Below are 140,747 nucleotides of genomic sequence, written 5' to 3' on the forward strand. Positions count from 1 at the left end.
TGGATGGTGAAACTAATGGGATTTCAATTTGAGATTCATTATAGGCCGAGATTGGAGAATAAGGCCGCTGATGGGTTATCACGCATCAACCATACAGCAGCCTTCATGGCTTTGACAGTACCAAAAGTAATCCAACTGGATCAATTCGCCCGTGAAGTAGGAACAGATGTCAGGGTGCAGCAAATTATCAAGGATCTACACACTGATCTTGCTTCCTAACCCAATTTTCAGTGGGTGGGCAGCCAACTGCTATACAAAGGGAGGTTGTACATACCGAAAGGGTCATCTCTCATTCCATTGATTCTACATGAGGGACATGATGGCAATCTTGGGGGTCATTCAGGTTTCTTGAAGACTTACAAGCGAGTGGCGGCTAGTGTTTATTGGCAAGGGATGAAGAAGGACATTCACGACTATGTGAGTAGTTGTGCTATTTGCCAACGGAACAAATATTCAGCTTTAACACCTGGAGGATTACTGTAGCCTCTTCCCATCCCTAATCAAGTTTGGGAAGATATTGCTATGGATTTTATTGAGGGGTTACCAAGATCGGGCAAAATGGATTCAATATTGCTTGTAGTAGACCGACTAAGTAAATATGGGCACTTTATCGGGCTGAAACATCCGTTTACTACAGGGGAAGTGGCTGGAAATTTTGTTAAGGAAATAGTAAGATTACATGGCCTCCCAAGGTCAAGGTCCATTGTATCGGATAGGGACAAAATTTTCATGAGCCAATTTTGGGAGGAATTGTTCCACCTCTAAGGTACTAAACTAAATCGAATCACTGCCTATCACCCACAAACTGATGGGCAAACAGAGGTACTGAGTCAGACCTTGGAAACATACTTGCGTTGTTTTGCTTCCTCTCAACCGAAATCATGGTCCAGTGGCTACCTTGGGCTGAACTATGGCACAACACATCCTACCATACAGCTGCAAGGAAGACCCCTTTCAGGTGGTGTATGGCAGAGAACCTCCAGCTTTGGTGAGGTTTGAAAGAGGTACCACACCAGTGTCAATGGTGGAACGACAACTAGTTGAACGGGATAAGATTTTGGATGACTTGAAGACTCAATTGCTGAGGGCTCAATCGGTAATGAAGAGAGGTGCTGACAGAAGAGAAGAGAGGTAAACTTCAAAGTAGGGGGACTTTGTTTATTTGAAATTGCGGCCATATCGTCGGAAATCGCTGGCTAGTCGCTCCAACGAGAAATTAGCTCCTAGATTTTATGGTCCTTTTGAAGTTGAAAAGGAGGTAGGACCGGTTGCTTACAAATTAACACTGCCCTCCCATTTCAACATTCACCCCGTCTTCCACGTGTCCCAATTACGCGAGGCAAGAGGGGCGTTAAGGGCTAGTGTGCAAGTTCCCAGCCAACTGAGTGCAGATTTGGAGCTATTGGTGGAGCCCGAGGCAGTTCTGGGGGTTCGATCGGGAACGGGAAGTAATCTACAAGGCAGGGAGGTTTTAATTCAATGGAAGGGGCTGCCCCCTTTAGAAGCAACATGGGAACTGGTTAACCTCCTTCAGCAGCAATTTCCAGATTTCCACTTTGAGGACAAGGTGAAAGTGAGAGGGGGGGATAATGATAGGCCCCCAGTCCATTGGACCTACCAAAGGCGGCCCAAGGGGCAGGGGCAAGGAGGCAAAGTGGGTGGAGGGTAGTAGGGGAAATAACTGGTTTGTCTGTAACAAACCAGCATGTGTTACCAGAGGCAGTTATGCTGAGTAGGATGGGGTATAAATAAGAGAGAGAGAGGGGTGGAATTTTGTAGAAGGTTGTTGGAGAGTTGGGGCCTCTCGAATGCCCTATTGTTCTTTCTTTTTTTTTTTTTTTTTTTTGTAGCAAGTTGTGTAAAAACTCCAATTGGAATTGAGGAATTGAATAGAAATTCAGAGCATTTGTTTGGAATCCCAACAGAATCGTGGATTTAACAGAGAGGCAGCTCAGAACAATTAGAATTCAAGAATTTAACAGTTCATCCAACCATTGTTTCAAATCAGCCGACGGGAGGAAAGTTTGGCAATGTGGAGTAATGTAGGCAAGCCGGTTTATGTTCTAAATGTGGAGGAAATACATGCCAGGACACCAGTGTAAGAGGCAGTTGTTACTGTTGGAAGGAGAGGAGGAAATAGACGAAGTAGAGGAAGTTCCAGTAGTCGAAACTGAAATTGAAGAAGTAGATAATGGAGAAATAGCATTGCATGCTCTAAGAGGCTTAGCCAAGAGCAATATTATTAAGGTGGAAGGAAAGGTACGCAACCATAAGTTAATGGTGTTGATTGACAGTGGAAGCACACAGAGTTTTTTGGATTAAAATATAACCAAGAAACTAGGTTGTAGGCTTACCAGTACTCAACCTCTATCAATGATAGTGGCCAATGGCAGTAAGGTGATCAGTAAATTCTCTTGTATTGACTTTCAGTGGGAAATGCAAGGGAAGAGATTTGCAACTAATTTGAGGTTATTGAAACTCAATGGATGTGATATAGTGTTAGGAGTGGATTGAATGAAAACAATCAGTCCAATCAACTTTAACTTAAATAAATTGGAAGTCACTTTTGAAAGAGTCGGAAGGAAGTTAACTCTTGCAAGTAGCCTAGATATGGGCTTATGCAAGATGATCATAGGGAAAAAGTTGCAGAAGATGTTGAAGAAAAAGTTGGCACAAGTGGCACTGCTATTCTCCATATAGGCCAATGAAGAAATGGAAGGATTACAAGTGATATCTAGTGAATTATTTGTGACTGTCAGCAACTCAATCGAAGTGGAAGGTACATGAACTTGACTCTTTACACATGCTTTTAGTTGAGTATGAGGACCACTTTGTAGAGCCTACATCCTTATCACCTAGAAGATTGTTTGACCATGCTATACCACTTAAACCTAATATCGAACCTATTGTGAATAGGGGGATTATATAAGTTGGTATGTTCGTGATATAGGGGGATTTATGTGTGCATGTGCATGACTATAGTATTAATATTGTTGGAAAGATCTCACAATTTATGAGATTGATTATCAATCCCAATTATCCCACAATTTATGGGATTGATTATAATCAACCTTAATTGTTGGGATTGATTTATTGATGCAATTAGGATTCCTTTCTTTTTTCCTTAGTTATAGGGATCTGATTGTTTTCTTTCTCCTATATATATTGTAATCAATCCTAGTGAAGATAATGAGAAAGAGATACCAAGTTTTTCAATCTTGTTCTACATTTTTCAGTTTAGTTCTACATGATATCAGAGCACTCGATCTCAGTCCGATACGCCTAAAAGCCTAGTGCCTTTATTGCACAACCCCTTCTTTGTGCTATCTAAAGCTCCTCTCCTTTCATCAAAGCCTTTATTGCTTCTTTCAACTTGTCCAGAGATCATGTCTAAAACCTTTGAAGTTGTTGCCCCTACCATAACATTTGGAGATGTAATTCGAGTTGATCAATCCAATGTAGCTGGTGAATTACCTAGTGTTCATCAGCCCTATCAGTTTGACGGTAGGAATTATCTTTAATGGGCTCAACTTATCAAGATGTTTCTCAAAGGTCGCAGGAAAGGCAACCACCTAACAAGACTTCCACCAAAGGAGGCAGATCCAACCTTTACAGCCTGGGATATGGAAGACTCTCACATCATGTATTGGCTGTGGAGTGCTATACAGTTAGAAATCAACAAGAATTTTATGTTCTCGAGCATGACAAGGGAGATATGGGAGATAGTTCAACAAACATACTCCAAGGTCAAAGATGCTTCGATGATTTTTGAGGTAACTAAGATAAGCTCTACTAAACAAGGTCAGCCAACAATCACTGAGTACTACAATAAGATAAAAGGGTTATGGTTGGAGCTTGATCACTATCAAGCTATAAAGATGGTGTGTAGTGAGGATGTTGCCACCCTCAATTAGATCTTCGAAAGAGATCGGATTATTGAGTTTCTAGCAGGTTTAAATCCCAAGTTTGATCAAGTTCGAATTCAAGTTCTCAATAGGGACAAACTTCCTAATTTAAATGAAGTTTATGCCATCATTAGGAGTGAGGAAAACCAAAGATGTGCCATGCTTACAGAGCATAGCTCTGAAGGTTAAGCATTGATGATTAGTAACAAAGAAGGAGGGGGAGTCAAATTTGGAAAACCAACAGTCCAAAACCATAGTTCTAATCGTGTGGGGCAATGGTGCACTTATTGCAAGAAGTCAAAGCATACTTAGGAAACATGCTTCAAATTGCATGATAAAGTAGTAGTCTTGAGCAAGATTGGAGGCTTTAAAAACATGAAGCATCAAAGCTATCTCTCCAATAAGGATCCAGAGGAAGTAGCGGATAAAGGAGACCCAACTGAGGCTGATCCTATTCAGTTAAATCCAGAGGAGCTAGGCAAGCTAAATACCTTCATTCGAACATTCCAAGATGGAGCACCTTGCTCATTGGTGCAGCAAGGTAAAACCCTAACCTATGAGACTTTTTCAGCTTTTAAATCTAATAGGAATCATCAAGGTAAAACCCTAACTTATGAGACTTTTTCAGCTTCTAAATCTGATAGGAATAACATGTGGATCCTTGATTTAAGAGCCACTAATCATATGACGCCTCATCTCCATGTTTTTGAAACCTATGAAACCCTTGAAACCACTAAACACATTACCATTGCAAACGGAGCCTCTGTTCCTATTTCTAGAAAAGGCAGCCTTCTCTTTAAGCCTTGGCTGCCACTTAATCAAGTCCTTCATGTTCCAAGTTTAACAAGAAGTCTAATTTCTATTCATAAATTGACTAAAGACTTGAATTGGTTTGCTATTTTCTCTCCTCACATGTGTAAGTTTTAGGCCACGAGGAGGATGATTTGTGTGGCTAAGGAACACAATGGGCTCTATATCTTGGAAGGAAAGAATAAATGTTCTAGAAAGAGACAGCATAGAATAGCTTATTCCTCCCAAGGAGCTTATAATCTCTCTACTATTTGGTTGCATCATTTTAGATTAGGTCATCCCCCATTTGTTTTGTTAAAACAAATGTTTCCTACTTTGTTCAATACTCTAGATCCTAGTAGCTTTTAACGTGATGAATGTATTATGGCTAAACATCATTGAGTCTCTTATCCAATCAGTAATAAATTTTCTTCAAGACCGTTTAATTCATTATAATATTTGGGGGTCATCTAAAATATCAAACTGTTTTGGTGTAAAATGGTTCATATTCTTTATTGATGATTGTACTCGTATGTGTTGGGTGTTTCTTCTAAAAGATAAGGCTGCCATTGGGTCTATTTTACCCTCTTTTTGCAAAATGATTTACACTCAATTTGGCACTCCTATGAGGAAGTTTAGGACTGATAATGCAAGTGATTATTTCAATAATCACTTGCATCATTACTTCCAACAAGAGTGCATTATTCATGAATCCTCTGTCAGATCTAGGGATCTGACTGGATGTTTTTCTAGAATTTTAGGGAAGGAAGTGGCGGGAAGAAGGAAATGAGAGCGAGAGGGAGAGAGAATGAGAGAGATCGAGAATTGAGATTGAATTGGAGGGAAAGGACTTGTGGAATAATCTTCACATATCCCCATCCTCACGAGCAGGTTCTTATTTATAGGAGTTGGTTACACTAGAGACTTCTTCTAACTAACTCTCTAGAATCTCCAAGTGGCCATGTGCTAAGTGAATTATTACAGTTATAACAGCCTTTAATACCTGGCTACACCCTTCTAATTACATACCAGCCCTTGGGCTGTGACATCCTCTTACATTGATACTCCACAACAGAATAGAGTAGCTGAAAGAAGATGAAACATCTTCTCAATGTCACCCAGACCCTACTCCATCATCACCATGTCCCAAAACATTTTTGAGATGAAGCTATTTTAACAGCTACCTATGTTATCAATAGGGTTCCCTCTAGGGTGCTTAATAATCAAAGCCCTTTCCAGCATTTAGCATCTTTTTTCCCTGATCTTAATCTTCATACTCCCTTACCTCTTAGAGTGTTTGGGTGTGTTTGTTTTGTCCACATACCCAAAGTAAATAGGGACAAATTAGATCTTAGGGCTCTTAGATGTGTTTTTCTTGGGTATCCTCCTACTCAAAAGGACTATAAATGTTATCACCCTACTATTCGCAAGTTCTACGTCTCAAAAGATGTGACCTTTATTGAATCTCAATCATTCTTTGGTCCTTCTCAATCTAGACGTTAGGAGGAATTTCTTAGACATGCTGATTTAGAACTCGAGCATCTAGTCCCTATCCTTGAAACAACACCATCGGGTCCTAGTCGATCTAATCAGCTTGCTGATTCTATTCTGTCTACTTTGCCCATGCATGCTTCTCCAATGCATTCTATTTTTCCCAACAAGGAACTAGTAGAAACTAGGTTGTTATCTCCTATTAGATACAAGGGTTCTCCCCATGTGTACAAGAGAAGACAGCCCATTTATGAGCCACAACCAACACCAGCATCAGCCCCTGATCCTAGTTTGGAAGTAGCACATCATGAGAATTCTCCCAGCACTTCTAACCCATCTCTTCCTTAGACCGAACCTACAAATTTAGACCTGCCCATTGCTATCTAGAAAGGGGTTAGAACTTGTAGAAAACACCCATTGGCCAATTATTTATCCTACCATCGCCTATCACCAAACCATAGGGGCTTCCTCACTTCATTGGATGCAATTGTTATTCCTAAATCGTGGAAGAGGCTTTGAAAGATCTCAAATGGAAGGAGATTATGTTAGAGGAGATGAGAGCTCTTAAAAAGAATCATACCTGGGAATTGGTATCTAGACCCAAGGGGATAAAACCAGTAGTCTGCAGGTGGATCTTTAATGTGAAATACCAAGTCGATGGTATACTTGACAGGTATAAGGCACGTCTTGTTGCCAAGGGCTATACACAATCTTATGGCATAGACTACCTTGAAACATTTGCTCCCGTAGCTAAAATGACTACTGTTCAGGTTCTCCTAGCATTGACAGCCAATTATGGGTGGAAGTTACAACTTGATATCAAAAATGCTTTTTTACATGGAGATTTAGCAGAATATGTTTTCATGGAAATACCACCAGGATTTCAGCATGAGGGAGCAGGGCATGAGCAAGTGTGTAAACTTAAAAAGGCCTTGTATAGGCTCAAGCAATCCCCACAGGCCTAGTTTGGTAGATTCTCGAAGGCTATGACATCTATGGGTTATCACCAAAGTAAAGGGGATCATACCCTCTTCTTCAAGCACATAGGAGAGAAGGTAATTGCCCTACCTGTCTATGTTGATGATATTGTAATAACTAGGAATGATTTAGATGAATAGGGTCTTCTAAAATAGAATTTGGCTTGGGAATTTGAAATAAAGAATCTTGGACCATTAAAATATTTCTTAGGCATTAAAGTAAGTAGCTTAATCACAGAAAGGGATTTTCTTGTCCCAACGAAAATATGTGCTAGACTTACTTGTTGAAATTGCTTTGCTAGAGGGAAAAGGAGCAAGGATACCTGTAGATCCTAACATAAAATTGTAGGGGAATTCTAGTGGAAAGGCAGTGGATAAATGGAGATTTCAGCGTTTAGTAGGAAGACTAATTTTTCTTTCTCATACTAGGCCTGACATAGCATTTGTTGTTAGTCTAGTGAGTCAATTTATGCATAACCCGATTGAAGATCATATGAATGCTGTGAGAAGGATCCTAAGCTATCTTAAAGCTACACCGGGTAAAGGAATTTTATTTACTCAAGGAGCTAGTTTGAAAATCCAAGGATATACAAATGCTGACTATGGTGGTTCCCTCGTGGATATGTGATCCACAACCGGGTATTGTGTCTTCCTAGGGGAGAATTTGGTGTCTTGGAGAAGTAAGAAGCAAGGGATGGTGGCTAGATCCAGTGCTAAGGTGTTATTTCGAGCCATGGCCCTCGGTGTGTCTGAGCTTTTGTGATTACAAATTATCCTAGAAGATTTAAAAGTTATGGTGCAAAGACCTATTGCACTTTTGGGGGACAATCAATCGGCTATTAGTATTGCTCATAATCTTGTGCAGCATGACATGACAAATCATATTGAAATTAACCGGCACTTTCTTAAGGAAAAATTGGATTCCGGTCTTCTCCAAATTTCTTATGTTCCCTCTAGTCATCAAATAGCAGATATTCTTACCAAAGGGCTGCCAAGTACTCAATTTGAAACTCTAGTAAGCAAGCTGGGTATGATTGGCATACACTTCCCCAGCTTGAGGGGGAGTGTTGTGAATAGTAGAATTATATGAGCTGGTATGTTCGTGATATATAGGGATTTATGTGTGCATGTGCATGACTATAGTATTAATATTGTTGGAAAGATCCCACAATTTATGGAATTGATTATCAATCCCAATTATCCCGCAATCTATGAGATTGATTATAATCAATCTTATCCCTCAATCTATGGGATTGATTATAATCAACTTTAATTGTTGAGATTGATTAATTGATGCAAATTAGTAATTGATGTAATAAAGATTCCTTCATTTTTTTCCTTAGTTATAGGGATTTAATTGTTTTCTTTCTCTTATATATATTGTAATCAATCCTAGTAAAAATAATGAGAAAGAGATACCATGTTTTTCAGTCTTGTTCTACATTTTTCAGTTTAGTTCTACAGAACTTGTCAATATTCGGTCATATCGCTATCCACCAATTGAAAAGACCAAAATTGAAAAATTAGTTAAAGACATGTTCCAGAAATCTATTATTCAACCCCGCCATAGTCCTTTTGCTTCACCAGTGTTACTGTCAAGAAAAAAAGATGGCTCTTGGCGATTTTGCATTGATTACCATCAATTAAACACCATAACAGTCAAAAACAAGTTTCCCATTCCTATTATTGAGGATCTTTTGGATGAACTCAAACATGCTACTGTTTTTGGCAGCACTCTAATGTTTGTATAAGGGTTTGTTGGTATTTTTGGCATGGTAGTTACAGCAGTTGGATTGTAACAAGCTATTCAAAGTTGTACTTTGTATTGGCAGCCTTATTGGTGCCAAACTAAACCACCTGGATTAGTATAAAAACCTAATCCAGCTGAATGGAAGATCATGAAAGCATTTTTCCAGAAATTCTCTGTTTCTCTCTCTCAATTTCTCTCTCTTGACTTTGCTTTCTCTCTCGCCTACTTCTGTTTTCCTCTCTTTCTCCAAATCTTCCTCCCATTTCTCCCTAAATTCTGCCCTAATTCTCTCAATTAGCGGAGAATTGACCTTGTTAGATAGGACCTAACAAATGCGTCCACGAGCTTCATCAAGGTCCTTATTAAGACCTTGAACAAAATCAAACACAGTCTTTCTCAAACATCCTGTTGTACTTCACGCCATCTTCTGTGCACTACCAACTTGTTTCATAGAATAAATTCATCTCTTGCCAAAGTTCAGACAGGATATTATAGTATTTAGTAACTGACATACTCATTGTCTTGTTGTGTGAATGGCTGAGCGAATTTCAAAACATTGGGCTGTGTTTTCAAGGTTGGAGTACATCTCCTGGACTGCCTCCCAGATCTCCTTTGTTGTTTTGTAAAACAAGGTAAGTTTGCCCGATGCTTGGCTCCATTGAGTTGATAAGCCAAGCCGTAACTATTGAGTTTTTGGCTTCCCAAGTGCTGTAGTTCCCAGCTGTGGTTTCTGGCATCGAAATAGTGCTAATAAGATATCCCATCTTGCCTCTGCCTTTGATAACTAGCAATATGGACTGGAAAGATTCATGGAAATTTGTTCCGTTCAATTTATGTTGGGTTATCTAAAGTGAATGGATGTCTAGAGAAAAAGTCATAGAGGGTCCAGGATTTGCTTGAAGGTTAGAGACAGTCGGAGCCACTGGGGACTCCACTGTGAATGAAGGAGCTGTATTAGCCATTGTTTGGTTCTATTCTGGCTGGGTAGGAAAAAAATGCCAGCAGGAACGCCACTCTGATACCATGAAACAAGAGGTTTTGAAAGTATTCACGCTTATCCCTTTCGTTTGGAAAAGGATTAAAATATATGGGCATATACATTCCTAAATTAAATACCATAATTCTAGGACCATAAAATCAATAAACTACCAAAAACAACAAATAGGAAAGTTGACCCTATTCTAATCCCCACTAACACCAGGATTTAATTCTAATTTTCCAACAGTAATTCTGAAATTAAATCACATAATGGTTGTGTCGTGTCATGCTATATAGAAAATTTGTATCATGCATTTCATCATATTCATACATGGCCATATAAAATTTGTGTACTAGCCTTGTTTGACAACCTTCCTAAATGGAATAAATGGCTTTCACAGTTTAATGTACCTGCCACTATGATCACAGAAACTCCAATTTTTGGTTTATGTAAATGTAGGTATTTATGGATGTGTATATGTGTGCCTATAACGATACTTCATATGCTAGCATATATTGAGATGCATACATATTTGTATATAAAATAATGGTGTACAAATTGAGGAAAAAATGACATGTTTCCAACAATATTAGTCACTTGTTTCAATCTCCCACCACTTGGGACTCTATTGATTCTCTATTTTAACAGAAATGTGGAATTGCTAGCTAAAAGGGTTAAGTCATTGTTTTTTGGCAGAAGATTTAACAGCTCTTAACTGTTTGAACAACAGAAAATGATGCAGACACTGATCAAGATCTGGCCCAAGGCCGACCTGACCACGCCAGAATAATATTTTAATACTTCTTAAGTCTTAGAAATCTACTTGATTTAGGATTCTACTTCATATTTCTACTTGATTTAGGATTCTACTTTATATTTGATTAGGGTTTATTTTTATTAGGATTCTAGTTGAATTTTACTTAGGATTTATTTTTATTAAGATTCTAGTTAGATTTTGTTTACAAATATTAGATGGATTTGGATTACCCAAACACTATAAATATGCCTAGGATCTAGAGTTTGTAATCAAGTTTTTCTTAATACAAATTTCAACAATCTATTTGGATTTTCTTAGTTAAATAGTCTTGTTTTTGCGTCTTCTTTAAAGCCAAACTTTGGCCATTGAAGTTTGTTCTTTCAAGGGTTTATTTTTGTGTGTTTTCTTCACACTCGCGCTACACACTGTGTCAGGTGGTATCAGAGTGGTTAATCAACCAATCAGATAGCTAATCTTGAAGGTAACGACAACAACCAGCCTTGTGACGGTGATCAGGGGTTGTATGCGGTTTGAAGAGCAATCGAAGAACAACGGAAAGTAACTCGTACTATCCAGCAACGATTGGAGCAAATTAGCAACCAATTGGGCACCTTACTACGAGTTGATGATGACAGTAACCTGAATAATGGGATGAATCAAGCCGTAGCGGGAAGACCACCCATTAATCATGTCCTTGTTAATCCTAAAAGGCCAGTGATTGAAGATAGCGATGAAGATGATGATTTTAGTCGAGCAATAGTTAACCTTGGTGGCAGAGGGGTTAGGAGGAATGCGCATCAGCACAACCATTGGGGCAATGATGAGTATAAACTAAAAGTTGATATTCTTACCTTTAGTGGAGATCTTGATATTAGGGGTTCCTAGATTGGATCGCTGAGGTTGACTGTTTTTTGGAATATATGAAGATCTCAGATAAAGGACAAGTCAAGTTAGTGACTTACAAATTGAAGGGTGGTGCATCTGTTTGGTGGGAGCGATTGAGGGAGACGAGATTGAAGGAAGGCCGACAGCCAGTTCAGACATGGAGACGAATAAAACAACTGTTAAGAGGTAGGTTTTTCTCCCTGACTATGAACAATACATGTTTGAAGCTTATCAAAGATGTGTACAAGGAATGAAGTGTGAATATACCTCTGAGTTTCTGCGATTGGCGGAGAAACCAATTGCCAGAAAGTGACAATCAACAAGCAGCTCGTTACTTGAATGGATTGAAACTTGCTATTCATGATAAAATTGGGGTTCAAATTGTTTTGAGTGTGCAAGAAGCAAGGAATTTAGCTTTAAAGGCTGAGTTAATGTTAAGTGAGAGAGCCCGTAATGACAACTATCGTCGGTATAGTGGGAATGAAAATAAACAAGCAACTTTTGATAAAGGTAAGTCGGTTCAGGGAGCGCAACCCTCTAATCCACCTCATATAGTCAACCCTAATAAGGCTACAACGGGGGGAAACATTCAAGGTACTACTTCTAATCTTCCAAAATTCCCTAATCCTTATGCAAAGCCTATTTCTTTAAAGTATTTCAAGTGCAATGAGGTTGGGCATTGATCTAGTGATTGCCCAAGGAGGAAAATAGTTAACATTGTAGAAAGGGAAGAGGAAGATGTTGCTGTAGAGGAAGTATATTACGGGCATGATGGGGAGGATGAAGAAGAAGATTATGGATATGTGGAGTATACCTGTGTAGTGAGGAAGATAATGTTATCTCAAAAGAATGAAGATATTGATAGAATTGAAATGCTATGACACACACTAAGAGGGGGGGGAATTGGTATAATAAAAATAATTCTTTTGAGAAACAAAGATGTCGTCTATTAAGACCACGGATTCGTTAAACCTCAAGACCTTAAAATGGCACGATGAGGTATCAACTGTGTAAAGACAATCTCGTTTTGTGAAAAATGAATATGAAATCTAATGGATGTAAGAACAAATTAAATCGGGATAAAAATGCTAACAAGAACAAACAAAACAGAAAGCACAGGAGATAATGATTTATAGTGGTTCGGCTTTCCAAGCCTAGTCCACTACCTTAGCTACCCACTAAGGATTTTGAAGTAAATCCACTATCAACCCCCTACTCAACCGGAGTAGGTCCTCTAGTCCGTGACCAGGAAAACCTACAAACCTCCCAATCTAATGGGTCCTTTAGCTTACGCTAGGTCAAATACAAGATAAATGAGAAGGAAAATCTAAGAGTACAACTCTTAGTTATAAGCTCTCTCTAACTGAAAAATCAAGGCTTACAATGAATGTAACGGTGTAGACACAAAGCCTCAAAAATATAAACAGAGGGAAAAGAATTTAACGCTCAATGTAAACTTGAATGCTCGGTAGTTGAAGATATTAAATGTTTTTCGATAGTTTTCAATTGATTCTCCCAACTCCTATTTATAGTTGATGGCGGATAAATACAAAAATCCGACCGTTGTGGTGGTTGAGCAAGCATTAAATGCGCCAAAAACTAGTCGTTACAAATTTCTGAGAAACAAACTGTTGACAGACAAAAGAGGTTAGTCGACTATATTTTCAAATGAAACTAAGGCATAGTCGACAGACAAATAAGCATAGTCGACATTTGTCCAACCAAATCTACTGATAGTCGACAAACACTTTCACATAGTCGACACATCCAAAATATGAAGAAAATTTATAACATCATACACATACATAGTCAACAGAAGAAATTTCATAGTCGATAGAACCTATACAATAGTCAACAGAACGAAATATAGTCGACAGAAGCTTAACACATAGTCGACTATTCACAGACATAGTTGACAAAGTATAGACACATAGTCGACTATTCACAGGCATAGTCAACAGAGCATAAACACATAGTCGACTATTCACTTAGAAAAATTGAACACTTAACATATCCTAACTTTATTTCTTTTGAAAGTAAGTTGAGATTATCAAAAAGATATTTTGAATTTAAACACTCAACCTTACTTCCTATAGAGATCAAGATTAATTTTCATAACTTTACTTCAAACTCATTCATATAGATTTAAAGATTGATTTTCATAACATTTAGTCATTATCAAAACTATTTTAATTTCCAAGAGTAAAATATCATATACTACTCAGCAGCATAAGCTTTTTCGCATGAGGTGTACGGTGAAAGGAAAAATCTTTGAGTTGATTATTGATAGTGGAAGTCAGGAGAACATCATAGGAAGAGACGTGGTGGCGAAAATGCAGTTAACTTCTGAGAAACATCAAAGCCCTTACATGATTGGATGGATCAAAGAAGTTGGTGGCATACATGTGGATGAACGTTGCATGGTGTCTTTCTCTATTGGTAAGTACTCTGACAAAGTCTATTGTGATATTGTTGATATGGATGCTTGCCATATTTTATTTGGGAGGCCTTGACAATTTGATGTGGATGCTATGCACTCGGGTAGGAAGAACACATATCAGCTTGAGAAAGAAGGTGTACGTTATATTTTGTTACCCATAGTGGAAAAAAATCAAACCAAAGCTTCTATAGTGGAGGGGGGAAGTTTTCTTACCATTACACATAAGCACACTGAGTTTGTGAGGGAGTGTAAGGATACTCAAGAGGTTCACTTATTGGTTGTCAAAGGAGAGAACGTAAGTGAGCCACTAAAGGTGAATCAAATTCCAGTGGAGATGCAAGGATTGTTGGAGAAATTTCACAATGTGGTTCCTGAGGAGTTGCCTAATGAGCTACCTCTTATGAGGAATATTCAACACCACATTGACTTGATTCCTGGTGCTAGCTTGCCTAACCTACCACACTACAGGATGAGTCATAGGGAGAATGAGATTTTGCGTGAGTAGGTAGAAGAATTGTTGAGAAAAGGACACATTCAGACTAACATGAGTCTATGTGCAGTGCTAGCATTATTGACACCAAAGAAAGATGGGAGTTGGAGGATGTGTGTTGATAGTAGAGCCATCAACAAGATTACTATTGGGTATGAGTTTCCAATTCCTAGGTTCGATGGCATGCTTGATCAACTTGATGGGGCTGTGATTTTTACCAAAATTGATCTCAGAAGTGGTTATCATCAAATCAGAATTCGACCTAGAGATGAGTGGAAGACAGTTTTCAAGACGAGAGATCGGTTGTTTGAATGGTTAGTCATTCCCTTTGGACTAACCAATGCACCAAGCACTTTCATGAGACTAATGAATCAAGTATTACACCCTTTCATTGGTAAATTCGTTATGGTGTATTTTGATGATATTTTGATATACAGTAAGTCTATTAATGAGCATGTGAGGCATATTCGGGATGTGTTGAGTGTGTTGAGGGAAAACAAACTTTATGCTAATTTGAAGAAGTGTACTTTTATGAGTGAGAGCTTGTTGTTCTTGGGCTTTGTTATAAGCAAAGAGGGCATAAAGATAGATGAGGAAAAAGTACGAGCTATTAGAGAGTGGCCAACCTCTAAAAATGTCAGTGATGTGCGGAGTTTCCATGGGTTAGTAACTTTCTATAGACGATTTATCAAACATTTTAGTAGTATTGTGGCTCCAATTACTGAATGTTTAAAGAAATGAAAGTTCCATTGGGATGAACAAGACCAAAGTTTCGTCTTGATAAAAGAGAAGTTATGTACCACTCTTGTCTTAGCTTTGCCAAGCTTTGACAAGTTGTTTGAAGTTGAGTGTGATGCGAGTGGAGTGGGTATAGGTGTTGTGTTGTCCCAAGAGAAGAGACCAATTGCATTTTTCAATGAGAAGTTGTGCGAAGCCAGAAGAAAGTGGTCTACTTATGATAAGGAGTTTTATGCAGTGGTGAGGGCTCTTAAAACATGGGAACATTACTTGATTGCCAAAGAATTTGTTCTTTACACGGATCACCAAGTTCTTATGTATTTGAGTAGCCAAAAGCAATTGAGGAGTGATATGCATGCTAGATGGTCTGCTTTTATTGATAAATTTCATATAAAATTGTGCATAAGTCGGGACAGCATAATCGAGTGGCGGACGCTTTGAGTAGGCGTGTGGATTTGATCAAGACCCTTAGTGTTGAGATTGTTGGGTTTGAGTGCTTGAAAGAATTATATGCTACAAATGAGGATTTCAAACACGTGTCGGAACAATGCATGTCTTAGCAATTGTTAGGAGATTTCTATATGCGTGATGGGTTTCTCATGAAGGGAAATCAGTTGTGCATCCCTTGCACATCATTTCGTGAGAAAATTATTCGGGATTTGCATGGTGGTGCCTTAGCAGGGCATCTTGTCAGAGACAAGACTATTGAAGTTGTTATGGAAAGGTATTATTGGTCAAGAGCAAGGAGAGATGTTTCTATTATTGTGGCGAGGTGTTATATATGTCAAACAGCTAAGGGGCAATCTTCTAACGCTGGTCTCTACATGCCATTACATGTTCCTAATGCTATTTGGGAATATTTGTCTATGGACATCGTGTTGGGTCTACCGCGAACCCAACGAGGTATGAATTCTGTTTTTGTAGTGGTTGATAGGTTTTTCAAGATGGCGCACTTTCTTCCATGCAAGAAGACAATAGATGCAGTAGCTACAGCCAAATTGTTTTTCAAGGAGATTGTTCGACTACATGGAGTCCCTAAAACTATTACTTCGGATCGTGATACAAGGTTCTTGAGTCACTTCTGGATTACTTTGTGGAGGATGTTCGATTCATTTTTGAATTTCAGCAGCACAACACATCCCCAGACTAATGGACAGACAGAGGTGGTGAATCGTACCTTGGGAAATCTAATTCACAGTGTTTGCAAAGAGAAGTCAAGAAAATGGGACCTAGTTATTGCTCAAGCGGAATTTGCCTACAACAACGCCGTGCATAGCTCAACAGGAAAATCACCATTTTCCATTGTATACATAAAAGTTCCTAATCATGCATTGGATTTGGTAAAATTACCAAAGGTACCAGGTTTCAGTGTTGCAGCTAGTGACTTAGCCGAGCACGTTCAAGCAATTCATAAAGATGTCAAGAAAAAGTTGCACAAGGCGAATAAGAAGTACAAGGCAGTAGTTGACAAGTATAGGAAGCACAAAGTATTTGAGGTTGGAGATGAAGTCATGATATTTTTAAAGAAGGAACGAATTCTAGCAAGACACCAGAACAAGCTCAAGTCAAAGAAGTATTGTCCTTACAAGATTACAAAGAAGATCAATGATAATGCTTATGTTGTGGATTTGCCTAATCATATGGGTATTTTCAAAACATTCAATGTTGTTGATCTTTTTTTGTATTTGCCAGATGTTGAGTTATCATATCCGGATCATAATTTAAGAACGAATTATTCTCAAGTGGAGGTGAATGATGCGGACACTGATCAAGACCTGGTCCAAGGCCGGCCTGACCATGTCGGAACAATGTTTTAAGACTTCTTAATTTTTAGAATTCTACTTGATTTAAGATTCTATTTCATGTTTCTACTTGATTTAGGTTTCTATTTTATATTTGATTAGGGTTTTATTTTTATTAGGATTTAGTTGAATTTTACTTAGGATTTACTTCTATTAGGATTCTAGTTGGATTTTGTTTACAAATATTAGATGGATTTGAATTACCCAAACACTATAAATATCTAGAATTTGTAATCAAGTTTTTCTCAATACAAATTTCAGCAACCTATTTGGATTTTCTTAGCAAAACAATCTTGTTTTTGCGTGTTCTTAAAAGTCAAGATTCGGCCATTGAAGTTTGTTCTTTCAAAAGTTTATTTTTGTGTGTTTTCTTCACACTTGCGCTACATGCTACGTCAAAAAAGGGCCTCAAAGTGCCCAACTATTCACAACTAGTATATTCTCATGTCAAGATCAAACTGTATAGCACCATAATTATTTTTTTACCTTTCTTATTAATTTTCTGTTATGATACTTACAGCATAAACTGAACAAATTTAGTTCATGCTCAAAAACTTCCCTATTGTAGATAGTTGTCAGGTTAAATGGGGCCACTTTTAACCTTGTCTTAGTAGGAAATATCATTATTTTTGTACATCATAGTAAATGGAAACAATTAAGTAGGTGGATTTCAAAACATACCCTTGAGAGATAATGAGTTATTTTCTTTTACTTTTATAGTAAGTACTTGTGAGGCCCTCAAGAAGAGTCTCTCTGAGTTACTGGTTATCTAGGTGCAAGCATGGTGTTGGATTTTCTGGGTGACCCATTAACTTGTCCCTGTTGGCACTTGAGCCTTTTTTTACTTCTTTTCAAATCTTTAGATAGAATTTATGAAATAATTTAAACAGGGCAAATATGTAAATTGAAATGCTGAGGGTATAATGGTTTTTGCAGCAACTTTATGGACTGGTGGGCTGATGTTATACATGTGTATATGTTAAGAATTACTTGACAACACACATCCAGGAAAAGTGCCTTTCTGTATGTTAGTTGTGGATGACATTTGTCTTGATAGATGAGACAAAAGAAGGAATGGATAATAAACTTAAATTATGAAGGAAAACCTTAGAATCCAAAGGTTATTCCAAGAAAAAAGGGGTCAATATTTCAGTATTTTGAATCAATTGTTCAAAATGAAAGCGAAGATTATGGAGGATGTTACTCATAGGATTAATGTAGGATGGTTAAGATGGATAAGTGCGGCCAACATTTTATGCTATTGTAAAATTCCTTTAAAGCTGAAAGGGGAGTTTTATTAGGCAACTACAAGACCATCTTTACTGTATGACTTAGAATGTTGGGTAGTTAAGCGCCAAAATATGCAATATATGGGTGTGGCTGAGATGAGGATTTTGTGTTAGATGTGTGGTCATGCAAGAAAAGACAAATGAAAAACGAGATTATATGTAATAAGGTTAGAGTGGTGCCTATTGAAGATAAAATGAGGGAGGCACAATTAAGATGGCTTGGACATATGAGGAGAAGACTAATAGAAGTACTTGTGAGGTGAGTGGATGAAATGGAGAAAATTTGTAACAAAAGAGGGAGAGGAATATTGAATAAACTTGGTGGGAAACCCTTAAACATGACATAGGATATAATGACCTTATCGATGATATGGCCATGGAAAGAGATGACTGGAGATTCAGATTTCATGTAGCTGACCACGCCTAGTGGGATTAAAGGCTTGTGATTGTTGTTGGTGTTGTATTATTGATGGAAATTCCTCATTTGCTCTCTGTGTAATACTTTTACTTGCATGATGCAGCTGACAGGGAGGAAGTAAACAGGCAATTCAAGCCTCTGCCTCGATACTTGCGTTGGCCTCACTTGCAGGCTGATCAGGTGCGTGGGCTACATCTTAGAGAAATAGGAGGTGGTTTCCAGAAACACCATCGTTCTCCATCAATTCACTATGCCTGTTACACTGTTGCTAAACCCTCGACAATGGTGCAAAAGATGCAAAACATAAAGAAGATAAGGGGACACCGTTCTGCTGTATATTGTGGTAATCTTCTCATCCTTGAACTTTGAACTTTTTTGAACTAGTTGTTTATAGGGATTGCATCTTCTCAAATGCCATTTTTTAATAATTTAGTTTTCTGGTGGCTATAATTGTTAAAAATTAGTTGATGTTGGCTACAATTACTTTTTGCTTCACTATTTTAAGGTTTTTCCTATTTTGCTGTTGTCTACTCCCTATTCTTTTGCTTGTAAGTGTGCGTCTAGAGAAACAAGTTATTCCTGGCTATTCACTATTATTTATTAGTCCAAAGTGTACTAAATATTTTCCATGTTGCTGGTACTACAACAGAAATAAGATATTTGTGGTGTGTTTGTAATAATTCTTCTTCTTCTTCTTCTTCTTTTTTTTTTTTTTTTCTAAATGAAATTTATTTGAAATATTTCTTTTGTTTGCAGCAATCTTTGATCGCTCAGGGAGATATGTAATTACTGGATCGGATGACCGTTTAGTCAAGATTTGGTCAATGGAGACTGCATTTTGCCTAGCCAGCTGCCGAGGACATGAAGTAAGAGAAGAATGTCCATGGATTATGTGATAATGTATTTTGTACAAGTGCATTCTCTTTCCTTATTTTACTTACCTACTTTTCACCATTATACTTAAAGGGCGACATTACTGACTTGGCTGTGAGTTCAAACAACGCTTTGGTGGCATCTGCTTCAAATGACTACAGTATTCGAGTTGTAAGAATTCCCTCGTCTTTCCACTTAACAAGATAAACCTGTCATATTCATTATTACTTGCTGACCTAAACTATAATTTGTTTTACAGTGGCGCTTGCCAGATGGACTTCCCATTTCAGTTTTGCGTGGTCATGTAGGAGCGGTAACTGCTATTGCTTTCAGTCCCAGGCCCAGCTCTGTCTACCAGCTTCTCTCGTAAGTTATGCTATTGCTTTCATGTAGGAGCAGTAACTGCTTTTGTACTTCTGAATGCCTGTTCTGCCCGTTATGGTTTCTTGGTTGATCTAATATGAGTTCACTTTAGTAGGATGAGTTAGATTTTTCTGCATTTTCATTTGCTGGCTTGGTTCACTTTAATTTGTTTTACTCTGTCCTTACGGTTTGAGTTGCCCAGTTGATTTACCCAAACCAATCCTAGAATTGACTGTCAAAAAGAATTCTTGACTATTTTGCACCTAGCAATGTCACATCTTACAAGCATCTGGATTCATACTTTATATTGGCTTTGATTTGGTGGCCAATGTGGTAGTGAGATCTGAAATAATCAAATATGAACTAGGCACTAAGACATTGACAGAAAAGCTTAAGTGTATTATGGTTATGGTTTTTTTGTATTCTTTTTCTTTTCTGTTTAACTGTTTTCGTTTCCAAAAACGTTGGAAAATTTGAAAACATTATCAATCTGATATGTTCTTTTCTCATATGTTACTATTTTTTGAACTAGCCAAAAGTACTTTGTTTTTTTGTTTCTAAATTAGGCATATAAGACAAGCTCGTTGAAAAATTTTAAGAATTGATTCACCAAATACATTTTCTCAAGTTTATTATTTCACTTCTATTCTTCATATATAAAACACCCATGTCTTATCTCCTGTGATATAAATGCCATATCACGTATAATAAATATCCCACCTCACAACAACAATATATCAAGACTTAATTCCACTAGATGGGGTTGGCTACATGAATTCTAGCTCCTAAATCATTTCTATCCATGGCCATATTTTCTATGAGGTCCTTGTAACTTCTATAACACTGAAGAGTCTCTTATTAAGTTTTCTTGTCTTCCTCCCCCTCTTTTGGTAATGACTTTGTTCCATTTTGTCCACTCTTTTTTTCACAAGAGCCTTCATTGGTCTTCTTCTCACTTAACCAAACAATATTAATTGTGTTTCACGGATCTTATCTCCAATAGGAGCTACTTTAATCTTATTAAACTTAAACTCACTTTTAATTTTATCTTTTCACGCATGATCTCATTTATTGTTTTATCTTTTCTTATATGGCTGTACGCCTATTGTAACATCCTCATATCTGATACACATATTTTGCGCATTATGATGCTTTATTGCCCAACATTTTTGTGCTATGTTGAATTTGATGAAGGTTGTCAACCTCGTGAGGCATTCTTATCGTAGGTAAAATTGGGCCACTGATTGTCATGATCTATTCTCTTTTTTATTTTTCCCAGTTTTTTGTTTCAGCTAAAGCATTTTACTGGGCTCTAGGCTGAAGAAAATTTCTTGTTGGAACCTTCTAGTGCATGTCAATTTTATGCCCGCAACTTGATATATTTTGCTTATATTCTTTTCTTTTTCAAATTTGTAGGTCATCAGATGATGGAACTTGTCGGATCTGGGATGCTAGATACTCCCAATGCAGTCCACGAGTTTACCTTCCAAAGCCAACAGATGGTCTTTCCTCATATTATTGCTTTTATATTTTTCTGATTGTTTAAATGACATCTGTGCACTGGAACTTACTTGGAAAAATTGATTTTAATAAAGGAAAAAATAGTGGTTCCTCCTCAAGCAATGGTGTGCCATGCCATCAAATACTATGTTGCACTTACAATGCTAGTGGAACCGTCTTTGTTACGGGTAGTTCTGACACTTTTGCGAGGGTACGTTCTGACTCAAGATCTTTAGACTAGTTTATCTCATGTGTATGCTGTTACTATCTACTTCAATGGTGTTATTAAATGTCATTGAAAATATAGTTGGATTTATTTCAGAAAGACTAGGTATTTACAGGTTTGGAATGCTTGTAAGTCTAATACAGAGGGGTCAGAGCAACCAAACCATGAAATTGATGTATTAGCTGGTCATGAGAATGATGTCAATTATGTGCAGTTCAGGTTAGTCAGAATGGTGAATAACTGATATATCTCTTGCAAAAATTTCTTATAATCTCTTCTTCTTTGCAGTGGCTGTGCTGTAGCTCCAAGATCTTCATCACCTGACTTTTTGCCTGATGATAGCAAACAAAAATTTAAGAACTCTTGGTCTGTATATATATTCCTCCCTATCTGTCCTACATGATATATACTCTGCAAAAGTTGCCTCCTTGGCACCATTACTACTTAATTTTGGGTTGACTATAAATCCTACTACCCTCCCCCTCCCTCTCCTCCACTCCCTACTTCCTTTATCAAATTTCTCTTTGCTTGAATGATATTTGCAGGTTCAATCATGATAATATAGTTACATGCTCCCGTGATGGCAGTGCAATTATTTGGGTTGCAAGGTCACGTAAATCTCATGTGAGTTCTTTCAGGACAGCTTGTCACATATTTGGCTGCACGTGTACTTTTGCTGGAAGCAAGTCTGTTTCGCTTAGAGCCTTTCTTTGTAGATGTTTTGCTCTATATTTGAAGTTCAATGTCCTTGGAATTGATAAAGTGCTAATCATGTATTGTCATAACTTTGGCTTACTGTTCCATAATAACCACCCAATCCGTTCAGGGAAAAGCTGTACGCTGGACACGGGCTTATCATCTGAAAGTTCCTCCTCCACCTATGCCGCCTCAGCCTCCTCGAGGAGGCCCTCGTCAGAGATTTCTTCCAACTCCTCGGGGTGTTAACATGATTGTGTGGAGTCTGGACAATCGCTTTGTGCTTGCTGCCATCATGGGTAACCTACTAAATATGCACACCCTCATGCTATTTCTTTCTCCTATTTGGTGGATGATGAACTTAATATACGTGAATTAGAATTTTCAACCTGCTAAATTCGACCTTTATTCTGCTTCAATTATTGGCTGCATGCAATTGCTTAATATTTATTTATTTGGCTCTCTAGTAGTCTTCTCCTCTGGGACAACTTTAGTACTTTTAAATTTAATGATGTAATACATAGACCCAGAAGGGAAAATGGGAAGTGAAACACTAGAAAAGACATGTTAGAAGATCATTGTTAATATCATTCAAGTGCTTATATCTGTCATATTCAGGAATCTGACCAGATGCCCTGACATGCTATTGTAATTTTGGACACCTGTTTAGCTCTCCTGAAATTGGATGTTTATGCAATCACATGTGCCCCCTTCAGTAACTGATTAATTGGCATGCTTTGTGGATCTTTTCATGCTTGGTCTCTTAAAAAGGATGCCAAATTAGATGTCCAGTAATGATAATTGGAAAATATTAAATGACAATGGAAAGGAGAAACATATGATTAATTTGTTTACTACTTATAGTTTAACTGTACTTGTCAATGGTTTGACTGCTAATCGGCGACCTTGATTTTGGAAGCTGAAAACCTTTTTGTGACTGCTTTTTGGTTGATGGTCTCTCATGCGCGTACTTTTGACATTTTGAACTTTGGTCTGTGACTGTCTTTTAGCAACTTTCAGGTTTCATCATTTTAATGGTCTCATTGGTTGGTTGATGGTTTTTCATGCACTTGATTGATCTTTTTAACTTTGGCCATTGACTTTCTCTTTTAGCAATTTTCAAGCTCCAACATTCAGTGGTCATATAGTTTGATACTCCAGATGTACCTGACTAATACTTGTTCGTACTTACTAATTATTCAAACACTTGAATTTCACATTTAGAATCATCCCCGCTTCTCATTATATGGATTAATGCTCTGCTATTTTTTAAACCATGGTCACTGGGCGATCGTTTCTAATTTCTCTTTCGACATTTATGCCATCAATTTTTTTGAATGGTAAAGTTTCTTCTTTTTTTCTCTCTGATGGGTTATTGTTGGTGCCTTTATATTCAGATTGCAGAATCTGTGTTTGGAATGCTAGTGATGGTAGCTTGGTACATTCCTTGACTGGTCACACTCAATCTGTAAGTGGTGCCAACTTTCTGAAGAATATCATGGTTGATTGTATCTTGGATTCCTTTGTTTGGACTGCTTGGGATCAGCGTGTATAATTCCTAGGAGATTTCAAACCATAATTTTCTTTAGTATCCATCCATCTGTGCTTCTTGATCTAATTTTGGCTGGCTAGAAGACTGCGACTCTGCTTCACTGTGGTCATGTTCTTGACAGTATTTGCTTCTTTTTCTTCTTTGTTTTACTTATTTATTTTTTGTTGGGGGGTGGTTGTTGACCTGTATTATTGCTATTTTACCATCTTTGAGTGTTTGTAGCATACACCCATAAACATAATGAGGCACCTAAATTGATATGAACCCATGGTAGGATGTAAAAATAAATCTTCTATGGTTGGTTTCTAAAATCAGGATGTAGTTGCAGTGCAAATTTCTGTAAATTTTCTAGCATAATCATGATATAGTATGGCCAAGCACGATAAAACATGATGTGAATTTCAATGGCCCATGATAGTGCCTTTATCTACTCAACGACTGTTCTACACCAAATTTCTCCTTCCATAGTTCCATCCAATTTTTTTTCATTTGAAATGAACTTCACTTTGGACTTTGGTTTTCTGATGACTTACTGCTTCAATTTAATCCATGGCAGACTTATGTTTTGGACGTTCATCCTTTCAACCCCCGGATTGCCATGAGTGCTGGTTATGATGGGAAAACAATAATATGGGATGTGAGTTTCTGGTTCTTCTATATATGTTGCTGTACCATCTTTACTTTTTGGTGATTGAGTAGTTTGTGTACTGTATTTCAAGATCTGGGAAGGTATGCCTATCCGGGTATATGAAATTGGACGCTTTAAGTTGGTGGATGGAAAGTTTTCTCAGTGAGTAATTCAGTAACCTTCTTGATTTATTTATATTTTTCTGCTGTTTCATTATTTTGATTGAATAAGTTATTTGATGTCATTATTCTTCTAGAAAGAAATGATGTTTGCAGTCTTGCTATATTTGTTTGGTAATACATTTTTATTTAAAATCTATTTTGTTATAAACTCGGTTGTCTATTGTCATTTTGCTTCTACCATCTAACAAATAGATTCACTCCTGATGTTGTCCTTTCTGATTCTATAATGATCCATCTCAACATTTAAACACCACACTCATATATTGATAAGTCACTTCTTAGTGTAGGTACACGTGCACTCAGTTTGGAGGTCCCTTGATCTTAACCCACTGGTTGGGGTCGAAGGTCATATATTTTGGGCCTACTCACTCAGTTCCATATTTTGAATTCTTTTTATTGAAGGAGTCAGTTTGCTAACTTAGCTGACCAAGTAGGCATTTCAAGTAGCTCCAGCACTTGTCTGAGGAGGGATTCCAAAGTGCTTATACACTATGGAGCTAGTGGAGGTCTTATGGTTGGGTGGCAACAGATTGGATGCTCGTGATAATAGTGTAATTCCTTTCTTGAGGAACCCTCTTATGACTAGCTTGAGAGGAAGGCCAAGGGTATCCAGTTGGTTACTGTGTGGAGACCAGCTCTATCACCTGACATTTTGGAACTTTCTTCTGATTGCATCTCACTTCCACCAGATGGAAAAACACCCAATCTCAGGTTTCTTGGTTTCACGGGGAGGTTGTTAGGACCATAGGATATTGGATGATTTATTTTTATTTATCTTTTGATTAGATTTTAGTGTCATATTTGGTTTAGGTTTTAGGATGTTATCTTAGTTAGGTTTTTATCTTTTATTTTATTTTGTTGAGATGATTATAGTTAGGATAGGATTTCATAATTATGTTATAGTTAGGATTGGAATTCAGCCTATAAATAGGCATATAATGTATTCAAAAAATTCACCGCTCTTGATTATTTTGTATAAAGTTATTTAGACTGAGGCACATTCTTCAGAGCCCAAGGACAAATTAATTAACAGACACCTTAAAAAGGAAAAAAGTATTAATTGGATGGCAGTTTAATAGTCACTAAATTGGTTATTTTAGACTTAAGATCTTATATACCTATCACATGTTTTCAGGAGGAGGAATAAATACCTCATACTTATAAAAAGTGTATCAATAATTGACCTTTAACTCCATTTATCATTTTTTTAACTGTTGATGGTGTAAAATTATGGACCACGAAGTGGAGAGAAGCAATAAATTGGAGGAAATAGAGTTAAGGGGGAAAGAAAAAGAAAAAAGTTGAGAGACCTGAAAACAAAGAGCAAAGACAAGTAAGAAGAGGAGAAACTGTGATATCAGGATCACAGGCCTCACATGGAACCATAATCTAGGTCATGCAATCTTGATTATGGTGTATTCATGCTCCAGATTGTGAGAGAGATTGATGTCGATTTAAAGAAATATGATTAAGAAAAACCTAGGGTGCTAAAATGAAAAGTAATTTGAGGCTTGTGATCTAAAATGATGCTAAGGCCAAATAAATAACTTTATGAATTTGTCCTCACTCTGGTTACTATCGAAATTGTCTTTTAAAATATTGCATATAAATATAAATGGCATGCTTCCTACCGCATTGTGTACCATCCATGGAGTAAATGTTGTATTATGGAGCTAGATACTTGTGTACCAGTGAGAGAAACTATGAAGAGAATTGCAAAGAACCAAAAGAAAGAAAAATCAGAGGAAAATAAGAAGACTAATAGAGGGCAAAGAAGAAAGCACTACCAGCAAATCCAATTTTGTGTGTTAAAATTTTAATTCCATACATAAGCTATTTAGATTTAGATTAATGTCCATACCACCAGATTGAATTAACTGACATTATTATTGATTGGTAAAATTCATATTTTTAAACAAAAGGAAGGGCGCAAATTACTTTATGGTAAACTATATTCATTCATTTCAGTTTTTTAACAAAAAAGAGAAAGGAGAGACCAACAACAATATACTAAACCTTAGTCCCTCTAGGTAGGGTCAGCTACATGGATTCTAGCTTGCCAATCATCTCTATTTTGTCTAGAATCCATGATAAAAGGATTCAATGATTTTTTTCTGTTTGTTCACTAGCTAGTGCATCCCTCTTCCTTAATCCAGGCTTCGGACCTGCTGCATTAAGGAGTATACCTTTAAAAGTAGAAGTTTTACAGGGATTACTTAATCCATGTGTCGATTAAGAAGAGAAAGAAGAAATTTGACAACAGACAAGTGCCATATTATTTAAGAAGAGAAGGAGAGAGAGAGAGAGAGGTGTGGGATCCAGGTATATAGGAAATGCTTCTAATAAATTTAAGTTTGAGAAATCAGGATCTTATGTGAGTACCTCAAGACCCAACCCCCACTCCTCTGGCAAGAAGTATTGCTGTCAAAACCATTCACACCAAATGTCATTAAACTTATGCAAGTCGTTTGCAAAGCTTCTGATCATTGATCTTTGACACCTCATCATAATCTATAAATAGACATCATAAAGTAAATTAGCCATGCTAACTGCTCAAAATATAAAGCAACAGATTCTGAGAATGCTCAAAATATAAAGCAACAGATTCTGAGAATCTGAACTACAAAGGGAAGCCCCACTGCACCATTGCTTGTGGATACTTGGTGTCAGATGCGTATGGTTTGTTATGAAACTAGGTAGAATTGAAACAGAGAAAGCAGGAGAATTTGAAATATATAAATTTTAAGTGAATCACTTGAAATTTATGATATTGCTTGGTTGTAAAAATTATCTAGGACATGATGTGCCACAAACAATTACCTCTTTTCTATTAAGTATTATGCTATTAAGTTTCCTTGTTCTATTCTTAAGGTACAATACTGGAGCTTTTTGTCTATCTTTTAGTCTTTTGGTTAAGGGCTTAACATGGCACTAGGAAGCATATTAGACTCCTGTCAGTCTGCATTGTCCACCCAACTTAAGTGTTCTTCAATAACCCCAGTGAATCTTTTTTTTTTTTTTTCTCTAATCAAGTAACCTGTCAACAATAACCTGCTGGAAGATTCAAAATATTATTCTGATTGTTTGATCATGACTTTAATCCCCCTTGTTGGCACTTTTCAGCAGTAAATGACCATTCAGCAGTAATTTGCTTCAGCAATGACACAATGGCTGGCAATGCTCCGTTCATTTTCTGCTAGCCCAGTCTTTGTTCAACTATGCTGCTTACAAGCCTAAAAAGCCAGCTGGGATGATAGTTAGTGCCACAAGAAAAATAGCCATAAACATATAGCTTGTACCTTGTACCTTGTCAACAGTGCTATTTAGCCAATCAACTTATGTTTACCATATCCTATCATGTTTAAGTTTTACAGGACTATTTTATGTCAATCTGCGAAGCATGGTTCTAGCAATAATCATACCAACTGCTTGTCTCAAGGTGAGGCGGCTGTGAAGTGTTTTGACACAGATCTGCTAAGGCTTATGCCACTTGAAGTAGTCAAAGATGCAAATTTCACTCCTTATACCTCCTGAAGTGTGTTAACTCTCAGTTTCTTTATCAGGACTTATCAATTGTGGAGTGACATCTATCCTAATATTTCCTTTTCTGTTTGGGCAAATAATCCAAAAATTTACTTAATCTATGTTCCATGGACTTGACACTATTAGGCATTGTACCAGTGTTGACACAAAACTGGTACTGGTACAGAATGCAAGTCAGAACTGGCATCTCAGGTCGACATGGCTGGCTCTGACCGACATAATATAAATTTACACACACACACATATAGTTATCAATTAATGCATCCTCATTAATCCATAACCTTAATTTTTAGTTATATAACTAAATAAGTATAGGGGTAGTTTAGTGAGATTTATTGGTCTCTATGTCATATCCCTATACCCATGTCCTACATCTAGACACGTATCCCCGTATCCTAAAATTCATAAAATTGACAATATGACCTTTGGATGCATATTAGTATCCGACACTTGGGTCCATGTAACATGGCACTTAACTTGCATCAAGTAATCTTGTTCTGCCTACTGTCTTGTTCATTGTAGGTGAAGTTTTCATAAATTACATCCACCCAAAAAGGAAAAGATAGGTCTTTCTCTTCCTATGAATATGTTAACAATGGATTATCCACTGGTAGTTACTTGAATTCGCTATATCCTATACCCTGCTCTAATGAGCAAGTATATATATCTATTATTTTCAGTATAACTGTCCTACTGCTGCTACAACTATTGCTTTTGTTGTTTATGTCTTATCTCCCATGGGATAAATTTGTTGTCTGGTGCTTCTTGTATTTTGAAACCTGATGGTTCTCCTAATCTATTAAGTTTTGTCCCTGACAATGGATAGCTTTTCTTTGTAACATAGGGATGGAACATCCATTGTACTTTCAGATGATGCTGGACAAATTTATCTTCTAAACACTGGCCAAGGTGAATCACAGAAGGATGCCAAATATGATCAGGTATGAGAAGTATAGCATTTTTTTATTACTTCATCAATTTTACAACTATATATGATGATTGTTTCTATTTACACTTTCCAACAGTTTTTTCTAGGTGATTATCGCCCCCTCATCCAAGACACTCATGGCAATGTAATAGATCAGGTGAGTTGAATAATAGTCATATTGTTGTCCTTGTTGGGGTGTATCTTCTACAGCTGTTATCTGTATCTTATGGATGCAATATGATATGAAATGCTATTATTTCATTTATGATGCTGTGTATGAGACCAGATACTTTTTAAGTGGAGCAGTTTGATTATATTTTTTATCAACTTGCTATAGTTTTTGTCTGTGGTTATCAACTAGGTTAATATCAATAAACTTTCAGATTATCATGCATTAAGTTAGTGAACAATATGTTCAACTCAAGGCTTCTGAAACTATTGCATTTTTTACGCCCTTTTTTTCTGAAACTGTTACTTTTATTTAAATATTTTAATAGCATCTCACATGTAATGCAGGAGACACAACTTGTTCCATACAGAAGGAATATTCAAGATGCCCTTTGTGATTCAAGTGTGTTGGTGGCAAAATTTATGTTAAGGTTTTCTTTCTAAAATACTCTCTGATACAACTAATTGTCTCTGTTTAATGAAAATTATCAGGTATGATACCATATCCAGAACCTTATCAGAGTAGGTATCAGAGACGGCGACTTGGTGCACTGGGTATTGAGTGGCGTCCGTCTTCGGTAAAATTTGCTATTGGCACAGATATTGGCCTGGGCCAAGAAATTTTACCTTTAGCAGACTTGGATGTAGTGATTGATCCACTACCAGAGTTCATAGACGCTATGTACTGGGAGCCAGAGAATGAAGTTATAAATGATGACACTGATTCGGAGTACAATGTTACCGAGGAATATTCCAGTGAGGCAGAGGAGGGAAGTTTTGATTCCATCTCTCCTAGTGATCCGGAGTGCAGTGATGAAGACAATATGGTTGACAAAGGTCATAAAGATGGCCTCCGCAGATCAAAAAGAAGAAAACCCAAGTCAGAAGTAAGTGTTGTCATCCTGCCAGTCCATTCTACTTTTGCATTTCCTTGCATTATATATAATTTTCGTTCAGGTCAAGTTGACGACATCTTCTGGGAGGTGTATAAAGAGGAGGAATCTGGATGGGCATGATAATACTCCATCTAGGACTAAAAGGGTTAAGAAACACAGGAACAGCAGGGCAACTTCCAAGAGGAAAACTATTAAGGCAAAATCATCAAGACCTCAAAGAGTTGCTGCTCGTAATGCACTAAATCTTTTCTATCACATAGAATCTTCTACGAATGAAGAAGAAAGTGTCTCAGGAGATGATTCATCAGGAACTGAAACAGCACTGCAAGATTCAGATATGCAGAGCAATGAGCCTGAGTGCAACTTGCAGAAAGATCTGAAAGCTGATCAAACATCCTCACATGGGCTTAAAGATGTAATCAAGCATCCTGAACCAAGGAAACTGGTGGTGAGGTTTTCACTCCGTGATTCTAAGAAGTCTGTTACTTCAGGAAAGACCAGACTTCAGAATGGCAGTCAGGTTGATTTGGCAGCTTCATCATCTTCACCTACTCTACAAACCCCAAAAGAAGATTGGGTCAATTTGACATCTGAGGATCCTGGGTCATCATCTGCAAATGCTACCAATTCAGAAGAGCTGTCTGGATACTGCAACAGAACTGAACTGAGCGATAGGGCACCTCCAAAGGTTGAGAATCACTTGGAAACATCTATAGGATACAAGGAAAGTAAAATCAGATGGGGGGAGGTCAAGGTACGAACATCCAAGCAGATGAAACCAGGAGATCTTGTGCAACCTGATGCATCTATTGGGTCAAGTGGAAACTTCGTTTCCCATGATGGAAACCGGAATGAGTTTGCCAATTTTCTTAAATTTCAGAATCAGTATGGATTTTCCTTCCCCAGTTCTCAAGTCCAAAGTTATGGAAGAGGCAAGCTGTTGAATGGAGATTGCAGGGATGAGGAACGGCCTGAAACAGGTGTATTAGAGAACATGGACTGTTCAGAAATTACGGGACTTTCTACTGAAGATGTGAATAGATCTTTATCATGTGATCCTATAGTCCCAAGTGACCACCATCAAGCCAGCAGAAATATCTGCCATTTGGGTGATAGAGACCTCATAAATGAATGCAGAGGTTCTTCCGGAGCTGATGCGTGCAGACATCATGATTTGGTTGGTGTCACTAACCACTCTGATGAATTGAAAGGCAACCCACCTCCCAAGCCAACAAAGATAAGGATTAAATCAAAGATTTTCAAGGATCCTGACAGCCCTTCCCAACTAAAGCTTGTTCACCCAGTTGATAAGCCAACTAGTGCTGGAGGTGATTTAATGTCTAAAAGATCACAATTCACAGAACGCAATCTGATTTCAGGAGTATCGAAAGAGGATGAAGGTTGTGACCTACCAAGTTCAGTGCTGCCATATTGTTCTGATTCTAAGGGAAAATTGGGTGATGTTGGTTGCAGAAGGGCAAAATCAAATTTGTCTAGAAGCATTTCAGAGGCAGAAGCCTGCAGTATAGATCTGGAGGAGAATGGCCATAATTTTGATACGGGAGTTGAGTTTCCTGAAGCTGCAACTAATGCTACTCGCCGAACCAGATCCATGGGATTGAAGGCAACTTCCCGAGAGATGGATGCAGTGGACCATAACTGTGCTGATAAATTCTCAAAGAAGAAATTCAATCAACAGCCTTCTGAAGGTTGGATGACAAATTCAAAACTGATGACCAGATCCAGGTCTACTAGAAACAAGGGGGGTGCTCGTTATGATAATGATGAATGTTCATCAGCTGGAAGGAAATCTCATATTCATCAAAAAGCATCTAACTGGCTAACTCTACCACAGCAGGAGGATGGTTATCGTTATATCCCTCAGCTAGCTGATGAAGTTGTATACTTGAGACAGGTAATTTTTTTGATTTGTCTTGATTAACAGTATTAAACTGTTTAAGAGTAAAAATAATAATATAAAAGATAAAGTTAACCATCTCTACCAACTTAAACTTTTTGATAAGATGGTACTTGACAATTTAACATGATATCATAGCAAGTGCAAACCTCACTCCTAACCCAATACATAAATAGTTGCATGCGTTTGGACTAGTTAATGCAGTGAAGTATGGCTATATGTGAGGGGCATATTGAGAGTAAAAATAATATTATAAAAAATAAATTTAACCCTCTATTTTCCATCTTCAAGTTTTTAGATGAGATGGTGGTTGATCATTTAACATAAATCTTCATATATATCTCTCTCTTATATTTTTGCCTTTATCAAGTTGCTTCTGTGAATGTTTTTAAACTACTGTCACGTGATTTTCAGGGTCATCAGGAATATTTAGAATCAAGTCCCTTGTCAGAAGTAGGTCCTTGGGAATCAATTAAAGGAAGAATTAGAGCGGTGGAGTTTTGCTCAGTTGAAAGCCTTGATTATGCCATACTTCCTGGATCTGGAGACAGCTGTTGTAAAATCACACTCAAGTTTACTGATCATTCTTCTAGTGTGTTGGGCGAAGTGTTTAAATTCACCTTGCCTGAACTGAATGATTTTCCTGATTTTGTGGTTGAGAGAACACGGTATGATGCTGCTATTAGGAGAAATTGGACCTGTAGGGATAGATGCCTAGTATGGTGGAGGGATGAAAGTGAACTAGGTGGAAGTTGGTGGGGAGGTCGGATTCTTTCTTCAAAGGATAAGTCTAATGAGTTCCCTGGCAGCCCATGGGAAAGGTATGCTGTTCTGTACAAGGGTGATACAACCAATATACAACAACATTCCCCTTGGGAACTACATGATCCGGAAAGTCCATGGGAGCACCCCCGTATTGACAATGAAAGTAGAGATAAGCTGCTATCTTCCTTGGATCACTTGCAGCGGTCTGCCAGAAATCAGGTCGTTCTTTTACTGTTTTAGTTCCTCTTATGTTTGAGTTGCTTTTATATTAAGGACGGAAGCGCTATTGGATTGAAGTAATTGTTTCCGAGTTAATCTTGTTGTGCAGGATCCTTATGGAATCCGAAGACTCAACCAGATTGCTCTGAAGCCAGAATTCATAAATAGGTATTTCTTTTGTGAGGCCTTATCTTCATTTCTCTCCTTCCATCTCTCCAATTTTCTGGTACTAGTTGAATTTTGAACTAAGCTTTTCTAGTCACTAAATTCTACTAGTTGTAATTGTAGTTTATATTTTCTCTGAGATTTGATTATAGTAAACTGATGGGTGGGTGTGGGTGCATAATTGAATTTCCTTCCTTGTGCTTCTCTGGGATGCCTGCAGAGTTCCAGCCCCGCTGTCTCCTGGTTTAATTGAGTTGAGGTTGAAGAAGAAGTACTACCGGAGCTTGAAAGCAGTGAAGCATGACTTAATGGTTATGATGGCAAATGCCCAAGATTATTTGGGTGCAGACAAGAGAAAGCGCCTATCCGACTGGGTTAGTAAGAGATTGTGAAAACTCATGGTTTACTGGAGAGATTTTAGTGGGCGATTTCGCAATTAATGTCTGATGGAATGATCCAATTTTGAGGAATCAAATCCTTTTCATTTATACAGCACCCAAAAAAGAAGAATCCTTTTTTTAATTTTATTTTATTTTCGCTTGAAAAGCTCAAGTCAAGGGAGGATTTATAGTTTCTACTGTACAGGTGATAATTCATTTTCTCTTAAACTACAAAAATAGAAACAATTCAAAAGGAAAATTGGAAAATTAGAGCCTACTTTTTGGACTGGTCTCCTGCGTCTTCTCTGCGTGTTTTATTTGCTTTCTTCTTCTGCTTTGATTTTGTTGGTATTTGCTTTAGTGTGGTGGCCTTTGCCGCCTGCTGCCATTTCTTTTGGGATTCCAATGAATGCTTTTAGTGCGGTGCATTTAGTGGGGGAAACAAAAAAATTGATGTTTAGCAAATAAGAAGCAATTTAATGTATTTACGATATTTATGCATTGGTTAACATTTGAAATTTATTTATTTATTTATTTATTGATACTAGAATTTGTGGAAGAAAGAAAAAATATTTATATAAAAATAAAGTGGGTAGCAATATTAAATTAACATGCAATATTTTTTCTTCTATTAATGAGAAAATGCAGAATCTGCTAGAAATTTTCTTTAATTTTAATAGTATTAGTATCTCTTTTCCCCAATGGTTGAATATATATATATATATATTATTTTGTATTTAAATTTGTTTATTTGGTCTAATATCTATTTTCTCTGTATTCTGCTATTTATACATAATTCTTTTCACATTACTTGAGATTTAATTCTTCAAGAAAATACTTAAAACTGATTTAGATTTAACATATTTTGTTTAAAAAATGTATTAAAATAAAAATAATAATAATTTTAAAGCTATTTCAGTAATTAAAGAAGGACGTGTTTGAATTTGGATATTGAAGCATAATTTGTGGTACGAGCAGACCTTGACCTTGGCTTAATAGGCATTTTAAACCAAGGAACCTTGTACAATGAAAAGACAGAAAAAGGAAAATAAAGCTTCTTATGGGGTATGTATTAATGTAAAAAAAATATTGTAATTCTACATGCATAAGACTTTAACAAGAAATAAAGTTTTATTTCTCCTATTTTTCATATCTTCCTCCTACATCGTATTATTAAGTAATTTAAATCTAATAATTAAACAAGCTGTAATTTTAGTCGTTATTTGTTCAAATTATGCCCTTTTAAGTTTAGAAGAGGAAGTGTAAAGGGTAATTAGAAAATAACACACATAAAGTTTATTTATAGTTGATCCTTAAAAGATGAGGGTTGTGTGTGTTGGATGACCACCATTGTAAATGTAATAATTCAAGTAATTAGAAATAAATAAATAAACAAACCAATTAAACGATATAATATACATATATATATATAATAATGAGAACAATGATAATAATATATATATATATAGAATTTTGATCTCTTATATAACGTTTTTTATTTATACTAAATAACGATGTGATAATTTAAATATAATTATATAAATTTACTTTATCAACTTATTGTATCAAAAGAATTAAATAGATAAATTTTATATAATTATTATATTTGAGATCACATAATGTTATTTAGTATGTTGAATTAAAATTATATATATATATATATATAAATGAAAGAAAAAGGGCATAGGCTGACCTAGGGTTCTCTCATTCTACCCCGAAGGACCGCCGTCATCTCTCTCCTCGTGATTCTTCTGCTACTCTGTTCTGTTCTGGGCTATTTTCGGCTAATCGCTGGTAAGTTCCGGGCATCCCACCGATGGCTCCCCTTCTTCTGTTCTCTTTTGATCTTTGATTCTTGCGATTTAAACCACCACCAGGTTCTTCGATCGACGACGGTGCTCGGCGACCCTGGGTTGCCTTGCCTGGAGCATTACGAGTAATTATTTTTCTGTTTGTTGTGCTAAGGTGGACGTTTGATGAATGATGTGCAGGAGGAGTTAGGAGTAATATGGAGGGCGAAGCATGTGAAATTATTTCTGCTCAGCCTCGAGTTAAAGCCGTATTCCACCTTGGATCAGAAACATACTCTGTTAATGCAAACAAAGGAATTCTTTCTGAGCAGTTAGTTTCCATGAAAGAGGAGAGCATGCACATATTGAAGGACTTCATCACCAAACATAATGTTCCAAATGATGTTCCTGACGAGCTGGATGGCACCTCCTCGGAAGATGAAAAGGTTCCGGTGAAGCCAAAGAAGCAGAGGAAATAGCTTTTTATATGCTTTTAGCTTAAATTGAACTCCAGGAACGTGTGTGTGGAAGCTACGTTTGTGTATTTGAGACTGGCTTAAAGAAATTGGAGAGCTTTGTTTTTCCTTTTGGTCACTTCGGTGTTTTGTGTTTGATCATATATATGATATGATTATTGCTACAAGGAAGATGTTCAAATTATCAAATGGTATCCAAATATAGTTACAAAATAAAGTGCATCTAATGCACATAAGGAAGTGCGCAAGGTAAGTACGGGGGAACACGAGAGAGAAACACTATCAAGTATCAATGTATGTTAGTTGATTGCTAATTTGCTATTATTGATGTATACGATAGCTTCCATAAGCTGACCCTGGTCCAGTGGCTTAGCCAATTGAAAATCCATCCCAGCCTGCCTTATCCTCTTTGTTTCCTCAACTTCAAGTGTTGTATGTGCAGTTAATGCTATGATCGGTATATGGACGCCGTAGTACTTCTCTTCCTCCCGTATCCTTCTTGTGGCTTCGAAACCATCCACCACAGGCATCTGCACATTAGAATGAATAAATGTCAAGTGCATGGACATTCCCAACTCAGTTGTTGATGTGTGTATGCACGTGTTTGTACCAAACCAGTAAATCATCTTTAATCAGCATGATGATTCAGTTGGTAGAATAAGAATAATTCTCTACTAGAATTAGCCATTAGCCAAGCCATTGAAATGCAACACAACAAAGACGGGTGTGTAAAGAGGTATAGGAAGTGCAGTATCCGTACCTCGCAGTCCATCAAAATACAGTCATAAGGAAGAGAGGCTGTAGTAGCTCCGTCTTTCCTGTGACCACGTAAACCTTTGCAGACTAATTCTATAGCTTCTTTGCCATTCTCACATAAATCCACGTGAGCACCAAGCAGGGAAACTCTATACTTGGTCACCTTCCTTGTCACTCCATCATCCTCTGCAACCAAGAATCTCATCCCATTCAAGAGGTTCTCACTGCTCGTGCTACCATGTTCTTGTATTCTTCCCGCTTGTACCCCGAGGTTGGGGTAAGAAACCAAAGCCTCCTTCCAGCTTGCGGGTTTCTCCCTGCTTGGGCTGCCATGTTCTTGTGTCTCTCCCTGTTGGATATGAAATTGGGCAGCAATACTATTCCTTGACTTTGTCCCCCAATGCGCCTGGCTCGTTGAATGGTATGATTTTGAAGACATGTTTTCAAGCTGATATGTACTTTGTCTCCTTTTTCCAGATGAAATATCAGGTAATGCACCTCCAAACTCGGGCAGCATTCCGATCAACTGGTATAGGCAAGAGCCGTGAAGGGGCTTGGATATGACCATATCAGTAGGGGGGAGCTTGTCCTCGTACAGGCCTTTTGAGTGGACATTGTGAGCGCCTGGTTTATCTATCCAAACAATCCTGCAACAAGTATTGTGAAGGTCTCTTCTAAACTCAGCCACAGCCTTACTTAGTTCTCGAAAGGGACCTGCATTGATATCAATTACAATTAATATGAAATTTGGGACACCTTTCAGATTAGTCCTCCTGTAAGGAGTTGGTATTGGATCCGTCCCATCAAAAGTACTCAACGGGATGCCCTTTGCTCTCGTGCTGGGGCTAAAGACTCGATCACTCCTCGAACTTGTTTCAGATCTACTTGAAGCGCTATGGTAGAAATTATTCAACTTCTGTTTGATATTCTTTAGGGTCCGAGGAAGTTGCTCCCATTCTTTCACAGTCGACACTTTTATTCCTAGCCTCTCCATGAATTTCTGTGAAATTCTCTGTCGAATTTCGCTTTGAATAAAGAGTACAACACGAGATTCCTCCCTCTTAGGGGTGCAGGTGCATGTGCTGGGCCCTGAATGTTGTTGGATCAAATCACCAGATACAGAACCATAATTTGACTCGATATCTTCTTCTCTTGCATCACCACTTGGTTCAGTCTCACATGTAGTGAGGAAGATGTTAAACCTGAAGCAGGTCCCCTTTTCACCAATTTCCTTGTCCACAATTCCTATTTCGCCACCCATTAGACGTACCTGGCATCAAGTAACAACTAAATTAGAAACCCGCCCTTGTATCAAGCAACGACTAAATAAAAAAACTGAACTTTATGTGAGGAAGTAAATCAATGGTAAGCCTACAAGTTCTATGGTTTTCATATTAGGAACGGTTTGGAGCAGTTTCAATTTGTTAGTTGAAAGTAAACGATTGGCCCCCTTTAGTTATTATAACAAAGGAAGGATTAAGAGTAAAGATGTCTTGACTTTGTCGTGAGATTTACATACCAGAGATTGAACAATACCAAGGCCTAGGCCAGTGCCTTCTTGGGAAGGAGCAGTCTTTCTGACCTGAACATAGTTTTCAAACACAGCATTTTGCTTCTCTTTCGGAATTCCTAGTCCTGTATCATCCACCTCGAAAACAACTTCCACGCAGTTCAAATTTTCATGGATGCTCTTCATAGATTCGAAGCCACTGTATGCATCATCATTCTTGGGAAATAAGCATGAAATGCAATGCAAAGAGCTGTTGGGGCTGGAAGAGAATATTGTATTGCTCGGGCTTGGCGTCCTAGCCCAAGCTCGAACAGCTACATGTCCCTCAGAAGTAAATTTGACCGCATTGCTTAGTAAGTTGGACAATATTTGTTTAAGTTTAGTCCGATCACCTTTGACCTTTTTCGAGACAGAACCATCACAAGGATCCAACACCACATCTACCCCCTTTTTCATCCCAACAGGATGGTACAGATCAACTACATCTTCTAGCAGTTGAGCCAAATCAAACTCCTCTTCCTCAAGCTGCATTTTGCCAGCTTCAATTTTACTTGCATCCATAATAGAATTCAAAATACCTGCATAATACTTTTCCTTATTTGTTAGAGCCTTTTGAATATGGACAAAATTTTTCCAATTTAAATTTCTATGGGATATTAATTTTCTTGTGCACATATGATCTTGAGTACTTAGAATGGTTGTTATGAAGATTGATGGAGAAAATGGTAGGGAAATTTACCCAGAAGATCTTTTGTACAACTCCCTACTTGCGTCAAGTTTGTGTCCAACTCTGATCCGGGAGGGACTTCATCGTGACACATCTCTACCAAACCAGTGATCCCTGCAAGCAAAGCACGGATATCGTGGCTTGCAGTTGCGAAGGCGAGGCTCTTGTTCAAACTCTTCTTCTCAGCCTGTTGAGTCGCTTCCATTTGTTTTATGAGTCTAACGCGCAAGCGTATCTCGTTTTGGGCCGCTCCAACAATGAAGTACACAAATGCACAAATTAAGACGGCCATGCTAAAACCCATCAGTAGTAGAAGCACATAGGCATACACCATAGTGCTGTGAACATGGCCCTCTACTTCCCTCTGTGGTAAAGCCAATACATACGCCTGAAACCATACCAGAATTCAAACCATTATTCTGTTAGAGCTTGATTTCTTGAGATCATGGGTTGATTTCTGGAAACCTATAGATCTTTCGCTTGATTAGCATGATTTCTGGTGTAAATTGGCATATCCATAGGGATTCATTAAATTAGTTTTGGAAACTTTTTTCTGTATAAATATAAGAATGTTTAATGTTCACATTGCTGAAATATACACCTGTTCTTGTTCTCTGCTTCCAGTTTCAATCATATTCCTGCATGGAAATTTTTAAGTTGTTATCTTCCTGGATCAATGGGGGGGATTTAGAATGATAACGGAAGACACGTAAATAAATAATAAAATCTTCCTTCGAGGGTAACAGTGGAGCCACAGAGTGTAGAGCATTCGTTGATAAGTTACTCTTTCCTTTTTAATATTTGCTCTATAATTAAGTCCTGTCATCAGCTTAATTTTCATATTGAGCATGAAATATACATAGCAACTACATTACATACAGAAGCACATTTTAGTTGTTTATATAATGAAAGCGTTTGGTGCTTACCAATTTAACTCCGAGGATATCCAATGGTGAGCAGTAAATCATGTAATTGCTTTCCCCAATGTTCAACACGGATCCTTCCAGTTTGCTGTTATTAGCCTCGCACGTAACATTGCCAACATGACCTTTCTGAGTTCCATTGGCATTGAGAAATTCAAATGAAACCGAATGGCTGGCAATTCCTGCAGCTAGTACTCTTCCATCTTTTGTAGCCAAATACAAGTTTCCACCATGGATTTCAATGCTAGAGAAAAAATGAGTCAATGACTCCAATGAAAACCCTAGAGAGATAGCTCCTTTTCCATCCAAACCAACCGTGTTGAAGAACAGAAGATCTTGAGTGAACCCAGTTCCTAATGAAGCATGACCATCTGTACTATTCAAGGCTTCTTCCAACAAGCTAGTTGAATTCATTGTAAATAGAGAACGGAAGCTAGTAGCTTCTCCATATAGCTTTCCATTGTTGCGATTTACTGGTCGAGTATACCAGCCGCTAAAACTTGTGAGACTCGCATTAGCAACCCGTGACGAATTGGAATACACTGCTGAAGTTTGATTGCCACTGATGTAGTACGAGAAGAACAAACCATTTGATCCAATATAAGCAACCTGTGACAAGTGTGGAACTGTTGATAGTGCTTGAAACAATCCAGGCGCCACCTGCATGTATGTATATATACATTTAGATGGAACATTTACTGGCATTAATTAGCTTCGTCATGTTTTGCCTTTTCAAATTCATAGAATGAAAAGAGACGGATACAAACACTAGTTTCAATTGTGGAGAATGAAATTGAAAGGTTCCCTCCGTCCAGCGATGAGTTCAAAATTCTTGCTAAATTTGCTGCCGATGAATTGGCAGGAGATAACAAGTGTGTTGTTCTTTCAATTTCTGATACCACTTGATGGTTGAAATCTTGGGAAATCAACTGCGCTTCTTTCTCAGTTGTCTTGACATTGGTATAAAAAGATGGGGCTAGCAGACCTGGAACCAGCAGAACTAGGACTACCTGCACGGTGCAATTAATCAAAGAACTTTTCTAAGCCTAAATAGCCATGAATCCAAAATACTTGGTTTTTCATCAACATCTCAATCTGCACTTCAAAAAACTTGTGTTTTCGTGAGTTTATTCAACCATACTTAAAAGGAGAGCAATGGTTGGATATTTCATTATCATAATTAAAAAATCAAAAACAAGATAATTGACAACCACGATGTGTTATTCAAAACTCAAATACGAAGTTGAGCCCTACAAAATTACCAGGAGGAAGAAGCAGCAAGCATACTTGAACGCCAATGAACTGCACGCCATGAAACTTGTTTGATTATTGTCAATGGAATACCGTCTAATATTACTTTCTGAACTTTGATAAAAATTAAGTCATAAAATATTAGTATTTCACGGATGAAAAGTAAATCATCAAATAAATCATATCAATAGAATAAATTAATTACACATCAAATCTTTTTCATTGTGAGGGAATTATATTTTTCCTTATTAGAATATAATTGCATTTTAATGACATTATTTAATTGATAAATCTATGTATTAAGTCACTTATCTTTGACTTGAATTAATACATTTAATGCATGAATTTAGTTCTAAACATGCACGATACTGCAATTAATAATGTGTGTATAGTTAAACAAACTCGTTTATAATGATTTAGGGTTTAATTAGATGGATGACCGGAACTCAATAAAGATGAATCAAAAGAAACCAACGATGATTGTAATAGGAAATTAATAACGGTTTAGAATGAAATGAAGATGCAATTTAAGTAATTTTAACAAGCATTTTCTTGGCTTCCAAACAACAAAACTAAGCAACAATATTGACAAAAAAAAAATAAAAAAATAAAGTTCAACTAATCTGAATTTGTTTTCAACTTTATTATGAAATATCTTTGAATTTATCACAGTTGATACTCGTGCAATATTTAAGAATCCACACTTAACAACTATAAACATAAAATGCTAAACAAGAAAAAAAAAGAGCTACAAAACGACTTTCTTCTACTATTGAGATGATAAAAGTGAAGATAAATTTTTAAATATTAAAAAGCTCTTGCAACTAAAATTTAGGAAATATTTAATCTTTATACTTGTCTTTCTCTTTCTTTATTCATATTCAAATAAATAAAATTCTTATCTCTTATCTCTTATATAATATTTTGTAATTTGATTTTGTATCAGGAAGGAAGTGAAAATCAATTGTGTACAATGAATGATTATCACATGTAGACACAAAACAAGGGATGTGATTTACTATTGACATTTGTCTAATTTCTATGTTTGCTATTCTCATTTTCTTTGTCAATTTATATTTAAATTAATAAAATTCTTATCTCTTATAATAACATACACACTTTAATATTTTAATTTTATTTCAAAATTTAAATACTTTAAAAGATAACGTTGCAATCATAATATTTAGCAATTTAATTATGTACCAACAAGTAAAATTCGATGAAATGATTATTAGATGTGGACACAAAACAAAGAATATAATTTATTGTTAACATTCGTCACTTTCTCGATCTATTTATATTCAAATAAATAAAATCCTTATCTCTTATAACAATATACATATTTCAATTTTACTTCAAAATTTAGTTACTTTAAAAGATAACTTGCAATCCTAATATTTTGCAATATGATATTGTATAAGAAATGAAAATCGGTTGTATACAATGAATAATTAATTATTAAACTTAGACGCAAAACAAGAAATATGATTTATCATTGATATTTATCTAATCTTTATACTTATCTTTCTTATTCTCTTTCTCCATACATATTCAAATAAATAAAATTTGTATCCCTTATAAGAGCATGCACACACTTTACCGTTTCAATTTTACTTCAAAATTTAAATTTTTTTAAAAGATAACATTGCAATTCTAATATTTTGTAATTTAATTTTGTACGAGCAAATTAAAAAGGGGAGGAATGATTACACAAATTGTTTAATTTTCTATTAAAGTTAAAACATGGTGGTGACAGCTAATAACTGTGGTTTTTTAGATTAAAAAAAAAAAAAAAGAAGAAGCGTGGTTTTGGCGGTTCGCACTTCCACCGTCGACGGGGTGCGCGCGGCCACCGCGCAGCGATTCCCACAACTTCCCGCCAAAATCCCGCCGTCTGAACTGAAACACTTCTCTTCTTCCCGCCTTCTTCACACAATCCAATCGACGCCCACATATACATTTCTCTCTCTCTCTCTCTCTGAGACTTGAATTCGTTCCAATGGCTCCTCCGCGTCGGGCCAGCAATGGCCGATCGCCCTTGGTGAATCAACAAAGCCAAATCACGGCATTCTTCTCCAAGCCTTCCTCTTCTTCTCCTTCCCCTGTTCTCTCCAAACAATCCCCTAAATTGCACCCTAACCCTAACCCTAAACCCGATCGGAGCCCGAGCCCGAGCCCTAGCCCCATCACTCCTTTACTTCTCCAACCCAAGCGCAAGAAGCCTCTCCTAGTCATTGGTCCATCTCCCGACCTCACCCCCAACAAGAAACGTTTGGGCGAAGAGGTGCTCAACAAGAGGATTAGGGTTTATTGGCCTCTCGACCAGTCTTGGTATGAAGGTTGTGTCAAATCCTTCGATAAAAGCTCTGGTAAGCATCTGATTCAGTACGACGATGCCGAGGAGGAGCTTCTGGATCTCGAGAAGGAGAAGATAGAGTGGGTTGAAGAAGTGACTAGGCGGTTCCGCCGCTTGCGTCGCGTTTCGGTGGTCGAAGGCAAGGAAGAGTCGGCGCATGATGCGGACGAAGCGGAAGGTGGCGGCGATGATGATTCAGCTGATGAAAATTGGAACGAAGCGGAGCCCGGAGAGGCCGACGAGGATGTTTCGGAGGATATGGATTTGGAAGACGACGAAGAGAGTGACGAGGGAAGGATCAAGCTAGCGCGGGGCAAGAACTCGAATTCAGGAAAGCGGAAGTCGAGCGCGGAAGCGAAGCCGGGTTCTAATAAGAAGAGCAAGGGCGTAGGGGATGCTAAAAAGGGCACATGTAAGGTTTCTCCAGAGTGCAACGGAGACAGATTGTTCGAGCCTAAAGATCACGGCCGTAAGTGATGATGCACCCTAAGAGTTTTTTTTGTTTCCTTTGTATTGGATTGTGGTCAACTATGATGGTGGTTAGAATGCTTGTTAGCAACCAGGACTTTGCTGCAGTATTTCATTGTAATACAATGCTGTGAGGGAAAAAAAGGAGGAAACTCAAATTTAATTCTTAAATGTGATGTTTGATTGACTAACCCGATCTTTCAGTTTATAGTTTTGCTATATGTTGTGTTGTAAACTTGTAATGAGTGTGGACATTGTTTCTGTAGGTGGAAATGCACCTCATGCTGTAAATGATGTTTTAATGGGTGATGCAGCAGAAAGGTTTGGCATGCGAGAGGCGCAGAAGTTGCACTTTCTTGGGGAGTAAGTTCATATTGCATCAATAGGTTGTAGTTCTCTGAGTCTTGTTTAATGGTAGGTGTATAATTCTGCCCAAATGGGTCCAAACAAAGGCCTGAGTGTTTTTATTTCTTTTCCTTCAGACGTCTAGTATTTTAATTTTCTAATGAGATCGCATGTATTACTCCATCCGTATTTATTTTATGATGAGTCATGCAATTTACTCTACTGTTGCAACAGAGAGCGGAGGGATGCCAATAGAAGACGCTCTGGAGATGTAAATTATGATCCAAGAACTTTATATTTACCCCCTAATTTTTTAAAGAGCTTAACTGGTGGCCAGGTAATACTTTTAATAGAAGCTAGTTTAGAGGTTTTGGAACAAGTCTTGTAATGCAATTCATCAATATTAAATCTATTTATTATTTTGTAGAGGCAATGGTGGGAGTTCAAGTCTAAGCACATGGACAAAGTTCTGTTTTTTAAGGTAGTAGGAATTGTTTACATAGGACGAATCATTTGAAATCAAGCTAATGCATGATAATATCATTGGTGTTGGAACAGATGGGAAAATTTTATGAGCTTTTTGAAATGGATGCACATTTAGGAGCTAAAGAACTTGATCTGCAATATATGAAGGTATGAGAAGCTTCAGCTAAATTCAGTGTGCTTCATAAGATTTTACGTGATATTGCAAGCCTGCCCTGCTCTATTTATTTATTTATTTTTCCTTCCTCTTTTTTCAATAGTATTTTTTGTCATTTCCTTTAGAATTGTAAGATAAATTGTTAGGATGTTACTATAGAGAATATGCATGCTAGTTTCTTGTTATGGGTTGTACCCTCTAGTTGGATGAATTAGTTTGTATCCTTGTTTTTATATCTATGTAGATGTAGCATTATGTTTTGCTTTCGCTTGAATTTTCAGGGAGAACAGCCTCATTGTGGGTTTCCAGAAAAGAATTTCTCAATGAATGTGGAGAGGCTGGCTCGGAAGGTTTGTTTCTCAAAACGTTTTTGTTTTCAAAACGTGATTTTCAGTTACTGGATTTATTACACTCATATATCTTTGCCAAGTCTTCCTTGATTGTTAAGAGATGTTTGACAAGCTTCTTCAGTGGAGCAGGGTTATCGTGTTCTTGTTGTGGAGCAGACAGAGACACCTGAACAGCTTGAGCTTCGTCGCAAGGAGAAGGGTTCCAAAGACAAGGTAAAGCTCAATCTCTGTAAGACCCTAAGAGATAGATAAAAGTTCTCCCCTGAATTTTTTTGCTTTCTGATTTTAGTGGTTGACATTTTACATTGGTTATAGGTTGTGAAACGGGAGATATGTGCTGTGGTCACAAAAGGAACCTTAACAGAGGGAGAAATGATGTCGGCCAACCCTGAGGCTTCTTATCTTATGGCATTGACTGAAAGTTGTCAAGAAAACCATCTGGAGCGGGTCTTTGGTGTTTGTGTAGTTGATGTTGCCACAAGCAAAATTATTCTTGGTCAGGTGAGTCTGGAGTCTGAACTCTTAAGTCACAAACCAATGCTTTCAATTCTGTAGTGTGGGTTTATTTACCTGTCACTGGATCACATGAAATCATAAGAACCTGATCCAGGGGCGTGGACAAGTTTAGTTTTTGTAGTCTCAAATGTTCTCTGTCAGCTGGGTGGATGAGCATTAAAGTGTTATCTTGCATCTTAGGATCATAACTCTTGTTTCTATTAGGTTAACTACATGGGTTTTCCTCAGCATGCTATTTCTGCTGATAAGAGGATTAATATATTCCTAGCATAACTTGAATGGTTACTTGAGGAGCTTTTTTTGTTTATACTATCTCAATATGACAAAATTAATCATGGCACTTAGTTTTTCTTGTCATGTTTGGGAATTTTGTTGATTTCTGTACCAAGTCGAATGTGGTGTTTCTAATATTCATTAATTTTAATAATTTCACTTTCACCAGTTTCAGGATGATCCAGAGTGTAGTGCCTTGTGTTGTCTTTTATCTGAACTGAGGCCGGTGGAAATTGTTAAACCTGCTAAACTGCTTACCTCTGAGACTGAAAGAGTACTAATGAGACATACGAGAAATCCCTTAGTTAATGAATTGGTTCCACTATTGGAATTCTGGGATGGTGAGAAAACTGTTTGTGAAATCAAGGCTATCTACAGGCAAATATATAAGCAATCAGCATCTTCATCTTTGAATGAAGCAAAGTCGAAAGCTACTGTTTGCTCTTCAGAAGATGTCAACTGCTTACCAGATGTACTGTCAGAACTTGTGAATGCAGGCACCAATGGCAGTTATGCACTCTCAGCTCTTGGAGGCGCACTCTTCTACTTGAAGCAAGCTTTTCTTGATGAAACTTTGCTTAGATTTGCAAAGTTTGAGTTGCTCCCTTGCTCTGGTTTTGATGATATTACTCGAAAGCCATACATGGTTCTTGATGCAGCTGCACTGGAGAACCTTGAGATATTTGAGAACAACAAAAATGGAGACTCTTCTGGGTAGGTTTTCCATTTTCTTGCATGGAGTAATATTTTTCATTTTCTTTATTTCTTCTTTAGCTTTTGTTTGAACTATTCTTATGGATATCTCAAATTTAATTGTATTTGTTGGTCTTTGTAGAACACTATATGCGCAATTGAACCATTGTGTGACAGCTTCAGGTAAGAGGTTGCTCAAAACATGGCTTGCAAGACCTTTATATCATCTGGAGTCAATTAGAGAACGCCAGGATGCTGTAACTGGTGTCAAGGTAATTTTTCAAAGCATTTTAATAGCGTTTCTGTGTTTTGTTAGTTATCAGACAGAGCCTGCAATATTTTAGGAGTAACAGAGGAGGAATTGTAGAAATGTGTGGAGTGCATGTTCAAAGAAAACATAATTAATGAATTTCACTACTAACAAAAGATCAAAATGGGCAGCATCCATACTTGGAAAGAGCATTCACCAAGTTAATAGCTGAATCTAGTATCTGGTTTGGCTATGTAAATAACACTAGTTACTGCTAAGTATCTTATCTGCTGGAAACCCAAGTTGGTAGTTTTGCTGTAAACTTCACTTTCTTTTTCTTCTCGTCTTTCGATATCAAAATCTGCAGTGAAGAATTTAGTTTTGTTGGTTATACTTTCTATTAGGCTCAAGTAAATATCACTTAAATGTCACCTTAATGATCACTGATTAGTTTTATATAGTCACAAATGCTAATGTGATTTGGTGATATCAGTTCTTTATCACCATTCCATTTGATGGGCATGACTTGGGAAATTATTCAGTACTTGTTTTTACATTGTATATTTTTAGTTGATTGAATTATTAAAGGATTGTAAAAGGGGGAGATCCGATTTTGTGGATGCTTTTTGTAGAGCTTCTGAAAGAGGAGATTGTAATATTTTTCAGTTCCTATTCCCTTTATGCATTAAAATGTTCAGGGAGATGAAGATCTGTGATGAGGATTTACATTTGTGACTGATACATTGTCGTACATTTTCCTTCCACTTTGTTTATTTGTTGGGCTTTGGTCTGTCTTCTGATCCATATCTGCTTTATAGGGGGTGAATCTACCTTTAGCACTTGAATTCCAAAAAGATTTGTCCAGGCTTCCTGATATGGAACGCTTGCTTGCACGCATCTTTGCTAGCAGGTGCTCTGCATGGCTATTTACTTGATAACTTAATAAAAGATTGTTTCGGATTGTCTCATAAAATGATTTTATGTTGATTATTTAATTTTATGCAGTGAGGCTAATGGAAGGAATGCAAATAAAGTTATTCTATATGAGGATGCAGCAAAGAAACAGCTTCAGGAGTTCATATCTGCCTTGCGTGGTTGCGAATTAATGACCTCTGCATGCACTTCACTTGGTGTCATTTTGGAAAATGTTGAATCTAGACTCTTACATCATCTATTAACCCCCGGTATAATTTGGATTGATGGCTTTATTATCATGACCTGCAATGGTTGAATGAACTTAGGATCTTTCTCTTTTGTAACTCTTGGCACCATTTGTGTCTTTACTGTTATTGCCCAAATCTTTCTGCACCTCAAGTATATCAACTGTTTGTAGGCAAAGGTCTTCCTGATGTTCATTCAGTTTTAAAGCATTTCAAGGATGCCTTTGATTGGGTGGAAGCAAATAATTCAGGCCGTGTAATACCCTGTGAAGGGGTTGATGTAGAGTATGATTCTGCCTGCAGCAGAGTTGCAGAGCTGGAGTCCAGTTTGAGCAAACACTTGAAGGAGCAGCAGAAATTACTTGGAGATGCATCTGTAAGAGCAATATGAAATGATTCTATTGTTAATCTTAATGTAGTTTTATTCCATATTGATTCCTTGAGGAGTTGCCAACTTCATTCCTTGATGGTTCATTATAGATTAGTTATGTAACTGTTGGAAAGGAGGCATATCTTTTGGAAGTCCCTGACAGCTTGAGCAGGCAAATTCCAAAGAATTATGAGTTGCGATCGTCTAGAAAGGTAAGAAAAGAATTTGTGCTGGCAAGATCATTTCCCATGCATTATAAAATTGGTTGATGACATGCAGTTCCAATCTCAATTTTTATTGGTCCAAATTACTTGAGGAAGTAATGTAGTTAGATAGCTTCCTGCTGATAGGCAAATGAAATCATTGTTTCTGCAATTCAATATCTTGTTGCCTTCATTGAATGAAACTGACTCTGTTAACTATCAGGCAGGGTCTTATCTCTGGCCATAGGCAATTTGGCATGACTGCTTGCTTGCTTGAGATTTAATTGAAATTTGTTTTTTTTTTTTTCCCAAACACACATCCCTACCCCACATCTATGGTGTGCAGGGCTTCTTCCGGTATTGGACTCCCAAAATTAAGACGATGATGGGGGAACTCTCTCAAGCTGAATCTGAGAAGGAGTCTAAGTTGAAAAACATTTTGCAAAGATTAGTTGGACATTTCTGTGAGCATAACAATAAGTGGAGACAGTTGGTTTCAACAGTTGCTGGTATGCATATCTTTTCTTGTGTATGGAATTAGGCAATTATTGGACACTCATTGGAATGTGTTTTATTATTTCTTTAACTTTTTACCAGGGAAATGCAGAATTGCACTTGAATACATTAAACCATAATAAGTTTGGAAAAATAAATACTGTCATTGTTAGATACCTTGTTGGAAAATAGCTCAAACATGTTTGATAATTTTTGTAAAGTATTTCCATGGTAGTGTTTTATTACTTGAAGAAATCAGAACTGCATTACAAGTTTGAAACATAAGTTTGGATATGGTTTGTAAAGTTACTAATGTCTTTAAATCTTCATGAACTTCTAATTTCAAGAACTATGGAGACCAAAATTTTCAACTTATTTTAAGTAGGGTTTAGCAAAGTGGCTATTTGGACTTTCTTGTTTGCACTTGTTTCCCAATGTGTAGAACATTTAAGGTAATTTCTTTGTGTTTTGATATAATAAATATAAATTATTTTGTAATGGATAAAAATGAAATTTGTTGTTATTCTCATATATGCATGTGTTGTTTATTTATCAACATATGCCTGCCATGTTTTCTCCCTTTTTTCCCCCTCTGCTTTTAACTTAGTGTCTGTGATTTAGGTTACAAATGATGCTTTGATGGAAAATAATTAGGTTTACTACATGCTGCCCTTGCTCTCTCTCTCTCTGCGCGCGCGTCACGGGCCCGGGGGCACCCACACACCCCTTTATTAACCTTAATTTTGTGAACAAATCTGTCATACAAAATGTTTCTTCATTCTGCCTTGGAACCATCGGGGAAAACGGTATACATGTAACTTCATGGTTGTTTGCAAGTGCTTGAAAAAGATTAAAAACGATATATCATCTTTAAATTATTACATTTCTACTCATCTTACATGGTGCAACCTGTCATCTGCAGAACTAGATGTTTTGATTAGCTTAGCAATTGTGAATGACTATTATGAAGGATCCACCTGCCAGCCTATTATCTCTGGGTTGCAATGTCCAGATGAAACACCACTCATCATTGCTAAAAGTTTAGGCCATCCTGTTCTTAGAAGTGATTCTCTAGGCAAGAGCTCATTTGTTCCAAATGATGTTTCTATTGGTGGTCACAGTCATTCAAGTTTCATCCTACTTAGTGGCCCTAACATGGGTGGGAAGTCCACTCTTTTGCGCCAAGTCTGCTTGGCTGTGATACTGGCCCAGGTACGTTTGTAATTCACATTTCTTGTAATGTTTTTTCCATTGTGTTGTTGTCTTCACTTTTAGTTCTTTCTCAGATAGGAGCAGATGTCCCTGCAGAAAGCTTTCAGATGTCACCTGTTGACCAAATGTTTGTTAGGATGGGTGCAAAAGACCATATCATGGCAGGACAAAGTACATTTCTGACTGAGCTTTTAGAAACTGCATCTATGCTGGTGAGTTTCCCTATAATTATGCAAGTGAGCCCTATAACAAAAAAACGTGATTATGCTGTTTCTTTCTCCGAACTATGTAATGAATGGTTTTATATTATTTTGGCTGACACCTGACATACCACTATGTGGACAGCAAATTAATTGAAAATTTTGACGGTATACTTTTGGTTAGCCTAGGACAACTTAGGTCCCTACCATGCATTTTTTCTTTCCCTTGATGAAATTTATAATTGCTCTTGGTTGATTCCTTGTTAATTTTTAACTAATGCTATGTCTATTTAAAAAGAAATTCATTTTAGTTAAAAGTTATTATTGTGATAAAAATAATGGTGTTTTATATTATTAGTATTTAAAAAAAGAGTAATACGAAAGTGTCTGTGCTGGTTGTTTCATCTTAATACCATTCACCAACCTAGTCTCTGGATCCATACTCTTGAGTAAATATTCCAACCTTTTACAAATATTGCCAGTCCCAGACCACATCTTTATTCATATTATTGGAGTATCTTAGCATGATTTTATGGTCAATGTGGTCAGACTAACATGATTAATATGTTTTATGTTTAATGTGGAGCATTGCCTTGATTTTATTGTTAATTACAGAGGTTGAGTGTGCATGCATTGCTTTTCTTTAATGTTCTTATTTACATGATTTTATTGGTTATGCAGTCATCTGCAACCCGCAACTCACTCGTGGCATTGGATGAGCTTGGACGTGGGACATCAACTTCAGATGGACAAGCCATTGCGTAAGCCACTAAAAGATATATTCAATTATCCTACTTTGTCAAATAAATACAATTTTATATTCCTTATTGCTCATTCTTAACTCTTTGTTTGTAGCAAGGATTTTCAACAGAAAGGAAAATGAAAAGAAAATGACTTAATTTATGAATGCATTTTTCCGCGTGTAAAAAGAGCATCTATTTTCCATTATTTCCCTTCCATAAAATCCTAATCCTGAGCACAGTGTAGAAGTTTCACAAGTCCTTGAATCCTAGTTTTATCTTTTATGGGTTAAACTTTTGCAGGGGATCAGTTCTTGACCATTTTGTCCACAAGGTGCAGTGTCGAGGAATGTTTTCTACTCACTACCATCGATTAGCTGTAGACTATTTGGAGGATCCCAATGTATATCTTCTCTCCTGTTTTGATCTGTGTTCTCTAATTAAGATTAAATTGGCAGTTTTTTTTTTTCTTTTTATTTTTGTTTTGAGTTGGTTATAAGGGCCTCACAAAAGATTTGACTATGATATAAATAATTGGCAAGCTAGAATTCATGTAACCAACTCTCCATGGTAGGATTAATGCTTGATGTGTTGTTTCTTCTTGTTTTAGTTTTGGGTTGGTCTTTGCATAAGATTGGACTGCTATTAATACAATGTGATAAATTAAGTAATATGATTGACAGCCCGAGCTTCAGTAATTTGCTTATCAGGCTGGATTAACTGACAAGAATTGTCACATTACTCTTGTCTGCGTTTGCTAATGATTTTGATTATAATCTGACAAATCTTTTATCTGTGCACCATGTAGGTCTCTCTATGCCATATGGCATGCCAAGTTGGAAAAGGGGTTGGTGGTGCAGAAGAAGTTACTTTTCTTTACAGGCTGATGCCTGGTGCATGCCCTAAAAGCTATGGTGTTAATGTTGCACGGATAGCTGGTACGGTTTCCTCGTGTACTCTGTGGCTTCTTATTTGTAGCTTAGGCATGCAGCTGGAAACTAGTTATTTGACAACAACAGTTAGGTTATCCCATTAATTAATTATTATGCTTTCAAATGAAGTTCTGAGTTTACCTATGTATATGCTGGCCAATTGTGAGTATTAAATAAATATTTTTCAATTTAAGAACCTAGGCAAAATGTGAAACTGATTGAAATTGTGAGTATTAAATAAAGCTTTTTCTGCTATTCACATTTATGCTTTCAAATCCATCCAGGCAATTGGTAACTGATCGAAACATAGAAAGCATTGATTTGGATCACCTACTGAGACACCAGTATTTTAAGTGACGTTTATCATGACTTGTGACAATGGCAGAAGCAATGTTAAATCACCTGGATATTGTCTCGACTAAATTTTTGTTTGATTTGTGATGAGCATGCGCAAATCAAAGAATTGCTTGACCATTGGCTTTTTTCGTTTTGTCCATCAGCAGTATTACCTTATGTAATGAAATTCAAGTTCTTACATCATTTCAGGACTTCCTGAGACCGTACTTCACAAGGCGACTACCAAGTCTCAAGAGTTTGAGGGAATGTACGGTAAACACAGCAAGGTATCAGAGGGCATGTCTGCTCAGAGTGCAGCAGGGAAGAGAGTAATCGATCTTATCCAGGGCATAACTAAGGTTGCATCAAATTCAAGTTGCCAAGAGGCAGATGAGAGCATGTCTCTCAGCTCACTGCTTGAACTGCAGCACAGGGCAAGAGTACTTTTGAAGGAAATTTAAAACCCGGGTCCCGGTGGATTTTTATGGCTCAATGTGCATGCATGGCCGCAATGCGCAGTGGCGTGCATTCCTGTTTCAGGAAATTGTCTGACGGGCAACTAATCGGCCAGCAGCTCTAACTGTCCAAGCTCTTTCTAGCTATGTTATGTTGTTCAAGTGTTGCTTTTTCAAACCTGAACCCTGCCATCATCACCTGGTTCAATTGTTAGTTGGCCAACTTGGGTTGTATACATATAACTAAAATCTTTGGGACAGATTTCTGGTCAGCAACGGTGACCCAAGTTGTCTTCCGTTGGTGAGAGTTTGTAAACTACTTTTCCAAGCCAACCGACCATACCCAATTTTTGTACAATATTTTAGCTGCGCATGAAGTTAACTTGTGTTCAAAGTGAATGCGACCCACTCATACCATCAAATGCTGCTTCTTGTTACATTTGCATAATTTCGATGCGATCTGAAAGAATAAACTTTCTCTAATATTTTCATTTGTAACGTACAAATACATAGTGGGAAGTAAAAATGTTTGGGGGGGTGGGGGGTGGGGGGGGGGGGGGTGTTTTTATGGGTGTGTTTGGACACTGTGAATGTGATGCTCATCCTCCTCGCTGTCCCAATCATCTGAGTTTGACGTCTCATCATAATGCGCCTAACAAACAAAGCAAATGAAAGACATAACCGCAGTTAACCAACTATTCGTCACTTCACGTCCCCATCTCAACTGTGAAGTTGCAACTACACCATTCCAATTCCTAAGTTTCGTGTCACCAAAATCAGGAAACTAACCTGATGTTGACGCCTGATACTGCGTTGGATGGCCGTGATTATCCGAATGACTATGTACATTGGGAGAACAATTCCGCTGGCCTTCACAAGAAGCAACTGCAAAAAAAAAAATTCATTCACTCTATCTCTCTCTCTCTCTCTCTCAGCCTCAGTAAATGGGACTTCCAAGTTACTTCTGATTAGGCTGGAGATGCAAGCCAACTTGGAGTTAAAAAATTTAAAAATTATCTACTTACAGTAGCGAGTGAGAAGGGGTAATCATGAATGCCGCCAAAATAAAGCGCCGCAACTAGGTGTTTGATTAGCAGCAGAGCTGTAAACTGCCAAATTTACAACACGAAACTTCAGTCTTAACCGACTTTATTCAGAATGTATGTGTATATGAAGACTTGTAGGTCAGGCAAGATAAAGTTGGCGCCTATTGCCTGGGAAACACACTTTAAAGCTTGGGATTGCTGTACTATCATGGCCTGGCTTTGGTAAAGAGATTGTTCCCAGTTTGAATTTGAATTGTATAATTTCAGTCAACCAATTTTTACTTGGTGGCGTAGCCCTGGCAGGCTGGATGGGGGGTGTCAAACATTGCATACACATTGACAGTTCTTGCATTATTGAGTTTGGCTTTGTCAACCATGAATCAATATTAAAAATACAACGGGGAATCCCCAAAAATCCGTGCGTGCCACCAAGACTCTGCTTCTGCCATGTCACGTGGTCGCTTTGAACTAAAATTACTGACAAAATTTTCAAGGAGAGAGAGTCAGGGGAACTCACAATGAGAGCCATTGATCTGCAGCAAGAGGCACTCCGATCAGACGCCGACGAACATTCTGGGAAGTTGCTTTCAAGCACTTCTCCTTCTGCTATGGCTACCAATCTTGGACTTTGTAGCTCTCGCTCTCTCCTTGGAACCTCCAAGCTTCCTCTATTATCAGCATGACACAGTCAATTACACAAATATGCAACTAAGTCAAACTATAATGCATCAAAAAATATAACACATCCACATGGTGGCAGTACTAGGTTAGGTTGGCTCTGATACAACTTGCAATACCATGGGTTCTCACTTAAAAATACTAGATAAAAATAAGTTATGGTTTCAACCACATGATATACCTAAGACCTCTCCCAACGTGGAGTTGGAGTATGACAAAGACAAACTGTAATTCATCAAATTTAGCGGAGAAACCACCTGATGGTAACAACTGAATCAACAAGCTGGGGCTTTTGGGGAGGAGAAGTGTAGCCCGGTTCAAATTTCTGCAGCAATCAAATATCCTCGTCAGCAAGCACTAAAATATAAGCACCAAACATCTGGCTGTTTAAAAATTTCAAAATTTGAAAAGAAATTTTGGAATGAAGATGGAAATAAAATAACAGAGGAAAGAAACGAGTTAACATAGCTTATAAGTTATAAATTATTATTGTAATTATCATTGTTGTTGTCATTGGACGTAAAGGCAGGCAAGAATATACATTATATGTATGTGCTGCCAAACATTTGTACGTATTAAGGATGTGCCCTGTTTCTTGCGGTAGAGAAAAGGAAGCTACGGGCCGAATATGGGTTTGTTTTAGTGGCCAAGAAAAGAAAATCAACGAGAAAGAAAATCATGGAAGCCAAATTTTGATGTAAACAGGGGTTGGGTTGGGGAGGATCAAAATCAAATCAATCCTAAAACGACGACGAACCCAAATTCAAACCCACCAAAAATTCGCAATCCCATGTCGGGAAAACCGATAAAAATCGGAAGAAAAGGAATTTTTTTTCCCGTTAAATAAAATCGACAAACATCCGGCTCCGGGAGAAGGAAGAAGCGGGTGATAATCTTCTTCTGGGGAATCAGAATTCAAACCTGAAGACAAATCTCGCAAGTCGTGTTGCCCTTTTCGTTGCACCACCTTTGTATGCAATCTCTGTGAGCAAACTGAAACGGAAAAACAAACAAAACCGGATGAGACGCCATGAACGGAAACCAGAGAGAACCCTCCAAGGAAGAACATGTTGTTGGCCCTGTTTGTGCAATACCTTGACAGTTCCAGAACAGGCGCAAGGAGCTTCCAAGCTCTTGCAACTCTCGAACTCTTCCTCGTGGCAAATTCTACACAGAGAGATTGCAGGAGCCGATTTCAAATCCTCCACGAACAGAACAACGTCTCCCATGTCCCCTTTTCTTTTTCTTTTTTTTTCAAATTCTCTCTCTCTCTCTCTCTCTAGTTGTTCCCTCTTAAAAGATCATTCTACGTCCTTTCTCCGGTGCCTTGGACTTTAAATAAAAGAAGAAAAGAAGAGTTGAAGTCCCCAGACTGCCCTTCTACGGCTTAACAACATATATAAATAAATAAATCTTGCAAATAAAGTTTACATTACAAGCCAGCTAGGCCAAAATCCAAAATTCAGACGCGTTTTGAGAAGCCTCCACCATCAAGGACTTTGACCCTTTGCCCTTTTTCTCCGTTTTAGACTGCCCCCTCTTAAAAATTGCTGAGTCAAGCAAGTTCATTGCTGTATTCCCTTTAAAAAGAACAAGAACAAGAAGGAAAGGCCAAACCCCCCCTATTAAATTTAATGTGTAAGGTTATTTTTGGAATTATGAATTCATTAACATTAACAGTACACAGGTATCGGATAAAAAAAAAAAAAGAAATAAAATTTATCAAATCAAATAAGGTTAATTTGGAGAGAAGTTATGGGTTATTTCGAAGAGGCTGGTTTTGTTGGGATATAGGTAGATTGATTTGGGAAGGCCTTTCCTGATAAAAGTGGGCATGAAAATGGACGAAAAGTGAAGGAGATGGGGATCAGCCGATGTATTTTGGGGGGGGGGGGGGGGGGGGGTAGTGAAGAGAGAGAGGCTAAGCAAATGGGCAATGATAACAAGAGCTGCCCCATCTTGGATCTAAAACTTGTGCGTACTAAAAAGAGGAGGATAGGCAAAATGATTTGATTTGGATTTAAATTCAGTTTAAACATTGGTTTCATTTCGAAAGGCCATAAATTTGAAAGGGATGCATGGATTGGGTTTGGGAGGGAGGGGGGTCCATGACCGTGAGAAGTGGACGAGCTGCCCGTATCTGCTGGTGCCGGCCGGGTCCCACTGGATGAAAGTGTAATTTCAATGATTGTTTAATGCTATATTATTTTTATTTTTATTTTTAAAATAAATAATAGTAATAGAGGATCGCTGGTTTTGGAGATATATATATACATGTTCTAATTGCTGACATTGTGCTTATCCCCTCCTCGACCTTATCACCTCTCTGTCTTTGTCTTGTAAATAAATTAAATTAAATTAAATTAAATCTCTCAATGTCCCCGTGAGAAATAGACTTATGGCGGGCGGCTTTATTTCAAGTTTCTGGGATTTTAAATTTCATTTAAAACATGCAAACATTCTATACCAAACTTAAAAATATAACCTGACCTGACCAAATTATTCTTTTTTTTTTTATTTTCCGGTAATTATAGTATGCTATTAATTGCATAACAATACACGTGTTATTATTTGTGAGCTATTTAATTTTGATCTTCAAATATATTTTAGCATATATTGTTTGAATGACATAACGCAATCGTTGAATTTGAAATGAATGTGTCTACATATATATTCAGTCGGTCGCAAATGGCAGAGAATGGGCGTTGGGAGATTGGGTTTCAGTGGTTGACCTCAACGATGAAATTCGGCCAAGTGGACGGCGGTTATAGTTGGCCGATAAGAGCTTGACCCTCTAGAATATTTCATTCATACGGAGTAGCTTGGTTGCGTCCACGTTTCTCATGGCTATTGGGCACTCGAAGAAAGATGAACGAACGGATGGGTACGAATAAGTAATCACGATTAAAGAGCAAGCACTTGTTACAATTCAGTATAACAAAACAAATGGTGTTACAATTTAGTAAAACAAAACAAATGGTATGCTTGATTTCTATAAATTACAAGTCGTAGCAAAGCAAACACAGCGGTAAGAAGCCTAATCGGTTACGAGGAGAGGAATCAAACTGTCATCTTGTGTTAGTGGAAGATTTGCTTGAGAGCTTGCACTTGCCTGGATGATGGTCTTGATTAATCTTGGGCACCAAAATTCGACCCACAAGATCTCAAGAAACACGTTTAAATCTGCATTGTATCAACTTGCTTGAGCTCGAACAAATGCCGCCGCCCCTTGATTTGGGCAACAAATCCAACCCAGAAGCTCTCAAGGAACACTTGTAAATCTGCATTACCTACGATAGGAATTAGCATATGTCAACATCATCAAAATCTAACCACCTCGATCAAGCATGTCTACCAAGGTCATCCTTCTTGGAAACCTTGGTGGCAACCTCATGTACATGGCATCCTCAATTGCAATTGGCAAATGTGTTGCCACGATGACGATCCCACCTTTCCTTCGATGCTCTGCTATAATGTACTCAAGCAGCTTCACCCCGTCATCATCCAGTGCCACTGAAGGCTCATCAAGCAACCAAATCGGCCGATCAATCGCCAACAATCTAGCAAGCTGCACCCTCTTCCTTTGGCCCATCGAGAGCATTCTTGCCTTTTCTTTTGCCAATCTCCCAAGACCCATCAGTTCCAAAGCAGGGAGAGACTTGCCTTGCTTGCCTTCAAGAACTTCAAACCACTGCACATTGTCGAGGACTGTGAACTTGTCTTTGATGGCATCCTTCAGAGAGAGCCAGTTAAGCTGAAGCTTGTACTGGTGGAAAATTCCCGATTCAGTTATATCATGACCATTCCAGAGGATCTCTCCAGCTGAAGGTTTGGAGAACCCAGCTAACATGCGTAGGAAAGTAGTTTTCCCTGACCCATTGGTTCCTGTCAGCACAAGCGCACCACCATCATGCAGTGAGACATTTACATGTCGCAGAATTTGTTGGGCATTTCTCATGCAAGAAACATTGTTGAGGAGAAGCCGAGGGATTGGAGGTCTTCGGAGAGACATTTTAAATCACAAGTAATTGCAATGGTCCAAATTAGACATACTCCAAAAGCCAATGCGACTTGATTTAGAAGTGGCAGTAGTAAGCTGATAATTGACCCAAGATATCCCCTGTGATGAATATGAGGAAAGGAAATGATATATCAATCACTCGAGGTAAAATATATAATCCAAATAACTATTATCAAAGTTAGGATTAAATCATCAAACAGTGGAATTAGCTCAAGGACAAATTCTAGTAAAACCAAAATTGTCTTATGCAACAAAATTAAGTTATCGAGTGAGGAAAGACCCCCATAGATGAACAATTTTGGGGTACATGAAACATGGTTGAACATATAAACCATAGTTTGGGGAGCAAGGGGGGCCTACTCCAAGCTAAAGTTTAGTGTATATTTATCTCAGGAAGATTTAAAAAAGAAAAATTGAAGAAAAAACTATAAAACTAATTCACAAATTAGATATGATTTTTCCAAGACTAACATAATTTTTTTTCCATAGAAGCTAGATCATCATAGCTTGGGTTCAAGCCATAAGTTAACCAGTTAAGTTAAAGGATTAGTTCATGGTTGCCAAAATGAGAATCAAGGTTAGGTAATGGCATTGGCTGATAAGGAAATTTTATAGTTGCCAAGGATTAGAAATGTTACATCTTCTAGATAAAAAAAAAATCACGTGTGGTCTTGTTGCATTATTATTATTAATATTTGTTTAAGCATTAATTGAATCTCATCTCGGTAAGCTGCTACACCTAATGAAAGTTCTCATAGCAATCAGAACCAAAAAAAGAAGAAAGAAAAGGCAAATCAACCTAAAATGGCCAGAGACAAGGTAAAAAAGCACAGATATTAACACCATCTAGAAAGCACTACGAGTTCATGCAAAAGGGCAATATTATCAATGAAAAATCTAACAAATCAACACACTTTCCTTCCATAAGTTAGATTATTGAAATTATATAAATTTATTTGGAAATGAAATCAAAATATTTGCAGAAATCATTGAGGACAGATGTAGCCATAATCTGGCTCCAATTCCTTCACATGTGAGCAATACTCAAAAGGAAAAATCAAAGAATACAAGTTTAGGAAGAGCCAATCAGCAAACCTTAAGACAGACCTGGCAACAACAAAGCTTTATTCGATAGTTGGTGAAGGATGGCTGCTTCTGATGGTGGTTGCAAGGTCTGCTCGTCAGTACCTGACAGTGATTGTGGTCAGCTTCACAACAATTTCATTGCCCACACATTGCCAGCTTCGTACAGCTCCCATTTCTCTTCTCTATCCTAACTGACCAAAGAACATGGTGTCTAGGTTGATACAATTATTTTCCAGACTTTCAAGCAAAACCCAGCCAAATGGAATAAGTGGAATTAAATTCTACATTTAGTTCCAAATTTATAGTGTACAAAAGATGTAATTGGGGTTTGATTTTCTCAAACGCAAAATTTTTTTCCTGCCTTGAAGTAACAATGAAAACTATCTCATATTCTTTTAATCTCCTTCTCTAACCCTTACAGTTCACTGTTTAGAGTTCTGCCATGAGAAATTGGGTCAACTGAGCCAACCAAGAGACCATTAAGGCAATTATGGAACATTTTATTGATAAATCATAATTGCTACAAAATATAATCTTAAGATTTGTTTATTTTTTCTTCATACTAAAAAAGTTTCTCTTTTATGTACTTATTTATATAGCTTGTAAGACTAGAATATTGCCAGAAAGCTATCCAATTTTGCAAAATTTAAACCAAAAAAAAAAAAAGGAGAAGAAGTACTAAATGTTTTCATTAACTCTAACAAACATTTAGTTCAATAACACATATCAAACATCTGATTCATTCTTCTGTAAAGATACTTAGTTCCCCATCCCTAAGAGTAATACAGATCCATCAGATAGTCATGCTCATTCAATTTTTATAAAAATTTAAAAATAATATGCTTACAACGCATGCATCTTTCTTGTTGCTGTGTGCTCAGTATATCAAAACTCACCAGTAAATTGAAAGCTAACTTGAAGTTACTATAAAGCCGATTTGAAGAAAACAATCAGCTTTCAGTTGTCAGAGGCAGCTGACATTGGTCTCAGAATATATATTTAATTTCATTATCTACCGACTCATAGAACAAACATGAAACATGACATTGGGTTGAAGAAAACAAATTAAACAAACGTATAGATTTATTTTACCACCGAACAGGCATATAGGCTACAATCCTAAAGTTTTAAACGAGCAGCATGCTCAAATTTTCTCAGAAAGCAATTAAAGAAACAGCACTGTAAAAGTCCTCCACAGCAGCTGCTTTGAGGTTCACATAAAGCCAGGAAATGAGGGGAAAATAACCAAACTGATGACCAAAAATCCCTTGAAAGAACAGCATTCTTAAATTCTTTAAATAAACATTAAAAACCTAAATCACAGAGTGATAGTATCAAGGTATCATACCGTCAGGGCACAGAACTGGTAATGTGAGGCCGACCGGCGACTGTGTTCGTGCAAGACGAGAGAACAGACAGGGATGAGAGGCGGTGTTTGATCGCTTGAGGCAGGGAGATGGGAGATAGTCGTCGGTGTTGGAGATGAGAGCTGCCGGACAACAAAGCAGAAATAAAGAGAGGGTTTTGGGGCATAATGCTATTCGGCCACCCTCAAAGCCACCCATAAGATATAGTGATATTTCGCATTTTATCGACTCCAAAATATCGCAATATCAAGAGTAGTCCAAAAGCCACCATTTCAAATTTATGCCCCCTCTCTCACTCTCGCCCGCGCTGAATCTTCTCTCTTCTTTCCGGCCATCACTCCCTCTCCCCCCTCTCCCTTCCCGCGCTCAAACTCTCTCTCACACTCTCGCCCGCGCTTCCCACGACCTCGTTCCTCCCTTCTGCTCGTCCCGTGCCACAACATCTCCGGCATCCTCGTTCTAGCCCCGATCTACAAGGAGATAAGTCTATCATTTTCAGCAAATGTCCAAGATATACGTATATACTTACAATTTGGGTTTGGCTGAAAGTTTAAACTTAGATCTATGGAGATTTGACTGTTGGATCTTATTGATTTTTGGGTATGTGGATCGATGGGGATAAGGGTGTTAAGTGGTTGCCTCGGATCACCGGAAACCACCGACCACGGTGGCTGGTGGCGACTGGCAGTGTGTTTATGATTTGGGTTTGGCTGCCCACTCGACAAAAAAACAACATAAACAAACAAAAAAATGTGATGAATCTTTTTGTGATCACTTACAAATGAAGGCCCTAAAATGGTGGATCTCTAGTAAAATACCAATGGCAAATCATGCTATTTTATCTAACATTTGTCATTCAACCAATATCATTAATCGAATGAAATTCAATGCTTTAGAGTGGTGAGTGCAGTAAAAATGTGAAACAAACCTAACGCAAACATGGCAAGCTAGAAGCTACGAATGAGTTCTCCCACAGTAACTTGCTCCAAGCAAACGCTACACGTAAGTTCATCATCTCAGGTCTTCAAGGTCCCAGCTGAATTAACACTATCTTGCTTCTTCTGCTAAACGACAAGATAATAAAAAGTTGGCACTTTTATATGATGATGAGCAAAATCAAACAAAAATTAAACGTCAAAAACGCAAGATAACTCTACCAACTATCAAGAAGTTCTACATAGAAATTATCTCATCCAATAGTACATCTAACAACATAGTATAACGGTATTGAACAATTGCCTGAGAGCTGAAAGTTGACATTATTGAGGTCAGCAAAGTCCTAGAATTGTATTCAACCTGAAAACACTACATTCATGCTAGTTCCAAATTCTATAGAGGATGTCAGAGGCTAATTGATCACAAGCTCATTCAATTTGCACTTCAAAAGAGACTATATTTAACATTACAATAGACCAAGCTAATGTATTTATGTTGATGACAAGCAATATTTGTCAAATTTTAGGACACCCATGTAAACGCACTACACACTGCCAGTCGCCACCGACCACCATGGCTGGTGGTTTCCGACGATCTGAGGCAACCACCCGACACCCTTATCCCCATCGATCAACATATCCAAAAACCAGCAAGATCCAACAATCGAATCTTACCTTTAAACTTCCAGCCAAACCCAAATTGTAAACACACTACCAATCGCCACTGGCCACCGTGGTCGATGGTTTTTGGGGATCCGAGGCAACCACCCAACACCCTTATCCCCATCAACCCACATACCCAGAAACCAGCAAGATTCAACGACCAAATTTTCAAATGTTTAAACATTCGACCAAACCCAAATGGTAAGTATATACGTATATCATGGACATTTGCTGAAAATCATAAAGACTTACCTCCTTGTAGATCGGGGTCGAAACGAGGATGTCGGAGACGCCGTGGCACGAGACGGGCAGAAAGGAGGAATGAGATCGTGGGAAGTGCGGGCGAGAGTGTGAGAGAGAGTTTGAGCGCGAGAAGGGAGAGAGAGAGAGACGATCGGAGGGGAGAGAGAGCGACGGTTGGAAAGAAGAGAGGAGATTCAACCCAGGCGAGAGTGAGAGAAGGGTCAAAAATTTGAAATAGTGGCTTTTGGGCTGCTCATATCACAAGATATCACAATATTTTGGAGTCGATAAAAGGAGAGATATCACAATATCTCGTGGGTGGCTTTGAGGGTGGCCGAATAGCATTACTCAAAATTGCAAGCATAGAATTTGCATGAAAAAAAAATATTTCTTAGACAATTGAATTGTCTAGAATTAAATTCCAAGAAAAATGTTAATTCAAGGTGTTTGATTTGCTTAATTTTTTACCTAAAAATTGTTATACTTTTTTAATTTTTGGTGTTTGATTGCTATTATTTTTCAAAAAAATAGTTATTTTTTCTAAATTTTGGTGTTTGATCGTCATTATTTTCCCTAAAAAATGGACATTTTTCATAGAAAGAATACATTTTTTGCCTTGAAAATTTGTACATTTTTAGTATTAAATTTTATATTAATACAATATATATTAATAAATTAATAAAATCAATATATAAATTATATAATGTAAATACATAAGACACATACAAAATATTTTCACCATTAAAAAGTGAACAAAAACTCACATAATTAACACAGACTAAATAGTAAAGACTGAATTATTACACCATCAAACCCCAAAGAAAAGGTAAAAATAGATATTGAAAACAAAGGATAAACCAAAATGCAAAACCAGAAATAGAAGGCCGCCGGCCGTCCATCGGAAGGTGGCCGAAAACCAGATAGGTTTGGGCCGGAAAGCTTACCGTAGACGAAGATGACGACCAGGATGAACGGCGGTCTGCAAGTCGGAATCGGAGGTCGACTTCGGCGGAGATGGCGAACACGAAGATCGCTCACTGAAACAGAGACCAAGATCGCTTCCGATGGACGAAGACTCCAGATCGATGGTCGAAGACCAAGATCGCTGAAACAGAGAGGAGCTCGTCTTCGGCGGTGGATGGCGACTCACAGGAAGCCGGAGATGGCGACGAAGCCCAAGTCGGAGCTCGACTTCGGCGGTGGATGGCGACGAAGAGGAAGGGGACAAAGCCGGCGGGAATGGGAGAGGAAAACCCTAGAGAAATCGAGGTGGACAGAAGCAATGGAATTTGGGTGGATGCAACACGCGAGTGAATTCCCTGGAAAATTAAAACTAAACCCCCCACCCCCCAGGAAAACTATTTCCAGCCAAAGCGATAAATACGCCTCACGCCACCGAAATTAAAATTTAGGTAAAAAAAAAAAATATTTTTCAAAAAAAAAAAAATATAAACAATCAAACATGCCCATATCAGAATTGCTTTGCTGCGAGTTTGCGACTAGAGTTGGCAATTTTGGACATGACCCGATTACACGATATGACATGATATGGAGTTAAGCAGATTAGAGTTAGGATTAATTGGGTTCGGATTATAAACGGGTCAACCCATTTATGATACGATTATTTTCGTATCTTAGGCAAGTCAACTCGTCTAACCCGTTTAGACACAAAATGACACGTTTAATTAAACGTATTAACGGGTTGACTCGAACATGTTAACACAATTATATACGAAATGACACGTTTAATTAAAAAGGTTAGTGGATTGATTTGAACACGTTAACACGATTATACACAAAATAACACGTTTAAAACTAAATAACGCGTTTAATAGGTGACACAACACGATCCATTTAAATTAAATGGGTTAAACAGGTTAACAGATGATACGACACGACACGTTTAGTTAAACAGATTAAACAGATCGTGTCGTGTTACACGTTTAATAAACGTGTCGTGTTCGGGTTTAAGGAATTTGACACGATTATTAAACAGGTCGTGTTCGGATTAGCCTGACACGTATTATACATGTGTCTCGACACGACAAAATTACTACCTGTCAACACGAATTACCACCCCTAGCTGCGACCGGAAGAAGGTGGAAGAAATTAGGAGTTGAAAGTTGGGCTTGGACATGGGTTTGGGTTTGTGGCCTCTATTGTCCCTGGCCCATTAAACTCTTTGGGCTGTACAAGCAAAAGGATCAAGAGTTGCACTTGTTTATTTTATAAAAGTAATTCTCACCACAATAAAAACATAAAAGCGACGCATTGTAACATGAATATCTATGTGATGAATATAATTATTATCTTCATCACCTATTATTTATTGATTTTGTTTTATATAAAAACAATATTGATATTTTATCTCATCATTTATTTACTAGAGAATTGTGTTAGGAAAGACATATAGCTAGTATAAAATTTTGCATTACTTTATTTTTTTATTTTTATTATAAAGAGTAAAGACATTGTTTCTCTCAATATCTTATGCAAATGAAGAAGGATACAAATTAACATATTTACTCTAAGCATAGGGATGGCAATTAGGAAGGGAACCCCTTTTATCTGTCTTTGTACTTGCATTTCTTTTCTTGTCCTCCATCTTGTACTAATATCCCTTTATATTTTGTTTAATATTCTCTCATCTTTATACAGGTAACAATTAATAGATACTTATATATCCAATATATATTATTCTAAAAAATTATTACAATATTTTAAATTGTTAAGATATGGATTAAGTAATAAAAAAATATCATTCTAGTTTGTTGATGACAAGAGTGAGAGCCAAGAGAGGTTATAATTAGTTTATATTTTAAGTTTATGAGAATATGAAATTTAGGTTTTTTTTGAATATATAATTAGCTAAAATAATATATATAGATATATAAAATTATATCAAAGTAAGTATGATTAAGAGATTTTATTTTTTGGGATGATTGCATTTGCGCGGATATGATAGTTATGTTCTCGATTACGTTAGGGGAGGTAAATCGTAAATTGGGCTTTTAATCTTTGCGCAGCACGAAAATCGAACTCACAACTTATTGAATTGATATCGATATATTACTCGTCTGACCATTTAATTAATATTTTAAAAGTTAAAAAGAGATTTTATTCTTGATGATAGCTTATCATGATAGCTTATCAGTAACTTAAATACCTCACCTATTCTCCCCATATCTTTAGCTCTTGATGGAATGGAATAGAATAGAATAGGTACTACGTACCTTTGCTAGCCTTTTTCCTACGCTATCAAGGAGGAAGAATAGGAGGACAAGAAGGCTGCTTTTCTTTAAGTCATTGATAATGGTGAACGGTGGGGGAAGAGCTATTAGTACTCTCTGCGGTGAGAGAGTTGATAACTCTTCTTGAAAATGAGTGAGGAGAACTTTTGAGCATAACTAATTCAAGGTGAGAATAGGCCGTTAAGTATATTTTAATATCCAAATTTTCTATATTAAAATAAAAGACTTCACAAGTAACTATAAGATAAAACACATGTAGCCATCACTCTTTAAGCCTCTTCCTAAAGATTAAATGAATGAAGCAAAGAAGAAAAGAGAAATAGAAAAGAGACGATGGAAGAACGGGTGATTTTGAACCTTTATTGCTAGCTCTTAACTCATTGTTTATAATCAATTTAGATTATAGACAAAAGTTATATATATATATATGTGTGTGTAAAGAAAATTAATTTTATTTGTTTTGCCATTTTGGAATATCAAACTTTTATTTTTCTTTATGAAAAGGTTGCTTGTTGTAGTAGAAAAACCTACACAAAACATATAAACACTAAATTATGATGTTAATCAATAATTATATGCAAGTAACTCGAAAAAATGAAAGATTAATAAAGTAGAATCATAAGTGTTTGATGAGAGAAAGAGTCTAACTATAATATGAAGATTACTATTGTGATAAAGTTTTGATGATGGTATGGACATGTATTTTTAAAAGGGAGAAGGGGGAGTAAAGTGATAATAGAGTTTCAATGGAAATGTATTGATTTCATTTAACTAATGATAAATTTAAGGAATTCACTCATTTTTTAAATAAGAAATAATAATAAAAGCAACTCAAAGAAAAGAATACTCACAAAATCCCTCCCTAGTCCCCATCTCTATTGGTCATTGATTATTCTCTTACTTTTAAGTATAGAAAGACAAATTTAAAATATTATGAACAAATTCAACTTGAGATTTGAAATCTATCAATTACTAACTAATTAATTAAACTATATATAGTAGTTTCTGTAATATATCCATCTTGGTTGGTCTGGGTTTTGTAGATTTTCGAGCCCCTTTCTGCTTTTGTATGAAGGAATAGCAATTGGCCAGTTTCATCAATTGATGGGTTTGTTTAATAAAAAATGGAAGAAGACCATGCCAACATATATAGCTAGCTAGCGACATCGGACTAACCACGCTCGATCCGCTTACGCCACTAACGATTTGGTTAATACAGTTGAACCGTTCCTAATTCCTTTGCCTTCACTGTCTCCAGTTAGGTGAGACTTAGCAACCCTATATCCACCTCGCAATAAATAAATAAATATTAATTCAAGAATAATCCATCAGCACCACCAGATCAAACGTCGATCCCCATTAACTTCCACTACTCATTCTCTATACGGCGGCTTGGGCGCTGCATTTGATTGGATTACTTTGCAATCTGATGATCAGGTCAAATTAACAAGCTTGGTTCCGTAATTACACCTAATCCTCTACGAACGTACCAAGTCCACCACAATTATGTCCATCACAAGATGGAGCTGTTTAACCAACACTTCCCTCACACTCCACCTTAATAAAATCCTCCAATATTAATGACTTCTTGTAGCTGCTATATATTTCGTATCCTCCCTCCCTTCCTCCTCTTTAAACTACTACAGCTAATTTGTAGCCGAGGATCGTGGCCAAAACTGCGTAGCAAATAGTATTTTCGAGTTTCAATGGGCAACAACGTCTCTCACCGTCTATCCAGCGCCACCACTGGGAAAGTCATCCTGTCGGACGGCTCCGTTCACGAGTACGACAAGCCACTAATAGCCGCCGAGCTAATGCTAGAGCACCCACAACAGGTGGTGGTGGAATTCGACTCCGCCGTGAACAGGGCCGGAAAAAGGCTGGCTCCGTTGCCGGCCGACATGAAGCTCGAGATGGGCAGGGTTTACCTCATGGTTCCCAGGAAGCGAGGCAAGCCCGTGGCATTGTCGCCGGAAGAAGCTCGGCGGCTGCTTTTGATGTCAAGCTCGGTTTTGAATGCTGGGTCTTTTCTATCGGCGACCACGGGTGTTGTTCCCTTCTTTGCTCGGATTTGCGGTGCAGGGACAAGAGAGGGGCATAGGATTGTTCTTCCTAGGGAAGAAAAGATGAAGGAGAGGGAAGAAGAGGGGAGTAAACTGGAGAGTTTGCCGGAACTCATGGAGGGAAGACCGGAGTATTTAAGCAGGCAGTTATCCGGGAAAGGGTGGAAGCCAAGCTTGGATACCATCAAGGAGAAGGATGTTAAAACAAAGGTTTCTCCCTGGTTGTTCTTCAATGTTACCAGGCCATGATGAAGCTGAGCCCATTGTTGTAGTCTTGTAGATAGAGGTAATTAAGGTCGGATACCTACAAGAACGTGGTTGGTTTTCTTTTTTTAGTAAGAGCTTTAGTCACTACTCTTTAAATGTACAATATTGTAAATTTATGGGTATACTCAGCCGTCCACGAACATTGCACATCAGGTTTAGGGTAAGTATGTACTAGCATAAAATTTGTTGGGTTTGATTTCATTTGCAAAGACTCCACCCCGCCAAAAAGATATGTTGGCGTAGAAGAGTCATGCATGAGTGTGGACAGTGATATGCATTTGCACTTTATGCCCTGTGGAATGGGTCTTAAACAATAGTTGGTAGAAGTATGAGCGTGTGTGTGTATACATGCAAACTTGCAAAGTCATTCTAGACTGAGAGACGACTGAGTCTATTCATTCATCACTACGGAAACGAAAGTTGCCAGGGAATTAATTAAGCTAGAAGAAAGGATAGGTGACGCTCTGAGACTTGATCAATATGCCTTTTAGTTGCTTGGAAGTTAATCCCAAGTTGTGTGGCAGGCCATATTGTGACGGTTGACTCTATCAAGTGTTTGGTATGGAATTCTGTTGTAATTTGGGCATCAGCTTTGATGATAGAAGCATATTCAAAGACAACTTCAAGAATAACAAACCCATAAACCCATACCAATATATATGGGCCTGTTGGAGATGGCCAGCCCACATTTGCTTTCCTGCTTTTGTCACCATGGGCCATGGCGATCGACCTCGTCTTATTTAATAAATGAAGTCCATTGAAGATATAACAAACCAATTAATGTGTCAGGAAAATAATGTACCCCGTAACGAGGCATATATATATATATATATATGATTCAGCTGAGTGTTTTTATAAATTAAGAATTCCCAAAAAAAAAAAAAAAAAAGAACTAGAATTTCACTGTAGAATCGTTTGCCAGAGTATATATAATAACTAAGCAGAATGAGGCCAATCTTCAAGAATGCAGCTAGTGCATGGCATGTGCTCCATTAGGGCAACAAATTAATAATGAAGTCGCCCTTGCAATCTTAATTTTAATTTTGCAATTTCCATTATTTGGTAAGGATGAAAGGGAAGCTAACGTGGTTGGTTGGAATGATCATGTGCAATGTGCCAAAAAAGAGATGATTATTGGTTAGGATTGAGAAAAAGGTGCATTATCTGTCTAGCTATGTCTATCTCTTATCTCTATAGCTTCAAATCCAATCCCGGCCTTAGCTAGCTGGCTTTGTTATCCCACTTGCCTCGCCCTTTTCACTTAATTATCATATGTCCATCCTCCTTTCAACCCAGATGTAGTTTGATTATTGTTTCCTTTCACAAAAAGATGTGGAAATTACAAGGGGTCCCCCTCCAGCTACCATTTAATTAATTATTATTTACAGTTGGGTTGTTACTTGTTCGTTGCTAGCTCTATCTCCCCCACACTCCTTACACTTAGCTAGCTTTCGTTATTCCATCTCTCTCCCAACTCCTCTTGTTTGTATTTTACTAACAAAAATTTATGTGATTTATCAAACTGAAGTATATATAATAATAATAATAATATATACATCTACCACACTATTCTGAATTAAAATTTTGTAATAATTAATGTTGTTGTCTAATTAAAGCCACAATTTTTTGTTTATGTAGTAGTTGGGTTGGGTTGGGTGTTGTGAGCCAAACTTCAAAATTAAGCAACCAGAGGCCATGATCATTAACTTCATAATGGGAGAGAGGACGTACATGGTGGATTCCAGATGTAAGATTTCTGGTAGATAAACCAAACCAAGCACTGACACTGAGTAGGCCCTCCAGTCCCAGTGCAAGGATGAAGGATCCAGGGTGCTTGCTAAAGACTAAAGCCACCAGAAGTCGTTAGAAGCAATCAATTTTTTAATTGTCAAACAAACGCTCGTCTGAAATTTTCACTAATTAATGAAGTTTGTTGTTTGTTTCTGGCCTAGCTTTGAGCTTTCACACTTGCAACTTGCAACTTTTACAGTTATAATAATTAATTAACTCCTAAGTTACTCTGTCGTACCAAACTGTCCTAATTAATTAACCTCTTGTGGCCCATGTGTACAGTAACTCTTGTGCAGCGCACTAGCTAGCTCTCACCTCTTACCTCTTGAATAATATATAATAACAATTTAATTTTCTCTATGATTCAAAATATCAAGCATTCCAACAGCCAGCCATATATCACATACACATACTTATAAATGGAATGCTTCTAAGTTTTGTTTTCCATTTATCCCGACTGTGTAGTATCGTTTTAGGAATAAAATAAAGTATTGGGACAGTTATAGCAATAATGATGGGCATTTTCCCAAGAAACCTAACCCCAACGACAAGTGGCGGGCGGCTTCGCTTGCCTTATCCTTCGCCTCCATTTCCCAGCCACAGAAGAATATAATGTCAGCGCAAACAAATATCGTATCATCATAACCTTAAGAACAAGTTAGCAAATCAATTCTAACCCTATTAATTAATTGTTTCCAGACGGTATTCTCTAGTCCATTGGATATGGCGATCATTCTGATAACGGGATAATCCAACGGCCAAGATTTCTGGGCCCACCTGCCCTATGATAATGAGGCCCGCACCGCCCTATGATAATGAGGCCCGCCCCGCATGGACATTATCCAGATATGATCCAACATTTCGTAGGGTACAGAGCAGAGAACAAAAGCTGTTGATATGTTTAGCAGCACTTCCAGGCACGAGTTTGCGGTAGAAGTCTGTCTCTGTCTGTCTGTCTCTCTCTCTCTCTCTCTGAGTGAGTTGTGATCAGATTTGAGGGGAGATTTAGTTGTAGGTGGCAATACCGTAGATTTCTCTAAGTCAATGGGCATCTGTTGACCACTAAAATAACTATACTAAATGACAGCGATGCATGCTCATCTGTATGGGATAAAAAAATTTCAATTCGACTCTTTACCTTTCAACTCACCAATAGAGTGGACGTTTTATTAATTAAATTTAAAATTATTATCCATTGTTGAAATATATAATTTAAGTAATGCAACCCATACCCATATCTCTATGTTATTGTTTTCTTCACCGGCCTAGCAAAGCATGGTGGGCTGAAGTGAAAGTCCCCTCCCTCCCCAAGCATCTCTGCCTGGTTAGTGATTTCTCTTCCAAGCGAAGCTTTCACTTCACTTGACTTCATTGACTTCACTCGGTCACTTTCACTTTTTAATTGCTTGGACAGCTAGGTCCTTTCCGTCAATAAGATGTGCGAACTATGGCCATTTTCTGTCCCTAATCTTATTCCATCAGAGGTGGGCTGTGACCCGTGAATTCTTTTTTGTCGTGTCCCTCACTCACTCACTCCCGCGCTGTCATCCCTAAACCCTAATGAAGGAGCAGGGCTGATCTCGTAATTCCATCCGAAATGGTGGGCCTTTCCTTCCCTTATCCCCCAATATTCTCTCTCTTTTTATTTGGGTAAATAACAAGCCTGATCAACTTTATGAAGTGCATGCATTACACATCCGCAAAAGGAATAGATATGTCGTCTATGAGATCCATATATATATATAACAGTGTGTTTACTTAAATTTTGCTGATAATATGGTTATATATATCTATTATTATTATAATATTAAATAAGGTGTCCTGTAGGCCATTAGATAATGGGTGAAAGCCCTGGGAATAAGCTCAAGGCCGCACCATATCTTCAGTCCAACGTGAGCCGCCTGTTTAATTATTCTCAAAGCGAATGGTGGGCTGCACTGAGATTTAATTCCCATATATATTTTGCTTATTCTATGAAGAGTAGATAATAAAATCAACGGTCACGAGATTCTGATCAGATTAATCGTTTCCAGTGTGAACCTCCTTTTTAACCTAAGTGTTGCCTATTTATATATCCACAAAACACTTTCAATATAAAATAATAAACGACGGAGCTCACAAAGTCATGCATGTGTTAATTGCACTACTAAACAATGTGAATACGATAAATTCTTCTTTCTATACAACATAAATAGTGCTGCGTCCTTAACGTTGTCCTGTCAAAAATAATTAAAACTTGCTGGATGAAAGAATAAATGAGCTTTTGAAATGTTACCACCATCCACTAGCATATCCACAGCCGAAAAAAAACATTGCTTGCAACAGTTAAAAGCAGAGCATGGCGACGACGATCCAAATCTCTTACATCATCGTCACCAAAACCCACCTCAAAGCTCAGCTAGCTATATATATATATAGATATCTATACACGCCTGTCTGATGACTCAGACTGCAGAGTTAACACACATGGCTGTCACAATTCATGCTTTCTTTCTCTGCTCCGTTCTTCTCCTAATTGGCGTCTCTTGGCCCGCTGGAGAAGCCGCCCGGCCGCCGTTCGCGTGCGACTCGCTGAACCCGGCCACGAAGGGCCTGCCGTTTTGCCAGACGGCATTGCCGGTACCGGAGAGAGTGAGGGACTTGATCGGGAGGCTGGCATTGGAGGAGAAGGTTAAGCTGCTGGGGAACACGGCGGCGGCGGTGCCTCGGCTGGGGATCAGAGGGTATGAGTGGTGGTCGGAGGCTCTTCATGGGGTTTCGAATGTCGGCCCCGGCACCCAATTTGGCGGCGAATTCCCGGCGGCCACTAGCTTCCCTCAGGTGATCTCCACCGCCGCCTCTTTCAACGAGTCGCTGTGGGAACAGATCGGACGGGTAAGTCCGCTCCCTCTCCGTGAATGAAAACACTATTAGGTAGCTATAGTCTAAAGATTCTGAATGGATAAATCAAATTTAATATTGGTTATTCGCTGAAGACGAAGTACTTGGTTGTTTGTTTCTTCAAATTTTAGAACACAAACGTGAACCCCTTTTCGCTTGCCGTCCAATAATCGAAACGAGATTCCCATTCAGTGAATGCAACACGCTCATCTTAAATTATACCAACTGCGGTATCTGCTATTATCTGTCTGTTTTTTCACTCTCATCAATATTAATTCTACCAAAACCAATTGCCGAAATCAGTATGCTTTTATCATTTGTTAATCTAGTAATACACTAGAAATAAAGTACATATAGCTTGTGAAATGAAAAATGGGGGCCCATTAATGGTCATAATCGTTTGATAGGCCGGTTTAATTTAGTACTAGAGATTTGGGAGGAAGAGATATGGGCCATATGGCAATGGAACCTTTTCTTTCCAGCCAATTACTTGCTTTTCTTTTTGTTTCCCCCATCTTTTTCTGGGCTCGCCCAATCATGCTGCTTTCCAAATAAAATTGTGAAGAAAAGCTTTGTAGCTGGTGGGCCACAGTGGGAAGACATACACATTACACATACATATTGCGGGCGCATTTTAGCAGAAGTTAATGAATAATAATAATTATAAAAAAAAAAAAAGCATGTCTTGTTGTGCAGGTGGTGTCGGACGAGGCTAGGGCAATGTACAACGGAGGCGTGGCGGGGCTGACATATTGGAGCCCAAACGTCAACATATTTCGGGATCCGAGGTGGGGGCGGGGACAGGAGACTCCCGGTGAAGATCCCATCTTGGCTGCCAAGTACGCCGCTAGGTACGTCCGGGGCCTACAGGGAGACGCCGGCGGCAGTGACCGGTTAAAGGTTGCCGCCTGCTGCAAGCACTACACCGCCTACGACCTCGACAACTGGAGCGGCGTCGATCGCTTCCACTTCAATGCCCTGGTAGGCTATGCGTTTTCGTGCCTCCTCTTGTTATCAGTATTTTTATAATAAAACAAACAAATATGTCACGCACGTGACCTCACCTCTGATCATTAGTTGGCATGGCAGTGTTGTCACATTGATGTACAGTCACCATGAAAGCTAGCTGCTGCATGAGATTCCGGACCTGTAATTTCTTACCAGTCACAGCATCTAATGTCTTCATCAGAAATACCTCTGTTATTTCATTATTTCTCGATTCTTCTTGTCTTTTAGTTTCTCTTTTGATTCCTACTTGAACCAGAAATGAGGATCAACATTAGCAATGTATATGAGCCTTTGTTGATCTATACATGTTTAATTTGATGAGATTTGACCACTTATAGGTAAGCAAGCAAGACATGAAAGATACATTTGACGTACCATTCAGGGCTTGCGTAATGGAAGGGAAGGTGGCGAGCGTGATGTGCTCTTACAATCAGGTCAATGGAATCCCCACTTGCGCTGACCCTAAACTCCTCCGCCACACCATTCGTGGCAGTTGGGGCCTCAATGGGTATCGTATGCAAAACCACAATTGTTTTGCCTAATACATTCTTCATCATTCCCATAAAACTCTCCTAATTGACTGATTAACTCGTAATTGGGTGTCAAAATTAAGGTACATTGTCTCGGACTGTGACTCGGTCGGAGTTTTCTACGACAGCCAACATTATACAGCAACCCCTGAAGAAGCAGCCGCAGACGCCATTAAAGCTGGTACTTCATTAATCTCTTCCACAAAATTCTACTTCCAACTTTATCTATATAATAGATTTGTCTTATTAATTTAACAGGGTTGGATTTGGACTGTGGACCGTTCCTGGGTATACACACACAGGAGGCAGTAAGGAGAGGTATATTGAGCGAAGGCGATGTTGATGGTGCCCTGGTTAATACTTTTACCATCCAAATGAGACTTGGGATGTTCGACGGAGAGCTGTCGGCTCAGCCATATGGGAACCTTGGGCCGGGAGATGTGTGCACCGCCGCTCACCAAGATCTCGCGCTTGAGGCGGCGAGGCAGGGCATCGTTCTTCTCAAAAATCGGGGCACAGCCCTGCCTCTATCCCCGCGTCGCCACCCCACCGTCGCTGTTATTGGCCCTAATTCTGATGTCACCACTACCATGATCGGCAACTACGCCGGTAATCCATGCCATTTATAATTCTTAAGTTTGAGCCCAATAGTGTTCAGGAATTGGAAATATAAATATTAAACAAAAATGCAATTTCATGTTTGGTTTGAACCAGGGGTGGCATGTGGCTACACAACTCCTCTGCAAGGAATCAGAAGGTACACGAAGACAATTCACCAACAAGGGTGCAAAGATGTGGCCTGCACTACCGACGAGCTCTTCGATGGGGCAATTGACGCAGCTCGTCAAGCAGACGCAACAGTTCTGGTGATGGGCTTGGACCAGTCTATTGAGGCCGAGTTCAAAGACAGGGCTGGGCTTCTACTTCCAGGACGCCAACAGGAGCTTGTGTCGAAGGTTGCCATGGCCTCCAAGGGCCCAACAATATTGGTCCTGATGAGTGGCGGCCCTATTGACGTGTTGTTTGCAAAGAACGATGAACGCATTCCCGCCATGGTTTGGGCAGGATACCCTGGCCAAGCTGGCGGCCTCGCCATTGCTGATATTCTGTTCGGAACACATAACCCAGGTTATTCTTCCTTTTTAAACAAAGTTTTATCACGTACTCCGTATTAAAAAAAAAAAAAGAGGAGTTTGAATATTGTGCGACATTTTAATTTGTGTTACTTAATTCTAGGAGGCAAGTTGCCAATGACATGGTACCCACAAGACTACCTGTCGAAGCTGCCAATGACAACAATGGACATGCGATCCGACCCATCCAAAGGCTACCCAGGCCGGACCTACCGCTTCTACAAGGGCCCGGTAGTCTATCCATTCGGGCACGGGATGAGCTACTCAAACTTCGTTCACACGATAGCTGATGCTCCAACCGTGGTGGCAGTCCCCCTGGCTGGGCGCCGCCGTGGGGCCAACACCACCACCCTCGCTGGCAAGGCGATCAGGGTGACGCACGCCAAATGCGGCAGACTGTCCATTGGAGTACACTTGGACGTGAGGAATACGGGGTCGAAGGATGGGTCGCACGCAGTGCTAGTGTTCTCTACGCCACCAGCAGGGCACTGGGCGCCGCACAAGCAGCTGATTGCCTTCGAGAAAGTACACGTGGCCGCGGGGGCGAAGGAGAGAATCCAGTTGAGGATTCACGTATGCAAGTATCTAAGCGTGGTGGATAGGTCTGGAATTCGAAGAATTCCGATGGGCGAACACAGCCTTCATATCGGCGATATAAAGCACGCCATCTCTCTTCAAGCTGCCACTCTTGGGGTGATCAAGTCATAGGGTTTGTGTGTTCATTAATTCATTCTTGTATTTGTTTCAAATGCCATTGCCATATAATATATAGGTGGGTTGTATTCCGAAGGGATTGTCATTCTGAGTGTCAGTGATAGCTCAATTGATAGCTTTATCAATTAATCAATTGATTCTTGAGAGAGAAGATGAGTAGAAGAATGAGAAATTGAAAAAGAAATTGCTCTATATTTGAGGCTCTTGAGAAAAAGGGCTTTTTTGTTTCTTCTTGTTTCTGTAGAGGAAAAGCCTTGAAATATTCAACTAGTCCTAACTAACTCGTCCAAAGTTAACCACCTAAGGTTAAGCTAACTCACCCAAGGTCCCCAACCCCCTACTTGGTTTATTGTTACCCACCCAATGGGTTAAATACTTGGGTTGTCCAATTGGGTGGGTTTTACTCTTGTTGCTCCCTTGAGCCCATTTTCAAGCCTATTTCTCACTTAATTTAAATTCAAATATAACTTTTTCCTACCCAAACCCTCTCCTCTTGGGCATTCATTAATTAAGGTTTAAGAACAGCTAATTACGGCCCAACAATTTTTATTTGTTTGGGTCCAACTTAGCTCACTTAATGGTTCAACTGAGACCAATTTCCCACATTATAGCCCATGAACTTAAACCTACTCTCCAACCTAATGTTAAACCATCATTGATGGACTGCTTAGGGGGGGCCCTAAATCATTTCATTTAGGCCCGACATTTTTTCAGCCTAATTTTTGCACTCGCTGAATTTTTTAACTTATCCTAATGGTCATATATTTAAATGATCTTTTGGCCCATAAAAGGCCTCAATTCTATTTCCCCCTTCCTCTTCAGTCCAGTCCCTTTCTTCTCCTCTACCTACCTCCTCTCCTCAGTCCAAACATATATTAAACGTAAGCATAGTATATATTCGATCACAAGCATAATACATTCCATCATATTAAAATTCTATCATTCCACATGTCATGTAATCATAAAAAATCTCAAAATAATTTGCCCAATTCATCTTCACATCAATTTTTATAGGTAAATAAGATATACATCCTGGCATTCACATCGAATAGGCTCTTCAAAACAGTTATATATATAGTGGTATATTAGGTATACTTTCTCTGAAATTAGGGGTGTCAAGAAAATAAAAGATATATATATATATATATTAGTGTTCACCCGTGCGTAATCACAATAAATTTAAAAATTAAATTTTAATTAATATTAAAAAATTCATATATTAGTTTTGAAAATATAATATTTTAAATCTTAATTAGTATTGAAAAATCTATGCATTAGCCTTGTATTAAATTAAAGGTAATGATTGATTAATTATTAAAGTAAAATTATTTATTATATTATATATTTATTTATAAATTATAAATATAAATATAAATTAAAACTCCTAAATGTGAGAAAGCATGAATTTTTCAATGCTAATTAAAAATTTATTTGAAAATTTTAATTTCTAATCTTAAAATTTAATTTTACACTGATAACAAAACTTTGAACATATGAATTTTGATTTATTTTTCTTTCACTATGTATTAATTTTGTTCCATAGTTTTGTAAATGTGATAAGTTAAATCTTAATTAATATTGAAAAATCCATACATTAATATTTATTTTTTAATAATTGAGGAATTAATCAAAAATAATATTATAAATATTTTTTATTAATAATATTTATAAAAAATATTTATTTTTTATTCATTGAGAAATTATATATCTATACATGATATAATTAATAATTTAAATTATCTATTCAAATTTTTTATTAATAATATTTATTTAATTGATAGTGAAAAATTTCAAAATACTTTATAGGAAGTTTCCAATTGCTTTGGAATAATAAGTACTAAATGCAAATTATTTTTATTTTATACAAATGAATAATTTTCTATAACTTAATTAATAGTTTAAATTGACTATTCATATTCTTCAAAAATAATATTTATTTTTGATTGATTGAGGGATTAATTGAGGAATTAATAAAAAATAATATTATAATATTTTTAATTAATTGATGAGAAGATTAATTGAATTTAAAATTAAGTTATAAATAATATTGGAAACCCACGCTTAATTTTTTATTTTAATTATTAATTATTACTATCTTTAATTTAATGCAAGTTTTAGAGATAAAAAATACTTTGGCAGACTACTGAAGAAAAAAAATGCTTGGCAAACTATTTAATAACTAAATATTTATATACACATAATAATGCATTGAAAAATCCATGCTTAGAAGTTAACTAACTAAATATTTAAATGGGTGAATAAATAATATACATATTATAAATGGCTTTTAACAATTTTTCAACAAGTAAGTTGGAAAGACTATGAAAAATCAATATAAAAGTGATCTTCTAGCTACATCTTAGTGTAATTTCTTGATGTGTATCCATTCTTGCAGATTAAAAATTACCTACGTACATATGTATATTCATCTATTTAATTGTGTGCACGACAAACTATTTACTAACTCAATATTTAATATACACATAATAATGTATTGAAAAACCCATTATTAACATTGAAAAACTCATGTATTGGAAATTTTATTATTAATTTTATAGTAATTATTAATTACTACTACTTTTAGTAATAATAATTTAAATATTATTAATGCAAGTTTTGGAAGAAATTTTTTTCTTGCAGACTATCCTACTTTTAGAATAATAATAATAATATAAAGATAAAGATAATTTAATTATTATTAATGCAAGTTTTGGAGAAAAAAATTCTTTTGCAGATAATCTTACTTTATTATATATATATATTAACTAAATATTTAATATACACAAAATAATGCATTGAAAAAACCATAATTAGTATTGAAAAACTAAAAAATTCATTGTTAATTTTACACTAATTAACTTTTAGTAATTAATATAAGTTTTGGGGGGGAAAAACTCTTTGCCAAACTATTATACTTTTATATATATGAAGATATGCTTGTGTGTATTTTAGTTTGCATTAATTGGTGTGGCATGAGAAAAAAATCAAAAAAATAAATTAATAGCCAAATCAACCCAACTTAACCAGGATAACTTAACAACAAAAGGTCACAAGAGATCTACGACAAGTGGTCGACATGGCTCACAAGTCGAGAAAAGAGACTGCAAAAGGGTCTCCACAAAAGGCATTCATGCAACCCAGGGCGTCTGCTGGTGGTAAAGTACCTTGCGACTCGGTCAAGTAGCAGTGAGAGGGCAACCCCCGCAGCCTGGCTTGGCATGCGCTCAGGGCCTTAGCTAGTCACGTGACACACCCTCGTGGCTATGAGTTGCTCGCGCTCTCAAAGGTGATTTCCTAACCCCATAAGGCAATATCGATGCCAAACCATTTCCCCGAATACGTAGGGTCTCACAAAACGCGTAAACAAAATAATTTTGACATTTGAAAATCATTTTAGAAAATGATAGACAACCATTCATAAGGAATTCTATCATCAAAAAATGCAAGATAAACGTCATTTATAAGAATTCTAATTTTAGTCAAATTAGGAAAAATCAAGATAAACATTATTTGTAAGAGACTTAACCTTGAACTATTTCGGAGTTCTCCATATCTTTCTATAAATAGACAGACACTCTGTAGCATCCCAAAAATTTGAAGACAAGTAAAAATAAATAATTTGGGTGTTTGAGGATATTTTAGAATATTTGAAAATTTTTGAGAAAATACTTATTTATGATATTTTGAAGAAATAGAAAATTAAGGTGATTAATTAAATTAATTAGAAATATTTATGATAATAATAATAATAATAATGATAATAGTAATAATAATAAAGTAAATCAAATTAAATTAAATGAATTACTTAATTGTGTATATATGTATATATATGTGCGTGCGTATGCATGGCGTGGCCTTATCTTGGCCATATCTTTTTGTGGCTTAAAAGCCACAATTGTGTATAAATAGGACAATCTTGGGCAGCAAGCATGGAAGCCAATTTGAAGGCCAATTCAGCCACTTTTGCTGCCGAGAAACAGAGAGGAAAAGAGGGAAAGAAAAAGAGAAATTGAGGAAGAATAGCAGCAGGCGCTCGGCGGCTAAAAAGGGAAGAAAAAGTGAGGAAAATTAAGGAATTTTGTGGATTAATCGATGTTTAAAATACTTAAGTAAGTGAGTAAAATTATTATAAGTATTATATATTTAAATCACAGATTCTATATGGTTAGATTTGATTAATATAAGTCGTAATCTTATTATTTTTTGTTAAATGTTTTATTTCGCAGCAGGAGTATGAGAGAAGCTACGATCGGCTGTCTACAAGCAAACTCATAACCCTCTCCTCGCATTATTTATTTTCTGTGAAAGTTTTCGAGGTTTCTTGTATTTTAAACCCTGATTTACCGTAACTCGGTTCCACGCATTAATAATTATAATCCGCGTGGCAATCACCCTATGACTTATGTTCTATTAAATGGGATTATTGTTAATGGAATGAGTTAAGAAAATGATGATTTGGTGTCATTCTTTCTGTCCGTTACGGAGCTTTGTATCGCTTCGCTTCCCTTGGGAATGATGCCGAATCTGTTAGGGCTAGGTTGTTAGAAGATTGAATTACGATTTAAATGGGAATATGTGAAGAGTCTTACTAGGAAAAGTGTAATGTGTGGTAACAAGTATATTGAGATGGTTTATTGAGTATGAGAAGTGATAAGAACGTGAATGTCATAATGGTGATTAAGTTGTCATGAATTGAGTGTGCGAAATGATAAGCCTAAGTGACTGAGTTTAATGTTGTCTATGTGTGTCTTAAGGGTATGAGGTACAAATCCACTAACTGTCGACCGTAGGTCGTGGCAGTTGATGGCTGGATGTATGGACGGTAGTTATTGGCTGTTATGATAAGCGCTAACGAGACAGAAGAGCTGGTATTACCATATTTTCGTCATTGGTTTGTGCATATCATGATGTGTGTGCTGCATAGGGATTGTGTTGCATTCACTTGGGGACATGCTTTGTGTGTGATGGGATGTGTGAGCATCTACATGACCCGGTTGGTCTAAGAGCTAACTTGGATTCTTTAGATGAGCTAGTGCATTTAGAAGCATATCGCATGTGTGAATTCTTATGTGTGGGCGTAGCAGGGCCTGATGCTTGGTTTATGGGGGCCTTGTCATCACGTTTATGCTACAAAAGCCGTTGCATTTTCTATTTGTTGCATTACATGGTGAGAATGTGCAGTTTTAAATGTTGGGCATGGGTGGTGGACGTGGTCATGGTAAGATCTTGGGGTGAGACCCACGGCGGCGTGGTCCACGATAAGATCGAGGGTTAGAGTCCTATGACAACAAAAGGATAAGACGATAGTGACAGAGAAATGGACGTGAAAGGGAAATGGAATGGTAGCCTATGGGAGGCTACCAACAAGTATGTATGTAGGACTTGGGTGCCAATGTGTGTTAAATGTAGGCTCCAATGATCGTTTATGTGAAGTTTTTATTATATGTTTATGCATCTAGAAGTAAAGCAGATATCGGGCATGGCATGAAGTGACGTTGCATTGGCATGAATTGCATGGGGTGTCATAGGAAGAGTACAATCTTAAACCTATAACCTTTCTTTCATGAGCTTGCTGAGTCTCGCGACTCACGTTTGTTTTCCATCATTCCAAGTAAGAGATACGCCTGTAATAGTAGGTACGTTCAGCGGGGTTTAGGTCCAGGTCGTCGTGTCAAAGTAGCAAGTGTAGAGCTTCTCCGAAACTAGATCATCGGTGTTATCGTGTCTTTGTTAAGGTTAATGTTTACGTTTTTTGAGATTGTCATATGTTATGTAAGTCTAGGTGGGCCCAATGAATGGTTTGTAAAAACGATTATGAGATATTAAATGATAAAAAGAATATGATTTTAATAATGATTGTATATGAGTTGTGGTTGTGTATTGTTTGGTATCATTTTAGTAATGACCCTCTCACGGATCTCTTAGTGCACGGGGGCTCCAAGAGGCGGGCCATTACACACTCATTCTAAAAAAATGTACATTTCTGATACTGGTGTAAATATTATTTTGGGCTTTTATCACTCTCAATGTCTTATTTAAGTATTAGAGTGTTTGTATAGGAACTCTTCGCATTATTTTCTTCCTTGCAGACTCAAGTTGCTGGATGATAGTGTTCTCAATCAAATAAATTTATTATTGTATCTGGACAAGAATAAATGTATTAATTGTTTCTATTAATTTGGTGCTTTTGTTTAAGGAAAAATCTCAGTAGCCTTTCAAACTGTTGAATAGGCTACGTATGTTAGGTAACTGGTCTGGCCTTGCGGCCCAAAGAGCCATAAATTGTCCAAATTTAAGAAGATACAGAAAAATTGAAGCATTTATTTGGTCATTCTGGAGCAAAACGAGTCATTGTCCAAATATTCAAATGCTGGTAAAGCCTGACTACTACGACAAGCTGTTATCTACCTTGGAGCCAAATTCAAAGCTTTCTGACTGATTGTCCAGAATGGCACACAAAGTGGGTTTCCTTGTCTTCCTTTAATTTCTTCGTCTTCGTCTTCATCATCCAGAAGCTAGCTGGCGCACTGGTTCTTCCTTTTCTTCTGAATGTTGACAGGATTGGATTACTTGGGGCTGCGGGCATATCTATTTTGACGAATTATTGTTATTATTAATTGTGAGGCCGTTGTTAGCCTCACAATTTTGTTCGTTGAGTCTATCTATCTAGAAAAAGAAGCAGCAGAAGGGAGAGAAAGAGCCATTGAAGCCTAGATTATAAATGTTTTGAATAAGAAAGAAGTAATCCCACCAAGTGTTGGGTTGGGTTTCCATCTTAGTTGGAGGATGACTTAATTAGAAGAATGATCCAATTTTTTTTATTAATATTTTTATTTTATGAAACTAAAATATTTTAATGTATTAGGGTTTTTTATAGCCTTTTAGACTATAAAATTTATGCATAACAGGTGAAGAAAATAAAAGAAAGAAGATAAATTTTTAGGAAAAATTTAGATTTTCATTCTTGCTTGTACAGCTATGATCGAACAGGCGATTAAATGGTTGTGTGTGTTTTTTGACTAATTTGAAATTTTGAGGGTATATTCGAGACTTCTTGTTCTAAGATCTGGACGGTAGAGATTTTATTTGGTGGCCATGATCCTTGAGAATCAAGCCATTTTTATTCTAGTTTGTGGTTTGACTCGGATTTCTAGTTTTGCTTGCACAATGGTGATAAAAAAGGAGATCAGATGGTCTATTCTGGTCCGATTGAGCTAAGATTAAGAGTGTACGTTTTGAACTCGTGATTCTAAGATCTGGACGATGGAGATTTGTTTTGGAAGTCAAGATTTTTGGAAATTGAGTCGTCTTTATACTGCCTCCTGATTTAGTCTATTCTTCATTATCTCTTTAATTATTTTATTAATTTGAGATAAAATTGATTATGTTTTTATCTCTTATCTCTTGTGACTGTTGAGAGGATTTTATAATCTGGATTTGATGATATTAGTAGAACTTTTAGTTGAATTTTGGTCTCGTAATTTTTACTTCTCATATTGAGAGAATTTTTCATATAAATTGATTGTCTTCTTTATTTTTGTGATTACACTTGATATTTGATTATTTTATTTCCTCATAATTTTTTACAAACCAAGGCCGCCATCCAATTGCTTGAGGAGGTCACTAATTACAAAAATTAAGAGTTCAAATTAAATGTAGCTTATCCAACGATACATAATGCAAAATATTTAACATCCTACGGATAATGCGAATACTACATATAAAGTCCTGTAATAACGATAATAATGGAAATGCAAGCTCTGTGTGTGTGTGTGTGTACTGCAGGCTGACAGGCTTGTTTGACTCTTTCGACACATTGGATTACATGTAAAAAGATTTCAATCCTCTATTCTATTCCTGACCACATATATATAATTCCCCTCTCTCTCTCTCTCTCTCTCTCTCTATCTGCGAATGTGAATCAACTTATGGGTGAATAATGAACCATGGGCATGGCCCATAACTATCTAACTGAGCCCTTGACTTTTGCATCCCCTACAGTGGATGAATGAATCATGTCTAGTAAGTGAGTAACATCATTCGTGTCCGAATAATAATGTCACAATTGAGTCATGTAATGATGCATATATTTACCGATCATAATAAATACACGACTATTGCAGTTGAACATTGCATTAACTAGAGCCAACGTGACTATCACAATTCAAATAGCTAAATTGACTAACGCTGAATTGAAATCGTAAAAATACGTAACAATTTGGAGAAAGGGATTGGAAGCGATAATAGATGGATGAGCAGGACCCAACCCAAAATCAGCTGGCAAATGCATGGGCACTGGGGTGGGGCAGCCCCCCCACAGCCACAGCTAAGCCAAGCCTTAAGCTAGCTCAAGTTCGTGACGCGCACGTTGCCCGCACATGGACGGACCACTTCCCCACCGCCACGTGAAATCACATCCTCTCGGCACGTGCGCCGCAGCCCCTCTCTCTCTCTCCCTCTCTCTCTCTCTCTGTGACATCTCCTTCCTCCCACCACTTTTAAAATTTAAAAGGGGAAACCCAATCGAAACAAAGCATCATCCCCCCTTGTAACGTAAATGAACCCCCCATTAGAATTAGATTAGATTAGAATAAGACTAGATAAGTGCAGTCACTAAGTTAGTGCTCCCTGCTTGCTTGCTTCGCCCGAGAGAGAGAGAGAGAGAGCTTAGCTTAACGAGCTTTATCTTTTTGGGTTTCGATTGCTGGCTGGGTGGGTGCTGAAATAATCAGAGAATCTTTAGGGCTTGGCATCGCAGTTATGCCCCCTTTGGTGCCAACATGTCTTGAGAATGGGAGCGTCCCCCTTTCTTTAAAATGGAAGAAAGCAGTGGATTTAAGAGAAAGAATGGGATTTAGTAAATTTTAATATTTATAGTTTTTTTTTTTAATTTTTGACGTTATTTTTAAAATTTAAAATTTATTAAATAACCCACCCCCAGTTCCAATCATTATTATTCTTTACTTTAGTAATTCCCCACCACCATTTCAGCTTGCCATCCTTAAGTTTCCATATATTTCCCCTCCGCTTTCCTTATGTTTTCTTGCATTTTATTTGTCTATGAATCACAGAATACATCTCATCTCATCAACCCTCTAATTTCAAATATTAAAATGTTGGAATTCATTCTATGTTAATCAGCAGGCAAGCATGATTGATATTTCTTTCATTTAATTTGTTAGATAAATTTTTAAATTTAAATAAAATTAAATTTTCAATTAAATACACTAAAATAGGTATACAAGACTTATTCCACTATACTCCATTATAAATATAGTTTCCTAATTAGCTCTCTTGCTCATAAGTTAAATAAAATATACGAGAGAGAGAGAGGACATAACTCAATCATTGAATTTATATGCCTAAAGTATATGTCACGGATCGATATATATATATATATAACTAAAAGTCATTTATTAGAGTGAGGCCAACTATTTATAATCGTGGCATTTGAAATAATATCTAATTTTATCTATGTAATATGCAAATTATTGACATACTTTAAAGTCCAACGATATTAATTTTTTTTTACGTGTAATATGCTCCGAATTATCTGGTAGTCAACCTTACCATGGGAGCATTTTTAAAACCCAGTTGTAACAACTGTTTCAAGCGAATATGCAGCTTCGGTTAGTGCATTAATGTATTTTTCAATTGTTTTGAAGGTAAAGGGGACAAGAATATATGATGATTATTAGCAATTATAGCACGGAATGACAACATATGGGTATTAGATCCAAAAGAATGCACAACAGATCAGCCCCCCCTCTCCCACCACCCCAATAATGAACCTATCACAACTGCAATATGGCTAAAGTAGTAGCCATCAGCAGCCATTGCAGAATGGGTACAAGACTTTAAAGCCTGGGATGGCCTATTTGGCACTGCTCAAGGCAAATATAGAACTGGGTGTGTTAGACATGGCATGTGTTGCTTCTGCGTGCTCTCGAGAAGTGCCCTAAAGCAGGACACTTTTAAGAGGACAGAAGCAGATTGGCCATTTGCCGTTTTGAGGACAAATTGGTGCGAACTTGAAAGGACGCTTACCCTTGGGTTGTAGGGTACCTCCTAACAGCTATGGAGTTAAGACAAAAGACATGGATGATGGAAGAGGAGTTGATGCGTGGCTGGAGGACGCCTGCCTAAGACTAAGAGTTGGATGGATCGTGCAATGTGGGAGGAGGCTGATCTGTATAATAAAAGCTCATCACTGATCAGTACTCCTCCTCCAACTAAGAATTCGGGCCCCATTTTGTCCAACCTGGAAAGAAAAATATTTTTTCTTTCTGTATTCACATGTTCAACTAAAAGGCTTTTTTTTTTTGCAACTACAATACAAAAGCAGTTTGAAGAGTCCTTAGAATAGCACATCCAACGGTTGAGTTAGGCTTATAATAACCAAATTCTAAGAAAGAAAGTAAGTAAACTAATTGGAATAGCAACAGTAACGTGTGCTCAAAATTTAGTCGTCTTGCACATATTTTTCTATCATTAATTAAACGCAGCGAAAGTGACCGTATTACTCTCAGTGATTTAACATGTATATCTTGTCTCTCTAGATTTTTAGGCCGCGATCAAGAACAATGACTATAGATTTGGGCCTTTAAGTTTGCTAATTATATAAGACTTTAAATAAGGCAAGGATATGATTTAAAGGGAGCTGACCCGGTTACCCCTTGATGGTCAGGTCATCCCCTAATTAGTTCCTGATCACACTACTTTTATAAAAAATAAAATAAATAAATAAAATTTTATGTCTTCTTCAAAAAAAGACATCTTTAATTATATTACTTAGATAATAACTTTCTTAGGATACACTAAAAGGGGATGAAAACGGTACATCCAACCACTAATAATGATTTAAGTTAAATAATCCTTCTAATTTGGAGTGGAGTTGACCAAACACCACTTCACATATTGTGGATCCACAATAATTACATATCATTTGAGCAAATGCGGCTAATCCTGCCTACGGTTTGGGACACTTAATAATGCTCTCATCATCTGCTGTACATATATATATATATATATATACTAATTTGGTTCATATTTGACATTGCATGTTTATATTATATTCAAATCATTAAATTCTTCCAATAGACTCTACCTAAAAGAATTAGGATTTGTGATATTATTATGTACTAAAATACATATGTATGTTATACATGCATGATTTAATTTAAGCTAAGAAGAAGAAGAAGAAGAATAGAAACGTGGCAAAGAGGTGGGACCCGGTGCGATGATGATGGGAAAGGGTAGTTGGGGAAGAGATTATTTTGTGATTTGGAAACACTTCATATTTATCAAGAATTTCTGATGATTATTATTTTGTTAAACATAAAATGGGGGGGGTAGGTGTTGTGGTCACCTTTAACTTCATTAATTAATTAATGCGTATGGTACGTATATAGTGGTAGATGTCACATCTCTCTGTCGTGTATTATCGATCAAAATTATGGTAAAGTAAATTTTATGTTTAGAATTTAATTTTCTAATTAAGGGAAGTGAGTGAAATCTCCTTACTAACTCGACAACCAATTTGTGTTTCGGATGTTATAATAATGCATTAGTAATGAAGATAAATTAATAAAAAAAAAAGAATTAATTAAACTCTTTTAAACATAATTTATTATTATAGTTACTAAAATGCATGCTAATTAACGTCGTCTTGCTAGCTAGCTAGCTAAACGTAAACACTAAAATTGTTGTTATTAAGGTGACGGCTGAAAGCACAGTCGCCATCTCATCTCATCTCACCTCATTCCTATTCCTATTCCTATTCATACATATTCATGTGACTTGACGAAATCAAAGGCCAACCAAAAACCATGATTCCTGTGCCTTCTTAAATACACCATCCATTATTTAATTTACCCTTTTATCCCTCCACCACCCGCCCATCTACCCACCCCACCCACCTCCCCCCCAGACGCACTCACGCAGCAGATATATGCCTGCTTTTCTTTACTGTTGGTGTCATAGAATTAAGAGGTTTTTCTGATGATGGCATTTATTGTGAAACTAATTTAGATCTCTCAGTAGGTTTCATTGATTCAGTAGTACGTCATGTGCTACTAATTCAAATTTCCACCTAATTTTTCCAGAAATGTTCCAACATTAAATGTGCATAGGATGCCACAATCCCCCACTCCTTTCCTTTCCAGTCCTGTCCTGGCATTAGATCAAACCGGAAGCGGTATTGCAGTAAAATCACACGACTGCCGGAATGAATTAATTAAATTTTGCCTACGCGCAGCTCATCAGGATTTATGATTTGTCAATTCCCATTTCGGTTGCTCGTTTGCTCATTCCTCATATTCAAACTCATATTTCATGCCGCCTTTTTACTTTCTTTTTGGGCCAAATTTATTTCCCCGGTGGTTGAACTTGAACCCGAGGAGGACCCGTGAAGCTTTCACCGCCTACAGCCGGGTGTCAAACGCGGCATTGACCCTCAACACCTGGTCAAATTAGTAGTTCAAATGGAGTAAGTATATTTTATTTTTAAATAATATATATTGTATTATGTGATTGAATTATAAAACATTTGTACTACTTAACAACATTTTATAAAATACAATATTTTGTTATTAATAAACCCCCCCCCCCAAAAAAAAATATAATTAAAGACATTATAGAATAAATAAATTTTATTTAAAAATAAAATACAATTATCCTGTACAATAGTTAACATTAGCATAGATATAATATTCAGTAGTCGCAATGCCACAGCCCTGGCTTCCAGAGCCTAGGGAGAGAGAGAGAGAGAGAGAGAGAATCTGTGGGGGTGCCAGCGATGAAGTTGAAGGATCAAAGCTTTCTCTGAGGTCAAAGCTGGCACTTGCTTTACAAGTTTGTTCTCTCTTTCTCTCTCCCCTCACTCTTCCATAGATTTAAAACCCCACAAACCCTCTTATCCCTCTCTCTCTCTGGTTCTCTCTCTCTCCCTCTCCGTCTCTCTGTAATTGAGAGAGACGTTGATGTTCAATCGCTGTTGAACAGCAATGGCGACGTCACCGACTGTGAGCGGCGGAGAAAAGAAGCACTGGTGGCTTACCAACAGAAAGGTGAATGATCTACTACTCTTTTTCGATCAAATCAGGCCTGTTTTCCTCTTCTTCTTCTTCTTCTTACATGGATTTACTGTGCTATTGAAACACAGGTTGTGGATAAATATGTCAAGGACGCGAGAGGTCTCATTGCGACTCGGGAACAGAGCGAGATCACGTCGGCCGTCTGCCTTCTGGACGCGGCTCTGGCGCTCTCGCCTCGGCTAGAGATCGCTCTCGAGCTCAAAGCGCGTGCGCTTCTCTATCTCGGCCGGTTCAAGGACGTCGCCGATATGCTCCAAGACTACATTCCCAGCCTGAAGATGGCCTCGGACGACTCCACGTCTCTCTCTTCCGATAACTCCTCCCAGCAGTTGTCCAAGGAGCGAGTCAAGCTTCTGTCCCCCGGCGAGTCGCCGGAGAACGATCATCCCTCTTTCAAGTGCTTCTCTGTCTCGGATTTGAAAAAGAAGGTTATGGCTAGTCTCTGTAAAAACTGCGACAAGGAAGGGCAATGGAGGTAATTTTCCTTTCGCCCAATTCCCTATTTTAACTTTCCAAATATTTTTTCGTGATAGCTTGCAGGTTACGCTAGATAAATGACGGCCTGCAATTAATGATTTCTATTTCTTTATGTTTTCAAAAAAATCAACTAAAAAATTGAATATTAAATCAAATAATTACTATATATAGAAATTAGAAAAATAGTCCAGTAGTAGATGATATATTCCTGATATTGTTTTTAATAATATGAAGGTCGAAAATCAAAACAGGGTCGGAGGTGACTCACTGTGGGTGTGAAATTACAATTTCAGGTACTTGGTTCTGGGCCAAGCATGTTGCCACCTGGGCATGATGGAGGACGCCATGCTCCTCCTCCAGACAGGAAAACGCCTGGCCACGGCCGCATTCCGCCGCGAAAGCATCTGCTGGTCTGACGACAGCTTCTCCTTCTCCCAACTCCCAATCTCCGGAGAACTCGCCACCATCCCCGACCAACCTCTGAGCCCTCCAAGGGCCGAGAGCGAGAGCATCTCCCAGCTGCTCAGCCACATCAAGCTCCTTCTTCGCCGCAAGACGGCGGCGATTGCCGCCCTGGATGCCGGCCTCTACTCTGAAGCCATCCGGCACTTCTCTAAGATAGTCGACGGCCGCCGTGGAGCCCCTCAGGGATTCCTCGCCGAATGTTACATGTACCGAGCTTCAGCCTATAGATCCGCGGGTCGAATCGCGGAGTCCATCGCTGACTGTAATCGGACCTTGGCTTTGAACCCGTCCTGTATTGAGGCTTTGAGCACCCGAGCCTCTCTCTTCGAAACCATCCGATGCCTGCCGGACTCTCTTCACGATCTCGAACACTTGAAGCTTCTATACAATTCAATTTTACGCGATCGGAGGCTGCCCGGACCTGCCTGGAGGCGGCAAAACGTGCGATACCGAGAGATTCCCGGGAAGCTCTGTGCTTTAACAACCAAGATTCAAGAACTGAAACAGAGGGTTGCCTCAGGCGAAACAGGGAATGTAGATTACCATGCGTTGATTGGTCTGAGACGGGGCTGCTCTAGATCCGAATTGGAAAGGGCCCATTTGTTGCTCCAGTTGCGGCACAAACCCGATAAATCTACTAGCTTCATGGAAAGATGCGAGTTTGCCGACGAACATGATGTGGATTCAATTAGGGATAAAGCAAAAATGTCCGCTTTGTTGCTTTACAGGTTGATTCAGAAGGGATACTCGAGTTTAATGTCAACGATAATGGACGAAGAAGCGGCGGAGAAGCAGAGAAAGAAGGCTGCGGCTGATTTACAAGCGGCGGCGGCGGCAATGCAAGTTCAGCAAACTCATGATCAACCCAAATCCAAATCAGAAACAGAAACCTCAACCTCTATACGGATCGAAAACAAAACCCCCGCTTCATCAGCCTCAGTGTTTCAAGGTGTGTTCTGTCGGGATATCGCAGCCGTTGGTAGTTTGCTTTCTCAAGTTGGGTTTAACCGTCCGATTCCAGTCAAGTATGAAGCATTAAGCTGCTGATGATCTTAACGATGAGATTTCACCGGCTGTGGAATCCGATTCCCTGTTTGTAAAAAAAGAAGATTTATTCCCCAATTCCAGTCGGGAAAATTTTGCCATCCATTTTCACTCTTCTGTTCATGTACAGAACTATTTCGGTACTGCGAATTTTCTTCTCATGGGTTTCAACTCTCGAAGATTTTGTCTCGTGATTTATTTTCGGTTTCTTAATTACTTGCCATATCACCATTTTCCGTATGGAGAATGCCGGGACTGGGGCGAATTGAATTTGGTTTTCCACATAAAAAGAAGGGTGCGTAGGGTGGGTGGATGCATTTGTGAATTGTGATCCACAGAGAGAGGGAGAGAGAGAGATGGTGGCCTGGCCTCACTTTTGGGCTTCTTTCTCATGTCTTATCTGTGTCGCCATTACTGTTCCTTTGTCAGGCTTATCCATGGCAAAGCTGACATTCCACAAGATCCACTATGAAGTAATTGTAATTTGTCCCATTCCCAAGTCACTGTAAAACATTACAAATTACAAAGCACGGCCGAGTCAGTACAAGCTGATCCCTCCTCCACCTCGTCTTCTATAAAGACATTGATGCATGCTACTATCCATTTTCTCCTCCTCTATCCCTAATCAAAAGGCCAGAGAGAGAGAGAGAGAGAGAGAGAGCTGCCTTGTCTGGTCTGGTTCTCATCAAAGCCAAATAGCCCTACAAATGCCTTGGAATCTTTCTGGAGATGGGTATGCGAAACTTTGTCATTGTCATCCTTGTTTATTGTGCTCTGGTAACTGGTGGTGGGGGACCTCTATTTTTACACCCGAAAAGTAGTGCTGCTTTTACCACCTCCTTTTAGTGCATTGTAATGATAAGGGTAAAAAAATGAGCTATAGATGGTTGCAGAGGAGAAAAGCATCCTTCTTATATTGTACTATCTTTCACGATAAATTGTTCATGTAGCATTATCCATATTTACATGTACTACTTTCTTTCTGCTGTCCTATGCGGTCAGGAAATGCATGAATCTAAAAGGGAACCCAACCCTAGCCGACCCAAGTAAATCATCATGACTCCATCAACTTTTAACTCAACTCTCTCTGATCTACTTGTTAATATTGTATTAAATTCAAGTTGGAAGTTTTATCTTAAATCACGTTGCACCTGATCATCAAAACAGTAAGGGTGTGTTTGGTAGTATTTAATTAATTTTTTTTTAATTTACATAAAAAATAAAAATTATCTCTCTTGGATTAAATTTTTCATAAAAAAAAGATAAAAATATACTTTAATGGTTGTACCATGAAATTTAATTTCATGAAAAATATAATATGTCAAATATCAAAAATAAATTTAATTTCTTAAATGTAACATTTTTCATGTATTTTTACTATCAAACACACCCCCCAAATAAAAACTCCCCCATTTATTTAATGAACCGAGCAGCCTTTCCTTGCAAGGGACTGGGTCCTTCTCATTTTTGGTGAACGTGACTGTCTTCAATTACACTTGTGCAGTAATCAACGAATTTACAATTCTCCCACTATCCATCCAGGGACCACCTCATCTCTCAGCACCCTTTTTATTCTCCTCCTCCAAAATCCTTAGATGATCTGTACAGAATTTTTGATATATATATATATGTATCAAAACTGGAATGTAAAGAAGGGATTCGCTGGATTTGCAGAGTGGGAAGCCATAGCTCTGCAAGCCTAAAGGATCCATAGCTCATAGCTGCTGCATATGCAAATTCACTGTCATTTGCAGAATAAGACATAATATATATTTTAAAAAGGTGGGGATTAGAAGTGGGGGAAAGCAAACATGCATCTCTTTCTTTCTTGAGCTGTAAACTTGACGATGAAAAAGTATTAAGAGAGAATACAGATGGGCAGTCATATGTTATAAGGTGGGAAGGAGCATATTTTATTTTCTTGAGGCGAAAGACAAGGGCCTCTGGCATTTGCACAGTTTCTCACGAGGGCATCCCCATTATTTTTTTCTTTTTCTTTTGCCTTTTTTATGGCCAAGTCTTTCTATTATAAAGAAGAAGATAACATGCTATTGCTTGCTTGCCTCTCTTTTTCTTTCTGAAGCTCTTTCTTTTGTGAGCTACAAGCAAAGGCTTGAATCCACCCGCCCAACGAATTGGAAGGCGAGTTCGCACTCTACGATTATTCTATGCCATGTGGGTTGCCACTTTAGCTGCTGCACAAAGCCTTCTCTTCTTTGTTTTTGTCTTTTTTTGATTTAAAATTCGTAATTCACCTCTTTTTATGTATGTATTGGATAAATGCATACACAGACATAAAACAAAACAGAAAATCTATATATGAGCTTAATCTCAAATAAATTTTTAACTTTAATCAAAGAAGAAGCCAATCCTTGAGGGGTGGTACTTTTAATTTCTCTCAGTCACAGGGATGTGACGAGGGTTAAGGACGTAATTTGGGGGGTTGAGTGTAAATAGGGAAAGAAGAGGACTTATGGAGAAATAACACGAGATGTTTGAATGTTGGGAACATTGGGAAGAGGTCAAGTCGTGGCCAGATATGATGATGTCAGTGACACCCATGTGATGGAATCATCTCTCTCTCTCCCCTACTCACTCTCACATCGCATATTTGATTTGATTTGGTAGATTAATATAGCACTTAGTCAAAAATCAAAGTCATCGTTAATTTAAACTCTGTTCGGTTGCTTTAACCCATTGTTTTTAGTTGGGTAAATTTCCCTGTTTCCTAGGAAAAATTTCATTAATTGGGTAAATTTCATTGAGATGTTTTCTAGTTTAGGTTATCTTACGAAGAATTTTTAAAAAAATAATAATAATTGAGGTGCTTATAATCACTATTTTTCAAATATTTTTTGGTTAAATCAAATATTAACAACATTAAAAAAGATTAAGGTAAGTTTCACTCCAACTCATTGATGATCAATTTAATCTTATAAATATCCTATATAATTTAGATTTAGTGTTATGGGACTTTTATAATTTAAATTTAACATTAAAAATTTGTTAAATATGATATTGTTTTGTTAAATTAAACATAACCCCATTTATTAACAGCCATCCAAACCTTAAAATGCTAAATTTAGATCACATTTAGTCTCCATAAAACTTACCATAGTCGCATAAAATTCATATAAGAGTTACCTCTTCAAGTAAATCATCTAAAGTTTACTTTCAGATTTATAATTCCCTTCTATTAAATTCATACTTAAACTTTCATTTTTAAATCTCTAATATCTCCTCAATTCGCTGCAGTTTTACAATTTCATATGAAAATTGGTTTTTTTCCGTTTTGAGAAATAACATTCCCGTACTTGGTGTTGGCGGAGAAGTGCAAAGTACCAAGATTTGGGGGAGTTGTTGAGATCAAACAATTGACTATTGGTTTATATTTAAATATACATTTTGAGAAAGGGCCAAAGGGGTATGCATGCATATTGAGATCCGAGTTCTGTGGAGAGGGGAGAGGAGGGCGTTGAGATCCGGATTTAACTTCCGACATTCTCACTTTCTCAAGAGTCAAGACAGACAGCGTTTTCAATGATTCGGGTCTACCTTCACTTGAAGAACCCATTCATTCTCATCACAAATTTCACTTATCCTAGCCCATATTCACTTGGGCCGGCCCATTACCGACCCACCAACATTTGAAGCCATTAACGTGCCAACTCTTCTTAGTTCGAAATAGTTTCAGAAATACCATTAAGATGCATGGCTTGGCTTCCTATAAGCATATAACTAGGCCTACAGAATTTAGAGAATTGAGAACAACATTTAAAATACAGAAGCAAAAGTTGTCGCAAGACCAAATATCATTTGCTCTTTACTGAAGACCGTCTTGCCTTGGTACTCTTAGTCTTGGGACGCTTGGCCTTCTCGCTGCTCTTGCTGCAATTCGGGCAAAACCAGTCTTCCTCTGGAATATATTCAAGTGGAGGATTGCAGCAATCAATATGCATGCCAATACCACAACCTGCAGACCCGCTTTCGTTACCACAAATCAGCATATCCTCTCCTCTGTCACGGCACCCGCAACCTTGACATGGCAGATCGGTAAGAACAAGATGCTGGGGCGTTGTTGGCTCCTCGACAACCTCTTCTAACCGGCTCAGGTGGGTAGCCATCGACCTCTCTGCCCACGTGTGAGTATTGTGTTGCACGTGTCTCTCGAGGGAGTAACCGGGCTTGCAAACATACTCTACCAAGTAATCGGCCACCACACATGGTGTCTCATGCCTCAAGAACTCTTGCACCCACCTATCAACGCGCGGCATGCCAGGACTGATAACAGCAAAATCGACTCCAGATTTAAGGAAACGGGTGTAAGGAGGAGAGGTTGCTAATATGGTCCCATTTCCTGCTTTGATGACGCGCTTTAGTGTGTCCTGAATGTAACAAAGTGAATTGAGATAAGTAAACAAGACAAACAATATGCCAATATGAAGAATTATATGAAAGATATCTTGGTACAATCGAGAAACCTGCATGGTAAATATGTGCCAGAACTAGTACACAAATTACAAATTTGAATCATAAATGCAACATACTAAAGGTGGAGCAATGCAATCGCCATATATGAGAATGCGCATTCCATAGAAGGCCCCGTGACCAGTTCTCTCCCTCAAAAGTCGCCACTTCCTTGGAGCCTCTAAGTTGATTGCACCATCTTCACTTAGACCTTTCTTGTGCCACTCATACGGCTCCTCTGCTAAGAATCTTCCTGCCTGGCTGCTGGTAGTTAAATAATCAGTCTTCAAAATCCACCTGCAATTGTGGTAGAATCAATTATTAGTTAACATGACAATGAGACTCAAAACACCGCATAAGAAAAGGACAGAATGCTAGTTAGCTTAAAAAGCAAATGCAAGCTCTACTCAGCACTAAATAATTTCGACTGGTAATTGGTCAATTACATGCAGTCACAAGTTTTCGTGGCAAGTATTTACCTTCCAGATGCTGCAGCAGCAAAAAGTTTTTCTGTTCTCCGTAAAGGATCTGGAACAATGAAGTGGGTAGCCTGATATGACCACTGATGAGAATCTCTGCATACCCTACCTTTCAACCGTCTAATAACCTGCTGAAACTCCTTTCTTTGTAGTTTATGCCCGCTTAATATAAACCACTCAGGTTCAGTTTTCACTTTCAGAATCCTCTTCGTGAATACTGAATCCGGGTCATTCAAGCCAGGCTTCAGTTCTATCTTTGTTGACAATTTATTAGATCTTAGAGCAACTTTTTCAAACTGGCGTTTACCCTGACTGACATTTTTATCTAGAATACCAGCAGGACTATTTCCTTTATCCACTCCAATGGAGTTTTCTGACTTCTCCACGGTTAAGGTTTGCTTGGTCTCACAGGTGGGATGTAGAATGCTTTTTTCTTCCTCGTTTTCTATCTTTCCATTATTCTTTCCACCTTTCTTGTCTCGATCATCATCTACTTTTGATTTTCTCATCCCACCCGGAAGAAGCTTCCTAGAAGTTTTACCCAGCAGGGCTTTTTTCCTTCTAGTTATTTTTTCTTTTGCAGCATCCTCTTTGGAGACTAACTGATCAGGCCCATTTTTCCCACCACAAATTGGCTTCTCAAGTTCACCTCCTTTTCCATCATCTGATGTTTTTGGTGGATGATTTGCACTCGAACTGCTGGCATTTTTTCCTATTGCTATATGCTCCCCAGCATCTGTATTGTATTTCATCCCTATGGTCATCTTGTGTGATAGATTAACAGCCTCAAGCTCACGTTCCTTGTCCTCTGGAGCCTCAGTTTCATCAACCATGGATCCTGTCCTAATCTCAACTTCATTCCCTGCTTTTGCTACATTATTTGTCTCCATCATTGTGGCCCCATCAACGTCATCCAAAGGAATCAAATTAAGGTTCTTATAATTACCAAGTGCTACCTTGTCAGGTATCTGTTTCCCATCAATTGAAGTCGCCACAATGTCAGGTTGTGACACAGTTTTACTGACATAAACGGGACATTTCTGGTTTTTGGTATTACCAGGGCCTAGTAGTTTTGATTTACGGCCCACAACCTTCTTGCCAACCACCTTCCTCCTGAGTGGTTTCAAAATTGAATCAACATTTTGACCTTTAAATAAATTCAAGCTAAGACTACTGGATTTCTCAGCCTCTAATTTGGTTTCTGGACCTGGGACTTGCACATCGTGCAGTTCCTCCTGTGGCTTTCCAACTTCACCGATAGGATTGTCTGCATTGTTCATAACATCTTTCATGCTATGCCTGCTCGCCAAGCTCATTTTTTTCATATCTGTGAAAGATGTTTGAGATGCATCCAAGTTATATTTTTGCTTATCCTTCGAGTTAACAGCACCCACAATAGGCTTCAGCATAGATGTTCTATCAAGGGCTGATGAATTGCTGGAAGGAGAGTTTGGGTTAGGGCCTGGAGTAGCCCAATTGTCAAGTTCGTCACTTAATGAACCTGAAGAAGCTAAACCTCCAGCATCATTCACCAACTGACTTATTGTTGAATCATGAGTAATCTTTCGTGATTTTGAGCTCCCATAAGAAACATCCATCTTCCTCTTTCGAAGCGCAGCATCAATTTGCCCTCTTTCATGATGTAACTTGGTTTCCTTCAAAGGAGTCTTGACACAACTGGAATTAGTTACATCAATAGCTTGCTCTATGGCTGAAGAGGACATTGGAAGTGTGTTTCTCTTAGGGATCTTCCTCGAGTAACTTATACTGAACTTTGCGCCATCGGTATCAGCCCTCACAGCATCTTCATATTTAGAAGTCAAAACATTTTCAGACTGGGCAGAAGCTGGCTTCTTGCTGTATGTTTTTGATAAATGTTGTTGCTTACCAGAAGCAACATCCCCAGGAGTTCTGGTGCCCCAAGATTCAAACACTTTGGAATGGTTCTTATGAACGTCTTGCAGATTTGAAGCATGAACAGATACAATCTCGTCTGCAGTTAACACTTTAGATGCACTAGTAGCTAGCAGCTTCCTTGATATATCTTCCTTTAATTGGGAAGACAGGTTGCCCCTTATTCTCCCGATACACATATTACCAGAAATAGCATCATATTGCTTCTCAGCTATGTTTTGTGCTTCTTCTACAGAATCTTTAACTTCAATCTCCATTTCCAACTCATAGCCACTGGAGAAATAGGAGGAGGTTGACTACTAAGTGAGTGATTGATCAGCTTCACAATGTCAATTGGTAAGAGCTAAGTACTTGCAACAACTATCATCCGAGAATCACAAGATTTCAAAACAGAATAGCTTTGGGATTGGTGAAATGCCAATAAATGTCTAGTTAAAGCACCACATATCTGTCTAACCCTCTTACCCTAAAATGAACACCTGAACCAATTCGTGAGCCTATGCAGTTCTATTATAAACACATAGATAATACACACCCGAGTAAAATTACAACAGAGAAAATCCAAATTCAAGTCTCACCTCTTATTGTAATCAGCTTCTGGGAGAATTTCCCAAGCCCTCAAACTGCAACAGAAAATGAAAGTAGTATGACTCAACTAGGAGAGGACTAGTCATCCTACTTTTTGGTACTCTACTAATCCTAGATGAAGGTCAAGTAGAGAGAGACAAGTTGTAGACCAACCTGTCTTCCAACCAGAGATGATTAACAAGCTTTATCTTCCTCATCTTCTTGGCAAGCTCGTACTTCTCTCCTATAATGAAAACGAAAATTTTGACACCATCCAAGAACTAGCAAAAACAGCTATATAAAAATAGAAGGTTTCTATAATGAATTTGTACAGCCTTAGACATTTACCCAAGAAACATTACTTAGAAACCACTGTAGAGTAATACTAAGCAATTTCCAATATTCCAACAAGCAGATGCGCGTTCCAGTACTTATTGAAGTGAAAACAAAAGCTACTATTTATAATTTTATACCAGAACAAGTACTCTCCAACCGAAAGAAAATAATCCAAGAAAATGTAAGGTTCCTTTCTAAACTTGCTTTACATAATTACTTTCCGTTTGTGCAGACACCCACCACCAAAATAAAATATTAAATATATGTCATAAATATGTTGCAGCCACATATCAGACGGGGATGATCATGTGCATTTCCCAGACAACTTAATTGAAAACCTCAGTCAGCATAAACATTGACTTTTACTATAAAGATGGTTGTTTGTTGCTTTATGGGAAAAAGAAACAAAAATAAATAAAAAACAAATTTATTCAAGAATAATTAAAGTTTTGTGTCTAAAAAACTAAACCAATTGGACGGACTTCAATTTAAAAATATAGATGAAAAATTACTTCACATCGAAAATAGAGCATTTGAAAAAAGTGTCATTAATTAAGACTTGCCATGATCCATGTCATCCATCAACTAGACCAGCCCATTCAACTGGTTAAAACAAAACTGGAAGGTCCACCAATCTGGTCCAAGAGTGTGGATTCGTTTAGTTAAAAACCAGAGAACGAGAAGGTACAAAATGCACAGCTGGAACTTTCCGAACTTATTCTCAGCATTTCAGAAAACCAAGTGCAAGCATTTCCATTGGCCAGGCATGTACCAATTTGTGCTGAATTTCCTTCCGTGCAATGGATAAGTTATATATAATTCTATAACTACAGTTCAACCAGTTTGACTAATGAACCGAGGGCCTGGATCTTCATCATTAGATGTCAAATCTAATCCTAACAACTATGGTGGTAATAGTCCAAACAAAACGTGTGTAAATTCATCTACACAAAAATAAAATAAAATAAAATTAAAAGTAAACACACCTTCAAATTTGTAGCATATAAGATGTGTAACTTTGTTTGCTACCAACGGCTTTGAAAATTTTGCCCCAACGAGGCCTACCATTGTCTGAGAAAAATAGAAGGATACAGTAAGGCAAAAAGTTCATAGAAACCGAAAGCTTCTTGTAATTAGTATATGAAAGATAAAAAAATCAAATAAATGAACAAAATTCATTGCACACAATATAGAAGGAAGATTTTAAAGAAAAGCTCGTGCTAACCATGATATCATCTCGGTCTTGGCTCAGGTATCCAGTCAGGCAAATTGTTAGAGATTTAGCACCAGGAATTCCACTTAACTCCCTTAAAGGTATGTACATGACCTGTAAGAAGAGAGAAATATATAAGTGCATTAGCCTGTAGACACCAATAAGTAACTAAACCAAATTGATCAGAAAAATAAGAGGTAGTTTATCTTTATAATCAGGTATGACAAGTATGATATGCATTAGTACTCTTAGACTACAAGTAGATAAAAGACTGATCACTCCCTGATATCAAATCAAAGTTCTTTGTAGACTAAACAGAAAAAAATTAGGCCCTTCCCCACCCCCACTCACAAAAAAAAAAAGAAAAAGGAAAGAAAAGAAAGAAAGTTGAATTACATCAACAGCAGACCATTATTATTTCATGAAAGGTATGAGCCGACTAAATATGACATCCATGTTACATCAAAGAGCAAAATCAACATGCAAGTGTTCTGATATTCAATTCCCATGTTAGTGCATGAATAATTGAAAATGTCCTAAATGGGCATAGCAAACTTGCATATCTTTAACGTGGAGTAACAAGATATATGATGATTAGAAAACAATTTCTTCAACTTAAAGAAGCACCATTCTGAAGACAAAAATAGGACCAAAAACATAAGAACACAGTTTTTTTTTTACCTTGAAATAACAACAAAAAGTTGGGAAAGACATTTTTGAAAGAGGAACACGGCATGAGAGAAGAAGCACACTTTAAATGGTCAATATACCGTGGAATTTGGCGGCACATCATAGAAACAGCATATGACAAGTGAGATAAGCCTATATTTAGTTGCATGTTCAAATAAACAAGAAAAGAAATGGATAGAAATAAAGTGTTAGATTCAAAAACAGAATAGACGACATGAAATGGATAGAAATACTCACAGAGGTGGGATCAGCAGGCATTCCAATATCACAACTATGATCAACCCATAAACCTGTGACTAAAATCTTCCCATCTGCTCGTGCGGCAACGCATACAGGATCATCCTAAACCAGACAAGCACACAAATTGCAGCCGATCCTTTCTTTATAATATTTATAACATTGAACTACATTGAATATAACTGGGGATTAGTAGTACTCACATAGGTAAGCTTGTCGACAATTACGTGAGTGCAACTCGGATCGTACAGACCAAAATCAACCCCACCGCCACTAACCAGCTTCAGCCGGAACTAAGATAACGAAACAAAAATAAAACAATAAAACCTCATGAAGACTGAATTTATGCAACCCTACAGATTCTAAGTAACAGCAAAGAAAGAGACATACCTTTTCTGCCTGGATCGCATCGAATCCAAGGAGGACGAAGCGAATGCCGGTGAAGGTTTCGGAGTGGTGATCTTGTACCGGTGAATCCCGCCTCGGTCCGAGCATTGAGAAAGAGCGAACTCTGCAACCTATGAATCAGCGAAAGGATTGGAATATGCTATAAAAAGGAAAGAGGGAATGAGAATTGGGGGAGTAGAAGATACGCCTCTGTGTGTGTGTATTTAGATATAGTGAAGGGACTGATGACAGGAAAGTCAATAAAGCTTTTCTGCAGGGTGAAAAGATGAGATGATAAAGCTTCCAGAGCAAGAATGGACGATAAGGGCATGGATGAATAAAGCAACGCAGAAATTGGGGCGCTTGAGTAAATAAGACAAAGGCTCCAAAAAGGAGGGATTTTATTTATTTTTTGTCTTTTTGAGTTCAGCGCGGTGGCGGGAGAGAGAAAAGCGACCTGAAATAAATAAATTCAAATGAAAATAAAATAAATGGTTGGGCTATGTTTGGGCCTGGTCTAATGGAATGGGCTATTTCAAACAATCATTTCTTAGCGGTCCACAATAAGTTTAAGGATGGCCCAAGAAAACAAAAGTGGGCGTATAATACAAACTTTCCTTAATGATCATATTCATAGGGTTGTCATTTTGGCTAAAATTGTCGACATTTCTTCCTAATTTCTCACAATTGTTTATCTTTACAGAGAGATAAGGGTTTCAACGTTTAGGATTAATTTTAACCAAAACTAATTAAATTGAGTTTGGAATTTTTTTTATATTCAAAACCAAGCCAATTAAAAAATAAAATCAAAACCAAGCCAACCCCAATTGAATTCATATTTGATTATATAAGTTTTGGATCAATCATATCAAAATAATTAAAGAAATAAAACCCAAATTAAACTGACCAAACCAATCACATTGAAGAAATAACCCTAAACCCCTTAATGTCAATCTAGGTGGGGAAAAAAAAAATAGGAGAACTGAACTAATTTTAAAAAAGAAAAGAAAAACTCAAATCAAACTAACCAAATCACATTAATTTTGAACTGTTATCTTGTTTATTTAAATCCATAAACACCATATTTAGAGAAATACAAACATTAGTCATCGGAATTAGGCACCCAAAATGGACACTGCGAATTGGTCTTTGGAAATTCTATCCGCAACTCACAAATTTTCTCTTCACAACCTACAATCCATCAAATTCTTCACTAATTCTTAAATTCTTCACTAATTTTTAAATTCTTAGTTTATCCCAGAGTCCACTCTCTCTTCCGAACACCCCCGACAGTCGCCTCGCCTCTCTTTTTTTCTCTCGTACCATATACACAAACACATACACATATATATACACACGGGCGGCGACCATAACTACCGACCTATCGTCATTAACCAACCCACACACACACTCTCTTTGTGATGGCCGCGAGATGGGTCGGCACCACCATTGCCAAGGTGGGTTAGCTATGGCCGACCCACCGGGGGAGAGGAGGAACCGTCGAATCCCCGAACCCCAACGTTCAGCGATTTCTCGAACTCGCTAACCCCCGAGCCATAGTTAACCCACCTTGGCAATGGTGGTGGGCCGATTACCATCGTGGACCTAGCTCGTAGTCGTCACAGAAAAAGAGTGTGTAGGGTTAACTGCCATGGTCGACCCAACAATGACGGTGATGCTTCTGTACTACATTACAATGGGTGCGTGTATATGTGTATATATATATATATGTATGTATGTGTTTGTATGTGTATGGTGCGAGAGAGAAAGAGAGACGAGACGACGATCGAGGGTGGTCGGAGAAAAGAGTGGTAAAATAAGAATTTTAAAATTAATAAAGAATTTAACAAAATGTGAGCTATTAAAAGTAAATTTATGGACTGGGAATAGAATTTTCCTCTGCCTTTTTGTCGGAATTAGCAGTCCTACACGGCATTTTGCCTATGTTACCCTTCCTTGGATTTCAGTCACGTTGATTGAGGGCGATGCAGGACTGCAAATTCTATCCAAAAATTTGAGCAACTAGTACTATTCAACCAGCAAACCCTCATGATTAGCATGTCCTTTGGTAGGGAAAGTTCCATGTACGAAACGAATTTGAAAATGAGGACGACATGAAGGTTGAAGAAGCCGGGAAGAAAGACGAGACGGAAAGACAAAACAAAACAAGCGCCTTCGGACTGCACATTCTGAAACGGTCATGGTGAAGGCGCGGCAGAGAGAGACAAAGGTTGCGGATTCAAGTTGACCCGTGTACGCAGCAACCGGGATGATTCGTATGCTGCGTTGGACGGATAGGCATCGGCCAATCAAAGTTGGCTCAGCCACTGTTGACTTGGGACCCGACTATTTTGTCGCTAAACGAGCTCCATTGCCGACCCTTTGCTCCGGGCGATTTGGTTGGATACATGGATCCACATGTGCTTTATACGGGTCACTGGATCATGGTCCCTAGTCCCTACTCTCTGCTACTGCTGCATCAAGCTTTGCCGCCCCGTTCGGATTTTTCTATTTCTTTTACATGAATCGACACGTGCAAATCATCCATAAACCAACAAAATTGATTCCTTCTTCGCCCTAAAGGGCCAGCTTAATTTTCTCAAGCTCTGTGGTGGGAATTTGTTTACCCATTATCTGATGGGATGATTAAGATATTTTGACGTAGACATCAATGAGGGCTCGGTATCGGTGTTTATTGAACCCAAGCAAAATCTCGTTTTCGACCCTTTTCCGAGATAGATACTTCTACACCGAAAATTAAAAAAAAAAAAAAAAATTTCTAGAAGCCTCAACCTGTGTTTTCCCAGCCAACACTAAGAGGCTGGTTGGCTTACCATTTTTAATTAGAGCTTTTAAATTACTTAACGGTTAGTATAAAAGTTGTGTAGTGTTTAAGTTAATAGCGTATTTGAATAAATATGTTTTTAAACTGTGAGTTAATAATTATGTGTTTAATTTGTAAAAACTGATAAGTTGTCAAAACTTAACAAAAAGACTAAAATAGACATGATACTAAATAATACAAATAAAATTTATAAAAATATTATTTATAATAAAAAAATAAATAAATTATACATACTTATTAAAAAAATATATCAATATAACATATATACGTCTTTTATTTTTTTTTCTTAAAAAATAGTACTATTAATATATATACCTTGTAAGTGTATATATAATTGTATATACACTTACAGGTTGGGGACGCCATCAATGATGGAGGAGGCGACGATCAAAGCTAGAGGCGGCGCCTGATCAGGCGATGGCAATGGCGATGACGATGGCGATGGCTGGAACCAGATGAGCCGATGGTGTGACCCACCAGCTGAGGCGATGACTGGAACCAGATAAGACAATGGCACAACCCACCAACATAAACTGCTTGCGGCGGCCCAGTTACACGACGACAATGGCAATATGGAGAAAGGGTGACGGCAGCAGCGACAGTAATGGCAGAGCACAACTTCAGAGAAGATGATGGAGAAAAGAGCTTTGGGTAACAATAATGAAAAATATTTGGTATTTTTGTTGGTCAACGATGCAGCATTTTTTGACAAAACTGGGGATACCAACATTTTCTGGCAAAACTGGGGGTACTAGCTTTTACTAAACGCTGCTATAATAGCTTTTCAATAAAATAGCGTATAAGTTGAAACACTAAGCCAAACAGTTAACTATCAAACACACCATAGCAAATTAGCTACACAAATGACTTATATGCAGTCAAAGCGCTAAGCCAAACAACCTCTAAATCCATTACTTAATTTGTATTCATTGACAGTCAAATGTTTGTTTTTCTACATGCGATCTGGGATTCCCCATGTACAATACAAGAATGGCAAAGATGAACTGCTTCTATGATGATTGATAACCAATGAATAAAGAATCGTCTACCTCATCTACCAGCCACATGCCTCCGCCTCTACAGTAGTAGTTCAACACTGCATATTATTATGGGGCACCCGATGTGCGCTGTCCATTCAAATTATTCAATGGAAGTTGGCCACACTGTATGTCCCAAGAAGCAACAACCGAGCAGGGAACATGAGTACCACGAGCAGATGCATGTGCTGTGATGCAACAAGCCTGGTAAAACGTTTCAAGGACTCCCTCCCGGTCTGTAAGATGCCGGAGAAGCTTGACTGGTCTCGGCCCACATTGCTTGACGCGATGGGCCTCCCCATAATGACACCGGTATTAGCGCCGTGCAGCTCTACAAGTGGCCACCAAACTCTTCGGCGATGTTCCCGTCTTGCCTTCCTGATGAGGTTGAGCTCCTGGCGGATCACATTCCGAACAGATTTTAGGTAAGAGTTCATGTCATGGTCTCTTTGAATGGTCCCCTCGGAACCATATGCAGCGCGGTCGCTCAAAATCTCAAGTGGGTGGGGTGAATTCAAGAAGACGGACCTAGCAGCCCGGCGTCGTTTCTCTGCCTCGTTAGCATCTGGGACCGAACAGCTTAGTATATATAGTCCACTGCCTGAAGGAAGAAGATCGTGGTTTGGAGAAAATTTCTCATCGGGTTGTAGAATCAGAAACTCCCCCATCGGAGCATACAATAGTCTCTGTTGCAAAAACAATGCACAGTTATGAAAGCAGGGGACAGGGAAACCCATAAGATGATTGCAAAGATTCACTTGATAGTTCTAAATAGTTCATAAATATATTACCTGATTATTAAGACATGGATGATTCCTGAAGTTCCCATTGACAGCCTTAAGAAGCTCAGCCACGTGACTAGGATAATTACAAGAGAAAGCACGGGGCACAATATCACGATGCATGGTGATTGACTGAACATGACTCCGAGGCAATCCAAGCTCCTTGAGCAACCGATCCCCTCCACACATGATTGATGGTGCACCAAATGTGATAACAGGAAGTAATGAAGAAGGTGGGGCTTCACCCCTAATAAGCAACATCAGATTCACAAGCAATGACAAGCCTCCGCCTAGAGAATGACCTGTGAAACGGAAGGTGGCCCGATCACCATGACATTTAAGGTGTGCACGCACTTCAGGCAACATTTGTTCATAGATCCCTTTAGCAGCTTCGTATATACCTCTATGCACAAGTACATCAAGTCCCTGTAACAAAAGAGGTGCATAATGTTCCACTATTAGGAAAACTTACAAAGAAGGCGGGCATACATATGAATGAAATTTAGACCAATCTCTACTAAACTAAGCCAATATTAAGTCTAAGTTTCTATGTCAATGCAAATATCCAGATCCATCCCTAACCAGCCTTGGAAATAGTCACAAATATCTGAGAATGAGAATTGAAGTTTACCTCAAACTGAGTGGGCTCAAACAGTAAATTGGCTTGCCACGATGAAAGTGTCTCAGAGCCCTACACATTAAAACGTTGTGAGTAACATATCATAACAATATCAAAGTTATGAAACTAAATGTACTAGGCATTGCAGGGTAAAATGTTGCATGAATGATTTTAAATGCCATTGACATGGCAGCAGCATTGCTCTAAAGATGAAACAGAATAGATACATACAACTATATATCCCCCTACGGGTACAGATTTAGAGAAGCATTAGCCACTTGTAACGTTACCTCACCTCACTAAGAATAAAATAAATATATAAAAACATTAACACAATAAGCAGTGCCTTGCCTGAATAACGAAGAATCTTGTCCTACTGAGATCATCATCACATATGAACCATTCACACGGTGATGAATGTGTTGACTTCAAATCATCTGCAAAGGCCTGTTTCACTTCCTCCTTTGCAGCAACCACAGCAGTCACAGAGTCAGTGGTTGCCATGAGAGAGGCCACCTCATTGTCCATTATATTGGCATTGCAACCGACTCCATTGCTTCTTTCATGCAAATATCCTTTTTCCTCAGATTTAGAAGATCTGAAAGGAAGGATGCTCTTTGTATGATAATGAAGATAAGATGCAGCAGAAGCAGCAATCCGGTAAGCAGTCAATGCACTTATTCGACTCTCTTCATTCTTCTGCTCCTTGCCTTTCTCTGGCTCCTTCAAGGCTTTTTCTGCTTCTTTAACTTCACCAGGGACCTTCTCCACCTGAGATTTCATGGTCAATTCTTTCTTCTCTTCACCAGGGACCTTCTCCTCCTCGGATTTCATGGTCAATTCTTTCTTCTCTTCACCAGGGACCTTCTCCACCTCAGATTTCATGGTCAATTCTTTCTTCTCCACTGATGAAGTTACAAACCGCAAACCATGAAACTTCAACAGCTTCCCTGGCTACACCGCCAAAAGTACTAAATTATTTTACAATTAAATTAATCAAGTGCTAGTGAACTTAAAAATTCAAGTCATCACGTCTTACATTAACTGACAAAACCCAAGACAACTTCAAGAAACTCTCTTGATAAGCAACACTATTAGATCATCAAGGACAGAGTACAGTTGAATGGAATTTAAAATGCCTTCCCAATAATGTTTCTTTTGCAAAATGCAAGTCACATTTCAAAATATTAAAAAAAAAAATCTTCAGGCCCAAAATTGTATAACATGCAGAGTGAAGCATGCTGGCCTTGACAACAGGATCTCAAAATAACAGGAGTATTATGATTGACAATCCTCAAGCAAGAAAGGAAGTTACTAACTCTGACAATGCGGAGTATAACATCCAACTTTAAACAAAAAACACTTGGTATAATTATGACAATAGTTCCAGTAGCTTGCTAATAGCTGAACAAATTCAACACATACCCATTGGGAATTTCTAGTAGGCGTGACATAATTTACTGAACAGGGGTGAATCAACCTCTGACTCATTGCTACTTCACCTCTTCAAAGTCTCTATCCTTTTCAATTTTTCTTTTTATTTTCCCAAATCATAATCAGCTAATCATCATTAAGTTTATCTCATTCCACCGTAATTAAACAAATGTGAATTCAGATCGCTAAGTTTTCTGGTCATCAACAAGATTTTCCTCCACCAACAGCACAAAAAATCCGTACTTTGATCAAAAGCAACTAAAAGAATAAGAAGAAATATAATTTTTCTTATAAAGCACGAAGTTCATTCTGAGAAGTTAACATATCTTATATGGGTTTCTTCACCTTCACCGTTTTCTTAAATTAGACAATACGTCAAACAGAGTGTAGACACATGAAAGAAAAAAGTCTAGATTTGAAGAAAATTTAATGTGGAAGGGGTACCTTAATCTGGGGAATGGCATAAGCCAAATTTCCCAAATACGACATTCGAGCATACAGCCTTGCGTCGGTCAGGGAAACCCTCCGAAGCAGCTTTGAAAACGTATCCCTGTCGATCTCAATTTTGTCGTCGTCATCAACTCTACATACATCACCCCCTTCATCGCTGTCATCTGTAGAACATTCACTTCTATGATCATCATCAACAGCTCCATTCTCTTCTGCCTCCTCCTCTCCTCTCAATTCTTCTTCAACCCCACGCTTTCCTTCCTCCCGCCACGTAGACTGGACGTGAAGAATCTTCAAAACCCAATTCCCGATTTCCCGTTCCCCGGCCTCACCCTCTTCATCGCCAACAGCTTCTCCGCCTCCTTTCTCCTGTTCTTTCTCCTCAACCAAAACAGGCTCGTCCAGAGCGATGGCGTCGCGCCTCCTGCCGCCTCCGGGCCACAGAGATCTGAGTGGATACTTGAATGAAAACCCCCACGGCGCTGTCCTCCACGGGGGCGGCGCCCCGGAGACGGTCGGTTTCTCAACCGAAATCCCGTTACCGGCCGCCGCCGTCCTCCCCACGGCGGCGGCAATGTGAGATGGATTCGTACGGACATCGAGACCCCCACCGGCGACGGCGATCTGCGACGTTACACCGTGGATCCCAGCCTTTAAACACAGACCGTCCATTCTCGAACTCTCTCTGTTGTTTCGCCGTTTCTGATTTACACGTATAGATCGCTATACAAGTACATATATACGAACGGTTTCCCAATAAAATCGAAGGAGAGACGTTGATAAGGAGCAGCTCCGGGGCGTATGGCGTACACTTGATCCACGATCTTTGGACTGGAGGCTTCTTCTTCCCTGGATTTATGATTACAATCCGCAAAGAATTAAAAAGAAGAAGAAAATCGAGGAAGAGAGAGGAATGGAGGGGACGAACATTTAAAGGGTATGAAGAGGGGTTTCTCTGCGTTGTTCACCCAACAACAGGTTTCCAAACTTCACGGCCTCTTCTCCCCTTTTTCCCTGGAAAGACGAATTCCTTCGACGACGAGGCTAAGGGTATAATGGGTATAACAGCTGCATGCGACGTCGTCTAGGGTGTACTTCTTTTATCATTATAGGACTCCTGCGCGCAGACGTCTTCTTTCTTCCAATTGCTGTTGCTGTATGTAAGCGTTTTCCGAATTCTCGATTATATTTTATTTTCTTTAATATATAATAATAATAATAATAGAAAGCAAATTGAAATAAAATGTTATTTTTATTTTTAAATTAATTAAAGATTATAATTATCATGTTTCATGAATGAATTTAATTATTATTCAAGATTTGGATAATACTTGATATGACAGTAGTATATATATAAGACATCATTTGTTTTGTGAGATCAAAATACTAGCATTCAAATTGAATAATAATAATAATAATATTATTGTCTCATCGAGTTGGCCCCCACGTATTCTGAAGTTTGCTGGCTGTATTAGGAAAGTGCCACGTCATTGGGATACGAATGAACTACGGAAGAAAGCTCAAACTCAAAGCAGAAAGTTGTGGGTGACGTGTCCAACGCGCTATCTGTCTGTCTGGTGACTGGTGTAGTTGGCCATACTCTCCTCCTACGCCCTTGTCCAAGATCAAGATATACGCTCCACGCACGCAACACATGTCCAGTTTTATCAAACGAGCGTACCCCGTAAGGAAACTACTTGGCACAAGTAAAATATGATTGATTATATGATGAAGATATATTTCATAGATTTAAATTCTTAATTTGAGAAAATTTGTAAAATTATTAACTAATAGCATAATAAAAAACCTATAGTAATAACTCTAAGCTAATGTAAAATTATATCACAAAACAATCAATTTGAACATGAAATACGTAGATAATTTTATTGTACATTTTATCGTAATTTTAGTTTAATAAATGTATAATATATTAAAATTAAATATATAAACTCCCAATCCATACAAGAAAGCATATATCAACTTCGTTCCTGCAGTGGTTGACGGAGTAGTTTTGACGAGGCGTGCATGGGCTTGTAAGCGAGGCTGGCTGTGGCTGTGGCTGGGGCTGGGGCCCTCCAATATTAAATATCGATCGTTGGCCGGGGCCCCTAGTTGAGGCGGACCACGCTGTTACCACGCAGCTGCCACGCTGAATCAATTAATCTGGTGGTTTCATCAACTAAAATGGCCATTTAATGGCCTACCAGCTTCGTTCTTTATTACTTGGGGAATCTTTTTTGGACAAAATCTGATCAGATTTTACCCACTTCCCTTCTTTCGTATGGGCTTTCGAATCGGCTGTCCATGGAAAGTTACCATAACACGCTCACATTAGGTTGGCAATTCTTGTTAGTGGGGTTATGTCTAAAACGCAGATCATTTTGAGCAAAATATATTTTTTTATTTATCATACAAATGAGATAACCCAAATTATGTTTCAACAATAAAAAATAAACGAAACAATTAAAATCACTCATTACACCAAGATTCTTTTGGATGGGGCGATGGTGGGATGTCATGTGATGAATATTCTTGGAGGCTGGGCTGGCCCTTGTGCACCGACCCACATGGTTGCCATTTTCTTTTTGCAATAAAATAATCTACAAATTTATAATATTGCATGTAAGAAATAAAAAATGATAAAAATTGAAATAAATTATATTCTAAATAATGTCGTGAACTATTTTCATTTTTTTAAAACGTTAACTAATGAGAGTCACAGAGTTTATACAAATTTATAATGTGAAAAATTCTAAAACACGTTAAATCATGCTTATACTGTATAGCATCTTATCAAAATTTTAGCAAATAAATTATTATACTTAACAATTATAAATTTTGGTAATTAATATTTTTATTACTTAAGCCCACAAGCTATGCGTGGGAAAATATAGATGTTTTTTGTTATGGGTATTTTCCACACTATCTTTTATGGGTTGGGTTTGATATAGCAGGCTAGTCCGTCCAACTGCTTGAAGTCCAATAAAATCAAGCTGAGCTCGTTAAGACAAGTTCACACATCGTTGAAACTCGAATTTAAATCTCGAAACTAAGCGAGCTCTTAGCGATATGCTCAACGAGCTCCCTGTAATGCTTTTACCTCGCTAGCGGCTAGCCTAGTCGTTTAGTTCGTCGGTTAAATTATTCATCTCGTATAACAATATTGCTGTTGAATAATTAAAGGTAGGGACCCATTTATTTTATCCGATGCAAACCAAATCCTTAATAATACAGAGTTCACTCCTGATTTTATATAATTGATAATAACATCTTTGTCCTCATGATGTCATCTATTTATTTTTGTATTTTATGTAATTATAAATACTTTTCACTAAAAATAGGGGGTGAAAACACCATTGTAAAATGAGAAGAAGAGGGAATGAGATACTATTGCTTTGCTAGAATAATCAGAGAATAGTAATAGAATAGGCATCGTTTTGGTTGAATTGCATAAAATCTTCTTATATTTGCTTATACTTAGTCATTCATTTTTGTATTTAGGCTCATTTACTCATTGCAAGTCTAATAATTATAATCGATTAATTCTAAACGTCGATATTTTCTCCTTTATTGTCCCAATTTTCAAAAAAAAAAAAGTGACTACTGAGACTTCTAAAATACCTAGCCTATTTTATTCGGTGTCATCACTATGACATCAACAACGAGCAATACATGAAGCATTTCAAATACTTATACGAACTAATCCATATTTTTATAAATTTATTTTTTATATCTATTCGATGTTAACTAATAACTCTTAATTATTTTAAACTTTTAATCCTTTTTTAAGAGTTGTAATTTGACTGTGTTGATAGTTTTATTTACATCTAGCACCTAAGATGCATGAAAATGCCTTGAGGAGGTGTTACAGATTTCTGAAACATTTTGAAATGTCAAAAAAATGTTTTCCGATTATTTTTACAATTTCGAGAACTTTTGGGGCGGTCCGCTATACAAAACGAAAAGGTTAGAGACGGGAAAAATTCCGTCTCTAACCAGCACAATATACTCGAGGGCCAGCCCTTGTCTCTATCTCTCTGACAGTCCCCTTATCATCGCTCTCCCTCGCCGTCCGGTTTCTTGGTGCTCGGTGCCGCCGTCGATTCACAAACACGAATCGACGTTTCCGTACAACGCGAATCGATTCACAACTCCGATTCCTCGGTGCCGCCGTTTCCCTGCAACACGAATCGTCGCTACCCCTTGCAGCCGTCGGTTCACAAACACAAACTCGGATTGCTCGGTGCCGCCGTCGATTCAGCTTAAAAGGGTATGATTTCTTTTGTTTTTCTTCTTTTGTCTGTTTCTTGGTCTTATTTTTAGTGATTATCGTATTGCTTCGTTTTCACTTGAAAGGGTCTGATTCCTGTCGGTAAGCTGATGATTTTACTTTCACTGTGATAATTTGATCGTGTTGTTATAATCTTTCAGAGTGATGGGAAGTTGGGAACCTTTTCTTTCTAGGGTTGTTGATTCGTGTCACCCCAATTTTGAGGCTGCCCCTGTGAAATCAAATAAACTCATTCAGAATTATTACGAACTGAATTATTCTTGGTTTCCTTAATTTGAAAGTGAAACTTGTCTGGTGGCAGTTAAAAGGGATGTGCCCACTCTCATTTCAACCCAATAGATGCTTAGCATTTAACAGAGCTGAGTCTCTTATCCATCCCAACCCGCCAACTGCTATGCTTTTAACGACTCTGTCATATCTCTATCTTCTCCGTTCCTCTTAATTGTACTGATTCAAGTTACTAGGCTTTAGTCTGGGAATGAATTGAAGTGTGAACTTGGTTGATGTCCAAGAGACCATAGAGAAAGCGAATGATGAAGTGAAGGAACTTTTATAAATTATATTATATGTTATTATTATTTTTTTAAAATTTATTGTTTGTTTTTAATTAATAAGTCGAGGTTCATGGATGATAGAATTTATGTTTATATTTGTTTGAATGTATTATGTAATTTATATTTATTTTTAAATTGAATAACTATTTTTTATAATTTTCTATATTAAAAATTGTATTTACATAAAGGCCCCTATATTTTTTATTTATTTATGTGTTTCTCCTGCATTTCTGTCTTTTACTTTTTTGAAAAATTTTGTTTTTCCGTTTTTCTTTCTTATTGTATCCGTTTCCATTCCGGTGCAACCTAGGCTAGCACTCTTTTGACAAGTTTCCGTGCAAAAGATATTTAAAAAGAATATTTTCTGCTGATCGCATTGGTTATTCAGTTGTATAGAATCAATTTGGGGAAGATATGATATATTTTAATATTTTTCCTCTCTACTGGACGCCGTATTTGTTGCAACAGATTGGAGGGAAGCTGGTGTATGCTGAGAAGATGAACAATGCTTCAGCAGGACCCTCTTCAAAAGTGAGAGCCGAATCTTCCCAGCCCTCAGAAGCCAAATCTAAGCGCAAGCGAGGAGTATTCCAGAAAGATTGTGAGTACCTACTCACTTTGTTATGTGTATTGAAAAGCTTTGTGCTGAAAAGTTTAAAACTTATACCCATTTTCTTCTTTCTGCCCCTCTATGCAATGTAACAGTGCAGCACATGATGTATGGTTTTGGTGACGACCCTAATGTAAGTATCACAATGTGTATACATTTTTATTTGTTCGAGATTCTTGTTTCAAGGATGTAATGTTCGTGCTGATGGATCTATTCAAAAAGTGTGTTTGCCAATGTGTATTTCCTTTTTGGGCTTAGTGTTTAATGGTATTATGCTCCTGATTCTTGGATAAATTTAGTGTCATTTTGCGTGTTTGAGACAGTTATTTTGTGTCACATTCCTAGGGTTAGCTAGGATTATGATAGGAATTAGGAGAGAAATCAGAATTGAAGGAAGGGAGAAATCAGTAGAAAGAGGGAGAGATATTGAGAGAAAAGGGGGAGAAACAAGAGGGAGATTGGGGAGAAATCTTAGAGAGAGAAATGAGAGTTTCATTCATTCAAATTAAGCATGCCTGCCATCCTCTCTAGCTGTGGCTTATATAGCCTCACAGCATTGCACATGCACCCATGTGCAGTTACAACAATGACTATCACTGCCTATAGCCAAAAGAATTAGCCATAACAAAAAGAAGAAAGGAAATTACAAAGTATAATAATGCATGTAAGCTAAATACGATTATATTTCCTACTCTATCCTTGGGGATCCTCGGGGTCATGACAATTTGGATGGTAGAGTTGGTTCCCAATGTGCTTACAATGGCAGTTTTTGTTTTGAGTAGTCCTTCCATCACATAAATTTCATCTTCAAGATTTTTTCTTGTAGGTACATATTAGGATCTTGTCACTTATTAAAAAATGATATTTCCTGTTCTGTTTATAGTGCCAATGGTAGCTTGGCTTATGTCTTAGGCTCAATCAGTTTTATCACTTGTATTTGATGATTCTTTTATGAGGAGACACACTAAATGTGCATATATAATAAGAAGACACATAGGCATATAGGAAATGCCATAAGATGGGAATTATTGTTGATTATCAGCTTCCAGTCCTATATGTATCTATATATAAGGGGCCAGAGGATTCTGTCCCCCTTAAGAACAAGGATATCCTGGACTTTTCCTTGACCAAACATGCGTAACATTGTTCTGATGCCACAGTCGCAGGGTTTTCTTTCTGGTTAGTATATGATCATTGTTATAAATTGTTGCCTGTCATTCTATTTTATGTTTTAGCTTGCTCAAAGCTGAAATGATCCTCCTCATTTTATTTACTACAATATTGTATTTTTGTGAAGACCGCATGTCAGAATTGAAGTTTTTATTTGCCTGGTTTGGCTTGTGAAAGATGTCCATTTCAGTTGGTATTGCATCATTGGCATGTCAATAAGTTGGAAAACTATCCTTTATTTTCCAGAGGCACTTTTCATTTTCCTCCAACTGAAGCAGGATATACCTGTTGCCTCTTTGTTGGGAAATTGGGCTTTTATGAAAGGGCTACCATCCTGATAACAATTAATATTTTCTTGTGCTTTGCTATTAGCCGCTTCCTGAAACTGTGGCACTGATGGAGGACATTGTTGTGGAGTATGTAACAGATATGGTAAGCTGTGATTATGCATCTGTTTTATGAATTTACCATTAATTAACAATAGAGAATTTTAATCTCTTTATCCCTCTCCCTCTTGGCACGGTGGAGAGCTGTGGTGACATCAGGTGGTTAGGCCTGCTTACCACCTCCCCCCCCCCGGGGCCCAAAAAACAACATATCATTGTTGTGTGGGTTAGAAGATGTATCAGCTTCAATGGGGTGTGGATAAACAGAAAGTTTATTTACATCCTAGTATTTAGTTTTCCTATTCTATTGTTGGTTGATCACATATTTCATGATAGATTTGTGGAATATTTAAGTATATGTTTACTTTTTTGCAGGTGCACAAAGCTCAAGATATTGCATCAAGGAGGGGAAAACTTCTAACTGAGGATTTTTTGTACTTAATTCGGAAGGTACATTTCTTCTTAGCTTTTTTTCTTTATCTTAATTGTTTTTTCTTTCTATGTTTTAGTTTGTTGGTTGGATTTAGGGCCAGGGGGTGCATATATTGTTCACATGTTGAATTTTGAGTTGTAACTTGGCTTGATGGCTCAGTGGTCTGATTGCTCACTTGAAGAAAAGCAGATTTAGCCAAGTGTTCTCTGAGCTTGTATCATTGTTGTGTTTTCTGCTGCATATATCTACTCACTATTCTGTCTTCCTCCTTCCATTTTTAACAAAATATGTGGGCTAATGTTATGACATGTGAACTACTTGACCTTTTAGGACATGCCAAAGCTCAATCGCTGTACGGAACTGTTGTCAATGAATGAGGAGCTGAAACAAGCTAGGAAGGCTTTTGATGTAGATGAAGAAAAGCTGGCATCAATTGAGTGAAACAGAAGTTGGAAAAAAAGCACCTGAAAGAGAGGAACAGAAAGCACAAAGCTCTAATGTTTAAGAATAGGTATCTGCCTTGCAGTGTAGATAGTTTCTGTTCAGTTAACATAACAAATGCAGTTCAGCAAATTTCTACTTAGGTTGCACTTGTTCTAAGGAAGCTAGAATTCATGTAGCCAACTCCACAGTGGATAAAGGGTAGGTATGTTGTTGTACTTTCACTAAAGGATTGCTTTGCCCTTGGCCTTTTACCTGGTAAGGTTGGATTTTTACTCTCGGGTCTCTTTGCAAATTGTCACTGTTCATTCGTTACACTAACTTTTGGCAACTTGTTGAGGCATTTGCATCATTGCTAATTTGATGGTGTTGCTATTCTGACTTTAACATTATTAGTGATATGCTTGTGAAGTGCATTTGGCATAAAATTTCCCATACTTCAGTCCAGTTTTTCCATTTAATTTAGAAACGAGGGATTACTAAACATGTTTCTAATTGCTGAATCCAGGGAAGATCCAAAAAGAAACGAGGGATTATTAAACATGTTTCTAACTGTTGATTCCAGGAAAGATCCAAAAACAAATTCTCAACGTGGAAGGGAACCTTTTTTGTATTCTAGAATTTACTTTTTTTTATGGCATGCAATTGAAGAATGATATGATTTAGAAATGAGCATGGTGAGGCCAATGTTGTTTACACAGAACAGAAGAGTATCTGTTGTTTCTATACCGTATAATGCATGTTTTTATTTATTTCATCCACTTCGGGAACTAAACCAATTTAATTTGCAGAGTATGTCAGCACCCGCATTTCATTCAAAGGTTTAGGGCCAGAATTTTGTGGTTGAAATTTTTTTGGTTTGGTTGTTCTTTCTTTTTCTTTTATTTTATTTTTTCTCTTTCTCTTTTGTTTGTGATGTACTTAAAACATTCAATCTTCATGGTCTGTTTAACATGTCCCTTGTTTGCAATTTGAACAGGTTGTAGAAAACTCACAACCTATTTGTTTGCATTACTTTTAACTTTGCACACTTTCAGTTGCATTTTTCTTGGTTAAGATTGTTGCATTTTGAAGGGTTCTTTCATTAGTTATATTTGAATTGGGACAAAGAATAGAGATCTCTGTGTGCCTGAATCTTTTTATCTAGAGTTAGTCAACGCCACAATGAGTATCTTAGTGCACACAAAAGAAAAAGGTTTAGTTCCATATCCTGAGTACTGCCCTAATATTTGTCTTGTGATCTATCAGCGAAGTTGGAAAAAATAACCTCCCAGTGCGACATGTAGGTTACCTTTCTTTGTGCTTAGTTGCAACGTCTTCCTTTCAGCTTTAAACTTCCTCATTTCATTGGCTTGTTGGTTTCAATGGTAATTGGGAAAAATTGTTTCAGTAAATAATAGTTAGCTAGTTTCATTTCAATCAATGAAAGTTGAATTAGAAAACTGTTGATGCTCACCTTTGTGCTGATATTCACTAGATGTTTAATGGTTTTGTCAAAACTGGAAATAAACTGCACCACACATCCCACATCATAGAGCAAGTTTATTCATATGCATGGTTATGGTTTTGAACCAAAACAAGGGGTGACAGTTTCTAAGGGCTAATTAGTAGGATTCAAAAGAAAAACATGATTGAGCTCCATATTTTGTAGTCTCGATGCTTTACTTCGTAAATAGGATTATTGAATGTATTCTGCTAGGTAGACGAGTGGAAGTCTTTGATGCTCTGCTATTTTGTTCTTCTTCTATCTCCTAAGTTAAATCTTTTCACTAACTTGGTTCCCTGGTTCCCTTTTAAATTTTCGTTTGGGCTACAACCCAACAGAAAATTTGTCTATGTTTTCTGGCTGGCGAGGAAATGATTCCCTCAAGATTGTCTTCATTTTCTGTAAATCTTTTGACGCCTGTTGATATCATCAGTATCATGCATCCTTTACACAAGTTTCAATTTCAGACACAAAGCACAATCACCGTCATCCTTGACATTCCTTCGAATTTCTATCATCCAAATCAGAATGGATTCTTTGTTTTTAATACAGCTATGATCAACAACCCTAAACCTTTTTATCTCATTAGGTTTGGTCGTTCACATAATTTTAAGTCTCCACACGTCTTTATTTATTACGAGTGTCTTTACTTAAGATTACCATATCGTAGACATTCAAGAATTTTTCATTGATATCTTCCTTTATTTTTTATTACAATGTAACAAAAGAAAAAGTTCTGGTGAGTCACTTTTTGGAATATTCTTAGATTTTTTATTTTTTTTTTGGAATTAACGCACTATCACGAGCGTCCTTACTGTTTGGCTCCACGATATAAGTAGGAACTTGATAGCCAATTTTGATTCTTAACACAACTGTAAATATGAACAGTAAATATTTTTTAATTATTCAGGATTGCTCTGACCATTGAATTTTTTTTTTCTGATCGAAACTCGAATATAGAACTTGAGGACCAAAAACAATAATACCCCAACAGATTTTTCTTTTGTCAGCAAATTTATGCTCTGGGGCATTCTTGGACCTTTGCTTATTCGTAAGTTGATTTTAGTTATATAATATATAAAACTCGAAACAGTCATAATAGAATGTAAAAAACTTTATTCTACGTGTACCTTATAACTTCAGATAAACATTATTAAAAACGACAAGCGCCGCCGCCGAGAAGAAAGAATAAATTCAGTTCCCGGCATAACCAGAGGAATCTGCACTAGAGTACCCTTGGCCTTGGGACAGCAACAGCTGGAGAAGAGAGTACCATTTATAACGTCTCGTAAAGGCTTTCCTTCCCCCAGTAAAAGTGGACCGCGTGTCACTGCTGTATCTTTGAGCAGGGCTCTCTCCTTGGGCCCTATAATTGGTGCATTCAGGGGCCCAAGTGGAGGGCGGAGGCAACACGCGCGCGCGCTCTCTCAGAAACGGCCCACCAAGTCCGGTGATCTAGTGGGTAGACGTGGTGGGCACCGTAAATTAAAATTGACCGACAGTCTGTCAGCCCTGCAATTGCAAAATCCAGGGAAAAGTTAATCCTCCATGCATATCCATCGGCCTATCTCTCACCCAATCAAAAAACCCGTGAAGATTGTAAACCGTTCTGTCCGCCTAATTTAATTAAACGAGTGGCAACAAGTTTGAAGCTAGGTAGAGTTGGAACAATTTAAGGGTATGTGAATGTGAGTGAGGCACTAGGCAACCATTTTATTTACTTACCTAAACTCCTATAACAAATCCTACCTTTTTACATTCTAATAATAATAGATTTGATGAATACCTGTCTTCCCGTCAATCTCATCTAGCAATGGACAATTCATTGAATTGCAGCCCATTAAAAATCTCAGCCCTGATTCTGCCCAGAAAGCTCATGTACTGTGAATTCATGGGGGGCCCTGTTTCGCATTTAATGAATGAATAACCTACACTCGTCTACACTGCACCCCCTTCCCCTAGTTCTGGCCCAACTGAACTAATGACCTTAATCAAAGCCAAAATCAATCAACCAACTTTGAATAGACGAGAGAGAGAGAGAGACTTCTTTTAATTAAAATCAAATATACGGTTTCCTTTCATAGATAAAAAGTAAAAAAAACATGATTTTTTTTGTGTTTAAATTAAAAAAAAGGGCAAAAACAAAAGAAGAAAAAAAATGCAAGGCGTGACGCCTTAACTGCAGAGGGTATTTGGATATTTACAAGTATCCGCTCTGGTATAAATGCTGTTTGTGACTTCGTGGGAGCAGAGCAGTTGATCAACTTTGTCATTCATGTTCTCAAATAAAATTTATCATCAGGAGCAAAGAATAAATTCATGACTATTCGGGTGGGGTTGGTCAAATTAAGTGGAACCCACACGATTTAGAGGAACGATACGAGACGTAGAAGCTAGATGGGACAGAAAAAGCAGCCTCCCTCCCTCCCTCGACGTGGGAGATCCAAAGACCGCCACGACGCTCCCTGTGTAGTCTCTGTCGGTCCCGTATCACATACATTATTTGGGCTGACATGTGTACTAAAAATTAAAATTAAGCTATATTTTACTATGCCAAAAATTTATAACGTGATGTAATAATTATCAATAAATATGCGCAGAATTAAAATTTAAGGCGTCGGTGGAGAGGCCCCGCCAGCGACTTTGAAGACGCGGCGTGATCTCCACCGCTGCCTTCGCTTATAAAGTGGAAATTGGAAAAAGGTACTTTTGGCACACTACTATTACTATTCATCCCTCGATCGAGTCAGTTGAGGCTCGCCAAAATTAGAAACCCCTTTGAGAGTTAAGAGACCATCGTCTTCTCCGTTTCTGTTTGGCGTTTGTAATGGGCAGAGCGCCGTGCTGTGAGAAAGTAGGGTTGAAGAAGGGGCGATGGACGGCCGAGGAAGACGAGACACTGGCCAAGTACATTCAGGCTCACGGAGAAGGTTCATGGCGGTCTCTCCCAAAGAATGCCGGTACGTACATCGCGAAGAATTCTGCTGCATGCATGCTCCCACATTTTACCAATTGAGTCGCGTCCTAGCTAAAACATGATCTAGAATGATGAAAGGATGTGTGAATCATCTGATGATGTTTTTTTGTGACAGGTTTAGCTAGGTTTTAGAGCGCGGATCGATTGATTTGATTTTGTTTTGTTTTGTTGTGGTTTGAAGGATTACTTAGGTGCGGGAAAAGCTGCAGACTGAGGTGGATTAACTATTTGAGATCTGACTTGAAGAGAGGGAACATATCTGCGGAAGAGGACGAAATCATCATCCAATTGCATGCAACTTTGGGGAACAGGTTAGTTCGCCGCTCCGGTTACACCTTCACACTGTAGACGTGATTCTCTAACATCTCTCTCTCTCTCTCTCTCACACACACACACACACTTGTACTCTTCCACTACCTACAAGAACTACCTTCCCTGTGACCACAAAACTAAAGTTGATGCCTGGACTGGAGTGGTTATCCTGGGTGCATGGGGACCACCGGAGCCCTCGTTTTCATTCAACTTTTGTCTTCCATCCTTTTTATCCTAGCTACGTCTCTATTTCAAAAGTGGAAAGAGGAAAAAACAGCATTTTCGTTTTACAGTTTTTTTTAATCTATAAATAATGATCGAATTGATTACAAGTGTCCTTTTCCTATAGAATCAATACAGTGATCTAAGAAGTTATAAATACATCAGAAACGAACTCTATATTTTCTTTTATTACATTGCATTTTTCTGTGAAAGTAAATTTTAATATCAAAATGCCTTATAATTTAAGTCAATCTAGTATTTAAGTCAGCTTCGATCAACACCCTTGTGAGTGTTCAACCAGTGGATTTTAATCTGAGCTAATGGCAAAGTTCGGGTGTTGGCAAAGAGTTTTGACCAGTTCAAGCTTACTAGATTGCTGAATAAATTTATTCCGGATCTAAAGTCATAATTAAAAAATATTTGAAAATATTATTATTATTATTATTATTATTATTATTTTATTTGAGTGGTAATATTTTTTAAACAAAAATTCTATTAGAAGGTCAAGTTATGAGAGATCAGAATCAACACTGAACTCGTTCAACAAGTTTCCATTAAATTGTCGTAGAAGTGGTTCAATTGTTATATTAATTTGGGTATGAGTATGACCGACAATTTTACTGACAAAGTCATCAATTTATCTTCTTTTAAAGGTGGTCTACGATCGCCGGTCACTTGCCGGGAAGAACAGACAACGAGATAAAGAATTACTGGAACTCTCACTTGAGCAGAAAAATTCAAAGCTTTAGGAGGCCTGCGACCGAAGTTTTAAGTCCATCCGCGACGGATTTGGCTAAGGCCGGCGTTGCTTCTAGGCGAAGAGGCGGTCGGACCAGCCGAGCTGCCATGAAGAAGAACCGAAGCTATTTTCCAACCAATAGTAATGATCCAAAGTCAAATACAGAGAAGTCCCAAATAAATAATGGGTTCGTCAATGGAGGAGCTTCCACTACCACTACAGTACCAATGCCATCAACGCCAAATATGGAGAGAGAGGCTCTGTCCAGTGCCTCCATCTCATGGCCAGAAAATGGTGTGGCTCCAGTTTTCTCGGACTCCGTAGAAGCGGGAAAGCAAGATGGAATAATGGGTCGTAGCTGGGAAAAAGAAAAGAGAGGGAGTGGAAATGGGAGTTCACCAATGTCGTCCATCGAGGGTTTGGGAAGGTATGAAGGACAAAAGAGTGGGGGGCCGTGCTGCTTTGATGACACTGTCACTGTGGGCTATGACTATGAGCTGGTGGACGTGACTTTTGGAGAGGAAAGGGAACTCGCTGCAGCAGCCATTAATGAGCAGATAGACACGGGAATGGCCACCAAAATTGGAACAATTGAGGATCTAGAGACGTTTATTATGAACGACGGAGATTGGAGCTGGGATTTGGACTGGGAGGCTGTAGCTGAAGGCCATGAACATAACCAGCAATTGGGGGAGGAGGAGAACGTGTTGCCTTGGTTGTGGGGGGAGTGATTACGGGGAAGATCTCAGTAAACTGCTGGGGATTAACAGTAACGATTAACGAAAAGCAAGAAGCCATTTCTTCTTCTGTTGGACTGTACATAATTAATTTGTTTTTTGTACTTGGTTGGTTGGTCGGTCGGTTCTACTGCGTTGTCGTAAATATTGATTTATTTGGCACAAAGTGAATTCGGACTTCAGTGATAGGATTGAAACTTTTCTCGGTTTGTTACCATGAAATTAAAAGTCTTGTGTGGCTGGCTGCCAATAAGTTAGAGACAGCATGCATGATTAATCCCAATCTCAATCCTTGAGAGGCCAAAGCCCTGGCCACTTCATATGGCTTCTAATTCTATCATTTTCTGGTTGTCTGAAGAATGGTGAGTACTCCATATATATTGCTATTTTTAACATATGGATGGACGTTGAATACGTATTTCAGCGCCCCTCATAGCTTATTTGAGGTATATTGTAGGTTGGGTAAGCGGGATGCCAGCCCGCCTATGCATCAAATGCAACGGTGGTGCACATCATACAGAAAGCCGTGAGAGAGAGCACCAAAATTAAGCTGGAGATATTAATTAAGTGAGCAGAGACAATCAGGTTCGAGTCATGATTTTGATTAAGTGAGGATCAACTTAAATATAAAAAATATAATTTTAAAAATAAAATAATAATAATAATATTATTAAAATATAAAAATATTTTATAATAATTTTTTATAACTTTTCAGATAATGTCCATATTATTAATTTTATTAAATATATTATTTTTAATATACATAACTAAATTATCATTCATCCATTAATTTTCAATTCTATTATACAATCAATTATTCATAATATTTATTACAAAAAATACTTTTTTAACTATAATAATATGACAGTAACAACCGAAAGAGTTAATGCCAAAGTCACAAACTTATAAACTAAATAATAGGTATACTATATTTTTTTTGTCACAACCAATTTCTGTGCAAATTTACTGTATTCTCGTAATTTCTTAGACTCTTTGTTAGAGTGCATATCAAAAATATAAGTTTGAAATTGATCATCAAGTGTCATGAGTTTTTTTTTTAAAAAAACTTCAGCATAATACTCAGCAAAATGAATTATTTTTATTTTTTTTTGGGTCAAAAGCAGAGAATGAATCATTAGGGCATAAGCATGTTGTCGATGTTCGAAATTGGTCGATTGTGATTCGTTGGCCCGCACTGCTGCAATGAGTCCAAGAGGGAGAAAAGGGTTGTCCTGGTTTGATTTGTTGGTCCGCCGGCCAGTCGGCCCCTACAAAATACTCCGACGCTCAAATAAGTAAACGAGTAACGAAATACAAAGTATCAGCAAGTTGGCAGGAAAAAACATATCATGGCTCTAGGAAGAGCTACCTGATATATGGGAGGAGGAGATGTCCTCTCGCATGTGCTGTAAATCTGCAAGTGATGTGACGTGATAGCCGGCGCCGGTGGAGGCATCCATGCAATGGCAAGATGCTGACGGGACCCCATTAATGTGGATGGGATCCGTCATTAATGAGGATGAGATTTGAGATAGGCGCGCAAAAATTTAGAAGTGACTGTAATAATGTTGTTGCCAGAGGCCAGAATGTGACTGACATGGGCCGATCAAATGGGTCGAGAGAATGGGGCCAGGTTGGCTCAATTGGGACGACTCCTAGCCCATTAACATTCTCTTGCATTTGACATTCTCATTATGCGAGCTAATTGTTTAGGCCGGCAAACTATAAGAGTCGTTGGGAGTTCGGCCGAAATGTGGCTGCGAGCTCGCCAATGCAAAACCCGCTTGGTCCCACGATCTAAACTTGGGCTCCAACTGTGCGAATTTGCTTCGACAAACTTAGTTCTAGGTCTACTAGGATTTATGTGATTGGATCGGCCTACTAATTTAGGCCCAGTCCATAAGAGTAGAGAGGGAAATACCCGTAACACATGTTATACAAAGAAATAACTTAATACTAACCTTAGAAAAATGGTCATTCAATTCTTGAAGTTACATATCAATGATAACATAGAACAAGTCTACACAAAAGTGATACAAATTTATCATTTGTAAGTGACATTGACGTATAAAAATACCATACATGTTGGAAATATCAATATTTTGTTTTTCAGAAAAAAAAACAACTTATTTTAAAAACAAATCTAAGATATTGTCTCTCATCATTTAGAGTCTTTATTTGTATATTTTTAATAAAGTAATGATATTTACACTATCTTTATATTTTCTTTATAATAACTTAAACAATTCATTTGAAATTTCATAATAAAAAATTCTGCCCCAGAGGGGGCCACCCTAGGAGACAATCCATTTGCAAGAAACGCAACTTAAATTTTATAGCATCCAATGAATGCCCAAATCTTCTAAAATGTAAACATTGTAATATGCAACATAAAAAGAAAATAAATTATACACGAGAATTGAGCATTATATAAGAAATAAAACACATTTTTAAAAAAGTCGCTGTACCCTTGCCCTATTAAATAGGCAAAATCAAGTTGCATGCATGGGGGCAGAAAAATTAATGGCAGTGTGCATGGTGGGTGGCTGCTTGTGCTTGGTGCAATGTTGATGATGTTGCCCATAATGAAAATGAAAACGCCACTTTTTCTTTTGGAAAATGTTATTAGTACACCTTTGTGTACATTTTAGACTACATAAAGGTGTATTAATGATAAAAATATCTCTCTGAGGCGCATAGAGACGCGTGAGGCGCATAGAGAGGCGCAAGGTATTTTTGTCATTGATATACTTTGTGTAGTTCAAAATGTATAAAAATGATGTACATGTAGTATGACTTTTTCTTTTGGGGCTAAAGAAAGGTCAATGAGCTTTGTCAGAAAATGATAACGCAGAGAGAGAGAGAGAGAGACCTGCCGTATCCATGTACCAGTAGTACCATTACTGCACAAGACGTCAAAATTCAACAAACCTAGCCAGCTTTGACAAAAAAAAAACAAAAAAGCTGCATAGCAATCTAGGGCTAATTGGGCTGTGTTTTTTTTTAAGCTATATAATATTTAAATTAATTATAATATTTAAATTTAATAACGTTTAAATTAATAATATATTTACAAAAATATATTTTTAAACTATCGATTAATAATTACGTGTTTGATTTGAAAAAGCTGATAATCTATTATAACTTGATAAAAAGACAAAAATAGACCTGTTGTTGAATGATGTAAAATTTTATTATTAAATATTAATAAATTATACATAATTATTAAAATATATATTAATATAATATTATTATATATATTATATATAATATATTGTTATATATATATAAATGTTTATATATTATGTTGTTATATTCTTATATATGTGCTATTGCTGTTACATATATATACACACACGGTAGCGTCAACGAAAAGGCAAATCTAACTGAAAGATTTGGAGTTGCGACGAAAGAAAAGACCCAGACGATGACGGATCTGGAAGCAAGGGACGACGATGGAGTCTTGCGATGTTAGGCGAAGATCCCAACTGGGTGGCGATGGCTGGGTGCTGGCAATGGCGACGAGTTGCTAGCAAGGCAACGATGGAGGTTTATGGAGGACACCCAACAATAATGGAAGAGAAGATAAGAAAGGAGGATGAGAACAGTGAAGAAGAAGGTGAGAGTAATGAAGCAAAGTCGAAAAGGTATAGGAATAGGGGGTTATGAATTTTGATATTATTAGAGGGTGAAATTGTAATTTCACTAGTTAACTCAAAAAGCGAGAGAGAGCGTTTTTGCAAAAGCAGGTGACTAATGGCTTTTTAAAAACACTATTGATTTAACGTTTAAGTTGCATAACTTTTAAGTTGTTAATATATCAAAATAGATAAGTTTGATGTAATAATATGAATCTTTAAAAAAAAAAAAAAAGTATATAGAACCCTTAGAGATTATAATAAAAAAAAAATTATAACCAATACGTCTAAATTTCTAAAAAAAAAATTCTAAATCATCATAAATATCGAAAATATCTCTTAATTTTATTAAATTCACTTCACCTTCCCTTTGCAATAACATAATGGCTGCTAGCAAGGCCCCTTTCTTTCTCTAGCAGTTAGCATTTCTGCATGTGGCGGTTGCTATTATTAAAAAAAATAAAATTTATGCATCATAAAGAGGGAGAAATTTGTGTTTATGTTTGATTAAATAATTATTTTTAAAAAAATCTTTATATTAAAATTATATTTATAAAAGAAACACTTATATATTTTTTTTATTTATTTATAAGTTTCTCCATGCATTCGTTTCTATTTAGTTAGTTAAGGGAGGGAGAGAGAGAATGGAATGGGGAATGGGGAAGGGCTTAAACTCAATCATTGCTCGTCTCCAATGAATCATCAAGTCTTCAATTCAATTCAATTCAATTCGCTATATATAACAATAACGACGCAACCTTTTATCTCTTTGACTCTCAATGAACCTAAATGTCGCTGGTGCTAAGTCCCTCCCCCTCTCTCCACTCCCTCATCTCTCATCATCATTGACCAATGACAAGGAGCAAAGTCAGTCAGTCAGTCATATGGAAGCTAAGCTATGGCTAACTGGAGAGACATAAGAAGCAAAGGCTCGAATGATGCTTTTACCCTTTATTCAATGACCAAAGGGATCCCCCTATCACTCCTCCAACTAACCCAAAAAAAGTTTGGCTGCCTTTTCTTTTATTTTTTTTAGAATATTTTTATTTTTTATTTTTTTTAAATAATAAAAATATGTTTACTTTATCATTTTTAAAAACAAAAAATATATACCTAAAATAGCAAAATATTATTTTGATTGTTTTTAATTAAAACAATCTCTAATTTCAAAACATAAAAAATAAATTATTCAAAAAAATATTATTCTTAAATTTTAAAAACAAAATTATATATTTACTTCAAATTTAAAAAACATAATATATCTATATTATAATTAAAAATATAACATAACATATAATATATTATTAAATATATTACACATATTATGTAAAATGTTATTTAATATAAATTATCACACAATAATTTATTATTTTATTTTAACGATAAAATTTTATTAAAAATAATTAATTTTATTATTTAATAATCAAATTCATTAAATAAAATATCATAAAATATTTTTTTTTAAATTCTAAAATAAACGTATTTTTAATTTTTTTTATTTTAAAAAATAATTTTTTAAATAATAAAAAAACACATTTTTAATTTTCTAGAAAAACTACCAAAACAGAAAATTAAAAATAAATTTAAAACTCAAAACTAAAAATTAAAAACCCAAAAAGAATGCAACCTTTGTTTTTAGCCAATCATAGCGATGCTTGATGTAATCTATCCTTAAAAGAAACTAAGGATTAAAAAAAATCTGCAGACGAAGGAAAAATGGGGTGTACAGCAACGTATGAGTATGACAGCTACCATAAATGCATATAATTGGTCTCTCTTTTAATTGGTCCACTCAATGTGGAGGAGCCAATGACTTTAAGCAGACGACCATCTGCCCCTGCCCTCCCTGGTTAGATTCAAATTCAAATTTCAAATAAAATCTTCACTCGATCAGTGGGATTAAGATACATGATGTTTTCTGTTGCAGTTACCGTAGAGCACCCAATTCTGGAAGAATAAAAGGGGCTTTGGGCACACGCACAAACAAAGAGATCAGCCAATTCACAAATATTAAACGTAATTGAACTCCTCGTGCAAATCCAGATCGAGAAAGACAAATAAACAAATATGGTATGCCTTCTCCATGTAAGCAAACCAAGGAAACTTGATTACTTTCAGCAGGATTTTAAGTAGCCCCAACAGCTCTCGGGAACAGCCTATAAGCGAATTGGGGAGCTGGCGGTGGTTGGTTAGTTGTTGAGTTCCTTCGCTTTAGCCTAAGCCATCGGAGCACATTTCGCAACAAGGTCAAGGCTGGCTAGCTAGCTCGCTTTCAGACCTATTGTTCAAAGTGCCTTATCCGCATGCTCATCCACTTTTATCTTCATATTTGACACCCTGCAAGATCCTTCCGATTTGTAATCAGGTTCTGAGATATCCAATGACGGGCATTCCTCAATCTGGAAATCCCTCTCATCCTCTAACGATTTCATATAGGCGCATGATCTTTCTTCAGTTTCAATGTTATGCAGAGACTCTTGTCCAGCACTGAGTGGCAGCTCAAAGGGAGAAGGGCCTGGCGGTTGAGTTCTCATCTGAACAGAGCGAAGCAGTGCAGCTCTCCTCAAGTCAGCGGAGTGGCAGATATCACTGGGTGATGATGGGAACCGGCCCTCTGAATCTGAGCCACGCTGACGAGGATGAGAGGAAGTGACAGCAGGGACGGTGCTGCCATGTGAAAGGCTCGTAGTTGGGGGAACAGAAGAGAATCCACTCAGAGGCCTTTGACACCTATAAGGAGAAACTGGACTGGTAGGACGGCTGTCGGGTTGGGACAAGCAATTGTTTGTTGGAGTTTCACAATATCTCAAGTCATCTGAATCTTCAGACATGGGAGAATACTGCAAGGACATCTCGTCCCTAGATCACAAAAGCAGAGAAGAAAAGATTAAGAGTTGCATGAAAGAAGTAATGAGATATTGTAAACTTCAGCAACACATTTGGACATTACCGCGTGAATTAAATCTATTTGAGTATTTTAACGGGATTGAAAGTGGCTTGAAGCAAGTAGGGGTGGTGCCTCGCTAGTCTCCACTAAAGGATGTTTGCTTCATGGGATTAAAAATGATACGGATAATTTATCATATGTTAACTTTCTTATACCATGTTATGTGCAGTTTCAACAGATGGATTAAGAATTGCCATAGCGTGCTACAGGGTAGGGGATCCCTTCCCTTGTACCCACAAGTAATATGCTTTCCCCTCCATCCCCATCAAGTAATATGCTTAGTTATCCATTCTCATTCTCATCAAGTAGTGGGAACCCATCAGATATCTATACTTGCTCAATTCATATAAAAGATAAATTTATAAAAAAAAACCTAGGAGAATATGTTATGATAAGAATCAGCATATCTACAATATTAATGATATACAATTAAGAACTTTATAAAAAACAAATTCAAAATATTCAAATATGCCTTTTAATAGTTAAAAAATGATATAGCAATACAAGTTTTGTACAAAAAATACCATCAATCTTAAGAAGCGTACAATCATTTAAAAACCTCATGTGATTTTCATGCAAAACACATAGGAGGAATAAGATCTAGTAATGAGAAGATCTTTATTATCATCATCATCACAAGCCTTAATTTCATTAATGGGAGGAATAAGATCATACCTAAAAGTAAAAGAGAGCATGCAAAAGCTCAAATCAGTACTGGAACAAATTTATCTTGTGGAAACAACCTCTTTGCAAAGAAAGAAAAGGGATGGTTGCATATAAATACAACTCTCCCTCAACCCTCAAAATGCTCTCATGCACAAGGGATGCCCTTTTTTAAAGAATATTACTAATATCAGTAAATCTATAATATTAGTTATATCAATAAACAAATTAATAAAAAAATAAGGTCAAAAAAATTCACATAATCCTTTTAACAAAAGGAAACCATGAATTGTGAAAGATAATGATGGTGGCAACAATAATGCTTCTGAATAAGACATCAGAGAAAAAGACATGTGAGGAATGAGAAAAGGGATTAAGGATTGACAAAGAGGAGCAAGGAGATTGAGGCCCAACTTAAGAGGATCAGAGTAAGGTAACAAAGGAGTAGAGTAAGAAGAAGATGAGGAGGGGAGGAGAGATATTTGGGTTAGCCAAAGCCTTGCTACATAAGAAGACAACAAATAAAAAGAAGAAAAAGATAGTGTTAAATGCTAGCATGAGAAGGGAGTTGACTCAGAGAGAGAGAGAGTAAAAGAAGAATACAAAAATATGTATAACAGAGAAAAGGGAGTAGGAATCAGCAAAAATAGTAACTTCATATAAAAGTCAACTATATAAAATAATAAAAATAATTATTTTGACATTATGTGTAGGTATCCTGACCACAGTTACCAAGAAGGTGGTACATTCTAGATTGTGATACAGAATAAGTAGTGTGTACGTTAATATGCCAATTTTGTGGTATAAAGGGAGTAGGCTTAATTGGTTTGTTATTTTAGGTTGTGGTATGTTTTATTTATAGTTGTACTTGGGTTGAAATTGAAATGAGTTGGATTGATACTTAGCTATTATAGAAGTTGATTTGTTTTGAATTCTTTTCAATGTTCTTGTACAACTTATGCATTGAAGCATCCACCGTAAACAAAGTCAGATATCAATATAATTCAAAATGCAACATAATATACAAGAAAGTGAGGTAGGAAAGCTTTCTTTTCTTTTCTTTTTTTGTTTTGAAAATTCTTCTGACTTTAAGTTTCTTCTTTAATTTTAAATTGCTGTAATTCAATTCACACCGAGTTGAGATTCCTAGTCTTGGGGATCCAAGTCATATTCCTTGAAATCTAGGGACACAGAAGAACAACACAATATTGATGTATGTTATTAGCAGACAATATTGTCTTGGTGGATAAGAGAAAAAAATGCGTGAACAATAAACTTGAATTATAGAAAAAACTTCACAATCAAACGTTTTAAGTTGGAGTACGTCAAAGGTTGAATGTGGAATGTCAGTTCTGTAAAAACAGATGCATGACAATCAGTTTTTAGAGATGAAATCATCACAAGAAAAGAGAGAAGAGAGAAATAAGGAGGAAAATCAAGAACTCAGTATTCAAAATATCAAAAAGTGTTAATTTCTGAATACATTGTACGCCTATTTAAAGGCTAAAATTCAATCCTAACTAAAACATAATAAAAGGCTGAAATCCATTCATGAATAAAAACATAAGTAACCTAACTATAATAAAAGATAAGGCCTAACAAAAGGATAAAGTCTAAAAATCTAAATTCCAAATTTGAAATAGAACCTAATGCCTAATATCAAACATTAAATTTTATAATTCTAATTCCTCATCAATAGCCCTGGAAAAAAAGATAGTAAGGTCTAGAATTCATGTAGCCAATATCATCAAGTGGGATAAAGGCTTGTGATTGCTCTTCTTGTTGTTTTACAGTCTGAAAAATAAAAGCCACTAAAGGGGGGGGGGGGGACAATGTACAATAAAACAAGCCCACAGGCAAAGGACTAAACAAAAAACAGTAAAACATCAAACAACCAACAAAAGCTCATCTAGAGAGTAGTCACTTAAAATTTCTTTAGTTTTTTATTCTCCTCCTTTCCTATTTTATTGTTTTATTATACATTGCAGGACAAAGGACTCCAACTACATGTTTCAAGCCCTAGAACAATCAATTCTTTAACAACTGGAGCAAAATAAAAAGTGGCCGAATCTGAGAGCCCCAAGGGAATATGATTTCTCACAAACGGGAAGAAAATGGGTATTAAGTTAATTAAGCATCTGGCAAACTTCTATCTTCCTGAGGGCAGTGACAAGAATATTTTAAGATGCTGACATGTTACAGCCTTACTCAAGCCAGGGCAATGGAACCAGGTGCAATCACAAAGGCTCTACAGTAAGACAATAAGTAAAAATTGGAAAATATACTGAATGTTTTACCATTGTTGATCAAAATGCTCAGGGAATTAAACCGTTAAATTCCACACTAGAAACACCTGAAGGTCATCATCAAGCTACATCTTTATTTGATGACAAAAACAAAAAACAGCTTAAGAGTGGCAAGAAGAAAAATCAATTACGTGATCAAATTCCATCTTGCCAAAAGAGATGGGTTTTATGTTTCAATCCATCTAGAAGGAGAAAAACAACAAAACAGAAAAAGGTAACTAAGTATTGGATCCTTTGACTAGTTGAATTCACCTGAATGTACAATAGCCAACATAGGAAACTAAGTTCAATGACTGACAAGCAGGACTGCACAGGTACAATTAACTAGAGAGTAATGACATACATAACAGAAAAAATATAAAGAAAATTGTTAGTTTTTGAAGTGTTGACCTTCCAGAATAAGGAAGTTGACCAAAAGGCACTAAATGAAACATTGCATTAAAGGGGGCATCTGTCTTCTTCTCAACAAGTGAATCACAAAGTTGAGAACTTGACACATGATTAAAATTTTCTGTGATCAAAATTTGATTGAGACTTCGCTTCTATGATCGAGGTGTTGCGACCCTAGGGTTTGGGCTAGGATTTAGGAAGTAAATTGGTAAGAATCAGAGGAAGAAAGAGCAGAAAAAGGAGGGAAAGAGAGAAGAGAACAGAAAGAATGGTGGGAGAAGAGAGAAAACCGAGGGAAAGCTAGGAGAAATGAGAGAGGGAAAATGGAATTCAATTGTTATTCAAATCATGCCTTTCTCTAACTATGCCAGCCTCTTTATAGGCTTACAATTGAAAGAAATAACAAAAAATACAACCAACTAAATACTACAACAGCCTTGCTAACTATTTATACAAGAGTTAATTATTCTTGCATAACCTCTAGACTTCTACAATTAAGTCTACAACTTATACACCATGGATTTTCCCCCAATTACAATCATATCCTCAGGGTCATGACACGAGAGAACCCCTTTATTGAGGGCTCAGTGTTCAACCATGGCCTAGGCAACAATCTGACTCTTTGATCCCAGTAAGGAATGTGGGAAACCTTGCATGATGGCTCAAAGTGTGGCTTATGTTGACTAAGAAAGCAAAATGACCTTTTTGACATATCCACATATCACTCTTAACAGGATGGGAAGGAGGGAGGAAGGGAGTGAGAGAGTACTATAATCCTCAGGGTCGAGTTCAAGCACAAGAGCATTAATATGGAATCCAAACACAAATCATCATTGTGCACGAAACATAGTGATTGCAAAGGCTTGGGAATTAGAAAAAGAATTTAATCCAGAAATGATGATTAACATTTTCCATAACTAAAATACTAAGAATAAATTTACAGAAAAAATACTAAGAAGTAAGAATACAAGTAGGCATATTGATCACGAGTGTCCTGATCATTGACAAGGAAAAACCAAAATTAGTTATTCCCTAAATTGTTATCGATGTTGCAGAGAGTGCAGAAAATAAAAATGTGAACAAGAATGAAATAAACTGGATAATGGAAAGCTTACTCAAGTAACTTGAAGGCTTTACTTGAGTAACTGGAAAACTTACTTGGGTAACTTGAAGGCTTACTCAAGTAATTTAGAAGACACTAGAGTAATTGGGAAGACTTATTCAAGTAATTAGAAGACTTACTTGATTAATTAGGAATGCTTTCTCTAACTTTTATTGAACTCAAGTACGGTATATATATACAAGAAATCATCTAAAATATCTCCTAAAAAAAGAGAAAGAAATTTGAACTATGCTTAGACAATAGAGTTAATCAATGAAACTTTAATCTTTGCTGGAATTATCTTCCATGAACTGACTCATCCCTTTTTTCTCGGAACCTTATCACTTTTAATCTTGTAATCCTCTCTTTATCTCTTATCACTTCATCTTGTAAACTCCCAACAACCTTATCACTTGGTTCTCGGCTATGATAGAGATAATCAGGATTCAACTTTTAATTTTCCAACAAAATGGCTTGCATTTGTCCTCACAAGAAAATGCGATTGGCTATCAGTAATTTTAGCTTGTACTCGGCAATGGGGACTCCCAAGTCTGAAATCAGTGTGCGCCCTTCCAGAAATTTTCAATTTCCTGATTGATTCCAAAGGTAATGATGACATGACTGTTGAAAAATGACAATCAAATAATTTTTTACCTTAGATAAAATAAGCTGTCTGACCTTGCTGGAGATTCCATGAGATTGTCAGGGAGGGGGTGGTCTCCAACTGTTAATCCATTCAAACTTGACGCCATTATCTGAAAAATTGACCCAACCATTCAGAGCTCCAAATTGGTGTCCACTTCATAACATAGACTTATTATCCTCGACTTGCATATCAAAAAATGGACAAGCAACATGGTGGGAATTTAAAAGGCAAAAAAGTAAGTTATTTTCAAGAAAAAAAATGTGACAAAAGAGATTAGGTTGTGAACATGAGATAAATCTAATGTAGAATGAGGTGGATACAACAATGGAAAACACAAGAAAAACAGTTCTAGGAGAGTGAAGGAAAAGTTCAAAATCAAAAAGAATTATGATAGTCCAGTAACAAGGTACAAGAAAAAATCAAGACAAAGAACTTGCTACAATACTTACGCATGCCATTATGAAGAAAAATTAAAGATGTGTACTTTAGCTAAAAAGAAGGTAAAGAAGACTATTAATCAAGCAATGACAAAAGTTTATGAAAAATTGTACAACTGACTTGACACAAAAGATGAGGAAAGATGTGTTTGTGTGTGTGCACGTGTATGCAATGCTAACCACTAGACTAAGGGCAATGGTTAAGCTACAATAAGTGCCTTTTGTTTTTAGACAAGGTGCATTTATTGCACCTTGTTTTCAGCTTCTGGACAATTTTATTGGTTGATAATAAATACATTGTGTCTTGAGGTATGTAATCAACCAATAAGATTTTTAAAAACTGAAAACAAGGTGCAATAAATGCACCTTCTCTAAAAACAAAAGCAGTGTTTAAAAACGCGCTAGGCGCTAGTCGGGCGCCAGGCTGGGGCCTAGCGCCTAGGGCGCCTAGGCAGGGCCTAGGCGGCGACTAGGAAAAATGATTTTTTTTTTTTTTTTCTAAAAACCTTTTGATGTAATTTGATATTATTTTCAGGTAAATCAAAGTTGAAAAGACAAGTGAAATAATGGAATTAAGACTCAAAAAATAAACTATTATATTAGTTATAAGTTCAAGAAGGTAGAAGTAGCAATAATACAACATAAACCATATCCGAAGAATCTAAGTCTAACTATCTAATTGGTCTTCTTCCTCTCCATATTCTTCCAATACACGATCTTCATCGGACTCAAAATCAAATTCATTGATTTCTTGCTCATCTTCTTCTTCTGATTGAAAATCATCTTCATGAAGCTCTCTCATCCTAGAACTTCGTCGAGCTTGAAGCATCTCGTCTGCTCCCGATGCTTCACCAACCACTTCCCAAGTGAGTCCCGTACCAGGCTCAACTTCTTCATCATCTTCTCCATCAACGATCCATCCTTGTGCATTACTAGCATCACTAGCAAGTAGCACATCAACATTCCTTTCCTTCTCCCTTTTGTGCTTGTTCATCAATTTCGCATTAAATTGAACATAGACTAGATTGTTCAATCGATTCACGTCTAGTCTATTTCTTTTCTTCGTATGTATCTATATAAATAAAATAAAAGCAATATCAATATAAATGATAACTGAATAAGGATAACTAATTGATAGTAAATAAATATAATTCATATATACACTAACCCCTTCAAAAGTGCTCCAATTTCTTTCACAACCGGATGAACTAGTGGTTAACGAGAGAATCTTTCTCGCCATTCGTTGCAAGTTTGGAGTTTGATTTCCATAAGTCATCCACCATGTAACTACATAGGTCAAACAAGTATAAAGTAAACAAATTTAATTTATACACTAATACACAATAGAAAGGATTAAAAGAATTTTATACCTGGATTATAATTGTCATCATTTTTCGCACACCCTTGAGTTGCCCACGATTTTCCAAAAGCTCCATCTTTACGAGTATACTTTGGCAACTCAACATTTATAACATGGCCTTGCAATTCACCATCATAATGATAAAACATCTCCACACAGTTAAAAAGCCCATCCATCACTTCATTATCAAGTTGTATATCCATATCCTTGAAAAAGTAGTAGGGATTCAAAAGGTAAGCTGCAAAATGTAGTGGACTATCTAGCCTATCTTTTACCCTTGCTTCAATAATCTCCATAATAGGCTTATAGTTCTTTTCAAGATTATTTAAGGCCTCCTTAATATCTTCCTTTGCTTGCTTAATCTCTCCACATAAAAAGCCCATAGAAGGCTTTCTATCCGCATCAACAATTCGAAGCACCTTCACCAAAGGTGCAAAAACTTTAAGGCATATAGTCACACCATTCCAAAAAGCAATGCTCATCACAGTAGCATAGGCTGCTTTCCCTTTAACAATCTTTGACCATTTGCACTCCTCCCATTCGGAGCTGGTAAACATTGCCCTCAATTGGGCCTTTTTCTCCATCAAACTCTGTAAAGTCAAGAAAGCAGAAGCGAATCTAGTAACTCCTGGTCTCACTATATCCCTCTTCTTCGTAAATGACCTCATTAAGGACAAGGTCTTATGGTGTGCATAAATGAAGATTGTGAAACTCTTGGCCTGATCAATGACTTTCTTATACTTCGGCAGTTTTCCAATACTTTCAAGCATCAAATTGATGGTGTGAGTAGCACATGAGGTCCAAAAGATATTTGGCCTCTTCACCTTCAATAATTTTGCCGCTCCCATATTATTGGTAGCATTGTCGGTTACTACTTGGATGACGTTTTGTGGCCCAACTTGCTCAATGCATTTATCCACATACTCAAAGATAAGTTCACTTGTATGTGCTTCATCTGAAGACTCTCTAGAAGAAAGGAAAGCAGTACCTGCATTAGAATTAACACATAGGTTCATGATGCTCCTCCTTTTTCTATCTGTCCAAGCATCTGTCATAATGGAGCACCCAGTTCGTGCCCACTCTTCTTCATGCTTCTTCAATAACTCTTTTATTCTGTCAACTTCCCCCTTTAATAGTGGTTCCTTCAATTGGTATTGACTGGGAGGTTTGAAGCCCGGCCCAAATTGACCAACCGCCTCAACAAACAATTTGAAGCTATCATTGTCAATCGCATTGAAAGGTATACCAGCTTCATACACCCATCTAGCACAATATTCACGAACAGACTATGTTCTCTCTTTAAATAGTGCTTCACTAATAGTTTGTTGCCTTTGGCTCATTCTCGCACTCAAACAAGTTTCAGGGCTGATGGAGCTTGCAAACTTATCGATAGGGCCAAGAGTATGGGACGTTTTTCTGCTACCTAACTCTTGCAATTCATCTTCATCATCCCCTTCCACTCTTTCAGAGATATTAACAGTTGATCTCATCAAATCTTCCTCCTCCTTCTTATTTTTCCTCTTATTCTTTGCCTCGGCAATAGCATTCTTACATTTGGCTTGATCTGTTGGAGAAGATTTTGGACATGCAGAAACATTTCCAGAAATGTGGCCAATGTGTTCTTTTACTCTGTAAACACCTCCAGACATAATTTTACCACACAACTTACATTTAATTTTATCCATATTTTTCGGATCAATTAACATTCCATACTCCCATCCGACATCATTTGACTTCCTTTTAAGAATTGAGGAGGCCTCGGACGATGCTCCCGTACTTCCAGTCCTATCCGAATCATTCATTTCACTTCCTGACTCCTGTTTTTCCCTGAGTATTGAATAATTTCAATAATATACATTAAAATTTAACTAAAACTCATCAAATGAAATGAAATCAGCTGCTGCTTGAAGCAGCAAGCTGACGCAGCAAGCTTGCTGCTTCAACGAGCAGTAAGCAGCAGCAACTTGCTGCTTGCTTGCTGCTCGTTGAAGCAGCAAGCTTGCGTTGCTGCAGCAACAAGCAGCACAGCAAGCGTGCGTTGCTGCTTGTTGCAGCAGCAAGCAGCAACGCAAGCTTGCGTTGCTGCTTGTTGCTGCAGCAAGGCAAGCTTGCTGCTTCAACGAGCAGCAAGCAAGCAGCAAGTTGCTGCTGCTTGCTGCTCGTTGAAGCAGCAAGCAAGCAATATGCAAGCGAGCCATGAGTAGCTTTGCGTTGCCGCTTGCTGCTGAGTTGCTGCAGAAAGGCAAGCTTGCGTTGGCGGAGGAAGATGGATGGTTGGATACATACCGCAGCAAGACGCGAACGACGACGAGAGAGAACGACCAACAGGCAACAGGTGAGGTCGGCAGCAACGAGAGAGCAAGACCAAGAGAAGAGATCAATGGCAGTGGCGAACAACCAAGAAGAGATCGAAGGCGAGAGAGAGAGAGGAGCCGCAATGAACACAACCAGAGAGAGAAAGGGAAAGGGGATCGGGAAATAGAGAAAGGGAGGGGGAAAAAAGGTTGGCCCAAGACGCGCACGACCTAGGTGGCCCAGGTCGTGCGAGACCCAGGCGGTTAGGCGCCGCCTGGTCCGCCTAGGCGGCGCCGCAAACCGATTAGTCGGCCATGGCGCATAGGGCTACCGAGTAGCCCTAAATCGATGCGGCCGGTTGCCGCTCAGCGCCTAGGCGGCGCTTAGGCGGCCGCCTAGGCCGAATTTTTGAACACTGAACAAAAGGAACTTATTGTAGCTTAACCAGTGCCCTTACTACAGTGGTTAGCATTACCTATATACATACATATTAGTTGGATAAAGAAAGAGAAAGAAAAACAATGAAATTGTAAAAGAAAACAACATGTTTAAACCAAATAAAGTGTATAGAGGAAGAGGGTTGTGTTAGGTAGCCGACGGCCAACGTAAAACTTAGTCGGATCCAAAACATGAACTCTAGACAAATTATGAAAAATCGTTTGGGCGTGGGCGTAACCCTTCATAGCGACGCGCTACACTGCCCCCGTGTAGTGACAAGTGAGCTAGGGCCGCTGCATCGGCGCCCGGATATAGTGATAAATGAGCAAGGGTTCCCACATTTACTTGGACGGATGTGGGTAAAGAAGCTAGTCCAAAATCAAAATCAAAATTAAAATCAAAACCAAAATCAAAATCAAAATCAAAATCAAAACCAAAATCAAAATCAAAATCAAAATAAAAAACAAAATCAAATTCAAAGTCAAGGCCAAAAACAAAATCAAATCCAAAGTCAAGGCCAAAAACAAAATCATAGATTAAGGATTGGGTCATGGAACATAGGAACATTAACAGGCAAAGCTAGATTAGGAGAAAAATTAATATTATGTGCCTTCAAAAGACGAGATGGGTAGGAAAAAAAGCAAAAAATTTATCAGAAGCTGGATATAAAATATGGTACACAGGAACTGATCGAGCGAAAAATGGAGTGGGGATTATTATGGATAAAAACTTAATAGATGAGGTAGTGGATGTAAAGAGAATAGGGGATAGGATTATTATGGTGAAGATTAGTCTAGGAAGAATGACTATGAATA

The 140,747-nt window shown here is 37.6% G+C and overlaps 16 protein-coding genes across 34 annotated transcripts in view; 7 read left to right on the forward strand and 9 right to left on the reverse strand.

Annotated features, from left to right (window-relative positions):
- Positions 1–33,989, forward strand: part of LOC127795031 (uncharacterized) — a 78,122-nt gene extending 44,133 nt beyond the window's left edge. For both annotated transcript variants that reach the window (XM_052326442.1, XM_052326451.1), the window contains exons 5-25: positions 18,814–19,053; positions 19,467–19,576; positions 19,677–19,754; positions 19,843–19,949; positions 21,363–21,448; positions 21,542–21,657; positions 21,788–21,891; positions 21,961–22,038; positions 22,218–22,296; positions 22,499–22,667; positions 23,766–23,836; positions 24,477–24,557; positions 24,640–24,710; positions 29,118–29,214; positions 29,299–29,358; positions 29,718–29,772; positions 29,862–30,256; positions 30,327–32,180; positions 32,598–33,167; positions 33,277–33,335; positions 33,553–33,989. In XM_052326442.1, coding sequence (XP_052182402.1) covers positions 18,814–19,053; positions 19,467–19,576; positions 19,677–19,754; positions 19,843–19,949; positions 21,363–21,448; positions 21,542–21,657; positions 21,788–21,891; positions 21,961–22,038; positions 22,218–22,296; positions 22,499–22,667; positions 23,766–23,836; positions 24,477–24,557; positions 24,640–24,710; positions 29,118–29,214; positions 29,299–29,358; positions 29,718–29,772; positions 29,862–30,256; positions 30,327–32,180; positions 32,598–33,167; positions 33,277–33,335; positions 33,553–33,724 — 4,652 coding nt within the window. In that variant the 3' untranslated portion in view covers positions 33,725–33,989. The remainder of the gene's footprint in view (positions 1–18,813; positions 19,054–19,466; positions 19,577–19,676; positions 19,755–19,842; positions 19,950–21,362; positions 21,449–21,541; positions 21,658–21,787; positions 21,892–21,960; positions 22,039–22,217; positions 22,297–22,498; positions 22,668–23,765; positions 23,837–24,476; positions 24,558–24,639; positions 24,711–29,117; positions 29,215–29,298; positions 29,359–29,717; positions 29,773–29,861; positions 30,257–30,326; positions 32,181–32,597; positions 33,168–33,276; positions 33,336–33,552) is intronic.
- A 2,162-nt stretch (positions 33,990–36,151) lies between these two features.
- LOC127797940 (histidine kinase CKI1-like) lies at positions 36,152–39,381 on the reverse strand. Its single transcript, XM_052331156.1, has 4 exons — positions 38,984–39,381; positions 38,254–38,822; positions 36,739–38,004; positions 36,152–36,508 (listed from the first exon to the last, which is right to left on the reverse strand). Exons 1-4 carry the CDS (start codon positions 39,303–39,305, stop codon positions 36,278–36,280), a joined length of 2,388 nt encoding a protein of 795 aa, XP_052187116.1. The 5' UTR covers positions 39,306–39,381; the 3' UTR covers positions 36,152–36,277.
- Positions 39,382–39,597: 216 nt separating this feature from the next.
- Positions 39,598–41,207, reverse strand: LOC127790935 (histidine kinase CKI1-like). The gene is made up of 4 exons (XM_052320696.1): positions 41,157–41,207; positions 40,662–40,904; positions 39,898–40,554; positions 39,598–39,609 (listed from the first exon to the last, which is right to left on the reverse strand). The coding sequence occupies exons 1-4, from the start codon at positions 41,205–41,207 to the stop codon at positions 39,598–39,600; spliced, it is 963 nt and encodes a 320-aa protein (XP_052176656.1).
- Positions 41,208–42,931: 1,724 nt separating this feature from the next.
- LOC127808162 (DNA mismatch repair protein MSH6) lies at positions 42,932–53,531 on the forward strand. Its single transcript, XM_052346575.1, has 21 exons — positions 42,932–43,970; positions 44,236–44,332; positions 44,549–44,651; positions 44,742–44,795; positions 44,873–44,947; positions 45,236–45,304; positions 45,434–45,517; positions 45,620–45,805; positions 46,263–46,807; positions 46,929–47,058; positions 47,855–47,946; positions 48,042–48,220; positions 48,370–48,572; positions 48,677–48,778; positions 49,116–49,278; positions 50,187–50,476; positions 50,551–50,688; positions 51,358–51,437; positions 51,720–51,819; positions 52,225–52,354; positions 52,895–53,531. The coding sequence occupies exons 1-21, from the start codon at positions 43,145–43,147 to the stop codon at positions 53,143–53,145; spliced, it is 3,897 nt and encodes a 1,298-aa protein (XP_052202535.1). The 5' UTR covers positions 42,932–43,144; the 3' UTR covers positions 53,146–53,531.
- Positions 53,532–53,600: 69 nt separating this feature from the next.
- Positions 53,601–56,723, reverse strand: LOC127808173 (uncharacterized). The gene is made up of 8 exons (XM_052346586.1): positions 56,295–56,723; positions 55,958–56,195; positions 55,785–55,856; positions 55,121–55,188; positions 54,703–54,853; positions 54,165–54,248; positions 53,929–54,024; positions 53,601–53,791 (listed from the first exon to the last, which is right to left on the reverse strand). Exons 2-8 carry the CDS (start codon positions 56,090–56,092, stop codon positions 53,705–53,707), a joined length of 693 nt encoding a protein of 230 aa, XP_052202546.1. The 5' UTR covers positions 56,093–56,195; positions 56,295–56,723; the 3' UTR covers positions 53,601–53,704.
- Positions 56,724–57,744: 1,021 nt separating this feature from the next.
- LOC127806883 (ABC transporter I family member 1) lies at positions 57,745–64,538 on the reverse strand. Of its 17 annotated transcripts, none has more exons than XM_052344568.1 (4): positions 64,123–64,538; positions 62,266–62,398; positions 59,992–60,072; positions 57,745–58,983 (listed from the first exon to the last, which is right to left on the reverse strand). In XM_052344568.1, the coding sequence occupies exon 4, from the start codon at positions 58,873–58,875 to the stop codon at positions 58,192–58,194; it is 684 nt and encodes a 227-aa protein (XP_052200528.1). In that variant the 5' UTR covers positions 58,876–58,983; positions 59,992–60,072; positions 62,266–62,398; positions 64,123–64,538; the 3' UTR covers positions 57,745–58,191. The 17 variants fall into 17 exon arrangements, with proteins under 17 accessions (XP_052200528.1, XP_052200474.1, XP_052200430.1 ...); XM_052344514.1 differs by having other exon boundaries at positions 59,992–61,459; XM_052344470.1 differs by having other exon boundaries at positions 59,992–61,807.
- A 3,513-nt stretch (positions 64,539–68,051) lies between these two features.
- On the forward strand, positions 68,052–69,533 carry LOC127812677 (uncharacterized). The gene has a single exon (XM_052353184.1). The coding sequence runs from the start codon at positions 68,136–68,138 to the stop codon at positions 68,739–68,741; it is 606 nt and encodes a 201-aa protein (XP_052209144.1). The 5' UTR covers positions 68,052–68,135; the 3' UTR covers positions 68,742–69,533.
- A 3,259-nt stretch (positions 69,534–72,792) lies between these two features.
- Positions 72,793–77,007, forward strand: LOC127807200 (probable beta-D-xylosidase 2). Its single transcript, XM_052348389.1, has 7 exons — positions 72,793–73,424; positions 74,127–74,411; positions 74,777–74,946; positions 75,052–75,149; positions 75,227–75,577; positions 75,683–76,096; positions 76,205–77,007. Exons 1-7 carry the CDS (start codon positions 72,990–72,992, stop codon positions 76,807–76,809), a joined length of 2,358 nt encoding a protein of 785 aa, XP_052204349.1. The 5' UTR covers positions 72,793–72,989; the 3' UTR covers positions 76,810–77,007.
- Positions 77,008–89,550: 12,543 nt separating this feature from the next.
- Positions 89,551–92,363, forward strand: LOC127792380 (uncharacterized). Its single transcript, XM_052322857.1, has 3 exons — positions 89,551–89,882; positions 89,978–90,384; positions 90,680–92,363. The coding sequence occupies exons 1-3, from the start codon at positions 89,820–89,822 to the stop codon at positions 91,896–91,898; spliced, it is 1,689 nt and encodes a 562-aa protein (XP_052178817.1). The 5' UTR covers positions 89,551–89,819; the 3' UTR covers positions 91,899–92,363.
- A 2,955-nt stretch (positions 92,364–95,318) lies between these two features.
- On the reverse strand, positions 95,319–102,499 carry LOC127795970 (BRCT domain-containing protein At4g02110). The gene is made up of 10 exons (XM_052327971.1): positions 102,189–102,499; positions 102,002–102,091; positions 101,799–101,903; positions 100,884–100,985; positions 100,645–100,729; positions 99,497–99,566; positions 99,334–99,378; positions 96,842–99,028; positions 96,443–96,659; positions 95,319–96,280 (listed from the first exon to the last, which is right to left on the reverse strand). Exons 1-10 carry the CDS (start codon positions 102,291–102,293, stop codon positions 95,708–95,710), a joined length of 3,579 nt encoding a protein of 1,192 aa, XP_052183931.1. The 5' UTR covers positions 102,294–102,499; the 3' UTR covers positions 95,319–95,707.
- Positions 102,500–105,933: 3,434 nt separating this feature from the next.
- Positions 105,934–110,381, reverse strand: LOC127788120 (phospholipase A1 PLIP2, chloroplastic-like). Of its 2 annotated transcripts, XM_052316235.1 has the most exons (6): positions 109,347–110,381; positions 108,342–108,422; positions 107,820–108,290; positions 107,481–107,540; positions 106,859–107,275; positions 105,934–106,753 (listed from the first exon to the last, which is right to left on the reverse strand). In XM_052316235.1, exons 1-6 carry the CDS (start codon positions 110,022–110,024, stop codon positions 106,175–106,177), a joined length of 2,286 nt encoding a protein of 761 aa, XP_052172195.1. In that variant the 5' UTR covers positions 110,025–110,381; the 3' UTR covers positions 105,934–106,174. The 2 variants fall into 2 exon arrangements, with proteins under 2 accessions (XP_052172195.1, XP_052172192.1); XM_052316232.1 differs by having other exon boundaries at positions 107,820–108,422; positions 109,347–110,379.
- A 2,985-nt stretch (positions 110,382–113,366) lies between these two features.
- Positions 113,367–117,516, forward strand: LOC127790314 (transcription initiation factor TFIID subunit 13). The gene is made up of 6 exons (XM_052319760.1): positions 113,367–113,622; positions 114,666–114,798; positions 114,903–114,940; positions 116,350–116,409; positions 116,739–116,813; positions 117,127–117,516. Exons 2-6 carry the CDS (start codon positions 114,696–114,698, stop codon positions 117,235–117,237), a joined length of 387 nt encoding a protein of 128 aa, XP_052175720.1. The 5' UTR covers positions 113,367–113,622; positions 114,666–114,695; the 3' UTR covers positions 117,238–117,516.
- Positions 117,517–120,865: 3,349 nt separating this feature from the next.
- Positions 120,866–124,030, forward strand: LOC127790304 (transcription factor Y1-like). Its single transcript, XM_052319749.1, has 3 exons — positions 120,866–121,683; positions 121,882–122,011; positions 122,888–124,030. The coding sequence occupies exons 1-3, from the start codon at positions 121,551–121,553 to the stop codon at positions 123,702–123,704; spliced, it is 1,080 nt and encodes a 359-aa protein (XP_052175709.1). The 5' UTR covers positions 120,866–121,550; the 3' UTR covers positions 123,705–124,030.
- Positions 124,031–129,209: 5,179 nt separating this feature from the next.
- The window catches only part of LOC127803061 (uncharacterized), a 16,229-nt gene continuing 4,691 nt past the window's right edge, over positions 129,210–140,747 (reverse strand). The window contains exons 2-3 of the mRNA XM_052339071.1: positions 135,411–135,511; positions 129,210–130,207 (exon numbers count right to left, since the gene is read on the reverse strand). Coding sequence (XP_052195031.1) covers positions 129,634–130,207; positions 135,411–135,511 — 675 coding nt within the window. The 3' untranslated portion in view covers positions 129,210–129,633. The remainder of the gene's footprint in view (positions 130,208–135,410; positions 135,512–140,747) is intronic.
- LOC127803053 (uncharacterized) lies at positions 136,286–138,485 on the reverse strand. The gene is made up of 3 exons (XM_052339062.1): positions 137,210–138,485; positions 137,008–137,126; positions 136,286–136,911 (listed from the first exon to the last, which is right to left on the reverse strand). Exons 1-3 carry the CDS (start codon positions 138,252–138,254, stop codon positions 136,507–136,509), a joined length of 1,569 nt encoding a protein of 522 aa, XP_052195022.1. The 5' UTR covers positions 138,255–138,485; the 3' UTR covers positions 136,286–136,506.
- On the reverse strand, positions 138,485–139,106 carry LOC127803066 (uncharacterized). The gene has a single exon (XM_052339085.1). The coding sequence runs from the start codon at positions 138,999–139,001 to the stop codon at positions 138,486–138,488; it is 516 nt and encodes a 171-aa protein (XP_052195045.1). The 5' UTR covers positions 139,002–139,106; the 3' UTR covers position 138,485.

The sequence above is a fragment of the Diospyros lotus genome, chromosome 1, assembly GCF_014633365.1.
Source record: "Diospyros lotus cultivar Yz01 chromosome 1, ASM1463336v1, whole genome shotgun sequence".
Classification (NCBI taxonomy): domain Eukaryota; kingdom Viridiplantae; phylum Streptophyta; class Magnoliopsida; order Ericales; family Ebenaceae; genus Diospyros; species Diospyros lotus.

Coding starts and splice junctions, on each gene's coding strand:
- LOC127797940 (XM_052331156.1), bottom strand. CDS start 39,305: ATGGTGTATGCCTATGTGCTTCTACTACTGATGGGTTTTAGCATGGCC. Junction 38,823..38,983: donor TTGTACAAAAGATCTTCTGG/GTAAATTTCCCT, acceptor AGTATTATGCAG/GTATTTTGAATTCTATTATG. Junction 36,509..36,738: donor GTATTTTGATGGACTGCGAG/GTACGGATACTG, acceptor TCTAATGTGCAG/ATGCCTGTGGTGGATGGTTT.
- LOC127807200 (XM_052348389.1), top strand. CDS start 72,990: ATGACTCAGACTGCAGAGTTAACACACATGGCTGTCACAATTCATGCT. Junction 75,150..75,226: donor CGCAGACGCCATTAAAGCTG/GTACTTCATTAA, acceptor TTAATTTAACAG/GGTTGGATTTGGACTGTGGA. Junction 75,578..75,682: donor CATGATCGGCAACTACGCCG/GTAATCCATGCC, acceptor GGTTTGAACCAG/GGGTGGCATGTGGCTACACA.
- LOC127803066 (XM_052339085.1), bottom strand. CDS start 139,001: ATGAATGATTCGGATAGGACTGGAAGTACGGGAGCATCGTCCGAGGCC.
- LOC127790935 (XM_052320696.1), bottom strand. CDS start 41,207: ATGGCGTGCAGTTCATTGGCGTTCAAGTATGCTTGCTGCTTCTTCCTC. Junction 40,905..41,156: donor CTTGCTGCTTCTTCCTCCTG/GTAATTTTGTAG, acceptor TGCACCGTGCAG/GTAGTCCTAGTTCTGCTGGT. Junction 40,555..40,661: donor TCTCCACAATTGAAACTAGT/GTTTGTATCCGT, acceptor ACATACATGCAG/GTGGCGCCTGGATTGTTTCA.
- LOC127803053 (XM_052339062.1), bottom strand. CDS start 138,254: ATGACAGATGCTTGGACAGATAGAAAAAGGAGGAGCATCATGAACCTA. Junction 137,127..137,209: donor TGATGACAATTATAATCCAG/GTATAAAATTCT, acceptor TGACCTATGTAG/TTACATGGTGGATGACTTAT. Junction 136,912..137,007: donor ATTGGAGCACTTTTGAAGGG/GTTAGTGTATAT, acceptor TTATTTATATAG/ATACATACGAAGAAAAGAAA.
- LOC127806883 (XM_052344487.1), bottom strand. CDS start 58,875: ATGTCTCTCCGAAGACCTCCAATCCCTCGGCTTCTCCTCAACAATGTT.
- LOC127808173 (XM_052346586.1), bottom strand. CDS start 56,092: ATGGGAGACGTTGTTCTGTTCGTGGAGGATTTGAAATCGGCTCCTGCA. Junction 55,857..55,957: donor CCTGTTCTGGAACTGTCAAG/GTATTGCACAAA, acceptor TTTCCGTTTCAG/TTTGCTCACAGAGATTGCAT. Junction 54,025..54,164: donor ACCCCTTCTCACTCGCTACT/GTAAGTAGATAA, acceptor TTTTTTTTGCAG/TTGCTTCTTGTGAAGGCCAG.
- LOC127795970 (XM_052327971.1), bottom strand. CDS start 102,293: ATGCTCGGACCGAGGCGGGATTCACCGGTACAAGATCACCACTCCGAA. Junction 99,567..100,644: donor TATATGCTACAAATTTGAAG/GTGTGTTTACTT, acceptor TTTTCATTATAG/GAGAGAAGTACGAGCTTGCC. Junction 99,029..99,333: donor GAAGCTGATTACAATAAGAG/GTGAGACTTGAA, acceptor CTATTTCTCCAG/TGGCTATGAGTTGGAAATGG.
- LOC127790304 (XM_052319749.1), top strand. CDS start 121,551: ATGGGCAGAGCGCCGTGCTGTGAGAAAGTAGGGTTGAAGAAGGGGCGA. Junction 121,684..121,881: donor GTCTCTCCCAAAGAATGCCG/GTACGTACATCG, acceptor TGTGGTTTGAAG/GATTACTTAGGTGCGGGAAA. Junction 122,012..122,887: donor CATGCAACTTTGGGGAACAG/GTTAGTTCGCCG, acceptor CTTCTTTTAAAG/GTGGTCTACGATCGCCGGTC.
- LOC127792380 (XM_052322857.1), top strand. CDS start 89,820: ATGGCGACGTCACCGACTGTGAGCGGCGGAGAAAAGAAGCACTGGTGG. Junction 89,883..89,977: donor GGTGGCTTACCAACAGAAAG/GTGAATGATCTA, acceptor ATTGAAACACAG/GTTGTGGATAAATATGTCAA. Junction 90,385..90,679: donor GACAAGGAAGGGCAATGGAG/GTAATTTTCCTT, acceptor TTACAATTTCAG/GTACTTGGTTCTGGGCCAAG.
- LOC127808162 (XM_052346575.1), top strand. CDS start 43,145: ATGGCTCCTCCGCGTCGGGCCAGCAATGGCCGATCGCCCTTGGTGAAT. Junction 44,652..44,741: donor AGAGCTTAACTGGTGGCCAG/GTAATACTTTTA, acceptor ATTATTTTGTAG/AGGCAATGGTGGGAGTTCAA. Junction 52,355..52,894: donor TAATGTTGCACGGATAGCTG/GTACGGTTTCCT, acceptor ACATCATTTCAG/GACTTCCTGAGACCGTACTT.
- LOC127788120 (XM_052316232.1), bottom strand. CDS start 110,024: ATGGACGGTCTGTGTTTAAAGGCTGGGATCCACGGTGTAACGTCGCAG. Junction 108,423..109,346: donor ATGCCATTCCCCAGATTAAG/GTACCCCTTCCA, acceptor TTGGCGGTGTAG/CCAGGGAAGCTGTTGAAGTT. Junction 107,541..107,819: donor CAAGATTCTTCGTTATTCAG/GCAAGGCACTGC, acceptor TTTAATGTGTAG/GGCTCTGAGACACTTTCATC.
- LOC127812677 (XM_052353184.1), top strand. CDS start 68,136: ATGGGCAACAACGTCTCTCACCGTCTATCCAGCGCCACCACTGGGAAA.
- LOC127790314 (XM_052319760.1), top strand. CDS start 114,696: ATGAACAATGCTTCAGCAGGACCCTCTTCAAAAGTGAGAGCCGAATCT. Junction 114,799..114,902: donor AGGAGTATTCCAGAAAGATT/GTGAGTACCTAC, acceptor GCAATGTAACAG/TGCAGCACATGATGTATGGT. Junction 114,941..116,349: donor GTTTTGGTGACGACCCTAAT/GTAAGTATCACA, acceptor CTTTGCTATTAG/CCGCTTCCTGAAACTGTGGC.